At 42.1% G+C, this 115,431-nt stretch overlaps 2 protein-coding genes and 1 non-coding gene across 4 annotated transcripts; all 3 read right to left on the reverse strand.

Moving 5' to 3' along the window:
- Nucleotides 1-2,852: 2,852 nt before the first annotated feature.
- On the reverse strand, nucleotides 2,853-65,949 carry COL20A1 (collagen type XX alpha 1 chain). The gene is made up of 34 exons (XM_027850101.1): nucleotides 65,868-65,949; nucleotides 55,127-55,237; nucleotides 53,937-54,080; nucleotides 52,940-53,098; nucleotides 50,777-50,956; nucleotides 49,667-49,786; nucleotides 47,292-47,456; nucleotides 42,624-42,771; nucleotides 42,141-42,318; nucleotides 41,175-41,304; nucleotides 40,266-40,432; nucleotides 39,769-39,892; nucleotides 39,273-39,412; nucleotides 37,836-37,965; nucleotides 36,784-36,926; nucleotides 36,165-36,297; nucleotides 31,325-31,488; nucleotides 30,743-30,872; nucleotides 24,589-24,627; nucleotides 22,660-22,798; nucleotides 21,965-22,107; nucleotides 21,087-21,196; nucleotides 18,463-18,621; nucleotides 18,222-18,299; nucleotides 17,571-17,657; nucleotides 14,701-14,754; nucleotides 10,812-10,865; nucleotides 10,575-10,628; nucleotides 10,283-10,336; nucleotides 7,522-7,593; nucleotides 5,471-5,506; nucleotides 4,770-4,818; nucleotides 3,769-3,948; nucleotides 2,853-3,058 (listed from the first exon to the last, which is right to left on the reverse strand). The coding sequence occupies exons 1-34, from the start codon at nucleotides 65,947-65,949 to the stop codon at nucleotides 2,853-2,855; spliced, it is 4,062 nt and encodes a 1,353-aa protein (XP_027705902.1).
- Nucleotides 65,950-70,715: 4,766 nt separating this feature from the next.
- LOC114036790 lies at nucleotides 70,716-70,822 on the reverse strand. Its single transcript, XR_003568374.1, has one exon. It is a non-coding gene; the product is annotated as a U6 spliceosomal RNA (small nuclear RNA).
- Nucleotides 70,823-74,924: 4,102 nt separating this feature from the next.
- On the reverse strand, nucleotides 74,925-106,896 carry LOC114035958 (DEP domain-containing mTOR-interacting protein-like). Of its 2 annotated transcripts, XM_027852347.1 has the most exons (9): nucleotides 106,624-106,896; nucleotides 90,804-90,982; nucleotides 84,953-85,076; nucleotides 81,336-81,514; nucleotides 80,284-80,466; nucleotides 79,643-79,783; nucleotides 78,636-78,706; nucleotides 76,681-76,785; nucleotides 74,925-75,374 (listed from the first exon to the last, which is right to left on the reverse strand). In XM_027852347.1, the coding sequence occupies exons 1-9, from the start codon at nucleotides 106,707-106,709 to the stop codon at nucleotides 75,249-75,251; spliced, it is 1,194 nt and encodes a 397-aa protein (XP_027708148.1). In that variant the 5' UTR covers nucleotides 106,710-106,896; the 3' UTR covers nucleotides 74,925-75,248. The 2 variants fall into 2 exon arrangements, with proteins under 2 accessions (XP_027708148.1, XP_027708156.1); XM_027852355.1 differs by lacking the exon at nucleotides 76,681-76,785.
- Nucleotides 106,897-115,431: the final 8,535 nt, after the last annotated feature.

Consider the following 115,431-nt stretch of genomic DNA (forward strand, 5'->3'; position numbering starts at 1 on the left):
TTGAGGTCATCCAGCTAGAAAGTGTTATAAGCTTAACTGTAACATAGGTCTTATGACTAAAGAAAGTTTATACACATGGCAGCTAGTGTCCCATCAGATTTCTTCCTACTATTTCTTTTGTTCAAGGTTGATCAGTCTTTGGAATTACAGGAGCTCCCTTTAATCTCCCTCAAGATGTTTTCTTCTTGGAAAGTCAGACACGGCTTTCTCCATAGTCTTTGTTAGCTGAAGGGAAGCTAGGTGGATTGCAGATGACCAAAGGCTAGCTAGCTCTCTGAGTTCAACCAAATTCACCGGCCAGGTATTCTCCTCAAGCAACCAAGCTGAAAGTTTCAGGAAGACAAGTTCCTTCAGAATGGATGGGAATTGCTGGACAATAGGCTGAGCTTGGGATGCCCTGGGAGAAAAGTCAGAGGCTGAACTATTCAGTCCCCACACATCCAAGCAGATGATTAAATTCACCTCTTAGACTCTCTAGGAGACGTTCTGAGGATTCACAGTCCCCTGAAGGGCCAGACTTTCCAGCTTGGCCTGCAACCCCTGAAAACCTGGAGGGGCTACCTGGTCCTGGAGAACCCTGAGATCCCAGTTTTTCCAGCAGATCTTCCCCTGATTGGCCTAGAATAAAACATATCAGAAAGTTCAGAAATTCACTGGCTCATTCATTTATCAATAGACTAAGCCCTTTAATTTGCTAAGTGTCCATGAAGCATTTGGCACTCAACTGGTAGTGAATGAGAGCCAGAAAAAAAAAAACAGGAAATGGAGCTTATATTCCTATATTGATGAATTAACTGAAGAAATAGTTAGACCTACCAGGCTGAATCCTGGTATATTTATATGTATATCTGAAATAAGTAAGATTAATATAAAACCTTTTCCAGGCCAACACAGGAAGGATTTCTGTAGGAGGATGAGATCAGAGACATAACTTAAAAGATGAGGTGAGGGTTGGTAAGGCTAGGAATCAGTGTGAGACAGACAACAGCTGGGTTAAAAGAGAGGACAGAGGAACTAGAAAGTACAGTATCAATGTGAGCTAGCCATGGCTGTACACTCCCCTCGGCTTTTGAAGGTCTGCCATGTTAATGGTCCCAGGGGAGAAGCATTTTCACCTGTCCTTCCACGGAGTCCAGGAGGCCCTTGTACTGATAGGCCAGGGCTGTTCTTCTGCCCTTTGACTCCCAGTTCACCTATTAGGAAAGAATCATTTGGAAACAAGTGAGAATTTGGAGAAATCTGGGCTGGGGATTTTCACTTCCTCCCCCCCCCCACACACAGGGCCTCTACTCTAATGAAATATGTTCTGATGGGGGAGACATGGCTCATATCCTCAGTGAAATTTTAGTCTGAAGTGGGAGTCACAGCCTTGTTTTTAGGGTCTCTTGGACTTATGTGGGGGTGAGGAGACATAGTCACTTTCCCCAGAGACCTTCAGGTCTAATAAGAGGAGGCACAGACTCTGATGTTAGGGAGCTTATGGTCTATTTATTGATACAAGGGGTGGGATACTGGGTGTGACTGAGACCAGAGAGCGGCAAGGTGCCCCCGGACCTATCTGCACTGAAACTGACTTTCATTAAAATTGCAGGATGAAAAAAAAAATTTAAAAAACAAAAAAAACAAAAAAATAAAAAACTGCAGGATGGCAGAGGCTGGGTGCTCAGAGGTCTCTCTGTAACTTATGCTCTGCCTGCATCTCAACACTGAGAGAAAGGAACAGGCTAGAGCCCAGTCCCCAGTGCTAAGAACCATCCACCAGAGATAGTTGAGAAAGTTAGACTTTGGATCAGAATGACCAGAAATGCCATATATGGCCCTTAGCGAGTCATAAAGCTCTGAGCTCCAGTTACACAGGAAAGCCCAAAAGGCATAGATGTGGAGTTCATGGGGCTCTTGGGGAGAGATTCAGGTATAAAAATACTTGCTTGCCCTGAAAACATATGTTTGCCAATTAACTACTTAAAAGCTGTGGAAATCTAATTTATGTAATTAAATCCTATTTCATATACACCAGGGGAATCCTGGAGTGAATAATTTTATAAACCTAATAATTATCTTCTGAGCTGTTTCATTTCAGATTTTGGGCCACTGAGTTTGCTTAAAGTGAGGGGCACCTTACCCTGATCTAGCTAGCTTCAGCCTCCTTTTGCTCCTTAATGGTATAAGCTAGTGACAGGGATGAAAAGTCCCCTGGGGTCTACAGCCATCTCAGCTCTTGATCAAACACTCTTCACTGCATTGATTTCTATCTGACGCAGGGCCTCCTCTCCCCACCCCCAGACTCTGCCAGTAATAAGCACCAGGATTGAGGGGGTTGCTGCCTTCTCCCACCTTTGCTATAGGCAGCCTTCTAATACCTGCTCTCTCCAGCTGTTTTCTTCAGGAACAGGGGAGAACAGCTGGAGGAAATGGGGGGGTGCAAGAAAAGGAGGTGAAGGTGATAGTGCAAGTGGAAAAAAGGCAGGAATGGTGTAACAGTGTCTTTCCCCAGGGATGGTGACAGATCCTAGTTGCTCTGTGATGTCTAAGCTGAATCCTGCCAATTAAACTACAGACCTGGACTCCTGCACAAGTCATCGGGAGAGAAAAATAACAACCTTCCCTGCAAATAGTCACATAGAAAGATATTCAGGTTCAAAGTCCATCCTTGGCTAGCTTTATGCCTTTTTTCTCATCTTTGTTTTCTCTCTCCCCACCCCCTGTAAGGTTTCCAGCCCTAATCTCATTGCTTGTGTCTCTTGGAATTGGCATCTCTATCCATCTCAGCATCTGATCTCCGACCCTCCGTCTGCATTGAAAGCTGGCTGCTGTGGCCACCAGCCAATCAGGAGGACGGACACCTGCCAAGGTCATCTCCACCAAACCTCCTTGATGGAGCCCTCTCTCTCCTCCCTCCTCCCAGAAATGCAGCTGTCTTCAAGGTCTGGCCCAGAGTAAGAAAGGAACTTGGTTTTCTGAAGGGCTACCATGCAACAAGCTGACTGGGGAGGCAGCAGCCAGATGTGACGATTTCTGCAGTGGTCCAAGGCAGGGGCAGTCCTATCTGTCAATGGTACTAGTTGGAGGGTTGGTGAAGACTTAGTGCAGAGATTAGTGACAGGTAGATTCAGATTCTCCTATAACCTGTCTTTCCCCATCAACCCCCCAACCTTACCCCCTCCCATTCCTCAATAGGGGCTGAGTAAAAGGCAGTAAGGCATAGTATGGTAGAGAAAGTGCATTGAACTGGGTGTTAAAAGATGCTTAATCTCTGCTATCACTAAGTTGTGTGGCCTTGGGTAAGCAAGCTCCTTTTCTGGGCTACAGTTTGTTCAGCTGCAAAATGAGAGGTCTAGGTTTGATGGTCTCTGAGGTCCCTTCCTGCCCTAATATTTCATGACTTTTATTTCTTCTTGCACATTCCCAGGGAAAGAAATCCCACCATGTCCCATTCCAATCCTGTTATCAACTCAGATGGAAGCACACTGAAGGCAGAGATTGTATCCTGAAGATCCTACTGCCCAGTACAGTGTCTGTTGCTCACTCACAGAATGTCAGAGTTGAAGGGACCTTTGGGATAATATAACCCAACAGGCACAATTAGTGATCATCCAATCTTTGCTTGAAGACCTCTAGTGGAGGGTCATCCACTATCTACTGAGACAGTCCATTACATTCATGGACAGTTCTAACGGTTAAGGAAGTTTTTCTTCTCATAAGCAGATTTAACTTCTATAATTTCCACCCAAATCAAGTCCTTAATCCTCAATACACAAGCCAAAATACCTGGGTAGCCCTCTCTCCCAGGCTCTCCAGGGAATCCATCCTGTCCTCTGTCTCCTTTCTGGCCAGGAAGGTTAGCAAGACCAGGCAAGCCTGGCTCTCCTGACTTTACCTCCTCCTCCCAGACAGGCACTGGGGGCCTGGTGTTCTCATGAAGGAATGGATCGAATTTCAACACATGAGCTAGGGGAAGAGAAGAGAAAGGCACTTGGTCACCTTCATTCTTCAGAGAGCACTGGAAGAAAGAGAACCTATGGACTGGGGTCCCAGGGAAAGCTGTTAGGGAGGAAAGGGGAGCAAGGCTACAAATGACGGATATCTAGGAATGAGGGAGGTGGGATGAGAATTGGGATCGTGTTCTAATTCACTATACACAAATCACTCAAATTCCTCTGGGCCTCAGTTTCCCCATCTGTAAGAGGAGAACAACTCTCTCTGAACCCTGTTGCCTTATGGGAAAGGCAGAACAGATAGGAGAGCCTTTTTATTCACTTGGAGGGAGGTGATATATAAAGGCAAATATGTGGAGAATTGGGCAAAGGTATGGCTCTTTGGCTTGGGGGGCTACAGGGCAGGATGCTATGAGGCAAGAAGATAAGGGCATAGGTCAGGAAGAAGAAGATCCTCGTAGGATTTCATTTCATACTTTTGCCATCATCTTTTCCTGGGTAGCAAAAGGTTTCAGGTCCCACTTGTTCAAAGAGTGTGACTTCCCTAAGGGAATTATCGCTGTGACCAGTCCTGACCCAGTCACCCCCTAATCATTTGGAACTTTGAGAAGAAGGCCCCAGAATGGGTGCCAGTTACTAGGTGGGCAAATCATCTAACTTGTCTCTATCTCAGTTTCCCAAACTGTAAAATGTGGATAATGATAGCATCTACTTCACAGGGCTGTTGTGAGAATCAAATAAGACCACATAAGGGCTTTGCAAAACGTAAAGCAGAATATGAATGTGATTTGTAGTTGTTTTGTTATTATTACTCACTCTGAATCAACTGCTCACAAGCCTGGCTGACCAACTGGTAAATGGTGGCAAGGGACTGAGGTTCTCCCTAAGAAGCAAATATCATTTTTTTTGTACGGCACAACAGTATGATAAGAATTTAATCTACATAGAATTTGAAAGTTAGGCTAAGTTAGTGAGCCATGAAAGTCTAAAATGGGCAGTGCTATAGGCTGTGTTAGGAATAGCAGAAATAAACAGATCATAACCACCCTTCTATTACATGGTGTACATTACACACGAAAGTCTGGGGTGAGCAGCAGCCTGGTCTGAGAGCTCTGGACATAAGGTCAAAGAGTCTAAGTTTTTATCCTGACTATTCATGTGACTCTTGACAAATTACCATCTCTTTCTGGGCTTTAGTTTCCTCATCAATAAAATGGGCATAAAGATACTGGCATTGCCTATCTCATAGGTCTTTGGTATATGGCGTCCGGTAGGCATGAACAAGATGATGTTTGTAAAGTGCTTTCCAAATTGTAAAGTGTTTTGTAAACTGCTCTGCAAACTGTAGAGTGTTTTATTATTATTACTTATTATTATTGTTATGATTACTACTACTACTAATAATAATAATGGACATTGCATGATCCCGCATGCCCTGAGAACTGGCATGCAGCTTAAAATCTGGACTGCAAGGTAGTGATAGCCTTCTGCAGGATTGCTGACCGGGTATGGAACAGGACAGTGAAAGGCCTTACCTTCTCTCCTCGCTCTCCTTTAGGCCCAGGAAGCCCCTGAACAGGAAGGAAGGGAAGAAAGACACACATCATTATCACAATTCTCAGGAATCCGAAAGGAAACAAGAGGAAAACTCAACTGAGGGTGTCCGGAGTCTGAATCTCACTCAGGGTGATCGCACCTATGACCCTGTGGCCCTGGCTAGCACTGAGGCATTCTGGATGTACCTAAGTGCTTGCTCTTTGGAGGATGTGAAGGCCCCCTCCTGAGGGCCCCTTCATCCAGTGCTTGCTGTTCCAGTCTCTTTAGGTTCAGTCTAACGCTTCCTGGGTGGGACTGGGAGAGACAGACAGACAGATAGACAGAGATAGAATGAGAATGAGGACGTGAGCAAGCACACAGCAAAAGGCTTGGAGAATGTGAGCATTGCTCATACGCATTCCTGTGTTTGCTCTTGTGAGTGTATAAACACAGAGAGAAGCTGGGAATATGCAACCCACTGTGCCTTATGTTTGGATGTGGGCTCCATACATGTACGTGAGGATGTGAGGACAAGTTTGCAGCATTCAAGTAAGAGGGCAGCTGTGTGGATAGGTATTTGAGCACAGACAGACAGATAGAGGTTTGGAATATGCAACACTGTACGTTCATTCCGGCTGCTGTCCCTGCCTTGGCCTGAATAAGCTAGCCTTCTGGCCTAATTCAAGATTTCAGGAAACATTTGATTGGCAGAAAGTAGCTGAATTTTCTTTTCTTTCTTTCTTTCTTTTTTTTGGCAAGACAGGCAAAGAACATGGGGAAATATTGAAAGCTGAGACCCTCTTCAAGGTGGAAGGACAGAGGCTGAGAGAGGACATGAAACAGTGATTATAGTCCTGGGCCTTCAATTCCACAGAACATAATGAGGTGCCTTTCTTTGAATCTGAAAGAAATCAATTTAGGACAAAGAAAAGGCTATCCTACTTCATGTAGATGGGAATCAACTTAGGGACTCAGTGCTTCCATGTTGCACAGACTGGAAATACAAACAGCTTCAAATAAAATTTACAAACATTCACATCTGTCTCATCTTTATATCTCCCAGAGCCCTGAACACTAGGTCCTGATAGACACTTAAGGAATGGTCATTGAATGAATGGGCTGGTTATGAAGGATGGTCAGGAGTATTTATCAACATTGCTAACCTTCAGAGAGGACAGTGAGAAGGGCAGCACGACCTCCTCAGATTATCTGGTCTCCCCTTCCTTCGCTGCCCCTTTCACAGTTATAATTCAAAGTTTTAGGGGCTTTAAGGGCACTGCTGACATTCTGGCATTTGCTTTCCCCCCTGGGTACTCAATGTCAGAGCTTTGCCATGGGTGCAGTACACACTGGTTCTTGTAAACTCCAGGCCCAAGAGTTCATTTTTGTGCAAACCACCTTCTGCCTCACCTAGGAGCATCCAGAGAAAGGCCAGCCTCCAGAGGTCCTCTCCTTGGAAAGGAGCAATGTCATTCACACGGCATTTTGCCAGGATTGGACAAGCTTCTGACTCCAGGCAAAATCTCCCCTCCCTGCTGGGCATTTACTGCACAAGCTAGGGGCCTCTGGTGCCTGCACAGCATGGGTAATTGGGGACTGCTGCAGGGTACCAGGATTTAGGAAGCTCCATCCAGCATTCCAATCCAAGAGACAAAGCCAAGGGTGCTTCCTCCCAGCCTCCTGCATCCAGCCTTGAGATACAGAACAGCAGGAGGTCTTGCTGGCGTATCATCACTGCTCCTAAACCCAAGGACCGAGTCCAGCCTATCCAGGTCTGTTCCTCTTTAAATAAATCTGGTATATACAATCCCAAGCTTTTGTTAACAGCTACATGGGGGGGGGGGTGCTGATGTTTTTCTTTATTTTAAAAAAATTCTTTTAAAGAGAAATAACCTAGGTCATAAAAATAGGATTCTTTTCCTAAAAATTGCTTTATAAATCTCTTTTCTACAATCCACAAAAGGAGGCAAATCCATGAAATTTCAGCAACATCCACACCATTCTACTTTCCCAAGCCCTGGACCCCAGCCTCAGTATACTCTATACTCACCGTGGGTCCCACGTTTCCAGGGGGTCCCTTCTCCCCATTGATACCTCTGGCGCCAGCTATTCCCTGAAAGCCCTGCAAATGGCAGCAGACACCACGACATCTCAGCCCACACTTCCAGCAAACACAGGAAGATGAATCTTATTGACTCCAAGTCTAGCATTCTATGCCGCTGTGCTCTTAGGGAAGGTAACTTCCTAGGGCTTCAGTCTTGTATGGGGTTCCCCTTCCTAGCTCAAGAACCTATAGGAATTCCCCATTGCCTACAGCATGAAGCCTAGATTTTGTAGCACAGTATTCAAGGCCTTCCACAATCTAACCCTAACCTATCTACGCTGCTCTTTTACGTGAACTTTTTGTTCCATCCAGGTCATTCTCTTCACTGTCCCTAGGACATAAACCTCAGTTTCCTCATTTGTCATATGGGTGGGGAGGTGTGGATTGGATGCTCTCTGGCTAATCCCTGCTAGCTCTGTCATGTGAAGCCAGTGCCATGTTCACTCCCATCTGTATACCTTTTCTTATCCTGCTTTCCTTATCTGTAATGCCTTTCTCCTCCACTCCACATTTACCCATCATTCAAAGCTCATCTCAATTGTGACTTTGGAACTCACTCTTTGTGCCACAGTGGCATGAGATCAAGGACATATATGTTTGAAAAAAATATGTAGAGAGATTGTGTAGTGGGAATAGAAGATGGCAGACGGGCAACCCAACTGTTAGGGGAAGCTGGGTACTGAAGTGGACAAAGCACAGGACCTGGAGTCAGAAAGGCCTGAGTTCATATCGGGCCTGAGACACTCATTAGCTTTGTGATCCTTGGCCAATTACTCAATTCCCCGTCTGTAAAATGGGGATAATAATAGCATCCACCTCCCAGGGTTGTGGTGAGAATCAAATGAGTTAACATATGTAAAGTGCTTTGCAAACTTTAAAGCACTATATAGAATTGGTAACTCTCAACTACCATGGTACCCTCAGTAAAAGAACAAGATGAAAAACATCAGTTCATTGGATTGATTCTCTATATGAACTTCATGGGAAACCATGGACAAGAATTACACAGGATGAGAAAGCATGGTGTTGTTGTTTTTCAGTCACGTCTGACTCTTTGTGACCCCATTTGGGGTTTTCTTGGCAGAGATATTGGAGTGGTTTGCCATTTCCTTCTCCAGTTCATTTTACAGATGAGAAACTGAGGCAAACAGGGTTAAGTGAGTTGCCCAGGGTCACACAGCTAGTAAGTGTCTGACATCAAATTTGAACCCAGGGCTCCAGGCCTGGCACTCTATGCACTGTGCCACCTGACTGCCCAAGAAAATATGGAGGGGGCTTCCTTTTTCACCAGCAAAAGTACTCACATTGCTGATTCCACTAAAGCAATGATGTGGTTTGTTTGCTAATTAGAGAAATAGCCGGTGTAATATGGAAAGAGTATTGGCTCTAGGCAATCGGGGCAGAAGCCCTGAGTTCAGAACCTACATCTAATGCTTACTACCAATGTGGCCTTGGATAAATCACTTGACCTCACTAGGCCTCAGTTTCTTCATCTGTGAAATGAGAGTGGTTGGACTAGACGGCCACTTCGGTCCCTTTCAGCTCTGTAACTGTGATCCTATTCCATGTTGGAGAATCTTGCATTGTCAGGTGCACTGAGAGACCTGAAATCAGGGTCTGCTGGGTCTTCTCTTCCTTCGTGTCCCCCGAAGTTAGACAGCTTATGATATCCCTAGGGCAAGACCCGTATTGGCTCCAACTCTCCCACATCATAGACAAGCTCAAAACTCGCGCGTGGTAGGCATCAGAAAATCCTGGTTGAATTGATTCTTGGGACCTTATATGGAGGTTGCTCCCTCCTCTTCTTATCCTCCTCTGCTCTTCCTCCCATCCCTCCCCTTTGACTCTTCCCTTCCCCCCCCATGGTCCCATGCACTGGTGAAATGTCTGATAATTACTTCAATGCTAGTAAATTGCCTAATAATGAACAGCAACAAAAATTCTGATTAGATTTTTAAAGGCCCCAAATTGCTTAGGTTGCTACAGGAAATTAAAAGTGAAAATGACATCATGGAAGACAGTTACCTCTCCTTCCCTGAAACTCTCTGCCACATCACCCCTCCCCCCTAAAAAGGCTAGATCCTGGCCTGGAGGAGCTATGGGGATAACCCTGGGGGCATTGCTGATGTTCTGATGTTTTATTCTTCTGTTCTTGTTTCAAAGTTCCCTGCACAGTGCCCCCAGCATCCCAGAGGCAAGGAACCAGAAAAATCCAAGCGAGAAAGGAAATCACTGGAAGGTGTGGAGCTTGGGGGGCACAGACTGACAGCCTGTCCACCAAAGTTCCCCTGATCTAGGAGTGACAGGCTGCTACTCACTGAGTGGGGTTTCATTTCCACCTCCCCCCAGTGCTGTGATCCTCATGACAGGAGCATGGAAAGTATTTGGCTCCAGGGCCCTGGGGATTTTGGCTCTCATCTTTATTCTTTTTCCTCTGCCTGCTCCCCACCATACTCTGCCTCCCGCCCCAATTACATGAGGGAGACAGAAAGTTGCAGAGAAAGAACAAGTGAGAGGGGAAGGCGAAAGAAGAGGAAGAAGGGGAAAATAGGAAAGTCAAGAGAAGGACAAAGGGAAGGAGGAGATGGAGAAGGGGAAAGGGAAGAAGAAAGGAAAGAGAGCAGCAGGGGATAGGGAAAGAGAGGAAGAAGGGGAAGGGAAAGAAAAGAAAAGGAGGAGGGGGAGACTGTCAGAGCTTTCCTCTCACCCTTGGGCCAGGAGGTCCTGGAAAGCCAGCTGTACCTTCAAATCCCCTCATCCCCTAGAAATAAAAATCAGGGTTTAAGGATTAGGCCTGAAATTGAGTGTGGGTAATTGTTCCTTAAGAGGTAGAGAAGAGTCAGGTCAAGGTCCTCAGGCACGCACACACACACACACACACACACACACCCCACAACACACAGCACACATGCTCTTATGTAACACATGCTTTGACACGTCAATTCCTGGTTTGGGGGAACCTTTTGGGGGACCATTCTATGTGTCAAAAGCATTTTTACCTTTGGACCTTGGAGGCCGTGTCTCCCAGGTGGTCCTTGGTGGCCAGGGTGGCCCTGTAGGAGGAAACCCTCAGAATTTGAGCGTAGAGGAAGAAGGGTCAGGACCCCTGGACTCTCTAAGGGTCAAATGCTTTCAAAGTCCTAGACTTTCTGGGAAATATACTCCATGGTAGTAAGAAAGGTTCCCATCTTCCCTAGCCCAGTCTCCAGACAAAACACCCATTTTGCACATAGTACCTGTAAGCCTGGATGTCCAATGTCCCCCTTCTCACCTTTGACCCCTGGTGGACCCTATACAGGGACAAAACAATAGGACTCTTTCCTACAATTGCCCTTGATATTAATCTTGAATGTATAAAGAAATAGTCAGCAGGTTGGGAAGTAGGAAGGGAATACATAGGTAGTTTTGTAAGGGGGTTGAGAGTAGAGGAAGGGAGAAGGAAAGATTACCTACCTCAGGTCCCTGAACGGTGAGACCTTGAGTCCCTGGTGACCCCTGCTGGCCTCCAGGGCCCTCTGGTCCAGTCTGTCCAGGTGGACCTGGTTCTCCCTAAGGACAGAGAGGAGATGAAAGATGAAGCCACATCTTTTCTCACTGATTCTGCAATAAACTCTCAAAAGCTTCCACCCTGAGATCCAATCAAAGCCGAACTCTGTAGTTAAGCACTTCAAAATCCTCTACAATCTAGTATGCCCTTAATAGTCTGACCTTATATTCTACCACAATCCAAAGTGAACCTTCTCCTCCAGCCAAAACACCGCTCCCCATAGGAGGGAAGTAAGTACAGATTTTGTACCTTTCACCAGGGGCAGTTGGGTGATGCAATGGATAGAGTGCCAGGCCTGGAGTCAAGAAGACCTGTGGTCAGATCTGGCCTCAGATACTTGTACTAGCTGTCTGACCCAGAACAAGTCACTTAACCTGCTTGCTTCAGTTTCCTCATCTGCAAAATGGGTGTAAACCCTGTTCCAAAGCCCATTGGTATGTAACTCTTTCCTTTTTGGTGGATATAAAAGTCCTCCCCTGCATGAGGAGAAGCATAGAGTTTTCAACAGGAAGGAACTTCAGCTCTTCTGTCAGTCCCCCTTTGGGGACTCATCATTTGGGTGCTCCTGGCTTCCAGCTTCAGAAGAGAGGATGGAAGTGGTCAACCCTACTTCATGTTGCTGAAGAAAAAGACTCTGGGAAGGCATGAGAGAAACTGGTGGTCTCTATCATGTCCTTATCTTGCTACTCTAGAGACTTTGGGAAATTACCCCTTGGGTGAGATCAAGGACACTCTTTCTTGGTTGAGTGGCATTACATTGCATCCAGCATATATTCTCTTATGCATAATTTCTCTGATTTTTGTTTTGCTATAATTCAGATAAATGGGCTTTGGGACAGGAGTTACATGGAGATGCTAATCATAGCACCTACCTTCCAAGATAATCCAGCACCTTCCTTGTTGTAAGGATCAAATGAGATAATGCTCTTAGCAGAGTGTCTGGCACATAGTGAGTGCTATGTAAATCTTTATTATCATCATCATCATCATCATCATCATCACCACCATTATTTATACCCCTCACTAGAGGCAGCTCGGTGATGCAATGGATAGAGTGCTGGGCCTGAACTCAGAAAAACCTGAATTCAAATTCTGCCCACAGATACTTACCACCTGTGTGACCCCATACCAGCCACTTAATCTGTCTGCCTCAGTTTTCCCAACTGTAAAATGGGGATAATAACAGTACCTATCTCTTTTGGTTGTTATGAGGATCAAATGAGATAATAATTATAAAGTAATTAGCACAGTGCCTGGCACATAGTAGGTGCTTAATAAATGCTTTTTTCCTCCCTCATAATTATAACCAAAGAGACCAGGTTCTGGGGGTCCTGGATGACTTGATGCCAGGAGGGTTTAAATTCACAAGCAAGGACAAGAGGCAGAAAAAACCCTAACTTTGCCACTTGCCACCTGTGTGACCTTGAACAAGTCACTTAACTTCTCTATGCCTCAGTTTTCTCATCTATGAAATGAGGAAGTTGGACTAGATAGTCTTTAAACTCTCTTCCAACTCTCCATCTGTGATCATCTAAGCCTATCATCCTAGGCCCGTATGGTCTACTGAGTTCCAGGGAGCTGGCTGAAGGTGCTGAGGCTCCTTAGCCCTCACTGTCATTTTCCTACTTCACTCTCAACAAGGAATTGACAGGAAATGGAATTGGTTCTGACCAGTACAACCAGGAGGGAGGAGAAGAGCTGACATCTTGTGGCAAGAGCTTATTTTCCAGAGGGAAGAGCAGAGCCTTGTGAGCAGAGCAGAGCAGAGCATGGGGAATTTATCCCTTATTCACGGTGAAACTCACTGTACACTTAGTAGGCATTTGCTAAATGTGTGTTGGCTTGAATTCACAGAAGTTTCCAAGCTTTGGTTGGCCTGGGAAAACTGAATGGATATAAAATACTGGCACATCCCAGGGCTTGTGTGTAGGCAAGGACTATTCCTGAAGAGGTCATAGGATTATAGTGGAAAGCCATCTTAGGGATCATGGTTACAAGAGAGGGAACAAGGATTTCACATTGGAAGCTTATTTAAAGGCCATCAGGTCTGCTGAGTGAAGTGAGCAGAACCAGGAGAACACTGCACACAGTAACAGCAACATTGTGTGATGACCAGCTTTGTTAGATTTAGCTCTTCTGAGCAATACAATGGTCTAAGACAATTCCAAAAGACTCATGATGCAAAATGCTATCCACATCCAGAGAAGAAACTATGGAGTCTGAATGCAGATCGAAGCATACTATTTTCTCTTTTTTTCCTTTCTTGTGGCTTTTCCCTTTTATTCCAATTCTTCTTTCACAACATGACTAATGTGGAAATACGTTTAATATGATTGTACATGTATAGCCTATATCAGAATGCTTGCCCTCTTGGGGAGGGGGAGGGAAAGAAAACATTTAGAACTCAAAATCTTAAAAAAGTGAATGTTGAAAACTAAATATAAATTAATCAATTTAATTTTTTTTAAATAAAGGCCATCAGGTCTAACATTTTCATTTTACAAATGAAGAAACTGAGAACAGAGAAAGTAAATTGCCTGACATCCACAGGTAGAAAAGCCAGTATTTGAACTTAGCTGACTCCACCTCCACCATTCTTTTTCCATTGCACCATGAGTCAGAAAGTATCTCTAAGTGGTATGGCATGGAGGCCATTCTCTGTGGGAGGGGTGGGGGAAGCACAGCCCTGGGGAAAATCAATCACATTTTGTCCTGCCCTCTCCCCATCCCTGCCCTTATACACAGAGATGATATCTGTGACAATGAACATAAAGGGAACCTTAGCGCAAAGGGTTCTTCACATTTTTTGGTCATGTGCCCTTTTGGCAGTCTGATAAAAACAATAGACCTCTTCTCAAAAGGATAAGACAGAGTGGAGGGCATTATTGCTAGCAGCTAACCTGAGTATCCCTGATTCTGGGATATGTAGTGCTGAGAGTGAATGCTGTGAGCATTTATGTATGTGAGTTTCAGGTCCTTTTTAGTCCCCACTGCTGGCTAACCCTTTTTTCTCCCCTTCTTGCCTTCTTCCTCCCCTGAAGTTACTATTTCTAGCATCCTTGTCCTCTAATGTGTGAGCCATTCCCCCCAGTATATCAGGGTGGGTGGGTCACCCCAGTTTATCATTATGAGGGGGTTTGGGGAAGGAGGGTTCTGCTTCCAAACTGTGTCTGCCCTAGCCATGAAGATTAGTGTTCATGGAAGCTCCAAAGTTTGGATTGGTTTTCTACAGACTTGAGAATTCACTACGGGGCAGGGCATGATCATGAAATGGGGAGCACAGAATTTCCCCAACAGAGAGATTGATCCTTCTTTAATTCCTTATCCCTTAAGCTTGGCTGCCTTGCTTCCCTGGGTGTTGGCAGTAATGTTATCGTCAAAGTTAATTAGTGCAGTGGAACTGTGTCTCCTTCCCCTTCCCTCCCTCCTTCTCCCAAGAGAGGATTCCCCACCCCCATTCCAGCCCCTGCAGCAGCATATTCTGCTGACTGGTGCTTCCTTGATAGTCTGGCACTGGGTAGAAGTTTTACATGGAGATTCTGGGGATCCCAGCAGCCAGAGTTTAATGACTTACTTACTCTAGGTCCTGGAGTCCCTTGCTCCCCCTGGATGCCTCTCCTCCCTGGGGTGCCCTGGAGAAGTATAAAAATCAGCGTTGCCAGAAAATCCAGAACCCATATGTATCACCTACTCATTGGGGAGTGAGATAAATCATAGCTCATCCTCATTATTTCCTGTACAATCAATCCCTCTAGGCACAAATCATTCCTTCTGACAAAAACCACCCAAGTCCCAACAGAGCCTGGCTAGAAGTCTTGTGGGACCCACCAGCCAGGGCACTACAGAGGGGCTTCTTATTTCAGGGCTGAGGGGGAAGGAGGGTAATGTATATTTACCATATTTTGTCTTGTCCCAGTAAATCCATTAATTGGAGTGAAGTTTTCCAGACAAGAGGAAGGATAAATAGGGAAGGAGAAAGAGCCCTGGACTGAACTCAAGAGAGCTGAGTTCTAGTTGTAATTCTGTCACTGACTAGCTATGTGACTTTGGACAAGCCCCTCTCTGGTCCTGTTTCCTTCTCTGTAAAGGGAGGGAGCTGGATTTGCTGATCTCCAAGAGAAGATGTGTTATTCTGTGCTTTTACAGATGTGTCAGACTTCATGAACCCTGAAAACAGGCATTCCAAGCAAAGAACAATATCTAAAGGAGCCTAGGTTCTAGAGGTGTTCTATGTCACAGTGGAGCTGGATTTAGGATGAAAGAAAAACATCTTCAGAACTATCTCCCAAGAATCCCCTAGGTAAGGCAGGATGAGATAGGCAGTCCATTGATCTGGGCTCTGGATGGGCGAGTCCAGTCTCAGAGTGGAAGTTCACCCCCATTCAGCCCAGGTGCTGCAGAAATGTGTAGGGCTTTAATCTTACAAAAAAGTGGCTGGTCCTGGGATTCAGATTGAGGGGGTTTAATGAGATGCTCTGCTCATTAGGCATGAGGCCAACTCCAGCCAAAGAGCTGCCCTAATCACTGGGATCACTCTTGACTTTCTCTATCATTTTCTTTCTCTTCTAGCACTCTCTCTCTCTCTCTCTCTCTCTCTCTCTCTCTCTCTCTCTCACTCTCCCTATTTTCCTGAGGTGAACAGATAATCTCTGGAGACCTTTCACAGAGGGGTGAGGCCAATTGGGGCTGACTCTGGAGGAGTATAGTTGGCCACCATTATTATTTCAACCACTCCCCACCAAACAGATCTAGAATTTTCCTTTCATTTTCTGGTCACCAACGGCCTCAAAGCCGGGATGACCCAGATTCAAATCCTATCTCTGACATATACTGCCTATGAGACCTTGGGCAAGTCACTTAATTTCTCTGTGCTAGGCAACTCTCTAAGACTTAATTGCCATATAGGCGCTAACCTGTATTGGTATATGGAAGTTTCCTTACTTTATAAGTAAGGTAATCCTTATAGAGAATTCACTATAATGAAGAAATCCCAGGCCTACTCTCTATCCTTATCCTTTCCTTACGTACATTCCAATTATCCATGGACCAAGGTCTAGAAAGGGAATCCCAGCTAATAAATCACAGAATCTACTTAAATAGAGAGAGGAGGAAAGATAAGGAAGGGCCTTAATTTCCTCCTGACATGAGCCTTTATATGAAGGAAGCTTGGGGAAAACAGTGCCTTGGAAAGGCTGCCTGGTACCCCCAGGCCTTTAGCAAATGAGTAATATATTGCTAATCAAAACAACCTTCCACTTCCCTATCCCCATGCCCACTAAATGCCCAGTCCTAAAGCTTTGATCTGTGCAAAGATAATCAGATAATATATTTTTTGGACATGGCTAATGTGGGAATTTGTTTTGCCTGATTATGCACATGTGTTACAAAGGTTTTGTTTTTCTTTTCTTTTTCCAATTTGGAGAGAGAGATGGGAAGGAAAGAAAACAAATATTAATTTTAAAAATAAATGAAAGTTAAAAAAAATCTGCAGACAGAGATGAATACAAGTAACAATATTCTCAGTGAAGGTACGGCAGCCAAGCATCTGGGCCTGTGGTAGATATTGCTAATGGGGTCACCACATAGCCATCATGTAGCAAAACATGTGTTCAGAGATTGGGCTGTTTGGCCACAGTAAATGTATTTCAATCTTGGAAATAGATTGGTCTTGTACTAATACCTGACCTGGGTCCATCTTAAATGGTGAAAGATTGAAACTTTGGAATAAATGAGATTTTACACCTGATAGGGGGTCAAGGTAACTCCACAGTAAAATTCTCTCTGGTCAAATCCCAACATGATGAAGTGTCCAAGATTCTTTGTTGTATCAGCATTCATTCTACTATATCATGTCATAGAATTGAAGGGTATTAGGGCTGGGAAGGGGTCTCAGAAGTGATGAATGTTCAACTTCTTCATTTAACTGTTGGGTATATTGAGGCCCAGGAGGATAAATTAACTTGTTTTCTTTCATGGCAGATTCCATTCTAGAACCCAGGTCTCTGACTCCCAGTTCCATGTTCTTTCCTCTAGTGGGCCATCAGACAAGGGCTTGAAGAACTCAAATTTCATTGAACTAACTTTGTAACAGTTTTTACCATGACAGAACCTGACCCATGTTTCTAAGACAGCTTCATAGAAAGGACAGACAGGCCTGACTCACCCTTCTGCCCTGTGTTGTGAAATCCTCAGTGATCTCAGGTTGATCTAGTCCTGAGAGGGTATGAAAGGTGAGAGAGGGGAGAGGGCCTAATGATTACCAGATGGTCAAGCCCATCTCTAAGATTAGGGTCAGGTTCTGGGAACCAGCTAAGTGCTTATAGGATTAAGGGGGACCATTTCTGTATGTTCCCATTGCTTGGCAAGAGTATGGTTTCCCCCACAACTGTCCTTCTGGGTCAGACAAGTGTCTGTGGTCATAGAATAAGGAAGGGAAAGGTGAACTTACAGGGGGCCCAGGAGGCCCTGGAGGGCCAGGCTGATCTGAAGGACAAGTACAGGCAGAAGTCAGGGCAGGACAGGTTTCTGTGTCTCTCTGAAAAGAAAGGAAATATATTTGCCCACTTACACACATTTGTCTAGAATCTAATAAATTAAGGTCGCCATATATGCAGGTTGGTAAATGGAGGGGCACAAAAAACCTTTTCTAGCCCAGGACACCCCACTCCAGTAGTGGAAGTGAGTGCCTGCCTGTCTTGGAGTGATTGTCCAGACTAATGGGGAGATGCTAAGTGAATAAGTGTCCCCAAGTTCTACTATCCCAAACACAATTGCATTCATTCTTTAGCTCAAATGAACCTCCTTTGTGAAGCCTTCTTGATTCCCATCACTCCTCTCAATTGAATATGACCTCTCTTGTCTCTGAACCCCTATAGCACTTTATTTGTGGCCTTCTTAGGATCTTTACCACATTCTGTTTTTTATGCATTTGACTTTTTTTTTCCCATTTGACCATGGCTTATATATTGTTTATATATTATACTGAGCTTTGTACATAGTAGGTTCTTGTTAAATGTTTGTTAAGTGACCAAACAAATGGGGAGATGAATGAACAAGTGAGTCAATGAATGGGGCAATGAATGAAGGCATGTTATCATACCAGAGCAGGGACCTCACAGCATCTGTCTTCCTCTGCCCAGGTATCACTGCAAACAATCTGCAGGGCCTGGAGCTGAAACTAGGAATGCAACAAAGATGATGGTGTGATCAGTATTGTACATTGGACAGATGGCCAACTTGGACTCAACCAGGATGAGTTTTAGGCAAAGCTATGAAGTCAGCCAAGATTGTTGTCCCACCGATCATAGCCCCAACAAGAAAGGAAATGTGCATGAGCTTACAGTTGCTGAGCCACTCCGGGGGCCCCTGGCCTTGGTTAGTTTTCCCAACATGACAAATCCTGCAGTTGATGAGCTCCCTGCCTCATTGATCAGCCTCTCTGTGACCTTCCGACAGTCAATGTAGAGCTTGACCTTGGTGCGACTGACTGCCACATGTACCTGCCAAGGAGAGAGCCAAGCAACATTGGCCCTAGTGCTTTGTAGGGGATAGAGGAAGTGAATATAGAAAGGGAAACTCTGATTAGCAAAGATCACCTACCAGGTCCAAAGGATGAAGCCCTTTGCCTAGAAGCATAAGGCAAAATGCTACCACCTGAGAAGCAACCAAGGCTGATGACAACTCCAGAATGGCAATAATATTCACAAAGCCATCCCCTCAATGTCATCTTACATCACACCTTCCACCTCTGCTGTCCCCGCTTCTTCCCAACCCACTCACTTCTCAATCCTTTACAATCTGTCTTTTCAAGTCATCGTTCTACTGAAATTGCTCTCTCCAAGGTTACCAGCTGTCTTTTAACTGTGAAATCAGGTACCCATTGATTGAAGAATGGCTGGAAAAAAAACCTTTTACCATAGTGTTATCATGAATGTAATTCAGGGATTATTACGGAGAAAGAAACGGCAAATACAAGGAATTCAGAGAAGCAAGGGAAGATTCATATGAACTGATGTAGAGCAAAATACCTCGCTTCAGAAGGATGGAGACCATTATGGCTGAATGGTCAATATACTGTCAGACACATTTACTGTATAAGCTGTATTTGCTTAATTGTTTTTCTTGTAAGATAGGGTTCAATATGAAGTGGGGGTGGGCTGCATCCCTTCTGCCTCCTAGATTTCTTTTTGGATAATCTGCAAGCATCTCAAATGTGGCATGTCTAAAATTATACCTCTGCCAAACTTCCATTTTTCTGCTAATGGCACCATCCTCACCCTGGTCATCCTGGTTCATAACCTTGGAGTCACTCTCAACTCATCTCTCTCTGTCTCTAATCCCTCCCAGCCTGTATCCAATCAGTTGCCAATTCTTGGTGATCCAGTCTCTTGCACTCATCCACTCTTCTCACCACTCAGGGAGCCACAGCCTTCTTTCAGGTTCTCCCCTTATGACCTCTCTTCTGTACTACTCTATTAACGTTGGAAATGGTAACTTTGCTGCCACTCTCCCCTCCAGAATTCATCTTTTGCACAAATGCCAAAACAATCCTCCCAAAGCACTGACTACGCCACTCCTCAGCTCACAAACCTCCAGTTTCTTTTCCTTCTCTCTAGGATAAAACGTCAGCTCCTCATTCTGGCCTTTCAGACCCTTCACAATCTGACTTCCACTTCCTTTCCTTTTATGAACTCTCTGCTCTTGCAGAGAATGCAGAGAATGAACTATTAGCTGCTACCCAGACTTAATACCCCATTTCCAGCCACTGCTCACTTGCCAAGCTGTTACCCACACCCAGAGAGTAATCTCTTCTCATCTGGACCTCCCAACTCCCAGAATGCCTAGCTTCATCAAGGCTTAGCTCGGGTGCCACCTTCTCTTGAAGCCTTCTCTCTGATCTTCCCAGTTGTTAGTGCTTTCTCTGCCCTCAATTTTCCCCATGCTATACTTATTTGTTTATGTGTCATATCCTCCAGTAGACTATAAGCTCTCTAAGGGAAGGGACTATTTTAATTTGTATTATTTTGTGTTTATTATCACTGATACCTAGAACAATGCCTTACACATAGTTAAACTGAATTTAATTGAATCAAAGAACTTTGAGATCATTTAATCCAGAGGTTCTTAACCCTCATATCCAGGACCATGAATAGATTTCATGGTGTCTTTGAACTTGGATGCGGGAAAAATTAGACCTGTATTTTCACTAACCTTTAATTGAAACTTAGCATTTCCTTTAATTAAAAAAAATTTACTCTGAGAAGGGGTCCCGAGGCTTTATCAGGCTGCTCAAAGACTCCACAACACAAAAGAGATTAAGAACCCCTGATCTAATCCAAACTGCTCATTGTACAAAGGGGAAACCGACCCAGCCTGGGAAGTAGCTTGTTGTAGGCCCCAGAGTTAATGGATGACAGATCCAGGACAAGAGCCCAGTTCTAACTTCTAGTCCAGTGTTCTTTCTTCTCAGGAGCCCAAAATCCTAGCCCCAGCATTGTCACTCACAAGCTATATTATCTTAGGTAAGTCATTCTCCCCTCCCCTACCATGATCCTCTCAGTAAAGCATTTAGCTAATGAAGACAGAAGATTTACATAAAATGTACAGAGATGTGAGAAAAGAGTGAAAAGCTCTCTAGAAATGCAGTATGGGAAATGTTTCAGGCAAGGCAGAGTCAGAGAAAATTGGGCCCATAACAAGGGGACAGGATGGCAGAGGACCAAGAACCAAGTGGCCTGTGCTTAAAAACTCAGATCGGGGGCAGCTAGGTGGCACAGTGGATAGAGTACCGGTCCTGGACTCAGGAGGACCTGAGTTCAAATCCAGCCTCAGACACATGATACTCACTAGCTGTGTGACCTTGGACAAGTCACTTAACCCCAATTGCTTCACAAAAAAAAAGAAATAAAAAAGAAATAAAAACTCAGGTTAGCAACCAAGCTGTGACCCTCTTCAAAGTTAGGACCTTGTGGAAGCTCCCATAAAATATCTTCTTCACTTCCGGCAAATCAAATGTGACTTCTTGCAACTCAGCCTTGTGGTCACGATTGAAATAGGTCAGGGACTTTCTGCCAGCTGCAGGGGGAAAAAAATCAAATGATGACAGAGCAGATGACCCAAATTGGATACACCTTTCACCCTCAGTCTGTATGGAATTCAGGTGTCATGAGCCACTCCCAAACTAGTTCCTCAAAATGAATTGTAATTGTAGAGAAGGTGTTCACAATTGTTACACTGTGTTAATGATGGAACAAGAGGGCTGGAAAGAGGTTTGGGGAGAGAGGCAAACAGTAGATTTGCAGGCAACTCTCATTTATTTGTTCAAGTAGGTAATATTGCTAAAACAGTGACTAATTCCAAGTCACAAATATTTGTCTTCAGAATGAATGACACATCAAAAATAATGGTTTCATCTCCCTAATTATGTTTGACATGGGGGGGGGGGGTCAAAGTTGCAATTGATCTATTTGACTCCTAATTAATGGTAGATAGATAGTGGTGGAAAGAGGTGGGTTGGGGGAGGGTAGTTGGAGTTAAGAAAGAGGTAGCTCAGACGTCTGCCTAGGGTGACAGGGGTGGGGGAGGATAGGGAGAGATGGGCCTGGAATTAAAAACTTTCAGTGGATAATGAACACGCACACAATTAAGAGCTGACTGCAAATATTATTTGGTAGATCCTTAAAATGTGAAATTACTGCCTTCCCCAGCTTTCCACAGCCACTCAAGTAGCTCTGTTCTCATGAATTTCAGTTCACAAATTGTTTTGGGTGATTGAGGGCAAAAGTTAGGGGGGTTGGTCTACAGGCTTGGGCCCCTGCCCCTCTAGGAACCCCAAAATGATACCATCAAGGGTGACTCCAAGAAGGGGCTCAAAGGTCTCATCAGTGATCTGCCACAATGCGAAGGGCTCCCTAGGTGTCTCTGGGAGCACACGGAGGAGAAAGCTGATGGTGTGCTCCGGTGGGAGGGCAGCTGGATGGATTTCACTAGATTAACACAAAGACAGACACCCCCACCCCAGGAGAGATATTAGGGACAGCTCCTATCAGGGTACTGTCAACCTAGGAGTGGGGAGGACAGAACATCTTGACTATGTATGTCCCAGCTTCTCTAGGTGGTGGCAGAATTCAGGAAGTGGGGTGGGGTGGACAATGGTCTTTCTGAAGCTCAGGGTTCACTGCAGGAAGTATTGTACTAACCCTAACCCTCCACATTTGGGCTCTCCTAAATGGGAAAACATGAAAAGCCCAGCCCTTCTAGGGAGGGGCCTTTTGGGTCCCTGGCATTGCCCATAGAGAAGCCCCTTGAAGCAGGATCTTGGGATCATAGAATCATAGATAGAGCAGCAAGCAAGATGATCTCAGGCCATCTAGTCCAACCTCCTCACTTCACAGATGAGAAAACTGAGGCTTATTGAGTTTAAGGGACTTGCCCAAGATCACAGGTAGTAAGCAGCAGAACCAGGTTTCAAACCCAGGTCCTCTAAGTAATTCCAAATCCAGCCCATTCTCTACTGCATCATCCTGCCTTGATCCTACCTGGCTCGACGCATCAGCTGGACATCCCTGAAAAGTGTATAGGTCCAAGTTCCACTGAAGATAGAGGGCTCCATTGAGACCCCTTTGATGGATGCATATTCCTTTTCCACCAAGCCAAAAGCCTCCATCATGTCAAATCCTGGAACATTCAAAAATGATGAGTAAGAAGGGACAAATAAAGAGAAAGAGAGAGACAGTAAAGGGAGAAAGGAATGGGGAGAGAGATGCAGAGACAAGCAGCAGGGCAGAGAACGACAGTGAGGAGGATGGAAGAGAGAAAAAGAGAGAGGAAAAGAGAGAGAGAGAGAGAGAGAGAGATTGAGAGAGAGACTGAGAATCCCCTTGGTGGCAAAGTTTAAAATTTCCAATTAGCGGATTTATTCTTTGCCTTTAGTTTTTGTGATTATTCTATGACCCAAGTGGTGTTAATATGCATGCTATATGCAGATACAACATAGAGGCCTCCTTGTTCTCTTCTATCTGTCTTCTTGCTTACTTAAAAAACTGCCACTCTCCAAGTGACTGTGTCCTTGCTAAATAATATGCCAACTTAAGGGACAGCTAGATAGCGCAGTAGATAGAGCACTGGCCCTGGAGTCAGGAGGACCTTAGTTCAAATCGGACACTTACCAGCTAGCTATGTGACCCTGGGAAAGTTATTTAATCCCCATTGCCTACAGAATTAAAAAAAATAATACGCCAACTTCAAGGCCCTGTAAAAATGAACCAAGCCCTGTGGAACTGCCTGTTTAGATCTTGGGACCACTCAGCACCTGTTGCCAAGTGCTTGGTCTACCCTGACATCATCACCCAATGCCTTAGGCCCTAAGCATTGAAAGAGCCTATGGCCACTTCAGACAGAGTCATCCTAGCTTCTTTCTCTCCCCATCCAGACAGCCCCAAGAGATAGAATTACCGGCATGAGATTCCCACTGTGGGAAAGACATATTACCCATTCCTCTGCCCTAACAAAAATTTAATAAGCTGGTGTGTGTGTGTGTGTGTGTGTGTGTGTGTGTGTGTTTTAAAAAGAGATCAATAATGAATTTTTTCTTCCTAACATGGCACCAAATACCCTGTCAGAAAGAAGCATCTGCAAACTCTGTAAGGCTTGGAAGGAAAGTAATTTTTACCTCTGCCTGTCCCACCTTATGTTTCATATATCACAGAAATTTCTAATCCATCAAAATTGTGTTTCCATTCCTGGCTCTTTATGTCACTTATTTTCTCACTTTCTAGAGTCCTATCAGGACTTTCAGAGGTTTCTTCCTTCCACCATGAGCCAATCACAGCATCCTGGCTGGTTTTGCTCTGTCTTAGCTGGCTATCAAAGCACTCTGACTCACTCCTCATTTCAGATATTAATTGGTATAAAGCAGACGGTGAAATCTGAATTCATGTTTCTGGCTTATCGGAGCTTCCAGAAGGCAAGGGGTAATAGCCAGTTATCTTGAAGTCTAGAAAAGGAGTAAGTTTGTTTTAAAAGATCCTCTTACTAATACCCTTTCCTCCTACTCCTATTTTCACCATTCTATGGATTCTAGTAGCCATTATACATTTGACATCTTTAGTAAGAGGAAGATTGGATACAAAATTACACGCAGTGTGTGTGTATCTGTGTAAGACATAAAGAGAGACAGACACAAGAAAGAGGAGGAGAGGAGGGAGGGAATGAGAAAGAGAGAGAAAGAGGGAGAGAGAGAAAAAGAGAGAGAGGAGGAAGAGGAGGAGATATTCTATGGAATAGAACACTGGAGAGAGAAGAAGACGAAGACTAAGAAGAAAGAGGAGGAGGAGGAGGAGATAGTGATACTAGGATTGTATTGTGTACAGAGGAACAAGGACAGGAGGGAAAATGAGTCTGAGAGACCAGAGCTTGGTACAACTACCAAGGCACGGTTAGGAACAGTACATAAATAGGTTCCATACCTGGCAGAGAGCCGTTAGCACGGAGAGCTGGGCAAGCCGCTAAGAGACAAACAGAAAAGGTATTTAGGGAAGCAAGTTTAGCCCATCAAGTAACCAAGTACATCAGAATTGTCACTGGAACAGTATTTTGTAACTCATTCCTAGAGTTTAGGAAATACCAACCTCACATCAACTTCATATGTAAATGCAACTTATTACTTTATAGAGGAAGAAACTCAAGATCAGAGAGGTTTAGCAGTTTTCCTTTAGTCACACAGAAAATATTAGAGCCAGAATATATGCCTAGTAGTCCCTTAAAGAGGTGAGGATTCTTTCTGAAATGAAACTCATTCACTATACATAGATTACTCTCAGTTATCCACAAATGGGAGACTGTCTGCAGATTTTTCCTGCTCTACTAACCAGCTGGTCCTAGGCTATTGACCACAGTGCTGATCCGGTCATTGAGAACCCAAGTATATCTGCCCAGAAGAGTGTTCTGCCCTGAGCCTAAAACTAAGTTCTAAAACTAAGGGCAGCTAGGTGGCGCAGTGGATAGAGCACCAGCCCTGGAGTCAGGAGGACCTGCGTTCAAATTTGGCCTCAGACACATAATAGTTCCTAGCTGTGTGACTCTGGGCAAGTCACTTAACCCCAATTGCCTCACCAAAAAAATAAATAAATTCTAAAACTAAATGTCAGTCATTTGGGCATTATTCCTATCCTTGGTCCTCTCCACACAAATGAGAGCTGTCAACTTTTTCAGACTTCATTCAATGAATGAGTTGTATAAGTCCATTCATTCTAGAGCAGCCAAAATCTATTGTTCTGGAAATAGAGAGGGAGCCTCTGGGTGAGATTGCAGAGAGAGAAAAGACTACTGTGGTGAAAATGAAAATCACTTACCTGTTTTCATTCAAAAAAGGCAGAAAACAATAACCAAGCCTGATTAAATCTTCGTCTCAAGATAGGACTAGAGATTACAGAATGACAGAAAGAACCTTAGATTCTATGGTCCGACTCCCTCACTTTAACGATGGGGAGGGATATTGAGGCCAAGGTCACTCAGATATTAAATACCTTCTCTAGACTCCTTTCGCATACTTCCACAATTCCCTCCTTATGTGCATATCCAGTCTCTGCTCAGTCACTTTGAAAGATGGCATGATCACTACCTCATAAGACAGACCGGTTAATTATTGGGCACCTCTGGAATTTAAAAGCCACCCTTGAACCTGCAGTCAATCTCAGTGACATGTATGAATGACCTGGAATCAGTCTTCTCCCTGTTCACATTGTAAGCCTCATCTCTCATTGTGGAAAGCAAGGTCTGTTAAGGCAGTTTCAGGTGGGATAGAATTTTTTTGGAAGGATGAGAGCATATTAACCCCTTAAATCATATCTCATAGCAATATTCTGTTCTGTCTATGTATAAGGCTGCCCCTACCTTTACTATGTTTCTTGGTAAAAATCTAGCATTTAGAATAAAATGAGCAAAAAAGAATTCCTCTGTTCTTCCTAGTCAGACCAAATCTGGCATATTGAGCTCAGTTCTAGGTACTACATTTTAAGAGGATCACTGACAAACTGTAGAGTGTCTGGAAAAGAGCAACTGGAATGGAGAGGGAACTGGATACGACATCTTATAAGAAATGGGTAAGGGAATTAGAAGGATTTAGCCTAAAGAAGAGAAGACTCAGGGGAGACTTGGTCACTGTCTCCAAATATGCAAATGACTGGCAAATATAGAAATGACTGGCAAGTGAAAGAGGGATTAGACTTGATCTGCTTGGCTTCAGAGGGTAGGGTGAAAGTTATAGAGAGGCTCAATCTGAGGAAGAACTTCCTACCAAGCAGAGCTGAGTAACCATGACGTGGGCTATATTATTAAGCAATATGTTTGCCATCTCTCTGAATGTCCACTTGTCAGAGATGTTATAGGCAATCTTTGTACATGATAGGAAGGTGGACTAGATTGACATCTGAGAGCTCTTTCAACTCAGAAATTATAGGAGTATATGAGAAAGGGCAAAAAGGGCCAATCAGTCCTATTGCACGTGATAGCTACTCTTTGCTTTTTAATCCTCCAGACACTGTATTTTGCAGAATTGGGGACCAGGGAAGCTGCAGATGAGAAGTCAAGGGTGATTTGTAGATTCAGTTTCCTTAATCATTTTCACAGTCACCAATATAATCAGCCCTCATGACCTTAAAGGCTCCTCATGAACTGTGGTTACTATATCTGCAGCATCTGGTAATTTGGACACAGCAAACAGCTACCTCTATAGAGTGAGGCTTCTAGCTGCCAGTGTCTGGCTTCTGTAAAATGTTTTTGAACAAAATAAGTGCCCATTGACTAGGAAATGGCTAAAATATCTATAGTTCACGAATGTAATAGAATATTTTTTTACAGTAAGAAGTGGAAACTATAAGAAATTCAGAGAAACATGGGAATAGTTGCATGATCTGATGCAGAGTAATAAAGAGAACCGAGAAAACAATCTATACAATGATAACAATGTAAATAGAAAGATCACTAGAAGGAAGTTGGACTGAATGATCAAAAAATCAATGGAGATACTACAGAACAGATAATAAAATACACCTATTCACTCATCAGGAGAGTGCTAGCACTGAATATTGTACACATAGACAGTTTACAATCACCGTATCATGTTGTTTGCCTAACTCTTGTTTTTTGACATAAGGAGACTCCGGGCAAGTAACTTAACCTCAATTTTCCTTGAAGACAGCTAGATGATTCAGTGATTAGAGAGCCAGGGTCTGGAGTCCGGAAGACCTGAGTTCAAATCCAGCCTCAGGCGCTTACTAGCTGTGTGACCCTGGGCAAGTCACTTAACCTCTTTTTGCTTAATTCAATGGTGAAGGAATAGGCAAACCACTCTAGTATCTTTGCCAAGAAAACCCCATTGGTATGCTATGGTCCAAGGGCCACAAAGAGTCTGTCATGACTGAACTACTGAACAATAACAACAGCGTCAACAGAGTGTGGGAAAGAGTTGAAATAATTGTTATGAAAAGAGAAAAGATATCAATAAAATGCTGTGTTTTGTTTTAAAAGAAAACAGCTTAATATGAGAAAGCCAGGGTAAGGAAATGGAGAGATCAGTTTCCAGGTGACTTAACATTTACAGTGCCACCTTAGTTATCCAGATTGATACATTATTCCTGCCACTATAGTTCAGAATGAAGGGAATGGTGGTCCTTTCATCCCCTGCCCTGGTCATGGTGTTTATATTTTAAAATATTTGTATTGATGGCTTTTGTTTTTATGTCGCTTTTATTTCTAAACATAACCTTTCCCTCACCTTTATCCATCAAGCCATCCCTTGTAACAAAAGTCAAAAAAGATTTTTTTTAAAAAAGCAATTTAGCAAAACTATCTAATATATTACTCCATCTGACAGTATATATAATGTTGCACACATATAGGTCTCTACTTCTGAAAAAACAGAAAAGGAGGTATGCTTTTTTCATCTCCTCTTTGGGACCAAGCTTGGTCAATATAATTACACTGGTCTTTATATCTAAATAGGACTGGCACATTTAAATAGCGCATTTAAAAGCTGGAGTTCATCCAAAATAGATTATCAGATAGAGGTGGGAGATGATCAGACAACACAGAGAGCTGGCTTATGACCTGCCCCAGTAAAGAAGAGAAGCTGGGTTGCTCAGATACAGTGTGACTAGGTGAACCCCTACATACAGTAATATAGACCCTTTTCCCCCAACACTGCCACTGGCTTGGTCTGGGCTCTCAACCGCTTGGTCTTAGACTACACAATAGCCTGCTGGTTGGTCTTCTTGCATGTCTCTCTTCACTCTAGTCTAGCCTCCACTCAGCTATCAAAGTGATGTTTCTAAAGTACAGTCTGATCATGTCACCCCACTATTCAGTAAACTCCAGGGACTCTTTATTACCTCCAGGATCAAATATAAAACCTTCTGTTTGGTTTTTAAAGCCCTTCATAACCTGGTCCCTTTCTACCTAGTATTCTTATGCCTTGCTCTTTTCCAAATACTCTGCAATCCAGTGACGCTGGTCTCCTTTCTGTTCCTCCCACAAGACACTCAATTTCCAAGCCCTGTGCATTTTCACTGACTGTCCTCCATGCCCAGACTGTTCTCCCTTCTTACCTCTGCCTCCTCCTTTCCTGGCTTTCTTCAATTCTCTGCTAACATCTCAGCTTCTGCAAGATTTTCCTAACTCCCCCCACCACATGTTAGTGCCCTTTCTCTGAGATTATCTTCAATTTATCCTGTCTATATTTTATTTGGACATAGCTGTTTACATGTTTTCTCTTCCATTAGATTGTCAGTTTCTTGAGAGAGAGAGAGGACTAAAAACAAAGAAAACTAAAAACTAAAAACAAAAAAAGAGGCCTTTCTTTGTTAGAACAGTGATTGACAAATAACAAGGTGCTTAATGAATGTTTGTTGACCTGAATTAATATGGGGGCACTAGTAAGGGCAGTTAAGGGGCTCAGTGGGTAGAGCACTGGGTCTGGAGTCAGGAAGACCTGAGTTCAAAATCTGGCCTCTGGCCTTCTAGGTGGAAGAAACTGCATGAACAAAAAGGTACAGAGGCAGAAATAAGCAGTTCAAAGGGTAGCCTAATAGATTCCCTTGAATCAAGGTACACCATCTTTTTACTTCCCCTCACCCCCACTATACTACTTCGAGTGTAGTCCACTTCTCCTTGTCCCTTGCTCTTTTCAAAAGATTGGTAAAATGAGCCCATGTCCCTTAGTGACCTTTGCCATCTCTAGGCAGCCCCATCCTCTTTTTCCAAGGCACTGTGTTCTTTGCTACAGTGAGCAGGAATCCACCCTTGAACCTTGTGCTAACCTCAGACACTCCCAGCAGCCTTCGGATCCTCTGGACACCCCCTAATGACAACTTTCTGTACTACAGACTCACCTATGCTCTGCCTCTGGCTCTAACCCTTCTTACCTCTGTCTCCTGGTTTCCTGGCTTTCTTCAATTCTCTGCTAACATCTCAGCTTCTGCAAGATTTTCCTAACTCCCCCCACCCCTTGTTAGTGCCCTTTCTCTGAGACTATCTTCAATTTATCCTGTCTATATTTTATTTGGACATAGCTGTTTACATGTTTTCTCTTCCATTAGATTGTCAGCTTCTTGAGAGAGAGGACTAAAAACATAGAAAACTAAAAACAAAAAAAAGAGGCCTTTCTTTGTTAGAACAGTGATTGACAAATAACAAGGTGCTTAATGAATGTTTGTTGACTTGAATTAATATGGGGCACTTATTAGTGCCCTTATTAGGGCAGTTAAGGGGCTCAGTGGATAGAGCACTGGGTCTGGAGTCGGGAAGACCTGAGTTCAAAATCTGGCCTCTGACATTATAATAGCTGTGTGACCCTGAGTAAGTCACTTAACCCTGTTTGCCTCAGTTTCCTCATCTGTAAAATGAGCTGGAGAAGAAAACGACAAACCCCTCCAGTATCTTTGCCAAGAAAAGCCCATATGTGGTCTTGAAGAATCAGACATGATGGAAACAACTGAACAAAAACAACCATGAGAGCCCTACCTCCTATACACACACCTAATGATTTCTCTCCTCTGTCTTTTTCATAATTGCTAAATTTCCAGCATTCATTCCTTATGGTAAAGCTCTCCTACTTTCTGTCTTAAAAAGAAAACACCCTTGGAAGGAAACACTACTCAGTCCTCCACATCATGAGATTATCAAAGTCTTTCCTCCCTCACTGGAAGGGCTCTGGCAGGATTAGGGCAGTGGGAGCCCAGAAGGAGATAGTAAAAGGACAAGAAATGGTTCAGCAAGAGGAAATAGAGCATGCTAAAGGCAAAATTAAGCCTGGCATAATAGAGAAGGCCCTAGGCTCCAAAGTCAAGAGATCAGGAGGTCTGCCTCCACCACTTACCAGCTCTGTGATCAAAAGAAAGTCATTCAATATTTTAAAGCCTTGATTTTCTCATTTCTAACATGTGGATAATCATTCCTGCCCTGCCCCACTTCACAGGACTGTTGGGAAGATCAGATGAGACCTGACATATGATTAGGCTTGGAAAGAAGTTAAAAGTACTTTTCTAGTTCAATGCCAGGATCGATTACCCCTCATCAGCCACTGATCACTGTGCCTGGAAATAGGGGTAAGGTTAGTGCACTCACCAGTCCTTCCTATGGCAGACACAACATTGCTCTCCCCCAGGTTGTAGACAGCTGAAACCATAACCTTGTACTTGGTCCCAGGGAGCAGGAGAGGAAGTGTCACGTGTTTCTCTGGGCCAGGAATTATGATCTACCGGGAATGGCAGAAGGAATTTTTGTCATCCAAGCAAGGATATGTCTGTCTCCATTCTGTTCATCATTACTAATTGATATATTGCTTTGAAAGTGCTCTCTTTGTTCAGTTATGCATTTTCTCCCTCATATTAAGGACTCCCTAAAGGGACAGCTATGTTTTCTTCCTAAAACTAATCTCTATCCCTTCCATCTCAGGGCAGAACTGTGAATCTTTCTTCAGACTAGTCCCCACCCTCTAAGCTAGGACTGTTTCTCCTTTCACAGACTAGCTCTATCTACTCTCAAAGACAGTATCTCCATTTCTCACCACTTCTCTTCCCCATCCCATACTATTCATCGCCTATCCTAGGACTCCATATAAAGGATAGCCTCTATAAAGTAGAATGAACTGGCAACCTTAATGGCACTTCAGTTGAGTGATTCTTCTCCAATTCAGCCTGGACTTACTGTTTTCTCAGGGCTAGAGCCAGAGGCCAGAGCATAGGTGAGTCTGTAGTGCAGAACGTTGTCATTAGGGGGTGTCCAGAGGATCCGAAGGCTGCTGGGAGTCTCTGAGGTTAGCACAAGGTTCAAGGGTGGATTCCTGCTCACTGTAGCAAAGAACACAGTGCCTTGGAAAAGGAGGATGGGGCTGCCTAGAGATGGCAAAGGTCACTAAGGGACATGGGCTCATTTTACAAATCTTTTGAAAAGAGCAAGGGACAAGGAGATGTGGACTACACTCGAAGTAGTATAGTGGGGGTGAGGGGAGGTAGAAACATGGTGTACCTTGATTCAAGGGAATCTATTAGGCTACCCTTTGAGAACTGCTTATTTCTGCCTCTGTACCTTTTTGTTCATGCAGTTTCTTCCACCTAGAACATTCTTCTCCATGCCTATTACCATCCCACAAACTAAAACTTAATTCGTCACCCCTCCATGAGTCCTTCCCTGATTACTCCAACACATTATGATCACTCCTTCACTTAATCATATATTGTTGTGACATTCTGATTCAATCAAATCGCACAAATATTTAATTAAGCAGTAGTATGTGCAGGGAGGGCATCATGTTAAGCACTTGGGAATTAGACAAAAATAAAATAGTTCCTGCCCGCAAAGATCTTACATTTTATTGGGAGATATAATGAGGGAGCAGATAAAAAATGGTATAGGGCTGAACTTGTTATTTCTTTGCTACATTAACAAACGCCCAGATGATAGCATTCCCTTTTTTTCAGGTCTGCACTTCCTATGCAATTTACATTCTACTTACAGAGTTGCCTAGAGCAGAGAGGTTAATTGTCTTTCCCAGAGTCTCAGCCAGTATGTGTCAGAGGCAGACCTGGAACCCTGGTCTTCCCAATTTGAGGCCAGCTCTGTAATCACTACAGTATGTTGCCTGATTAATATATTCATGATGAATTGAGGGAGAGGGAGGAGAGAGTATTAACAATTATGAGGAGCAAGAAAGGTTTCCTATAGAGATGACACATGAGCTGAGTATTGAAGGTAGCAAAGGATTCCCAGAAATGAAGGTGGAAAAGAAGGGAGTCCATTCCAGGCATGAAGTCAGAGATGGAATTTGAGTTGAGAAAACAGCAGGTGAGGAGGTAAGCTGGTTTAGCTGGAATGCAGAGTGCATGAAGGATTTTTACAAAGGCCTGTATTACCATTATTCATTCATTTTCATTAAGTATTTCCATCTTCCACCTCCTATTTTTCAATGCAAACACCCCTGAGAGGGATCTCACACTTAATCCACACTGTTTGTTGAATGAGTTTATATTCAAGATGTTTGATAGGAAGGGTTGGGCAGTATTAGGCAATAATTCTGCCTAGTTCCAACTCTAGACCTAACCTTGATTCTAACTGTGAAGAGGCAAACAGATGAGTGTGTATTTGATCCCAGAGACAATAGGGAGCCACCAAAGCTTCTTGAGCAGAGTGAGATGGTTGGACTTGTGCTTTAAGAAGATGACTTCAACAGCTAGGTGGAGAATGGATTGGAGAGGGGAGAAACTAGGAATCTGGTTAATTGGTTGTAGTTTTTGGTGCTAGAAGAGGACCAATTGTGTCTGATTGTGGCTGATCAGACCCAGGCTCTACCACAAGTTGGGTACAAATAGTCCATATGAACATTTGAAATGGAGTTGGCTCTAAATTTGCATGTATTGAGCTACTGCAATTTTGCTTTGCTCATAGAGTACAGCACTTTCTTTCTTTGATGAGGGTACAACATGCTGGGTGGTCCCACATTTCCCATATCTCATATTCAATTCCAAAGCTCTTCAGAAAGACTTTGAGGCGTCCTTGTATCTGTGTTCTTATATCTTGTACCTTGCATCTTCTAACTTTCATGTGAGTGTTTGCTTTGTGTGCATTCTCCATAAAACAGTCTTTTAGGCAAACATGCGTTTGGCATTTGAACAATGTGGCCAGCCCATTGGAGTTGCACTCTCTGCAACAGAGTTTGAATGCTTGTCATTTCAGCTTGAGAACAGACCTCAGTGTCTGGCACCTGATTTTGCCAGGTGATCTTCAGAATCTTTCTAAGACAATTCAAATGGAAGCAATTCATTTTCCTGGCATGGCACTGGTATATTGTCCATGAGGTCAGCACAATGGCTCTTTAGACCTTCAGTGTGGTAGGCAGCCTAATACCTCTTCTCTCCCACACTTTTCTTTGGAGCCTCCCAAACGCTGTGCTAGCTCTGGCGACACATGTGTCAACCTTATCATCTATGTGTACATCCTTGGAAAGTATACTGCCAAGGTAAAGGTTACCCACATTATTCAAAATATCTCCATTTGCTGTGACTGATGGTTCCAAATATGCAGTACTGGCTAGTGGAGAACCTCTATTTTCTTGGGGTTAATTGTTAGGTCAAAATTAGCACAAGCAGTAGAGAACCAGTCCATACTCTGGTGCATCTCAGGAATCTAATCTCTAGGAATCTAATTAGGGGAGCTATTATACAAGCGGGAGGTGATGAGGAACTGAATTAGGGTGATGGCCATCTAAGTAAGGAACAGATGATGTGGAGGTAGAATCAACAATATTTGCAATATTTGATTAGATATGGAAAATAAGGGGCAGGAAAGAGTCGAGAACGGCAATAAGATTTTGAAACTGAACGACTGGAAGTATATTACTTTGACTCTTATGTGTCTGTGTTCTGTCCCCTCAACTAGACTCATAGACTCATAGAATGTTAGATCTGGGAGGGACCTTAGAGATAATCACTTTGCAGCTAGGGAAATGGAGGTTCAGAAACAACTTATTTAAAGTCACACATAAAATTAGTGGCAGAGCTAGACTTAGGTGCTAATTCTAGCTCTGTGACAAACTCTCTGTGATTTTTGGTAAGTGACATATTCATATAGACTGCAAGTTCTTGGAAGGGTAGGATTATGTCTTTTCCCTCTCTCTATCCATCTTAGTTCTTAGCCCAGGGCTTTGTATACAGTAGGTGCTTGTCGAATGAATACATAAGCCTGGTCCTTAGAGGATCCCTTGACAGCACAAGAAATTTCATTACAAGACACTAAACTCCCAGCAGTGAATGTAGAAATCTCCAACTATCTCCAACCATCCCAGGGCAGCCTCTGGAGAGACTTTTCTGCCATTATTACCTGCCTGACCCATCCACCTGAGCTTACACCACATGAAGTGTCTTAGCCCCTGTAGTTGATAGGCAATCCTGTGTGTCACAAGCTGGAATCAGGGTTCTGTCTCCCCAGTACCAGCAGTAGCTTCAGGCTCCCAGACATAGGAACTTTCCTGAAAAGCCACTGCAATTTTTCCTCCAGGGACCAAGGAAGAAAGAAGACAGAGGAGGGCAGATTACTAACATGCCACATCCATTCCATGGCCAGTGAAGCCATTAGGCAGAGAACATTAATTAAGAGAATCTATGGGGGGAGAAGGTCTTTAAACATCATCTGCCATTTCCAGTGAATAAAAACCAGTCTTCAGATAAAGTGGTTCCTCTTGTTTTCCTAAGTGCTCTGCGTGAGTAAGCACTTACATGCTTAGAGAAAGCTTCACCTACTGTTCAGGTTAAGTGGAAAATCTGACCATAAACCAGTCATATTCATTAGACAAAGTCCATGTTGTAAATTAAGTGCCCTAGAACAAATTAGCCTTTTGGCCTCCTAAACTGTACAAGATCCCTTTGTAAAACATTGAACTTTAGAGCTGGAAGAGGCCCTAGAGATCATCTAAACCAACCTCCTTATTTCACAGAGGAAGAAACTGAAGCCCAGAGGAGGGAAGGGACTTTCTCAAGGTCAAACAGTGAATAAGTGACAAAACTTTCTGCCAAGATGCAATCAAAGCTTTATTATTTGTGTATAGTATTTCATTAGTGGATAAGCTAGGGTATAATGTTAATCTCAGACTGGCTTTCCCACCACATTTAGAAAATACCAGAACCCTCTTTTCCAAACATCTGCCTGGGTAAGGAATATACTCGATTTGCTATCCAAGTCACTGGGGGTTGAGGCAGGATTGGGGGTAGGAGCAGGAGAGATCGTATAGCCTATCCCAAAGTCCAATAGAAATAATTATTATATTCAAGAGTGTGCTGGAGACAGCTCAGATCAGCTCTGAAAGTCCATTGTTTAATTTTCAGCATGAGCATTTACACCTCGAAAGGCAGCAATCACTATAAATCAGGGTTAAATGTTTAGTTCTATTTATTGTTAATAATGCAGAGTAAGCTTGAAAGTGTGTCAGGAGTACATTTTTTCAGAGAGTTGATTGTTAAATATTTACCCGCATATCTTGGTTCATATTACTATATAATCATCAAAAGAGAGTATGCAATGGAGATTACATTCTCCAAGGTACTGTATTATCCACATCCCTATTCTTTTTTTCACTAGTGTGTATAACAGAGTGTATAACAGAATGCCGACCATCACACCATGATCATGGTATAGCTTAGTATATTCCAGGGTGTGCTGGTAAATGTTTAACAACCAACTCTCTGAAAATACGTATTCAATGATATACTTTTAAGTTTAATCTGCATTATTACCATTTTCTTCATCACTTTCTTAGGTCTGAACAATTAATGAAATAATAAATCAATCCCTGATTTGTAGCCCATTTTGCCCATTTTGGAGGTATAAAGACTTATACTGAAAATTTAACAACTGGCTTTTATGCCCTTAGGAGCTGGCTCCAACAGGACTCTGGTTATATTTTATATACAAGTATGTATATAGACTCTGAGCTGTGGTTCTAGTCTTATTTGGGTAGTCTCTCTCCAATGATCAAAAAGGGGAATTTATCACTTACTTGGAGTATATCTGAGGGATACTGTGTCACTGCGGGCCCCATCTCTGTAATAAGCTAAGATGGAGATCTCATATTCTGCATGCTTCCCTAGACCAGGCAAAGTGGCAGTGCCTAGGTTTCCTGGAACAGAAATCTGTGGTGAGAGAGAAAAAGAGGTAATGAGGGATAGAGAGTACATTCTCTCAGACACTGGGCTTGACTAATTTAGTCTGTGTGTGTCTACAGAGGAGATCTATCCAATTAAGAGATGTTGGATCTGTAGGTTCCTCATTTTTAGGGCTGAATTCCTCCTGTGCAGGGCAGGCAGGCACATATGTTGAGAGAACTTGGTGTATTTGGTGTAGGCCAGGGAAAGATGGTGACTCTACTCTATTGACTCTTTCTCTGGGGAAGGAGCAGCAGTAGTCCAAGCTCAAAGACACTTGCCCAAAGGCTTGGCCTTCAGTGAGGGGTCTGGCCACTTCCAGAGTTGCCTACTTTGTCAATGGGTCCTCCTGTCATGGGATAGGTTTTTTTTTGGAGGTGGGGAAGGAACTCGTGTGTCTCTTTTGTAAGACACATCTTTCAGACTCTGTTCCCATAATGCTCTCCATCTGGACCCCACATCTTATAGTTGCACCTCATAAGCTTTTCCTTCACCCAAGGGCATCCATTTGATCTGATAGACCACCACACCAGAAGCTGCAGCAGCAGCCCATTCCAGTCGGACATCATCCCCTGGCAGTTCGGTTACTTTTAAGTGGCTTGGGGCTGGAACTTTTCCTAAAGGGCAGAAAAAGGAGGGAAACTCTTGACCTTGAGTTTTGCCATTCCAGTGCCCACTACTCTTGCTCCTTCTTTGCTGTTTCCAGCTGCCTGTGAGTAGTTGCAGAGCAGATGGCTGGGGAGCTCAACAGTACCCTGACATCTGGCCCCAACTCATACTACAGCCCTCAAACGACAGCAGTCTGGGAATCTAGGGTCTGGCAAAAATCTTTGTAATTCACTGATTTCATGATCATTATTAGACTCCTGGGATAAGAGGAGCACATGGTGGGCAGAGTTGGAGTCGGTAGAGGGAAAGGAGACAGAAATAGGCTTCTATCTCTATAGGGGTTAAATAGATCTGTGAGACTCCAATTTTTCCATCTACACCCATCATGTCATCATTTTCCTCTGTCTTTCCTTAATTTCAGGAGACTCCATTTAGATTGGGATAAAAACTCAACCTATTTTCCTAGGACTTAACCTTGGTTTCCTAGAATCTTGTCCCACAATCTTAATGTTGTGTTTCTGACTTTCTGCATTTCAATTTAATTCAGTAAATATTTATTAAGCATCTCTGAATCTAGATCCCTGAAATTCTGTGATTCTATCCTCACAGAGGAGGATGTTCTCTCCCCAGGGCAAGCAGAGAATTTGTAATAATAGCTTATATTTATATAGGGGTTTAAGAGTAAGGGTTTATTATCCCCATTTTAAAGACAAGGAAATGGAGACTCAGAGAGATTAAATTACTTACTTGTGATCACACAACTGTTTAATGACAGATAAACCCAGTTCACCTGATTCCAAGGTCAATGTTCTTTTCCATGAGCTATGCTACATATCTATGGGGATGAATCAGGGAGAAATTTTGTCCTTTAGCTTAGAAAGATCTCACTACCTTACCACAGCTTTCTGTTCACTCACGTGTGGTCACTCGTCCAGTGAGTGTGGAGGAATCACCCTCTTTGTAGATCGATGTGACACTCACAATATATGAGGTAGAGGAGGACAGTGGGGCCAGCTTGACAGAAGAGGCATTCCTGGAGACATCTATCTACAAGGCAAAGGTAAGCTCTAGGCTTCCACAGCAGTCTAGGCTATAGACAGTCACTCCCACCCCCAGGGAGGATGGGGCAGCCACTTGAGGAGTATGCAATTTACTTCCCCTCCCAAAGTCAGTCAGGCCATTCCCAGGAGTACAGGGTACTGGATGTATCCCAAGGTTCACACACATCCTTCCTCTAGAAAAGAACTCACAAAATATGGTTTATAATGGATGGGAGTACATCTCCATAACTTTGGAGATGTATTATTCCTCTGTATAAAAAGTCAACAGGACAGAGTCTGTAGTTGTCATAGTATGTTTCTGTTACTCTTTGGGATATTTTTTCTTTTGTAGGTTAACTGAAGCCCTTGTCTATATTTAACTCTTGCAATTATACCTGTATATATGATGACTTGCCCCTTGTCACCTCTCCCAGTGGCTAATAGGAGGCTATAACTAGTTTGTTAGGGTATACATGGAACCATACTGACCAAGATTATGAGTTAGTCAAGCAGGGGTGGTGATTCCTGATTGGTTATGGGCTTGGCATGGATTGTAAAACTCTACAATAGGATTAACAAATAAAGCCAAAAGTTAAATGGAGCCAAGTCATGGCAAAGACAGTCCTAGGAATAGAGCAGAGTAGTTGAAATGGGTGAGTCACATGAAGGCATCTTCCTGAGAAGGTAGTCCACAGGGGCTAAACCCCAGATAGGCTTGAAAGAACCCAGATATTAGATAGCGCTCATAAGCTTAAGAGCTACCTGGACATCTAAGTAGATTTCTTTCATGCACTTTGATCACATGTAACCTCATAGCGATAATTCTGAATTTATTCCATTTTCTTATAAATAAACCCTGGAAATAGCACACAATCTCCTATAAGAGTGTGTCATAGAGGGAAGACAGAAATGAGGGTTAGAGGCTTTGAATGATAAAAAAAAATGATCACAAGAAGAACTGGAAACCAGGGAGCTTAGAACTAGTCAATCACATTTCTAGAGCACAACTACATTTAGGCTAAAAAGTTTCCCAGCTTCTAAGCTTTAGAAGCATGTCCACCCTTCCCTTGCTCTATACTGTTTCCTACTGCTTCCCTTCCATCCCCCTACTCCAAGCTTCTCATTCCACCATCTCAAGGTGACCTAACAAGTTGTCATTCTATGTCACTCACCTAGATTAAAGAAAGCATCACTCATTCCAGAGGAGTAGAGAGCTGAAGAAAGAAATCCAAGGAGGCCTGCGAGTTGTTCTATGGGACCCTCCGGGACTTGCCCTACCATGACTGAGATCATATTCTCCTGCTGGAAGCTCACCTCCCCAGCTTGGCTCCCTTCCAGTGAGACATAGGACACGCGGTACACACGCACCCCCCGCGATGAGGCCTCCCAGTGGACTCGAGCAGAGCTGTGGCTGACCTCAGAGAAGCTCAGGTGTTTGGGGAGATCCAAGGACTCTACAAATTCAACACCATGCGCCTAGTTAGGGACCGTGAGGATTTGGGTTCTTTAACATCTATCTTTGAATGTGCCTTCTAAGTTAACATACTAGGGTTGTGTTAGATTGTGGGGTTAATTTGACCGAGGAGGAGACAAATCTGAAAGGAAATACCTTGTTTTGATCCCTCCCTGCACTCCTGTGAAAGACTCCTTGAGAGCTCTCCTTCGTAAGAGGGTAACGCCCGTCAAGGAGAAGATGAAGGAAGGACGGGTAGCCGTCCGAAGTTTGGAGAAGGAGGGTGGAGTCAAAAGGACGAATAAAAAAGGAGAAACAGAGGATTTGTGAAAGAAGAGTCATCAGGGCGTCACTCACGGGTCTTGACTCGGATGCTCCGGGGCGCACTGACTTCCTCCCCAAAGAGAGCATACACAGCGATGCTGTATTCCGTGCCGGGAGCTAGACCGGTCAGCAGAACTTCAGGATCCCCCACTCTCACCTGGAGCACAAGACCCCAGTATGCTATTGTGGTGGAAGGTTTGATCAAGCGGAGCATGCATCATCCTCACCCCAGGACTCTCCCCTTCCCCATGACCATCTTCCCCATCGTTTGCTACTAACTTGCTGTGCAACCTTGGCAAGTAAGTTTCTCACGCTGGATATCCGTTTCCTGATGCATAAAATGAGGGGGTTAGACTAGTCCCAGCTCTTATAAAAACAAGATTAAGTCTAAACCTCTCCTTCCCACCATCATTCCCAAAATGTGCTCATATAGATTGGGACCACTCTGGAAAAATCGCTGGTTGGGTTTGGCCTCAGGACTCCAGCAACCAATTCAAGTGAGGGTTCCTGGGGAACAAGCTTGCACATACCTCTTTCCCGCTTTCCTCTTTCTCCTCCACTTCCTGCTCTCTAGGGGAAGCTGAAGAAGTGCAGTGAACCAGGTACTGGGTAACTTTATTTGTGGGTTGCCAGGTCAAGTGGATACTACTGTGAGTCACGCTGAAAATGGTCAGTGAGCTTGGTGGAGACAGTGGTACTGTCCAAGGAGAGCACGGTGTCAGAGAGAGGCAGGACAGGTGGGCCCCACATTAAGAAAACTCAAAACGGATATCAATCTTACAAAGGGGATGAATTGGGGTGGAGGGTAGGGAGATGGTGATGAACATTATTTGCATGACAGTAATAACTTAAATTTCAATAGTGTTTTAAGATTTATAAAGCCCTTTCCAAATAATCTCCCTGTGAGGGAAACAATACAAGTAGTATCCCCATTTTAGAAAGGAGGAGGCTGAGGCTGAATCATGTGGCTTATCCATAGCCACATAGAAAGCTACTATTGCACCCAGTATTTGAACCCAAGTTACACTATGCCGTAGCACCTTCTCTATTGTAGGAAGTGAGATCCATCTGCACATTCATGACATCATGCCATGATACCTTCTCTACTGTATGAAGTGAGGTACACCTGTAGAATTGTAGTTTCAAGTGGGGAAACTGAAACTCAGCAAGGTACCATGTCTTGTCCAGGGTCACAGAGCAAGTCAGCAGGATCCCCCCAACCCCTGCTCCCACTCTCCAGTCCTAGACCCTTCCCCCTGGATAACACTTGCTTGTATGACTTCTGGAATAGGTTTAGATCCCCTCATGAGATCTGGCATTATAATAACTCTCCCACAGCCTGGAGAAGAAGCTAAGAGCTTCTAAGTATTCAAAGATCCATGGATCCACTTCATTAAAGTCAAAGGTAAGGCCTAGCCACAGAGCTACTCCTGACCTACATGTAGTCACAATGTCCCGGAGCCCCTCTCCAACACCGTCCTTATAGACAGGAAGCACTGTAACCAAGTACTCTGTGTTGGAGGTCAAATTCTGCAGCTGGGCAGATGAGGTAACCCCCTCCACTGTGACCTGGAAGAGAGACAAGTGAGGACACAGCAACCTTACTCCAGTGCAAACTTACTCCAGTGTTGGAGAGGACCTCTCATATAGCATGGTGTAGTTGAAAAGTACTGGACTGGGGGCCAAGGCACTTGGGTTCCAGCCCTAGCCCATCTAACATCTCTGGGCCCCAACTTAGAAATTTGCTAGATGAACTCCATAAACACTTCTCCAGTTCTACTGCCCTGTGATTTTTTAAAAGTCTATATTGCAAACTTTAATTAATCAGAACTCAAAACTCATGAGAATCCACCTTTTGGGAAGCTAATCTATGCTCAAGATTAGGATTCAGAGGCCAAGATTTATTCTTTTTTTTTTTTTTTGCTTTTTTAGTGAGGCAATCAGGGTTAAGTGACTTGCCCAGGGTCACACAGCTAGTAAGTATCATATGTCTGAGGCTAGATTTGAACTCAGGTCCTCCTGACTCCAAGGACAGAGCTCTATGTACTGCATCACCTAGCTGCCCCTGATTTATTCTATTGATAGGGATATGGGACCAGTCTAGGGCTAGGGTTGGGTCAGTCAAATGAAATCCAAATCTGAGGACTTTAGGACGAGCTCTAGTTATACCAAATGAATATAAGCAAAGAGTGGATGAACTAGGGATACTTATCTAGTTATATGATTATCCTAGTTCCTGTCTCTTTTATCCAGACACCTGCTATCCCACCAATGAGGGGGACAAAAAGAAGGCAAAATGTGAACTTGACCTCTGCCACTAATGAATGGTTCCAACCAAAGGCCAAGATGAATCTTTTGAATTTTTTGCAGGTTTTGATCACCCATGTTCTCCTGGCTCCTCTTACCTCCCTGGGTGTGCCACCTCTGGAGGGATGATACACAATCCTGTACTTCCTGGCAGGCTCCAGAGGAGGGGTCCAGGCCAGGCGGAGCCCTGTGGCTGTCACCTCTGATACAATCAAATTCGTGGGGCTTGGGTGAGGCCGTCTATGAGCCGGGACACCTGCAGGTGAGTGTAGAGGAGGGAAGTAGGTGGGGTAACTCCCTTCAATGTACTCCTTCCTCAGACCCAGAAAAAAAAATAGGTCTCCAAAATGTTTCTCCATTAACAATTCCTTCAGCTCCCTCTGGAGGTCATTTCTAGAACTGGGAGCTGGGTATGGAGGGGAAAAGGATAGAAAAAGAGATTCCCTCCTTCACCCACTGGAACAATCTTTCTCTAGGTCTAGCAGATTCCACATCACTACACTGAGGTCACTGCTTGGACGGGGGCGGGGGGGGGCAAAGCTGTCAGCAAACGTATCCCCTCACCTAGGTCCCTGCTCCGGCTTCTCTCTTGGATCTTCCAGCAAAGGAGTCGGGTGAGTCTATTGGTCAGGTTGCCAAGGAGAGGGAAATCCTGGACATTGTGAACTGTGACATCCAGGGGTAGAGAGGCCAGGTGTGTCAGCTCAGACTCATCAGCATTCTTCACTCCTACACAAAGCAAATCTGGGGGTGAAGTTGCTGGGTGTGCCTAAGAACCCTGCTCCTTCCATGTTGTTGAGTCATTTTCAGCCATGTCCAACTCTTCATGACCCCATTTGGGGTGGTTTGCCAGTTCCTTCTCCAGCTCATTTTACAGATAAGGAAACTGAGGCAAACAGCGTTTAAGTGACTTGCCCAGCATCACATATCTAGTAAGTGTATGAGATCAGATTTGAACTCAGGACTTCCTGACTCCCGGCCCAGCACTCTTATATACTGTGCCACCTAACTGCCTCTGAGGCTTTTCTCTGATTTTCTTTTCCCAAGTTATCTGTCCTCCCCTGTAAAATGCAGAGAAAGCACTGTGTACCTCCTTGATAACCCTCCTTGTACACTGCCCTTAAAAGAAACTCTGAAAAGGAAGGGAGGGAGGGAGGGAGGGAGGAAGGAAGGAAGGAAGGAAGGAAGGAAGGAAGGAAGGAAGGAAGGAAGGAAGAAAGAAAGACAGTCTGTGTCCTCAAGGACCTCATATCCTAATAGGAGGAAATTACATATATAAGGGAATAGTGGTCAAGGAAGGATGTGTTTTCATCTGGGAAGACCCAGGAATGGGCACTCCTTTGACTCTTCCTTTACAAAGGCAATTGTAATGTTTATTGATTATAGTTTTTAGAGCAAGAGCATGAGCAGGAGGGGATGGTGGATACATGGTTTTGGGTAAGATGAAAAATTGCAAGAAAATAGTTTGCATATGTGCCTCATCTTCCCTACTAGATTATGAGATTTCCCGAGGGCAAATATCACATCTTATCCTTCTCTGTTTACCACTCAATGCTGGGCACATGGCATCAAACACAGTATTGTAATGTGTACTAGTAGTTTGATAGATCTTATAGATGAGGAATTCTTTTCCAAGGTAGAACTTCAATTTAGCAAAACTATCTTGATCAGAAAATGCTTTAAAGTCTGAAGGGCATAGGTCTCCCAGGTCCTAGGCTCTCATTCCTTCCCTATACTGTCTTGCTCAGTGATTTCATCAACTTCCATAGGTTCAATTATCATCTCTATGCAGATGATTGGCGGATCTATAGGCCCAACCCTAATCTCTCCCCTGAGCTCCAGTCCCACATTGCCAACTGCCTCTTGGACATCTCAAACTAGTTGTCCTGTAATTATTGCAAATGTAATACGCACAAAACAGAACTCATTGTCTTATCCCTAAAAACCCTACATTCATCTCAACTTGCCAACTACTGTTGAGGGCCCCAACATCCTCCCAGTTACCCAGGATCACAATCTTGATGTCATCCTCTACTCCTAATTCACACACCCCACATATCTAATTGTCTGTCATTTTAAATTAAGTATTGTCATTTTTTTAGAGAAGGAAATGGCAAACTACTTCAGTATCTTTGCCAAGAAAAATCCCAAACGGGGTCACGAAGAGTCAGACATGACTGAAATGACTGAACAACAAATTGTCTTTTCTACCTTCTTCATCATAGCTCTTGAATGTGTCCCCTTCTCTCTACTCACACCATCTACCATAACCTTCTTTAACACTATTGCGGGCCATTATCCCTTCATACCTGGACTATTGCAATAGCTTTCTCATTCATCACCCTGCCTCAGGTCTCCCAATCTCCAATCAATCCTTGACTTTGCTGCAAAAGTGTTTTTCCCAAAGTGGAGGTCTGATCATTTCACCTTCCTACTCAATGTCTATTAGTTCTCTATTGCATCAAAGATCAAATACAAAATGCTGTTTGGTATTTTAAGCCCTTTCCAACATCACTCCTACTTACCTTTCCAGTATTCCTGTACTTTACTCCTCTCCACATACTCTGTGATCCAGGAATGCTGGCCTCCTCCCACATACATAGTAGGACTCCTTTCCTGACTACTTATTCTCCATGCCTACAATACTTCTCCTCACCTTTGCCTCCTGGATTCCCTGGACTCGTTCAAAATTCAGCTGAAATCCCACCTTTTGCAAAAGGATTTTTCTCAGTCCCTCTTTCCCCTTCCAAAAGCCTTCCCCCGAGATTACCTTTGATTTACACTGTATATATGTTGTATGTACATAGTTATTTGCATGTTGTCTCCAGAATTAGAATGTGAGCTCCTTGAGAGTGGGACCATGCTTTGCCTTTCTTTGTATCTCCAGTGTTTAGCAAAGTCCGTAGCACATAACAAGTGCTCAGTAATTGCTTGTTCACTGATTGACTGACTGACCTTAATCCACAGAGTCACAGAATATTCAACCTGAGCAGTGGCTCAGGAAAAGCAAGTCCAGTCCCCTTATTTGCAGATGAGGAAATGAAGGCCCAAAAGATAAAGTGTTCTTACTCAAAGTCACACAGTAAGCAGTAAAGCTAAGACTGAAACCCAGGTGTTCTAGTTTCAACTCCAAATGCCCTTTCTACTCTACCACACTTGCCTCCCCTTTTGCTTACACTTGAGCTTCATGGAGTTTACTTAGACAATTATTATTATTTACAAAAATAATGATAGTAGCTAGTATTTATATGGTGCTAATTATTGTGCCAGGAATTGTGCTAAGTGCTTTATAAATATTATCTCATTTGATCCTCACCACAGGATTAGAAGGTAGGTGCTCTTATAATTCCCACCTCACAGTTGAGGTAAGAAAAGATTAAGTGACTTGCCCACAGTCACATAGCTAGTAAGTGTCTAAACCCTGGATTTGACCTGAATCCTGACTCCAGACCTAGAACTCTATCCACTGCACCATCTAGCTACCTCAAGGAAAGTGCCTGACCCTCTATCAGTGCCACCTCTGTCTTTCTGCAACTGTCAGAGAAGAAGAAATGGTCATGTCAGGGACTGTCAACCAGAGAGACAGAATCATAAATAGAAGAGTGGTAGAAACTTCTTGCATGCTGAATTGAGCCCCATCCTGTTCCACCTGCCCTAAACCCTAGATAACTGAGGATCAGAGATCTAACTCTGGGAAGTATCTCTAAGGTCATCTAGAACAACATAGAACCCTCATTTTATGAATGAGGAAACTAAGTCCCAACAAAGATTAAGTAACTTACCCAATATCACATATAAAGTCCAAGGTAGTATTCGAATCCACATCCTCTGACCTCATGACCTAGCATACTGACTAATAGAGCCAGCACTCTTTCCACTGTACCATGGGGCAAGAAAGGAATCTCCAAAGGTTGCATTGACCATCCTCTCTCTGCCCAAAGACCAACCCGAAACTAGAACTCTGATCTCTTGTGACCCCTAGGCCAGGGCACTTTATACCATCCCTTGCTCTCCAAAGGCTCACATTCTTTGGTTTTACTTTTGAGGAGAGAAAGCAGTAATCTTTATTCCCAAACAGTATGCATTCATGTTTGTGAAAAGAGAAAGATGCTCACAGAGGGCGAAAGACAGAGAGAGACAGACAAAGATAGATAAAGCTACAGAAATAGACTCTGAGATAAAGACAGTGAAACATGGACAGAGCCAAATGTTCTTTTAAAAATAACATTCTTTCATTCCCTACTCCTTGGAGGTTTAAGCTACTCCCCCACACCCACATCATACTAATAGGATGTCACACTAAGAGACCAAATTGTGGCACAACTGATAACTATAATCACCTTCATTTGATTTACACTGTGTACAGAGACGCCTGGGGAGAGGTTGTTGTGTCTCTGTTTGTCTTATTAAGATAATTGCTGATCAGTGTCTTCTCAAAACAACATTCAGAGCAGTCTGGAGCAGGAGTGCCAGGCATGGCCAGGGCACCACTGATAAATGTAATCCCTGGGACCAGACCAACCTTAAAAAGAAGTAAAGAAGGTGGCACACACTTAGAGTGTGATTTCAGAAACAAGACACTTCCCTTCCCTCATCTTTCTTTGTATTCCTAGCACTTGACACAGCTCTTAGCCCAAATGTTTGTTGACCTACTGACTGATTAACTGATTGACGGGCTTACTAATTGATTGACTATCCAACACAGTCACGGTATGTTTGAGCTGGAAGGCAGCTCAAAGAAAATCAAGTCTTCCCTTCCATCTGCTTGCCACTGGGACAGATCCCTGTCATTCTACAACCAGAGAAAAGGCTTAAAATGCAGATACCCCTTGGAGAAGGAGCACAATGACTGCCATTAATGTATCAGTGAAGTGCCCAATGACAGAGACTTTCCTGTGATCAGATCTTGATAATAGTGATGGTGAGGGCTAGAGAGAGTGGGATCCTGAATGGGGCAGAGGATGCCATGGAGTTGAGATAGAGAGATTGAGAAAAGCCTTCACCTCACCCACTTCCCAATGTTGATGCCAATTGACCAGACTTCTAAAATAACCCAGGAACTTGGACTTTAATGGAAAAAAAGAACATTAATACTCTGTACTTTGCATTCCCTAGAAATAGAGGATTGATTATCACAGAATATCAGAGGTTTTTATCCAACCTCAACTACTCTCTACTCTCATAATATGGCTGATGGAAGGTATCTCCAAAAAGGAGGGTCAAGTGCCAGGTTCTAAGGTATATCTTACCAATGGCAAAGATGTCCATGCCTAGGTCTTTCATAACTTTAGCAGCAAGTCGGGCATCATCCTGTGACTTGCCATCAGTCAGAAGAATCACCACTTTAACTGCCTCAGAGCGAGACCCAGCTTCAAGCTTCAGATTCTGCTCTAGTACATGAGTCAGTGCAAGACCTTTAGGGAAAATAGCACAGTCACAAACGAATATGAATAACACCTCTTTCATGAAGTAAACCCTGAATGCTGCTGCCTACAATGATCTTTTCCTTCTCTGAACTTCTATAACACTTAGAATCAAAATTTTAAAGTTTTGCTCTTAGGGTTATAGGATGATGGAGTTGGAAGGGAGACTTTCATACTTTATAGCTGAGGAAACAGGCTCAGGAAGGTTAAAATGACTTGCCAAGGATCACACAGGTAGTACATGCTGTTCTGATGGGTTTATTTCCCCTCTCCAGCTTGAATTTGTGTTCCCTACAGTCAGGGATTATGGCTCCTCCTCTTTTCTATAGTAGATGGATTTTATGTCCAGAAAAATATTTGCTAAAGGGCTGAAAAAGGAGTTACTGAATACTCCTATGTCTAGTGGTGATGAGAAGACTTTGACTGTATGCTCACTTCTAGATACTTTCCCCTTCCTCAGTTCTCAAGACACTATCTCTTGGTTCTTCTCCTACCTGTCTGAATGGTCCTTCTTGATGTCTTTCACCAGTTCAGCGTATATTTCATATCCCCAAAACCTAAGGATCTTCCAAGGCTCTATCCTGAGCCCTCATCTCTTTTCTCTCTATACTCATACCCTTGGCACTCTCAGCTACTCCCAAGGGTTGAATTATCCTTTCAATTCAGATAACTTCCAAATCCATATATTCAATTCTAATCGATCACCAGAGGTCTGAGCTTGCCCCACTAAATGACTGCTGGATGTCCTCTCAGCATCTCAGATTCAATAGGTAAAAAACAAACTCTTTGTCTTTCCCCTAAACCTCCCTCTATTTCAAAGTTCTCCTAGCTTGAAACCATAGCATCCTCTTTGACTTTTTCTCCTCCCTCCATATCCAATCAGTTGCCAAGACTTGTTGATTCTCCTTCAACAATATCTTTCACATTAGATTCCTCCTCTTATTATCTCTTGCCTGGACTACTGCAATAGCCTCCTAATTGACTTCCTTACTTCCCATCTTTCCTCTTGCCAAACCATCCTTCACACAGTTACGACCAAAATCATCTTCATAAGGTACCTTTCCCTCTTAACAAAAACAATACCAGAAGCAGTAGCAGTAACAACAACAACAACAACCTTTAGTGACTTCCTAGGACAAAATAAAAACTTCTCAGGTTGGCATTTCAGGCCTGCTACAACCTAGTTCCAGCTGTCTTTTTCAGCTTAACCTCATATATACTGGTGTCTAAGCCTGAAATGTACTCTCTCCTTATCCTTTCCTATTAAACATGTTCTCTTCCCTCAAGGTCCAGATCAGGTGCCACTTTTTTCATGAACTTTCCCTGAGCCCTCCAGCTAAAAATGATCCTTCTTTTCTCAAATCTTGCTAGAGCATTTTGGTCCTATGACATTCTACCTCGTATTATATGTTTTGTGTGCATCTTAGCCTAGACCTTCCTGCATTAGACTGTAAGCTCTTTAAGAGCAGAGGTTCTGTCATTTTTCATCTTTACAGCCTTGTAGCCCTAGTACAGGGCCTTGCAATTAGTAAGCACTTAATGCATGCTTATTGGACTTTTGTCCTGAACTTCTTTTATTTTGGGGAGCCCTTAGTAGATGCTCCAGGGAGAGAAGAGTGGAAAAATTGTGGTCCCTGCCATAGGTAGGCATGCAGAATAGGCTAGTTGTGCCTTGGTGGGTCAATACACCTGGTTGACCTTCTGTGCATACTTATGCCCCTGATTGGACAGTTCAATTTAGTTACTAGAGGCCACATGTGGCCTTCTAAGTCCTTGGGTACAGTCTTTTGGCTGAGTCCAAGTTTTACAGTACAAATCCTTTTATTAAGGGGATTTGTTCTGTGAAGTTTGGATTCAGTCAAAGGGCCGCACTTGAGGATTTAGAGGGCTGCATGTGGCCTCCTGGCCATAGGTTCCCCACCTCTGGTCTAGTAAGAGAGATAAGGACATATACATACACACAGCTTAAAAGTATTTTTGAACATATGCAAGCTAATGTGTGGTTGAATATGTAAATATATCATAATCTAAACAAACAACTTATCTAATAGGTAAAGAAGGTCCCCTTGGAGTTCCAGGATTTGCAGATGATAGAGGCCTAGGTTAAGGTGTGTTTAGAGAAGGGTATTTAAAAGGATGCAAGGAAGAAGGGGAAAGAAACAGCCCTTACTGTGAGTGATAAAGAAATGTTGCTAAGGTACCTGTGAAAGTGTTCCCACCCTTGTAACGGAGATTTCGCACAGCCTCTAGAACTTGATCCTTGGTGTTGAATGAATTAAGGTCCCATTCAGTCCGAGGATCTCCACTGTATTGGGACAAACCTGGGAGAAGGTGAAGGGAACCACAAGTATGGGCAACTGAGAGGTGCATAATGACAGCAGAGATGTGCTTCTGGACAAAATTACTTCCCCTTGGTGCTACTTTCTTCCCTGAGTAGTTTCCCCTGCCATTTGGACATATTCAGTAGTAGCTTAATTTTTTTTTTGCTCCTGAATATCTCTTGGAGGTGATAAATCCCAATTTCTCCTGTAGCAAACCCACTGAGTTCCCTCCCAGATGGAAGATCTTATTAGAGCATAATATGGGTAGATTGACCATATCTCCAATTTAGAATCCACTTTTTTTCTGAAAATTTTCCACTTGCATAGGTTCAGAGCTGGGCCCTTGCCCTTAGTCAAAAGGGTGTTCCTATGGAGCAGGGATTTTTAACCTTTTTATGTGATAGAACCCTTTGGCACTCTGGTGAAGCCCATGGATCCCTTCAAAGAAAAATGTTTTTAAATGTATAAAATAAAATACATAGAATTAAAGAGAAAACCAATTATATTGAAATACAGTTATCAAAATATTTTTTGAGGAAAAAAACTAACTCACACACATCAGGTTAAGAATACCAGATACAGAGGCAAGGAATAGCATTTTGTTTGCACAAGCACTCTTGGGGTTCCATGAGGAATAATATGAAGTCCTCAGCACTTTGTCTTGTGGTTGATCAACCAGACCAATGTAGAAAGCAGTGCAGCCTCTGCTTCCTCTTGCTAATGAAGAAACTGCAGAAGTTCCCCCAGGGAAAGCTAAAGAAGGGGGGTGCTGCTGGTTGAAGTATCCACATTTGATGTCACTGCAAAGCTGTTGTCTCCACTTATTTATCACTTCTGGTCTCTGGGGATTTTTATTTTTAATTTCAAAACCTAGAGGAATCAAGCTTTTGCTGAATGAGCCCCCAACTCCTGATTATGACTCTGGGGGAATCAAAGCCATTATCACCAAAGACATGTGAAGGGCCAACAGGAGAACAACCTTGTACTTACCAATTCGGACTTTATCCTGGGCAATGTGAAAAGGAGAGATGATGTTGGCCAGGAATTCTCTAATGAGCCTGAAGTTACTTCGACCAATACTCCAGGACCCATCCACCAAGAATACTATATCCACAGGAATGGAGGTCTCACAGTGGAACTGAGGGCCTTGGAAGATGGAGGCAGAGACAGCTAAGACAGAAGCAAAGAGATCAAAGAATTCTTTATCTAAAACTGAAAGGGATTTTATGGATTTATCCTTTCCAACCTCTTCATTTTACCACTGAGGAAACTAAGGTTCTGAAAGGATAAGTGACTTGTCCAAGGTCATATGAGTAGTGAGTAGCAGAGCTGGAACTCAAACTCACAAAGTCCTTTGGTTTCGAATCTAGCTATTTTTCCGTTGTACCCACACGGTCTGCAAGAGTGAGCTTGAGTAGGGCAATCTCAGAACCATGGACAGCTCCTAACGTTCTGCATGCTTGGCTTCTAGGCTTCTTTTAACTTTTAATTTTCCCTGTGCAGGTACCCCTTCAAGTATCTCAGGCTGCTTATATTAGAAGGGTCCTTAAATGATTACAGTAGGTAGCTGCCCAAAGAGGCTTAAACTTTATCCAACTACCTTCTGTGCTGATTTGTAGCAAAATACAGCTCTTTCATCTTGAGGAACTGCTGGACTGCTGGAGAAAATATAGTCCCAGACCTTAGGGAACCTTTCATTTCATGAGATGTATGCATGTATGCATGTATTCATGTGTGTGTGCATGCATGTACTCATTATGTATATACTACACATCTATAACATATGTGTATGTGTGTATATATACTGTAGTACATAGTTGTTTGCATTTTTATCCCCCCCATTAGATTGTAAGCTCCTTGAAAGCAGGTACTTTGACTTTTTTTGTACCCCTAGCACCTAGTATGGTGCCTGACACATGAATGCTAGTTTACAATAAATGCTAGTTGACTGCCAGATATTCACATACATTACACAATATATACATACAAACAATGCAATATATGTATACGTCATATGTACATGTATGTGTATCTTTTTGAATTGTATATGTATGCATCTACATGTATATATCATTGTCATTTCTCTCTCCCTCTCTCTCTCTCTCTCTCTCTCTCTCTCTCTCTTCCTGGCATTAGGGATACTTTAATATTATGGAAGAGGTGCAACCCCACCCAACAAATTCATGTCGAGATTTAGGACCAAGCAGCTAAGAAATAACAAGCATCTGTCTTTTCTCTCCTTTCCTTCCTAACATTTCCATATTACTTCATATAACTAACTACCTTCTGTCCTGATTAGCAGCAAAATATAGCTCTTTATCCTTGAGGAGCTGCTGGCCTGCTGGAGAAAATATAGCTCTGAACCTCTGGAAGGATGAGTCCCAACTTCTCTGCCTTGAATTTCTAGACCCACTAGTTCTTAGATGTGCTTTACAAGCTTTGTCATCATGGGGACCATCTCCAAGTGTCAATGGGTATAGGAGCTGGCTTTGAAGAATGCTTCCCTTGGGAGCCTTCAGCAGCTTCCTCTTTGACTTCTCCTGCTCTACATGGGGCAAGTATGGGAGAGGGAGGGTCCATAATTCAACTGAGTATCCTTTGGAGAAATCTGAGGACAGGAAGTGGGGCTAAGAACTGGTACCTGGGGACTTGGGCCTCTTTGGTCTTCTCTATGACTTGCAAGCACTTTTATTCCACCACACCCTGTCCTTTCTCTGAATTCCTACAGTTAAGTAGCATAAAATTGGTGTTTGTTTTGCATGTGAGACCAATTAAACAGTATGATCCATGAACACAGGGAGCATGCATTTTGACTCTTTTGTAATCCCCAAACTCCCCTAGCATGTGAACAGTCACATAGAAATGCTCAATAAACTGGCTGGTTGAATTAGCTAATCTGTATAAAGCACTACATGAATGTCAGCTAATAATGATAATGATAACAGTGATGGCAATAGCAACAGCAATGGTGAAAGTGATGATGATGATAACATAGCATAGATGACTTGCAATTTAGGTGTGGGGTGAATGCAGCTAATGACATTGCTATGAACCAGTGTTGAGGTCCAAGAAATAACTTGGGCAACCCTAAATTGAGTGACTCTACATTCCTCTTCTTTGCACTCCAAACCCTCTCTCTGGGTCTGTACCTACCTAAAGTGGGAGAGACTCCACTCCAAGTTGGTGAAGTTGCTTCAAGCTCAGGAACCTGCTCAACTTTATGATTTCCCACTGAAGAGGAAATGGGCTCCAGGGTTTCCCCTGATGGCTTCCGACTGTTCCTGCCCATGGAGATGCTCTTCAAATCCTCAACTAGAATTAATATGAAACATTACCTAGGGCCAAAGCCCAGTGGCAGGACTGTCACATTTATTATCTCTTCTGATTCGATATTACAGTAAGGTGGGAAGGATGCTTACTGTTATTCTCATCTTACTGATGAGGAACCTGAGGCTTAAACGGATGGAATAACTCACCCAATGTCACATAGTTAATAGAACCCAGGAGGGAGAGAATCAGGGACAGCTGTAGATGCTGATTCCTTCTGTTCAAATTTGCTTCATCACTTTGAGCCAATTACCTAATCTCTCTGATCCTCAGTTTTCTCATCTCGGAAATGGTGACAATAATTTCCAACTATGGTTAGAGACAATAAGTCTGTTGCATGGAATTCTGCCACCTTTCTCCGATACTTCACTTCATCCTCCTGCTTCCTCTCTCATGAGGGCCTACTTATGCCAAATATATGAAGAGTCCTAGGGAAACCTCACTTAGGGAAAGGAGAGACTTTTAAAGAGTATCACAAGACTTTAGAGCTGGAAGGGTCTTAGAGACCATCTAATATAAGCCCATCATTCCATTAAAGAGGAAATGAGGCTCACAGAAAGGGAGTAATGTCTAAAGTCACACAGCAATTCACAAGCCCACACAGAGCTAGGCCTAGAACTGAGGTCTACAAACTTCCAGCTCAAGATTCTTTCCATTAGACCCTTTCTACAGACCATGCTGACTTTCATAGCACGGGCTGTTTCACTAAGTTCATTCTGTTTTTTGGTCCACTGGCAGAGTTCTTTGGGGTCTATGCTCATTTCTGAGGCTGAGTTAGGAAAGAGAAAGCCTCAGAGGATGACACCCAGCAGGAACAACTTACTCACAAACCTCCGCCTGGCCAGCAGAGTGTCACGGGAGCCACTGAGTGCAAATATCTGGAGTGTGTATTCCTTGGTGGGGCTCAGTCCAACCACAGTGACTTTAGGTGTCTTGGTAGTCAGCATTACTTCCTGTTCTGAGTCCCCTTAAGGAGAGACAGTAGTCATTCAAAAGCTGCATCTTGGTTGAGGCAGGAACATATTGCTATTAATTACCCAGGGGTGGGGGTTCCCACTTAGAGAACACCCAAGTCTTTGATTTCCCTCATTCCCCCAGCTACCTCCTTCCAAATAGGACCAGAGAGAGAATACTCACAGGTCCTCACTGTCTCTGGGCACACTTCTGAATGGCTAGGTGAGGGATGTAGAGAAGTTATCATATATACTGTAGACTTTGGATTAGATGTGGATTACCCATATACTTCCTCTCATGTACTCCATACTCTAGCCAAACCAGATAGCTTTTCATCCTCTGAATATACCTTTGCTTTTCTGGCTTTGTGTCTTCCTATTCTTTTCCCAAGCCTTAAATGTCTTCCCCCAACAGCTTTACCAACTTAAATCCTGCCCATAATTCAAATGTGTAGATGCCTCATCCTCAATAAAGACTTCCTTGATACCCCTGACCAGAAATTGTCTATCTTTCTTCAGGAGGAATTCATGCACCAGATCTGGGCTGGGCTAGATGACTTCTGAGTTCTTTTCCAAGACTGAGATTATAGATTCTTCTGAAGCTTCACAAAACTCATTTTAATAAATATTTATTAAACACTTACTATATGTAAACATTAGTAAGCATCTTTATCATATCATATTTAGGATATGACCTCTATCATATTTAAAACTATGAGATCCTTGAGGACAAGGCTGCCTTAGGCATCTTTGTATCCCTCTCAGCACCAAGCCCAGAGCTTTGCTAATACAACTGAAAACAAAATTTGCTAAATGAAAATGATTGAATGAATTCAATCTAAAGACGTACTGTAAAAAAAAACAAAAACCTAACACAAATGCAGCTTGGAAAACTAGGTCCCAATTTCCCAGCTTTGAGAATAATATATTTTTGCACTGCGGACTTTCCCCACCCAAGAAGGGCAAAGAGGAAGATCCGTGTGTCTCAGCCCCAGCCCCTTCCCTTGCCTAGCCTTGTATCCCCAGATATGCTCTCCCACTCCCACTATGCATTTAGTACCTGCCATGGGCTTTACTTGAACTTTGTAGCCATTGGTATTTCCTTCTGATTCCTTCCACTTCATCTGGAGCCGGTCTTCAGACAGCACAGTAAGCCTCAGTCGGCTAGTCCCTGGAGGAGAAGTCAGAGTCCCTGAGCTCATGGAGAAAAGACGAGGCCTTGTACTCAAGTAACCTCAGTCTGAGACACAGTTTTCCAAACAGGGAAACTTCTAAATCTTGTGGGGGAGGGGCAGGGACACAGAAGTAATGGCCAAATTGTTGGATATTTTTGAATACAGTTCCTGACATAGATACTTCCACATTTTTTTTCAATGAAAACAAAGTTCAAATCAAAGTCAACAAGACTGAGACTAACGTAATGAATTCACTCTGATAATGAAAGCAATGCAGCAATTAGATTGTGATCTCCCTGGCAGGGAATGTCTTTTGCTTTTCTAAGCGCAGTGACTGGCATATAGTAGGTGCCTAATAAATGGTTACTGACTGATAGTTATTTATTATGGCTTGAGTAAATGAGGTCAAATCTGAGTAGGTGTGAAACATGTCAAATCTCAAGGAAAATATCATTAGCTACCATTAGTAGTCAGAGCAGGTTCATGGCACAGATGGGCTGTGCTATCCTGATGCTTGTTACATATGAAAGTAAAATGTAAACACTCCAAATGAAACAATCTTTTGGTGGAGGTTAAAAGTACTTTAATACTTGTTATATTTCTCAATGTCATTCATTTTGATAAATACAACATAAGCCACCCCCCCTCCAAATCCGAAATGCTTAAAATTTCAATTCCTTGAGAAGTTATACCTAATTTGATATTATCAACAAATATAAATTTTATAGTCTTAATTTTTTTTTGTTTCTAATTGTTTTAATATGAAACATATCCCTTAAATATTGATGAATATATAATTGGCTCAAAAAGAAAATCCCATGGAGCATCTGAAACTAATAAAAGCAAAGATTATAGTTTAAGTAATGAAAATGCAGAAACAATATAAAAAGCCTCAAATGCAGAAAATATTGTCCACTGTATTTATCATTCCTCCCCAGTCATATTATTGTCACATGTTTACCATTGCATCCTCTGTACTGCTGGACTTCTGGAGACCCGAGTGACTTAGTCTCCTCAATTTTATGCTTCCACTTTGGGACTTCATCCACTGTTGTTACTAGTGAGTATATTGCCAAGCTCACATGGTCCACTTTATCTAACTAGTCCCAGGCATACTTCACATTCCACCAAAGTCATATTCTTGTCATTACCTATCCTTGCTCCTACCCTTTCCTCTGAGTACTATAATTATACCAATGCTACCATTGTTGCAAGAACTGGCATATTAATCAACTCTCTTTTGACTCTACTAACCATCCCTGTGAATTCTCACATGCAAACACCTGTTTCTGTTCACTGTATCCCTATTTGTGTTATCTCTTTCTTCAGGTCCCCTATTAGAATGTAAAATCCTGGAGAGTAGGGACAGTAACACTCTTGTATTTGCATCCCATGTTCTTAGCACATCTTTTGTACATAGTAGGCACTTAATAAATTCTTTTTCATTATTTTTATTCATTCTTTCATTGGCATTCACATTTATTGCTATTGATCAAGTGGAAAGACTGCTGTGTTTGCTTTGTATAAATATTTCAGCTGCAGATAACATGAAACCTAATAATTGGAAGTCTCCTGAAAGTATACATGTAGAATATATTGGCAAGATGAGATATTTTTTTAAAAGAGAATTCCAAGCTTTTTAATAACAGAAAACAAAATTTAAAATGTCTGTGGCATTCAAAAGAATTTCTTACATCTTATAAAGTCGCTTACAGAATTGCTATGTGTAGTAGAAAGCCTCAGTTGATAAGAGAAATATTTGTACTACATAAAGCTATTGATATAGTAGGGAAGATGCTTGGTCAATCATTTGCAGAGCAGCTTTGAATGGTTCTACACACTGAAAATGGGGTGGGTAGAAGAATTGTTCAAATGCAATCAATTAATTGACAAACCAAATCTTCAAGCTATTTTGCTCTGTAAGTGGATAAGATATTCATTGTTTTCAATTCAATAAACATTTATTAAGAACCTACTATGTGCCAGGCACTGTGCTAAGTGTTGGGGGAAAAAATAAGAAAAAGAAATACAGTCCCTGATCTCAAGGAGTTTATAGTCTATTGGGGAAGACAGCATAGAAAAGGAAGCAAGAAAGTGAGATATGAGGGGATGGCCAAAGGATATATAGCAAGGGTATCTAGTTCCATGGAGTTGAAACCAGGCAGAGTAGCAGATGTAAAGTGGAGTGGGTTGAAAGTCCAATTTCTGCCCTCTACAAAGCAAGGCTTTGGGAGAGGTTTGGTACTGCACCTTCCAGCCCTCCAGTCAAAGGGGAGAGGAGGCTACAGGAGGTGGTGTCCGGGCTTGAGTGAGCAGCGTGTTGATGAGAAGTCTTAAGCTTTTCCTGGAAGGAGCATCTTGTTTATTGGAGTTGAAACCAGTCAGAGTAGTCAGAGCAGCAAATACAAAGTGGAGTAAGCAATTATTTGATTACATATGTATGCTATGTTGTTGATCTGATGCTAATGGCAATTTGTTACTTTCCAAATTGATTGATAAGAATGCAATATCAAGAGAAAAATTCAATATAATCAATGGAATTTTAAATGAAATTTTAATGAAAATTATATAATGTGGAAGAACTGTAATGGACTTAACACTGAGGGAGTTCAATAGATATCAGGACAAACATAAATCTACCAGTAGTACTTTAAAAATGGTACTTCATGGAATTTGGACAAATGCTTCACAGACAATGGCATATTTTAAGAAATATGATTAAAGAGCTACTTTTTTTTGAGATGGACCTAAGATTTCATTGATGCATAGAATTCACAAAGAAAACTCTTTCTCATAGTGCAAATGAGCATTTCCTCTGAAATTTATATTTTACAGAGTTTCCTGGGGGAAACTAGGAGCTCAAGTGACTTATCCAAAGCCATACATCCAATATGTGTCAGAGGCAGGACTTGAACCCAGAACTTCCTGATTGATGTCTGCTTTTCATCTACTATGAAACATAATGGCTTTCTCAAGTTACAGAATTTGGAAGAATGTTTCACCTAAAAAATGAAGTTATCATTTTTTCTTAACAATAATAACAATGAAGATGAAGCAAACTAATTTTTAACAGAAGTTTCCTTCTCAAACTCCATATTTGGTGGATATTTTTGAAAAATTCTAAATAAATAAATTAACATGACTCAAATTCATGATCTGATCCAGAAAGATAAAATGACTGCATTTACAAAAAATATATAGAGCAATGAATAATACATTTAAAATTTAATAATTTTGTTTTCCAATTTTAAAAATCTCTGTCAAATGAAATAAAAGCAAGTAAAGATCTGATTATTAATCACATGACTTGTCAACAGAAGTTTTTACTTTATGTTCAAGACATATTTCTAAATATTAATGGTAAGGAATTAATCTATCATGGATGATTATTATACTTTCAATCTTGTTTCATCTAAAGAAGAACTATTAATAGACTTGTCCCATGATAGTAAGCTGAAACGAGCATTTGAATCAGAAAATGTTATGTTTGGGTTGTAAGTGAGTAAAGGGCTCTAAGGTTTGTCAAATTAAGTGATACTGTACAGTATTTGCAATATCTTGTTAGCATTCAATGAGTTTTTCTATGCTGGGTGTTATAAAGACAAAATAATGTTCTAGATTACTAGTTGAAAAAGAAGTGACAATATCAATGACACCATGGCTTGAGAAACTTTGGGCTGAAAAACAATCACACTCATCATATTAATACTATTATTGTGGTTATTTTTTGTTATATACATGAGCATTATAAGTTACTTTATCAATAAATGAATACTTGTGTATATTATATTATTTTTATTATATGTTGGAGATTTATAAGTTATAAAAATTATGATAAATTCTTAATTTTATTTGAATAAGATGTTACCTAAGAAAACTATTTTTGAAAAATTGTTTATGAAGAGAGAACATGACAATTTTTGGAGGAGGTAAAAAAGTAAGGTGTTGCTATGCAATGTTTGGAAACCATAAGTCTTAGGGGAAAATAGCTCCTCCCTCAAAAGCTCTATGGGGGTGTGTGTAAGGAGTGAGGGTTAGGGGAGTGGGATGGCAGTAGGACAAAGATTCAGCCTATGATCACAGAGTCCCAGTCTGAAGAAGGCCGACTCATACAGAAAATGATCCACAAAGCAACATCTAAATCTGTAACTTCATCTATGTTGAAAATGGTCCTTGAGTGTGAGAAATGAAGTGGGAAACCTGGGGTATGGAAATCCTGAGGGATACCACTTCCAGTTGCTGGAGTAAATTTCCCCCAAGGAAGCTGGTTCAGGCCAGCTGCAGAGAGGAGACTCCAAGCCTGGCAAAGCATAAGAAATTACTTATGACAGAAAGAGCTGAGACAGCAGCTGGCGGCTTGTCCCAGGCCTGGGGCCTTAGGGCAGGCCACAGATGTGGATTTCCTAGCACAGGCACACAGACATAATACGGGGGCAAGTAACTGCTGATGGAGACATCGGGGTGCAATAGAAGTGGTTCAATGGGAAGAGGACCGGCTTTATACTCTAGAGGTCTGGTTTTTGAATCCCATCTCTGACACTTATTACCTGAGTGACCTATTTTGGACCTCAGTTTCCTCACCTGTAAAATGAAAAGTTTGGGCTAGATGATCTTTAAGAGCTCTTACAGCTCTAAAGCTTACAATCCTCTTACTGATCAGTCAAGCTTACTCTCAGGTTCACTTTTAGGGCAGGCACAGTGCCCATAGTATAGTAGGCACAGGCACATAGTAGGTGCTAAAAAAAATTGAATTAGATTCTATTAGACCAGCATAGAACTCTCCATTACCTCTCTGTGCTAATGGGGTGGGAAGAAAAAATGACTGATAATCTAGAACAGCAAATAGTCCTAAATCAAACTCTTATTGGCCTTGAGTATGGCTAAGGTAATGGAGCAGAAGGAGAGAAGGGGGATTTGCCTCTAATTCGTGCTGATTGTAAAATTTCACAGACCTATAGTCTCCACTCTTACATCCTATATCCCAACATAGAATAGTTGCTCAAGGGTAAGCAACCACCATCCCCCTCGCCCATTCTCCTGATCAATCAAGTAATAAGTATTTATTAAGTGCCTACTATATGCCAAGCATTATGCCAGGTGCTATGGATGGAGCAATCTGTGACATCAATTAGTGTACATTCTATTAGAGAAGAGAATATGCACATAAACAAGCTCACACAGAATAAAGTTTACCCAAAATAAACCGAAGAAAATTTGGGAAGGGAGGACATTAGTCATTAGGGAGGATTAGGAAAGGCTTCATGTAGAGGAGCTTAGTTCCGAATGAAATAAGAAACAGATCTATTGGTAAGAGTACTGACTTGTAAGTTCTAAGACCAGGGTAACATTACACAAGTCCCTTAATCTCTCTGGGCCTCAGTTTCCTTCTGTGTAAACCTGTACAGGAACTTGGTATTCTTTTAAGTTTCCCCCTCCAGCTCCAAATCCCCTTATTCTATCAGCATCTTATCCTCACCACTGTGCTGTTGGTCAAATCATTCCTCTGGTCTGGATTACTTTTCTCTTCTCATGGATTTATTCAAATCCCACTCATCCTTCAAAGCCCAACTCATGACCCATCTTCCCTGCTCTACTTCCCAGCCCTTACAGATAGCCCATTCTCTTAGTCCTATAGCATTTTCAGTCTGCACTATATGATGTGAACAATATATAGTTATAATATATAATAGCATTATATAGTTATGATATTATGCAATAGCATTATATAGTTATAATATTATACAATAATTGTATAGTTATAGACATCAGCACTTTGATGGATCTATTAGCCTATCAGTGCTGGCATTCCCTCCACTGGTGTTGATGGTAATGATATCATTACCCACCTATAGCTTCTCTCCCTACATGCCTTTTATCTCTGTCCCATGAATCTTCATAGAGGATTACACTACGAGGTGAATGCCTTTCAATATTCCATAGTTACTACTATGACCAACAAAATGAAACAAAAAATAATCACTTAATAATATGCTATCCCAAAGTGTTATCTAATTGTTTCTGGATATCATCTCCTCGAACTCCCTGAGGACAGGAGATGTTACTCCTTTTGAATCTCCCGTGGGCCAATCATAGGATTTAGCACATAACATAGCCTCAGTGAATAGTTATTTATTATAATTATTTTCCTAACTATAGTGGAAAAATATAGGATTTTAAATCAAAGGACTTAAGTTTGAATTTTTGCTCTATCATTACCTTGGGATAGTCACTTACTATTTCAAGGCCTTACTTCCCTCATTAGTCAACTTATGTTATACTAGATGACCTCAAAGGTTATGTTCAACTCTAAATCCTATGATCCCTTGAACTTCCATTGCCTAGAGAATGTGGAAGATAAGAGTGAGATGTCCAGGGAGGAGTACCATCTTATAGTTAGAAATTCTTCATCCAAGGGTAGGGGTGAATTCTTAAACAATCAAAAGAGGCAATAGAAAAAAAAATAAAATAGATAAATTTGATTACATGAAGTCGAAATATTTTGCACAAACAAAATTAGTTCATCTAGGATAAGAAGGGAAGTAAGTGACTGGGAAGAAAAATCTTTGTATCAAAATCCTCTGATAAGGGTTTGAGATCCAAGATTTATAGACAAGTGACAGAAGTGTATAAATCCAAAAGATATCTCCCAACAGAGAAGGGGCAAAGGGATATGAACAAATAACTTTCAAAATAAGAATAGCAAGCTATTAAAAAAAACTTAGTCACTAATCATAAAACCAATGCAAATCAAAACAATCCTGAGGTTTTACTTTGCACCTGAAAAATTAGCAAAGATGACAAAAGATGAGAATAGTCATTGTTGGAGGGGCTGTAGAAAGACAGGCACACCATATTATAATATAATGCATTTTTGGTAGTTGTGTGAATTGCTACAACCATTCTAGAAAACAATTAGGAATTATGCAAAAAGGTGACTAAAACATCCATAGCTTTCACCTAGAGATTCCACTGCTAGGTACAGACACTAAGGAGGTCAATGACAAAAAAAGAAAGTCTCTATATATTTCAAAATGATTATAGCAGCACTTTTGTGGTAGTAAAGACCAGAAAACTAAGTAGATGCCATTGAAAAATATAAATATGATGATTTAGAGAGGCATGGAAAGACTTATATGAACTGATGCAAAGTGAGATAAATAGGACAAAGTAAATATACACAATGACTTCAACAATGTAAATGAAAAAGAACAATCACAAAATAATCAAAGTTGAATATTGCAAAATTATAATGATCAAGCTTGGTCTGAAAAAAGAGATATGAGAAAACATCTCCCCTTGCTTCTTTGCATAGGTGGGATTCTACAAATGTGGAACATTGCATATAATGTCAGACTTCTTAGGTGTGTTGATTTCTTTTGCTACTTTTTTCTCTTCCTTTTTAAAAGTCTTTATGATAAAGGATAGCTCTCTCAGGAGAGGAAGAGAGAGAAAGAGAGGGATTCAAAGGGAAATGTGGGTGATATAAGAATAAAAGATATCAATAAAATCTATTTTAAAGAAGATAATATCAAAAAATAACTGCCCAGATGAATAATTCACAAAAGTGAAAAATTGAGACTATTGATGCAGGGGAGCATAGTTGGAGTATAGAATTCAGAAGGAAAGTTTATTCCCTCTTCTCACCCCTTGTCCACTCTCCCCATACAAATTTCAAGGTATGGTTCAGGTCCTCATGACTGGGATGACAAAGATGATAGGCAGAAGATGCATAGGTACACTCAGCATGAGCTGGGGAAAACTGCCCTGTGGTTCCTGCCCTAGAGAGGAGAAAACAGCAATGCCCAAGACCCTGGATATTCAACCTCAAGATCTGGCCTCTTGGGGACAGTGTCAGTTTTAGGTGGCCATCCCTAGAAGGGAAAGTTAAGGACATGTCAACATCCTTGCTTTTAGCAGGAAGTCCTTGAAGCCTTGTGCTATGTGGTTAGCTATTTGGAAAAACAAAGATTAAATTCATTGGCTCCCTAGACTACCCTGACCTAGGAACAGAGCTTGGCTTCTTTTCACTGCTTTGAAAATAGATATGCAAGGGAGGGTGCTCAAGAGGACAACCATAATGGGAAGAGAGGAAGGAGAAAAGGACAATGGAGGGATTCACAGATGGAAGAATCTGAGAACTCTCTCTCCTCAGGATATGATCGTCTCCCTGGGAGCCCCCAAATTAAAAGGCAAGAATTTCCTCAGTGAGAGAATTTGAGGTGGAGACTTTGAAAAGGTCAGTTTTGTACTCAGGGCACATGGGTCTCCTCTCTTTGAAAAGCCTTCTGTTCCTTGCCCCATGCCTACCCCAGATCCTGGTGACACCATCTAGAAGAGGATCCGGTATGACCTTCTGAGCTTGGAGTCAAAGCTTGCCTCTTGTCCAGAAGCTTGAAGAGTGAATATTGCATAAGAGACAATTTATTGAACCTCAAGTCAGGAAAACTAGTTTTGGGTCTCCATTTTGCTACTTGCAAACTGTGTGACCTTCAGTAAAACACTTAATCTCTAAGTTTAAGTTTCTTCCCCTACAAAATGAGGTTAATGATCCTTTCTTCATCTCTAGGGGATTACATTATATTTTCTTCAACATTTCCTCACTTAGGAGCTTCTTCTTACTAAAGAAAAGAGAATAAATAGTAATGCCATAAAATTGTGTTACATGAATGAAATGGAATATTATTGTGCCAAAAAATGACAAACATGATGATTCAAAATAACTTGGGAAGACTTGTATGAACCAAGTGAAATGAGCAGAACCAGGAGAGAACTTGACACAATAATATAATATAAATAATAATATATAATAATTATTATATATATAATAATATAAAAGGAAGGTAGCTTTGAAAGACTGATCAATTGAGTGACCAATCATGACTTCAGAATTCTGTTAATGAAGCATGCCTCTCATATCTTTTCAGACAGATGGTGAACTAGAGGTGTAGAATGAGATGTACACTATCAAATATGGTCAGCATGTTGATTTGTTTTACTTGCCTATACATATTTGTTATGACAGAGCTTTGATTTTGGGAGGAGTGGGTTATGCAATAATGCAATAAATAGAGAAAGAAACAGGAGGGAGAGGGGGAGGGAGAGAGGAAGGATGGAGAGAGGGAAAAAAAGAAACATAAAGAAAACATTAAAAAATACACAGAATGAAACAAAAAGAAATCCACAGAAGGTGTCACAAAAAGGCAATTTGTCATTGAGGTGTTAAACTTCATATATATTCTATTAAAAAAGAAATTGTATACAACAGAAGCTTGTCATTTCCTATACAAGCCTTTTTTGTATTTATTTTCATATTGAAATGTTTGTTGATATTTAAATTCATAACAAAAAATTAAATCAAATCAAACAAAGATAGTCTAGGTAGTAAAGTTCTGATTCCCAAACTGTGTCTTGCATAGGGTCAGGTTTATGGCAAGTGTTTGATACATGCAGCTTGCATAGGATAGTATTCTCCTTGAGTTCCCCTCCTCCCAGGCAATACTACATTCACCAGTGATGCTAGCACTGATTTTAATCATCCTTCCTCACCCTCAGCTTAAATTTTCATTTTGAAGCTTGCAGCTGGAAAATCCAATTCTGGCTTTTTGACGTTGGATAAAATTAAACTTTACATCAAATTTAACTAGCACTGTTGTGTAGACAGGCTGAAGTCAGCATCCAACCCCAGCGCTGTTCCTAGGCAGACAGACAGAACCCTGGTTTATGAGCAGGCAGTCAAGTCCTGCTCATAAAGCAAACATTATGCATGAATTCATCCATGCTCTACCTCTGGAGACAACTTCAGTGAAAACTCGATTCACTCATCCCCATTCCAAATGCATTGAAGGCTGCCCACGAAAATGAGGCTGCCCTGATTATTTGACATTTATCACAGAATCCAATCCTGGATCTCTGTCTACTCCACTGGCCCTGAAAATGTATAGTCAACACTGCCTTGGATCAGGGTTAGGTACAACTGAGTCTTTTTGCCAATTCCCTATTGAGCTGGATGCCAGGGATGATGATGCAGTGGAAACAGTACTGAATTTAGAGTCCTTGGTTTGATACCCACCTCTAATATGTATGACCTTGGGCAAGCGATTTCACACCTCCCCCACCCCACCCACACCCCAGGCCTCAGTTTTGCCATCTGTAAATTGGAGTTAGACTAAAATTCTTCTAAGGTCCCTTCCACACATAAATCTATGATTGTGTGATAGTGACTGAGGTAACCCAGAGGCTTAAAGTTTACACCTTCACAATCTAACCCCAGAGAGAAAAGTCATATCTTCTAAACCAGGGAAAAATAATTTGTCTCATTTGACTTCAAAAGGCAACACTGAGGCCAATGGGTAGAAATTAAAAGAAGACAAATTTTGGCTTAATATGAGCAAGAACTTTTCTAACAGCAAGAGCTAACAGTTAGGCATTTAACAGAGATGCTATGGAATGTCCTGAGCTTTCTGTCATTGGAAGTTTTTAAGCATAGACTAAATAACCAACTGCCTGTCAGGATACACAGGAGATTCCTACAAGAGAGGAAATAAATCTAGATGATTTCTAAGGTTCTTTCTCATACTGAGATTCTGTGATTCTAGGATGGTCTGAGTCTGTGATTCTATTGCTTACCTAGGCTGGGTCCTTGTCCATGGATGAGGTCCAACACTGAGGCCCAGACCAGCCAGATGCAGATGCATACCTGGGCTGTCATGGCACTCTGGGCCTGGAGAAAGAGACAGGAGAAGATAGCAACTGCACATCTGTTTTGTGTCATCTCTCAGCCAAAAATCCCACTGCAAGTATGTGAAGTCATCACCTCCTTCAAATTTCATGCCTTGGAGGGGGGTGGGGATCTTGACCAATGACTCCTTTGCTTGACTCCAAAGACTGATCTCCTGGAAGACGCATAGCCAGCTGAGGAAAAAGTTGCTCCGTTCTGCCTCCAACCATTCTCAAAAGACACCAATGCTTTGGGATATTCTTACCTTTTTGGAGGCTACTATTGTAGAAGCTAGACTGTCAGGTTCATCTAGATATCAGTTAGTCCCTCTTCCTGTCTCTAGGCAGGATGAAAACAATATCTTTCTTTCTTCTCTTCCTCTCACCCTCTAATTACTAGCATCTTTGTCTGCCTATCCCCAGGCCCAAGCACAAAGACACAGATCCCAAGAGGCTAGCCAGCTCTCAGGATGTAATCTCCCAGATAGAGCCTTTTCTTTTCTGCCTCTGGGGAAGAATGGTGTAAGGGGTGAGTTTTCTAATTATCAGGAAGTCATATTTATGGTCTTCTATCCCTTGGTGCTAGAGAGGGTTCAATGGGTAAGAGGGAAATTTTTCCTTTGATACTCATACACCTAGGACAGGTAAACCCCTGACCTTGCTTGAGAGTGGAGATGTGCAAAGGAGAGTACAAGTCCTGAAGTTGCTTGGGTGGGATGGGCAGGAAGAGGATTTAGCAGTTAGAGGCAAACAGAACAACCCACTAAAAGATAAAAGCACCATGGCTTTCAATAGTGCCTATTTTCAGTGAGTCAACCTTTATAGATTCTGTGCTCATGAATGTCCTTGGAATTTCTTCCTCCAGATTTGAAGGGAATTTGAGTTAGTGACTTCTTGATTATCCATTCATGAAAGAACCCCAGAGTGGGGTTACTGTTATAACTGTGAGAGTGAGGACCTTAATCCTAAAGGCTACAGTTACTCCTACCCTTAACTATTTAACTGTGAGAATTCAGGACCCTGCACTGCCTCATTCACAGCTTCCCTCAATTCACTATCCCCAGGGATCTCTTAGGCTAATCTGTCTGTTCCCAAAGTCGACACCCTCCTGTATCCCCTCCACATGCCCTCAGGAGCCTTGATCTAAGAAATGCCCAGCAGCATGCTATAGGATTGAATGAGTCTGTCCCAAAGGGGAGGTTTAGTCCCCAGTGACACACCCAAGCCTGTTTATAGATTCCCATCCTAATGTGAAGCCCTAAACACTTGACTTCCTTGGAAAGTGCTTTGCCTTTAAATGCACTTACGTATCTATGATCTCATTTTATCCTCACTAAGGACCTGTCAGATAAGTGCCATTATATCCATTGTACAAACTCAGAAAAGTTAGAACAGATATAATGATTATACAGAGTTGAAATTGGAACCCAGGCATCTGGAGTACCTGGGTCAAATGCTTTTCCCAGGGGGTCTACATGGTCTTCAATAAGCAGTCAGCCTTGCTAGTAACAGTTTCCTTCTGGGGCAGTCTTTTCTAAAATTTTACAAAAGTTTACAAAAGTTAAAAACTCCAAAAATTTAAATTTTATTCCTAATTTGCTGGGCACTTTTTGGTCTCTATGTCAATCTTAGTTGGAACATGCAACCAAAGTTACATGCTCTCTCATTCTGCCCAGGACAGCCTCTCAGAAGTTAACCTACCCACCCCACCCCACCCTCACCCCCACCCAACTCTGCCACCCTGAGAAAGTACCCTAAAGTACATGAGAATTGGGTTCCATCACAAACCTTCTCCTTCAAAGAAACTTCCTTGTAGACTGGTCCGAGAGGGAAGAGAAAGATGTGTCATCTACATTCCTGATCTCTGAGAAAGGAGGCAAATTCTAAAGCACTGCTGGTCTGGCCCCAGGGGACTTTATGAAAGTCCTTCAGAGGCTGTGACATCATTGCTGAAGCAGAATAGAATACCCATTCCCCCTCCCTTCTTGTTTTCCCTCCCCTTCTTTTCTTTTCCAGGCCTTTCTCTTCCCTTCTCCTCTCTTCTCTCCTCACTTCTCCTTTTCCTCTTCTCTTCTCCCTTCTTTTTCTTCTCCACATCTGTTTTCTTCTTTCCCTCCTCCCTTCTTTTTGCTCTCTTTCCTCAATCTCTTTTCCCCTCCTTTCTCTTTTCCTCTCTTCTCTCTTCCCTTTCCACTTCAGGCAAAAGATGGCAGACTCTGTTTCTCTGAAAGTCTCTAAAATAGAAGCTTTATGAGATGGAGGTAGAGGCTGTTGTCTAAGAACAATATCCAGTTTGAGGAAAATGGAGAAAAAGATCCTGAATTTTAAAAGTAAACAGCATTTTTTCATTTTTGACATTTTTCCCAATTACATGTAAAAACAATTTGGACCATTTTTTTTGAGGCATTCAGTATTAAGTGACTTGTCCAGAGTCACACTACTAGTAAGTGTCTGAGGCCACATTTGAACTCAGATCCTCCTGACTTCAGCGCCAGAGCTCTATCCGTTGTGCTACCTAGCTGCCCCTGAAAATTTTTAAAAATTTTAGTTTTTTTAACTTTTTAAAAACTTTAAAAAAAAATTTAGTTCTAAATTCTCTCCCTCTCTCCCCCTTTCCCACCTCATAGAGAAAGCAAGCAATTTGATATAGATTATACACATGCAGTGGGCAACTAGGTGGTACAGTAGATACAGTTTCAGGCCTGGAGTCAGGAAGTTCAAATCCAACCTCAGACACTTACTAGCTATGTGACCCTGGGCAAGTCACTTGACCCTGTTTGCCTCAGTTTCCTCATCTGTAAAATGAGATGGAGAAGGAAATGACAAATCACCCCAGTATCTTTGCCAAGAAAACTCCATATGAGGTCATGAAGACATGACTAAAATGACTGAACATAATTGTGTAGTCATGCAAAACATATTTCCATATTAGTCATTTTGTGAAAAAAAGCACAGAGGAAAAAAAAACAAAACAAGAAAAATAAAGTTTAAAAAAAAGGAGTATGCTTCAATCTGCATTTGGATTCCATCAGTTCTTTCTCTGGAAGTAGATAGCATTTTTCTCTGGAAGTAGATAACATTTTTCATCATAAGTCCTTCAGAATTGTCTCAGATCACTGTATTGCTTTGCCTTTAAATGCACTTACATATCTATGATCTCGTTTTATCCTCACTAAGGACCTGTCAGATAAGTGCCATTATATCCATTGTACAAACTCAGAAAAGTTATAACAGATACAAACACCATACAGAGTTGAAATTGGAACCCAGACCTCCAGAGTACCTGGGTCCAATGCTTTTCCCAGGGGGTCTACATGGTCTTCAATAAGCAGTCAGCCTTGCTAGTATCAGGTCCAGTTCCTTTGCCTATCACTTCTATGCAAAAATATCATTCTCTCTTAACAGAGTAGTCAGTTTGTCCTCATTCACAGTTGATCATCAGATAGTATTGCTGTTACTTTACACTGTTCTGGTTCTGCTCATTTCGCTTTGCATCAGTTCATATAAACCCAGGTTTTTCTGAGAGAATTCTGCTCATCATTTCTTACAGCACAATAGTACTTCATCACAAACATATACCACAACTTGTTCAGCCAATTGACTGGCAACCCCTCAATTCCCAATTCTTTGCCACCACAAAAAAGAACTGCTATATTGTTGCACAAATAGGTCCATTTCCCTTTTTTTCTTTGTTTTTTTTTTTTAATCTGTTTGGGCAGTGGCATTTTCAGAATGTTGTAACTCAAAGTCTTCGGTAACAAAAGGTCTTTATCAATCACATTATCAAACCTGTTGAACTCTTCAGAATCATCCTGCCCTCATGAAGCTCTCAAACTGAGACAGAGAGATACAGGTACGAAAAGATAATATAGATAGCAGAATAAAAACCTTAACCAAAACTCCAAATGTTTGCACACAGGGAAAAAAACCGTAAAATGTGTCCTAAAATAAAAACAAACTTAAGTCACTCCTCTTCCAGGAAGTCCTTCTTGATACTAAAATTACATCCCTATTTCTTGAATTTCATTTGGATTTAGAGTTAGAGCCTCTGAATTCTAACACAAACTCTGACACTTAATACTTGAGTTGGGACAATACTCTGGGCTTCCTCTTTCTGACCTGTAAAATGAGTGAGTGAAGCTAGATGACCTCTGAGGCTCCTTAGAGTTCTGAACCTATGAGCTTTAATCTCTGTTTCACGAACTTAACATGACTTGATTCCCCATTGTTTGGCTTCTCAGATACGTGAGGATTTTCTTCTCGCTGAGCATTCATTTATTCGTTCAACAAGTATTTTTAAATGGTTATTCAGTGCCAAGCACTGAAGATACAAAAACAAAAAATGAAATAGTCCCTACCTTCAAATAACTTACATTCCATTGGTGAAGGATAACAACATGAACACAGGTTAGGAAATGCAAAGTATGTTGAAAATAGTTTTTGAAAAACAGTTTTGAAAGTAGTTGAAAAAACTATTTTCTTTGTATACAAAATATATAAAAAGTAGTTTTGGGGAGAGGGTACAAGCAATGGGGCAAGGGAAATCAGTATAGACAACTATAATGATTTGAGGGAAACTTGGGTTACAATCAGACAGAGGTGAATGAGTTACAGCCTGAGCAAAGACATGGAGACAGGAAATAAAACAGACTGTGAACTCCTCTAAGGCAAAAAGTATCTCTTCTTTACTTTGTGTCATCCCCACAGCACTGAGCAAAGTACTGGACATGTGTCGTTGTTTCATCTTCGATTTTTTTTTTAAATATGGTATGCTTCATGATTTTGCGTGTCATCCTTGTGCAGGGGCCATGCTAATCTTCCCTGTATCATTCCAATTTTAGTATATGTGCTGCCAAAGCAATCACTTGGTCTTCGATTTTGAAAAAACCAGTGACATCACAACATTGGGTAAGGTGTGTTTGGCTGCGACTGACCAGACCAACACAAGTTCAGAAGGTACTACCACAGGTTGGGTATAAGTGGTCCATTAGAACATTTAGCCTGGAGGTAGCTCTGAAATTGTGCAGCTTGTGTTTCCTTTGTGCTTCTACAATTCTGTTTTGCTCATGGAGTATAGGACCTTCTTTGATACGAGCATGCCACGGTGAGTAGTCCTGTGCCAGTATTTCCCATGTCTCACAGTCTTAGTAGATACCTTAAGAATGTCCTTCTGACTTCTTCTGACCACCATGTGAGCACTTACTTTGTGTGAGTTCTCCATCTTTTGTTAAGTGTGAATTTGGCATGTGAACAATGAAGGTAGAGTAAACGCTTGGGGACAGAAAGTCCTTCCTTTCCTGATTTCTGTAATCACACAAGGAAGGTAATCCCCTACCCCCAGCTACACACCCCAGGCAGTTCTGCTTCCCAATTATTTCTGACATCATCATCCTCATCATCACCACCACCACCACCACTACAACAATAATAGCTTGCATTTACATAATACCTACTATATTCCAGGGACTGTGCAAAGCCTTTTACAAATATTATCCCATTTAATCTTCACAACAACCCTGGGAGGTAGGTGCTATTATTATCCTCATTTTATAGTTGAGGAAATTGAGAACATTGTATGTGTGGAAAGGGAGGGAATAAGCATTTATGTAGTGCCTACTGTGTGCCAGGCCTTGTTCTAAGGGCTTTACAAATTTCATTTGATCCTCACAACCATCCTGGGAGGTAGGTGCTGTTATTATCTCCACTTTACAGATGATGAACCTGAGGCAAATAGAAGTTAAGCGACTTGCCCAGGGTCACACACTAGTGTCTGAGGTTGTACTTGAACTCAGGTCTTCCTGATTGCAGGCACAATGCTCTATCCACTGTACCACCTAGCTTCCTTGATAATAATAATGCCACCTTATATTTGTATAGAGGCAGTGTTATGATGGAAAGCATATTGGTCTCAAGTCAGAAGATCTGTGTTTGAGTCCCAGTTCTGACTCTTCTTGAAAAGTTCAGAAAGTCATTTAACCTTTCTGAGTCTGTTTACTCATTTATAAAATAAGGATGATACTTGTAGTACCTATATACTGTAAAGGTTCCTATAGAAAGTGCTTTATCAAGGACTCCAGGAATGTCTATTGTGATTAATAGGTTCACATCCTTTATCTCACAACTGCTATCCTGCTACCAGCCTTGTGAAGGTGGATAGCAGATATTATCCCCATCTTACAGATGAAAATACCAAGACTCAGGTCATGTACTCAAGGTTCAATAGCTAGTAAGTGGCAGAGCTGAGAGTTGGGACCCTCAGATCTCCTGGTTTCCAGGCCAGTGCTCCTCCCACTATCCTCACAATGAGTAGAGTCAACATTTTAGGAGCAGGAAATTGGATGTGGAAGGAGAAAAGTGGAGTCAGAACTTTCTATTCTGAGAAACATGAAGTTAGGAGTGTAGGGGAGAGAGGGGGCAGGAAAGGTGCTCTCACATTGAACTGCTTTACTGCTGATCATGCCTCCCACCCACACCTAACATACACAGAAAGTCTCTAAAACACCATCTGAAGTTACTCAACTGTTCTTACCCTTTTGATTTAGTCATCCCACAACTGGACTAATACATACATATCTATACACACACACACACACACACACACACACACACACTTTTATAAAACAAAGGTTAATGATAGGGAAATAAAAAGATGCCATATATTATTAAATATTCATAACTTTACTCTGTGGTAACCAAAAAAAAGCTGCAAACAACATGAGTGACTATCAATTGTTTAATGACTGTGGTATACGAATGCAGTAGAATAGTATTACATCATAGGAAACAAAAGACAGTGTGGGGTAGTACCCAATGAGCTGGCCCTGGTGTTAGGAAGATCTGAATTCAAGTCCTTCCTCTGACACATAGTGGCTGTGGTGACACTGAGCAAGTTAGTTGACTTGCCAGCACCCACCCCCAGGCAACTCTCTAGGACTGCAGAACAGGTGCTGATCAGCATGGGAAGAGTTTTCTTATTAGGAGCTTCCTATACTGAAGAAGTCACAAGTCTGGTTCAAAAAAGAAAAAAAAGGAGAAGGAAAGGAGGAAAGGGGAAGAAGGAAGGAAGGAAGGAAGAAAGAGAGAGAAATAAAGAAGGAAGGAAGGAAGAGAAAGAAGGGAAGGAAGAAGGAAAGAAGGAAGGAAGAAAAAAGGGAAAGAAAGAAAAAAGGAAGAAGGAAAGGAAAAGAAAGAAAGAAAAAGGGAAAGAGAAAAAGAAAGAAAAAGGAAAAAAGAGAAAGGAAGGAAGGGAATGAATAAATGAATATAATTCAAGAAAACTTGGGAAAACTAGGATGAAGGGATGCAGAACGAAGGGAGCAACACTCCTGGAACAACAAACACTACCGTAGTTGACTACTATCGTGCAAATGAAAATGACACTCAAAGACTACTGAACTTAGACTGATTTCAATGAACAATCTATTGGACAACAGAGGATGTAACATGAAGGCTTCTCTTAGAAGAGAGGTGGGGACCTACTGGCAAAGCATGTGGCCTACACTATCAGACATAGCTGTCGTACAGGTCAGTTTTGCTTAACTGATTTCCTTTGTGACAAGGGAGGATTCAGTGGAGGGAGAGGTGGGGTATATAAGAAAATGATCCCAATGTAAGAAGCAAAACAATAGCAAAATTAGGGAAAATAATACTTTGGTTTGACCTAGACTCTTAACTCTGGCCATGTCTTGGGTAAAGCATTTCTCCCGCTGGCACAGAGCCTTCCTTGGTCTGGTTCTATCATTGAAAAAATCTTATTTTCCCTGTGGCATTTTTTTTTGGTGAGGCAATGGGGTTGAGTGACTTGCCCAGGGTTACACAGCTAGTGAGTATTATGTGTCTGAGGCCAGATTTGAACTCAGGTCCTCCTGACTCCAGAGCTGGTGCTCTATCCGCTGCTCCACCTATCTGCACCACCCCCCTCCAGCTTTCCCTAGTTTCTCATTTGGCTATGCTTGTGTAAGTTGTGAGAAACATGCCTGCAAAATGCTCTGGGTCTGCTGGAGCTGTTCACACAGACCCAAAGTATGGAGGCCACTAAACAATGACAAGAAGACACCATGCCATGAGACCTCTTTCCAATATGTATCATGAGTGTTAGACACAAGCTCTGAGGGTAGGAAGACACAGGAGACCATGAAGTCTTGCCCCCTGTCTTCAGACCCAGGCTCTGCTTCCTATGGTACGACAGCAAAAGGTGGTGTGCCAGACTAAACTCATGGCCAGAGGGTAAAAGGGCCCAAGGTGTGTCTTTGACTGTGGCTTCACCTCCAGAGGCTGGGGCAGGGCACAGCCCCTCCCTTCATGCTTCAGACTCTTTCCATCCCTCAGTTCACTCTTGCTTCAGCAGTGTGGGCTTCATCTTCTTATAGCCCTTTGAATTCTGCAAGGTACTTTTACAGATGTGTCTCATGGAGCCTCACAGCGGCCCTGTGACAAGGAGGCAGGGTGGGAATTAACATCCCCATTTTACAGGCCAGGAAACTGAAGCTCAGAGGAGGGAAATACCTAGCCCCAGGTTGCAGAGCTGGGTTAATGGAGGTCTGAGTCAGAACTGGGACCCTGGTGGTCAGGTTTCTAGTGTGATGTTCTTTCCACTACCCCACACCACCTCTAATGTAAGTTGAAAGAGGGTTTGTGCCATATCTGATCCATCTCTGGGCGCCCTCATTGCCACAGGCAAGAGGCAGCTCTGGATCTCTCTAGAAAGTTCCTAGTAAAAAGGCCACCTTGTCTATGATGCATCCTGGATCAATCTCTTTAAACAGAAGTGATCTTCATCTTCTCTGACTTCTTCAAACTGTTTATTTGAATCTCTCTTATGGTCTTTAATCACATACTGCCTTCTACTATATCTATACATACACACATATAATATATATTATATACATACATACATACATATATATATATATACACACCTATATATGTGTGTGGGATATTTGTGTATATGTATATTCATACGTACATGCATGCATACACACATATACAATATCCTCCCTACTGGATTGCAAACTCTTTGAGGGCAGGAGCATGTTTTACCCATCTCTGTGTCTACCACAATGCCAAACAGAGCACTTTGCACATAGTAGGTACTCAAGAAATGTTTATATGAGGGGCAACTTGTTCATTCCCAGGGCTTTGGAGTTTCTCTCTAGTTACGTCTGCTACCCCGCATACATTTTAATCTGGGGTTTTTGATGGCCTGTTTATAGTTCATCCTGGTTGGCAAGGGGAGTCAGGCACTGGGGAGGGGCCAGGGGAAGGTTGCCAAAGGAGGCCCTCAGGCTCCCTTCACTCTATGTCTTCCATAATCTCCATGATCAATGTCCGTGGCCCCGTCACAATGAGGTTGCTGACCGTCGGGTAGTCCAAATGTAGCACCAAAATGCCATTCACTGAGATCACAAACTGGCATACCTGGATTGGAGAGAAAGAGGACCTTGGGCACAATGAAATGGAGGAAAATGGGACAAGATCCATGATCCAGGAGGGGAGTATTGACCTTTGTCTTCTTGAAACAGCCAGGTCTGTGTATCAAAGCCATCTGGCTCTTCTGGTGTGTATCCCTGGAGTATTTGCTAAGGCCAGACCAAGTCTGCAGGGGGAAGGGGTCATGTCTGTTCATTTGGTTTAAATGTGATGCTATGAGGGCCTTGGCTCCAAAATCATCTCATGTATACCTCTTTACTAAGTGAGTGCTTCCTCTCCTATCAGGCAGTCTCTCAGCTCAGATCTATTGCACTGAGGCAGGAGATCCATATACCTCTTCTCCCAGAAAGCTCATTCGCCCCTACAGGATCTTGAGCCATGAGCTCAGCAGAACCTTGGGAAAGACTTGGGATGACCCTGCCTTGTGCAGCCTTTCCAAGGGTCAAGGGTTAATAGGATATACCTGTTCTTAAAGGAGGGCTGTGGGTCATAGACCCACAACAAAGATCCTGGTGTACTGGATTCTAGTCCTGTGTCCTTTCCACTATGAAATGCTGCCTTTCATGTGGTAGGCACTTGGGCCTGACCTACCAGGAATGGGCCCAGTTGGCAATGGAAAAGGTGGGATTCCACCTAATCCTTACTTCCACCTAATCCCAAGAAGCCAATGTTTTAAGGTATTTTTAGTCAAATCTTTTTTTTCTCTTTATATTGAACCAGTAGTCAGCTGGTCCCAAGGCAATTTGCCTTGTTGCATCTGGTTGACCATGTTGCACTTTCAAGCATTCTCTCTTTCTGCTTTGTTTTCCTTTTCTTCCTCTTAACTCTGAAGAGAGGAGTGAAGAGGAAAAAAATAGGGATGAGAGAAGGGAAGAGAAGAGAGAGGAAGGGATATGATGGAAGGGGAAGGAAAGAGATAGGAAAGAAAAGGGAAGGGAAGGGAAAGGAAAATAGAAGATTTGAGAGAAGGAGGAAGGGAAAGAATAGAAGGGAAGAGAGGAGAAAGGAAGGGAAAAGAGGAATGGAAAAAGAGAGGAAAATGGAAAGGAAATCTAGAAAAGCACTCCATGACTCCTAGCTTTTCCTTGCAGGACCCTAGCCTGTGGCAGTTTTTGACTCAATTACTGTCATGAATGGCTTTGATAAGAGACAGTAAACTGCACACAAGTACAATCCCAAGCTCACAGTACCCACCCCCTCAGCTCAACCTCTCAAGGGCCATGGGACAAGATTACAGGAAAATAAATGCATGGGAAAAAGCTCAAGTCTCCCCAAGGGCCCATTCTTGATGTACCTTCATGCCTGCAGCAGCAGCTGGGCCTCCAGGATCCACAGCCTGGATGTAACAAGGTCTTCCTCCTCGGACTACAAACCCCCAACCCACAGCATCCCCTACAATCTGGAAGGAGAAGGCAAAAGATTATTGTGGCAAAGTGGTGCAATTGAAAGAGGGCTGGATTTGGGATCAAAGGACCTCGCTTCAAATCTTGAATCTGCCACTTACTGTCTTATCAGATGGATCTCAGGCAAGTCATTTTGCCTCTTTAGGCCTATTTCTTCATCTGTAAAATGAAAAGGTTGAACAAGATGGCCTCTAATGGCCTCTTCCAGGTCTAAATTTTTGGTTCTATGACCATGATGCAATGTTAGGGGACTACCAGCCTCAAAGTTCCTGTGCCAGCTCAGAGTGTCAAGATGTTAGGCCCCATTACACGGAATACAAAGAGGAAAGCAAGACAGGAAAGAGGAAGTGGAACAAAGAGGGAGGAGAAAGATAGGGAAAGGAAAGGTCAATACTCCCCTCCTGGATCATGGATCTTGTCCCTTTTCGACTAGTCTGCCAACTCCCTGAGGGCAGGGCCACTTCTCTTCTTTCTGTCTGCCCTGCAGTGCTTAGCCTGAGGTTTGGCACAAAGAATCATGGAATCTAAGGCAAAAGGGATCCTCTAAGGTCTTCTAGTCTAGACTATACCTGACTAAAAATCCTTCCTAAAACATCTCCAGCAGTGTGATCCAGCCCCTGCTTAAAGACTTCCAATGAGGCTGAATCCACTACTTCCTGAGGCTGCCTTTTCCATTTTAGTACAGCTCTAATAGGAAGTTTTTACTTATATATATTTTTCCATAAATACGGTTTTACTTAACATCAAGCCTAAATCTGCCTGCTTGCAACTCCCACCTAATACTCCTAGATCTGTCCTATAGGACCATGCAAAACACATTCCTTGCAATTTCTTTGCAACAACTCTTTGAAGGAAACAACACAAGCTATTTATTACCCTTCTTTAGATGAGGAAACTGAGGTTCAGATAAGCTATGTGACTTATCCATTGTCTTACAGCTAATAGGTGTCAAAAGTAGAATTTAAATTCAGAACTGCTAACTCCAGCTCCAGCACCTGATCTACCATGCAATATACCCTTGAAGCCACTGGCTATAGCCCTCCCAAAATTGACATCAACACAGGGGAGTTAAAAACTTGTTCAGTCAAATTGACCTAAGTTACAGAGATGCAAAATTTCAGAGCTGAAATTGAGCTCAGAGGTCAATCATCAAATCTAACTTTTTCATTTTACAGATGAAGAAACTTGAGTTCTAGAGAAAGGGAAATGACTTCCTCAAGGTCACATAGTGGATAGTTGAGACTGGAGCCCAGTTTTCCTTCTTGATTCAATGTTCTTTCCATTACATTGTTCAGCTTCCTACTTGCCTAAAATAAAGTGAGGGGAAGTTTTACAAAAGATACGGATAGCAGAGCAGGTAGAGAAGAGAAAGGGAGAAGAGAGGGAGGGCATAGCAGAATGGTTTCACAAAGAGTCATTCTAGACTCTCCCTCAACTTCCTGTCCTTCAGGGCTTCAAGGACACATACTCAAATCTAACATTGGGAAATGTAGTTTTTTTTTTGCTAGGGCATCAACATTGGCAGCTGATGAGGGCAATGATTTGGGAAGGGGTTGTTATTCCTCCCCAAAAAGATTCTTCCCTACAATGACTTCTTTCACTCTGTATACCAACCCATCCACAGCATGACTGCCCCACCTCTAGAGTTCCCTTTCTATGGTTCTCCTGCCCTAGGATTTACCTTTATCCCCAATAACCGCTAAGGCATCGGCCAAATTTCCCCCCAGACAGACCATCCCCTCTCCCAGCATGACTGTATCCATGGTCAGATCATCTTCTGCAACTCAACCTTCCCAATCAAATTTTCTCTAGGTGCCAGGATTTCTAATTACAACTGTCCACTTACTGTTAGAGTCTTCTTCACATAGGGGGCTCCTGGGGACAAAAGCTCCTCACTGGTTACCTGTCTCTTCAGCACTGATGTGGAAGAAGGGGTCCATAGAAAGTAATAAGGCAAAAAAAGAAAGTAATAAAGACTGACCCCATCCTTTTGCCCCAGTGAAGCTCACCAACCCTGGTCATGCCTTTTAATTTATCTTCAACTTTTATCTCAGGTAGGGGAAACATCCTCTTACCCTACTAAGAAAGTGGCCTATCTTTGGGATAGACAAATAGACACTCAACCTATTACAGCCAGGTACCCACAGAGACCTGGGGAGGGGAATCCTGACCCAAAGACCCAGAGATCTGCATTTTAAGAAAAAGAGTCACAAGTTTTGGCAAAGCCTGTGCCGATAGTACAGAACCTCTAATTTTGGCACAAGCAATGTGTCACTCGTTCATTCACTCACGACCAATATGTGCCAGGTTCCTCTGGGAGACACTGAGAAGGATAAAACATAGTCCCTGACAATAGGGCATTCTATATATAATGGTTTGTAACTGGACATTTGTATGAGCATATGTGATACTGCATGTGTGTGTATATATGACTACATTTGGGAGTTGTGATATTAGTGTTTGTTTATCTATTTATGACTGTGTCTGTGTGACTGCATGGGTTAGCCAAGGTGATATCTGCCTCACCCCACTTATCGCATCTGATACCACAAAGATATGGACAATAGTTCTCAGCTTTAAGCCTGGAACTCTTTGTCTCTAGTCATGCCACTTAGTGGTGCTTTGAAGAACTAAATCGTTGATGGGTGGTACTTAGATCCCCCTTGAAAGAACCACAGAGATAAGGTCAGCTGATGGAGTTTGTGTTCATCTTGCCCAAGATCACACAGCAAGTGGGTGACAGACAAAGAAATAGACCTCAACCTGCCGATGTGGACTTCAGGGCTCTTTCTCCTACACCATGCCACTGAATTGTTGAGTGATGTAGACCAAGAGCTGGATTGGGAGACTTACCTGACTTGGGGTTGCACTCAGAGCCTGGTGGGAGCCCCAGAACAGGTGGACTGTTATAGTAGGGGCCAGCTCCCCCTGCTAGGCTGGTGACACTGCTTCTCCTGACAGCCGAGACCACTTTGATTTCCTTGTTAGGCTGAACTGGAAGATTAAAAAAAGTAAGGCGTGGTTTGGGAGAGTGTTGGAAGAAAGCAGCTAAACTCAGAGAGGCCTGCCTGCTGCCACCAGGGCACCGTCTGGATCCCATTTTTCACTGAGACGTGTACCCTGACAGATAGCCCAATCCAAAACTTTCTCTGGATGAGATAGCTACACCTGGCAGCAGGGGTTTGGGTTAGAGCATTTCTGGGTATTTTTACATTGAATAAATGACAGAATCATAGATAATCTAAAACTCCATTGCTTCCATACAACATGTACAGTACTCATGTTCAAATATATGTATAGATATGTAAATATAGATATAAAAGCATTACCTCTCTGCCTGTCTCTGAGACCTTTGTGGCATGACCCTATTTTCAGAAGTCTGGTACTCAGCCAGACAGCAAAAAGATAAGGCCATTTTGTGGAGAACTGAGAACTGGTACCAGGGTGCCAATTAACATCCCTTCCCTGAGAGACCGGATGCCCTGTCCGGTTACCTGAAAGGAAGCTGGTGTTGCCCTGGTCAGGGTTGAGCTTTCGAAGACAGAAGGGGCTATCAGGACTCTCAGGGACAGCTCGGATGTGGTCAGTCAGAAGCTCCGTCAGCCGCCGCCGCCTACGGAAGTTGATCCGGAACTGGTAGAGGAGATTGCTGTCAAAGAAGTGGTGCTTGGTGGAGACTGGGCAGAGAGAGAGGAGAGGTCACGAAGGCTGGAGAAGGTCTCTGCCTCACCCTCCCCAATATCTCTTTCTCTTTCCCTTTCAGATTAAGCCTCTTCTGTGGCCACCTGTGAAACGAGCACTGGAAGGTCTCCTGCTCCCAAAACATTTCCTTCAACAGCCAGTCAGCTCTGCTCACTCATGAAGGAGTCCTTCCCCTGGGGGCTGCAGTTGGAGTCAGGAAGTCCTGAGTTCAAACTCCACCTCAGACACTTACTAGCTATGAGGCCTTGGGCAAGTCACTTAACCTCTATTTGCCTCAGTTACCTCATGTAAAATGAGGGAGTGGGACTCAATGGCCTCAAAAGTTCCTTTCATCTTTATATTTATCATCCCATATTTGACCCAGAGTGCTACTTCATGCCCTCATTGCCATTCCCCTTCTCTGGACTCCTACAATTCTGTTGTAGGATCACTGTTTTCTCACACAATGAACCCTGGATCACAAACTCTCTTGTCTTATCTTGTTCCTTGTGTAAAAGCTTGGTCTTCCCAGCTACAGGGAGCTACCTGAAAGCAAGGCTTGGGCTTTTCCTTTGTCTATTTCCACAACGGTATGACAAAGGATAGAATCGGCCCTATAGGAGCCAGCAGTAAAGACTTATTAAAGGATTCGTTGTTTTCTGGTGCCTGAAATTCCACCATTAGTGTTGCATTCCTTAAGGATATTAATTGCAACTCTTTTAAACTATATGAGCCATCCCACATTGTATGAGAAGCAGAGTGAGGGCATAGGGCAAGGAAGCTACACTTCCCTGACTTTATTAAGTTGCCCCAAACTGCTCCTCCACACCAGTCTCCTTGTTCTTTATCCTCTCCTCCCCCTCACCATGTTGAATGATCCCGTGTTCCAGGAGAGTCCGACACAGCTCCACAGCCTCCTTCCTGCTGGCTGCCTCTCCCTCCTGAGTAAGCCAGTCCACCATCTCACAGCCCACAAAAGCTCGCTGGTACCTGACGGATTTTTCCTCCCGAGCTTTAAGGATTGAGTCATCTGCACTCACCAACCTAAGGAGAGAGGCCACATTGGAGTGAGGATATCTCCCACCCTGTATCCCCCAGCCCTTCTTTAATGATTCTTCTTATGGTACTTTGTAATATATAAGATGCTTTTAAATCCATTAGTTTCTTGGACTTCTATGGCATCCTTGGAGATCCACTGTGAAGTGGACATGGCAACAGGTATTCGAATCCTCATTCTACGGAAGAGGGGGAGTGATTGGTGCCCAAAGCCACACAGTAAATATGTGGTAGAGCTGGGATCAAAGCTCAGGGAAGGTCATGTGCTAAAGCAAAAATATTAGGAGTCTGCTGACTTGAATTCCAGTTTCAGCTCTGCTACTAAATTATGTGACTAAGGAAAATGATCCTCAGTTTCTCTATCTATAAAATAGGGACAATAATGTATAACCTGTCTACCTCACAGAGTTGTTCTGAGGAGAAAATGATATTAATGTCTGTAAAAAATATGAAGCTTTTTACAAATGTTTGGAGTGTCAGTTTTTTGGTGTGTGTGTGTGTGTGTGTGTGTGTGTGTGTGTGTGTGTGTGTGTGTATTTCCAGCTAGACAGAAATAAGTATGAAACTTCTCTGCCAAACACTCTGGTGAGTACTCTAGGTCCAGGACCCAGACACCCCACTGAAGAAGGCTCAATCTCATTGCTTCAGGTTAGGATTCTCTCCCAGTGCTGCCAACGTGGGTACATTGGCACACCGGCCTCCAGGAACAGCCACCACAGGGGCTGTTCTTTAGCATCCCTAGTAGAATGATGGAACAAGGATAATTACAGCTACCTGCATTCTTAGAGACGGTCAGCAGAGGGAGCCCCAGGCCTGTGGATCCTCTGGCCATCCGTTCCTTTAAAAATGCTACTCAGAAAACTGGAGTAAAGATAGGAAAGACAGGTACACATACACACACACAGACACACACACACACACACAGGTGATCACAAGCACACTTCATGCAAATGCAGCTCATGTGAACACTACAGGCAGGAGTGAACTCACATGCATGATATACACAACTACTCAATGCTCAACTGTTCAAACACATGTTCCCTTGGATATTACACAGACACATGTGTATACTGCCCATTTATTTGCATGGGCACTAGCAGGCAGATATGTGGTCATAGATTCAGAGCTAACATCTCATTTTACCGATCATGGGACCATGAATTTAGAGTTGAAAGGGACTTTGGAGGATAACTAGTCTAACATCCTCACTTGATAGATGGGGAAACTAAGGCCCAAAGAAATGGTGTGACTTGTTTGAGATCCAGTATGTAGTAAGTGACAGAGCTGGAATTTGAACCCAGGTTCTCGGACTCCAAATCCACCATGCTTGCCATCAGACCATCCTTGTCCATTCAATTAAATTGGATAAAAATCAATTTAGCACTTGTATGTCAGGATACAAAAAAAAATGGAATAGTCCCCAGACATCAAAGAACTTATATTCTACATAGAGAAAGCAACATATATAAAGAGAAATATACAAAATAAGTATGATTGCTAAGTCATTTTGGGTCAGGGGAAGCACTACCTAGAGAAATCAGGAAAGACATATAGTAGAGTATGTCATTTGACCTAAATCTTTTTTTTTTTTTTTCTTGGCTAGGCAATGGGGTTAAGTGACTTGCCCAGGGTCACACAGCTAGTGTGTGTTATGTGTCTGAGGCCGGATTTGAACTCAGGTCTTCCTGACTTCAGGGCCGGTGCTCTATCTACTAGCTGCCCCTTGACCTAAATCTTAAAGGGAGTATAGGGTTCTAAGAGGCAGACATAAGGAAGAACACAATTCTAGGCACAATGTGTCATCAAGCTGTGCAAAGCCATGGATATGAGAGATAGCATGTTGTATATGAGGAACAGCAAATAGGTCTGTTTGCCTGGAAGGCAAATTGTGTAAAGACAAGTGTTATAATCCTGGAAGAGAAGACTGGAGCCAGCCTGAAATGGGCTTGAAATACCAAATGAAGGCTATATATTATCCTAGAAGCAAGAGGGAGACACTGGAGTTTCTTAAGCAGGTGAGTGACATGGTCAGATGTGTACTTTTAGAATATTACAATAATAGATGTGTGGAAGATGGATGAGAAAGGGGAGAGACTGTGAGGCTAATTAGGAGACCATTGCCAAAATTTAGGCAAGATGTGGACCCGAACTATGGTAGCTGGTCATGTGAACGGAGAAAGGTGTACGGAAGAGAGAATGGAGGTAGAATTTAAATCACTTTGCAATTTACTGGATATGTAGTGTGAGAGATAGAGTCAAGAATGAAATCTAGTTTGTGAATCTGAGTGACTGGAAGGATTATAGTGCCCTAACAGAAATATGGAACATTCAGAAGAAGAGAGAGTTTGGGGCCAGATTAACAAGCTTTATTTTAGACAAGTTGAGTGTGAGGTACTTAAAGGCCAACCATTTGGAAAAATCCAATAAGCAGTGAGTGAGGCAGTATAGGAGAGAGGGAGGGAGAGGGAGAGAGAGAAAGAGAGAGAGAGAGAGAGAGAGGGAGAGAGAGAGAGAGAGAGAGAGAGAGAGAGAGAGAGAGAGAGAGAGAGAGAGAGAGAGAGGCTAGGGCTGGATATATAGATCTGAGAGTCATCTATGTAGAAGTGATAGCTAAACCCCTAAGAACCAATGAGATCACAAAGAGAGAAGTGAGTGAGAGGTAAGAAAATTGAGGCAATGATTCTAGATAATTTTTTTCCAGAAATTTGTCTGTGGAAGGAAGGAGAGATATAACGCTATATTTTCAGGGGCTGGCATGGTCAAATTTTTTGAGAATGGAACAAATATGGACATGTGTATAGGCATTAGCAAAGGAGCTAGCGTATAAGATTGACAGAGAGATAGGAAGGCAGAAATGGCAAGTTCCTAGAAAAGAAAGGAGGGAAAGGATAGAGGGCACAAGCAGGAACTGGTTTAGGTCATGCTGATAAGCTCCCCTGTGCATGATGTATAAATATACTTATGTGAACACAGTCGAAAGAGACAGTTACATGTACACACTCATATATGTGTATATATATATGTATGTATATGACATATATACATATATATATTCCCATGGACTCTGAAGGCAGACATATACGCAGGGCACCGATGCATTCACATGGACATTGCACATAAGCTTTCAAATGCATACATGCACGTTCATATGTACACTAAACACAGACATGCTCAGATGCACACATACTAAACAGACATGCTGAAAGTACACAGACAAGAATGTGCTCACATAGAGACAAATGTTTGGGGGAGGCGGGGTGGTATAGAAAGGAGGAGAACAAAAGCTAACAGAGTCTTTTGTTATCATTGATGGTCCCAGGGTGGCTATGAGAAAATGTCAGGGCTGAAATTAATCCCAATCCCAGTGTTCCCCCTCCCCCAAACATTCCCCTTGTTCCCCACCCCCTCTCCCACACTGCTACATACGCTTCATACAGACTCTGGCCTCGAAGAAACACCTTGACATCCTTGTTTAAAGGGAAGGTCCCATCGTCCTTGCGGAAACGGTAGAGCAGTTTGGCATCTTTGTAGTCTGAGTGCTCATCACACACTGTAGAAGTTGGGGATGGGCATCACTCAGGGCATCCCACACTCATAGGAACCAAGTAGCACCCTCCCACTCAGAACAGAATCTGCATGGTATCTTGCCGAACAGATCAAAAGACCACTGAAGCCACTGACAGACAGGCAAGTAAACAGATGTTTATGAGAGCAGATGGACAAATGACCCTGATCAGCTGCTCACCAGTGTTCTGTCCTTGGTCTTCCATGGCCACAATCTGGCCTTGGCACAGAACAGGATATACTTCTTTCAGGGAAAGTGCTGATCTTATTTGGACAACCCTTACCCCCAGGAGCCAACTGGCAGGAGAGGAATGTTCAAAGAAAGTAATTAAAAACTAAAAGTCAGAAAGATAGTGAGTGGTAGAACTATGACCAAAACTCTGGGCTGATGTTTTCTTCCATTCTCTCCTCCTTCATCCTTTTATCCTATGAAGAGGTGGTCCTTTTCCTTGCCAGGGCAATCCCTCTACATGCATCCTTGATCCCATCTCTTCCCATCATTTCCAGCAGATAGCCCCCTCTATCATTCCCACTCTCACTAATCTCCACTATCTGCTGGTTCCTCCCCTGCAGCCTACAAATGCACCCATCCTTTAAAAATGCTCACTCATCTGACCATCTCCCCAACTATTGTTTTATATTTCTCCTTCCCCAAACCCCTTCTCCCCTTACTGTTGCTCCTTTCTTCTTGAAGAGGACCATGACATCAGGGAGGTGATGCCAGGACATGCAAACGAATTGTATTTAAGTGAGGGAAGACTGTGCAAAGTCACCAGCCTCATTTATTCCTCTGGAGCCATCTGGGTCCAGTGGCAAGATATAGATCAGGGTGACTGGAGATGGCCCTGATGTAGTGGGAGACCTTGGTCTTTTTAAGCTAAAGCCTTTAACAGGTCTCAGTTTGACTTAGGCAATGCCCAATCATTGATTAAGTAAGGCTAGGTAAGAAATGAGGCAGAAAATGTTCTCTTTTACCTAGTCAAAAAAAATCAATCCGGGAGGAGAAGACCCTTACAGTTTCTGGCCAAAACTGAAGCAATTGCTATTTACATTCACTCAGAGCCAATCAGGACCCAAACAATGACCAAGTGGGGTTGGCCTGGGAGCTATTGTTGGCTAATAAATGAGAGCCAGAGTGATTTGTGTTTAAGGCACATGTTCCTTAAGAAAGAAATCTAGCCAATGAACACCAAGATATTTTGCAAAGTTTCAGTAATCAAAATTTACATTCCTTTGGGCAGAACACCTGCAGGTAAGGATGTGATACTCTATGTGGACAAAGAGAAGGGAAGGGAAGGGAAGGGAAGGGAAGGGAAGGGAAGGGAAGGGAAGGGAAGGGAAGGGAAGGGAAGGGAAGGGAAGGGAAGGAGGAAGCTGTGTTGCCCAACTAGCCAGTTCCAATTGGGTCCCCAGTGGGGCAGCTATTCACTACTATTCCTACTACTATTCACAGAGGTTGTTTGCCCTTCATTTTCAAAAAGGACTATGACATCAGGGAGGTGACAATGCCATATTGGGCAAGTGAATTGGATTTAAGTGAGGGAGGGCTGTGAAAATTCACCTGTCTCATTTTCTCCTCTGGAGTCACCTGGGTCCAGCAGAAAGATATAGATCAGGACAACTGAAGATGGCTCTGCCTTCTCCCCTAAACTCCTTGAGAAAGCAGCTATCCTTGGTGTTTCTATTTCCTGTCCTCTCACATTCTTAACTCTCTTCAGTCTGGCTCATTATTCAACTGAAACTGCTCTTTCCTAGGTCATTAATAATCTCTTAATTGGCAAATATAATGGCTTTCCTTCAATCTTCTTCCTTCATGACCTCTCTGATGCCTTTGGCACTGTTATCAGTCCCTTTTGGATATTCTCTCCTCTCTAGCTTTGTGCCACTCTTTTCTCTGGGTTTTTCTCCTGCCTATCTCACCATTCCTCTTCCTCAGTCTCCTTTGCTAGATCTTCATCCTGCCCATGCCCACTAACCACGGGTATCCCCTACCCTCAGGTTCTATTCTTGGCCCTCTTCTCTTCTCCCTTTATGCTATGGTGTTCAGTGAACCTCTCCACAGATGACTCCCAGATCTATATATCCAGCTCTCATCTCTCTGCAAAACTTCAGTCTCATATCATCAATTGCCTTTTGGACATCTCAAAATCACCATGATCAAAACAGAACTCATTATCTTTTCCCCCAAACCCTTTCCTTTTCTGTCCTTTCCCATTACTATTGAGGAAACTACCATACTCCCAGTCACCCCAGTCCATAACCTTAGTGTCATTCTCCATTTCTCTCTTATACTGAGTCCATATATCCATTCTGATGTCAAATCTTGTCATTTCTACCTTCACATCTCAAAGGTGCTGCCCCCTTGGTCAAGCCCCTCATCACCTCACACCTTCTAAGTAATCTCCCTTCCTCACATTTCTCCCCATTCTGATTCATTCTCTATTCAGGTACAAAGCAATCTTCCTAAAGCTCTAGAATGACTGTGCCAGCCTCTGCTCAACAAAACTCCCGTGGCTCCCTCTGGTTACTTACAACATCAACTATAAAATCATTTTTTTGGCTTTTAAAACCCTTTATAACTTTGTCCCTTCCTATCTTTACAGTTTTCTTACACTTTACTTCCAATATGTACTTTGTGATCCAGCAACACCTACCTTCAAACATGCTATTTCCAGACTGTGTATTTTCAAAAATGGTTTCCCTGGCTTCCTTTAAGACCCAGCTCAAGTCCCACCTTCAGCCTTTCCTGGTCATTTCTCCCACTGCTAATGCCTTCCTTCTAAGATTACCTCCAGTTCACACAGTATATTTTATTTATACTTAGTTGTTTCTAAGTTGTCTTCCCCCACCTCCATTAGAAAGTGAGCTCCTTGAGGACAGGAACAATTTTGTTGTTGTTACTGTTTGTTTTCCTTCCTTTGTTTCCATTAGGGATCATAATGGCCTGGGTACACAGTAGAATCTCAATAAATACTTGTTGCCTGAAAGGGGGTTTAATCTGTCTAGATATCCATCCATCCATTCATCTATTCATCCATCCATCTAGATATCCACATAAGACTTCTGTGTTTCCCAGGAAGAGCTGGTCAGACCTAGGACCCAGGAGGAAGGGGGCAGAGAGAACAGGTGAGCAAGGAATAGTGGGCCAGAAGGAAATGAAGGGAGAAATCAAAATACCTGCTTCCATGGAGTAGTCAAGTCACACCCTCTCTACCACAGCTCCTTCCTGAATAAAAGGAGTCATTTAGAATAGCTCTAGAACCAGAGCAATTGGCCTGATGACCACATTAACATAAATAAAGCCACAATGAAAGACTTCAGAAATATGGTCAATTCCGTGCCAAATCTTAACTTCAAGGGAGTAAAGCAAGCCTCTAGTCTCTTAGAAGAAAGGTGGTGAATTATAGGTGCTGAATGAGGCATTCATTGTCAGATAAGGCTAATGTGTTTATTTGTTTTGATTAACTGAACTTTGTTATATAGGAGGATACATAGGAGGAGCTAGGGAGTAATGGGGATATGATAATAATGTTTTTGAGAAGAGCTTTAGTATTTTTTTTAAAGAAGACATAGTTTTCATTCTCAGGAATAAGGGGCAAAGAATAAACTAAGACAGCCAGTTTCTCAAGTCCTGTGTCATTTGCATGCAGAGAGCGAGGGAAGTGAGAGAGTCCAAGATGCAGGAATGAGAAGCCAAGCCTCATTCCTCTGTGGCTTTGGCTTCCTGGACCACAGTCCAAGGCCTGGGCAAGGGTCAAAGCTTGTTCTTGTTCCATCCAAATGACTCTGTTCATCATTCATCCATAATTATGGCCTGGCCACACAACCCAGCTTAGGAGAACCACCCAGGAGACCTCCAGGAAGAGAAGCTTGTGAAGCTGTGTGGGCCTACACACACACACACACACACACACACACACACACACACACACTACACACACACACACACACACTCAAATTCAATCTTTCACACACATACTCTCCATACTCACACCCATACAACCTTACATATGCCTCATACTCTCATATGTGTTCATTCTCTCTCTCTCTCTCTCTCTCTCTCTCTCTCTCTCTCTCCTCTCCCCGTCTCTGTCTCTCTCTTTCCCTCTCCTTCCTCCTTCCCTCCCTCTTCCTGCCCTGGGGTGTGGAATTCTCCAGACGAATTTACAAACCAGACAAGGGCCTAGTGTTTCCCTCCCATACCCCAGCCACGACTTACCAGAAAAAAAAAGATAATCTATCCCCCTGACCCAAAGTGCAGGCTCTCAGGACTGCCTGACCTCTATGATTTCATTGGAACAGTATCAAGAAGTTCCCCTATTCCCAAATATCCCTCTAGGGGCCTGGTGCCTGAATCAACCATGTAGGGCAGTACAATATGGTATAGGAACTTTCTCTGAAGTCACAGGATTCATACTAAGCTTACTGTATGATGAAAAACCCAGATCTTTTTCATAGAACCCATTGTCTAGCTCATACCTTTCTGATCCTATATTTGTGAGATATATTTTTTTAATCCAAGTGTATAATTGTGTGTGTATCCCTGTTAAATTATTAAAATTTGACTTGGCTCATAATTCTAGTCTACCAAGGTTCTTATATTCCCCCCTCTCAAACTTTATGTCACCTATATATTTAGTAAATATCCCTTTTATGCCTTCATTCACATAATCAATGGTTCAAATACTGCCTCTGATGCTTATTGTGTGATCTTGGCCAAGTCACTTAATTTCAAAGCGTCCCAGTTTCTTCATCTATAAAGACGGGGGAGAGGTTGGCTTAGATGGCCTTAAGTCTCTCTCAGCTCTAAAGCTGTGACCCCGTGATCTTTCCCAGCTTCATTCTTTTGGGTTAAGCTTTGCCTTCTCCAGGTTCCTCTTATTAAGCCCATCATTAGCCAGCAACACCTCAACATAAGTGAAATTATCATATGGATTCCAAGATGACTTGTCAAAAGGGCAGCTTCCCTGGGCAGATCCTGGGCATGGGGTTAAGTCAGGAGGGGTCAATTTTCTAGAAAGCTCAGGTGAGAAGTAGAGCAGAGCACTAGCAGACACCAGCAGGAAAAAGCATTGTTACCAAAACACTCTCTCTCACAACTTAAAACACTGGAATCCAGAGATGATGCAGGGAAAATACTGTCTACTTATCTGTGGGCCATGCTCCAAGGACTAAAGCTACACACAGGCTGACACTGAACCATTGTCTTTTCCTACACGGGGGTGGAGGAAATTTTTGAACATGGAGGCAAAAGAAAATTGAAAAAAAAAAAGTCTAGAAAGGGAGGAAGGAATTTTTAAAATGCCATGGCCTTTGTGAGGAAAAAAAAAGGAAAGAAAGTAAAGAAAAAAGTATAACCAATCATAGCAGAGGCCCGCTCCACACCTTAAATCCAAAAGGACTCAACTGCAGTAGGAGGGATGTAGGCCAGATAGAACTGAAAATATGAGACACTGGAGATTATTAAATAAGGCTACGGATATTAAAGGTGAGGTCAGGCAAATATAAGAAGCTGGGGGGAGAACTTTCTAAGGGGAGGAGAGGCTCTTCACAATGTTCTACCCATCCGTTATCCAATACACATAGATTCCCCACCTGCTCTGGTCATAAGTATGGTTGGCCCTCTCTGTCCCTTCAGAAGCAAAACTGTTGGACTCTACAGATGGGATGGGGGAGTAGGGAAGTGAGGAGAGTTGGAAGAGACACCACATACCATGATGAATGATGTAGTGGTCCATCAGTTTCTGCATCAGCCGAATGCCTGTTTCTCTATCTGGTGCCTCCTTGTGATCTATCAGCCAATCTGTGAGCTCCTTGGCCACAAAACAATTGGGATATGTCCGAAGATGATAACGTCGATCCTTGATGAGCTTCCCATCATGAAGTCGAAGCCTAAAACAGATGAAGGAGGAAAGAGGAAGAGCTAGGAGAGCCCTTAGAAGTGATGTGCTAAAAATATTTACAGCAGCTTTTTTCTGGAGGTAAAGAATTAGAAATTGAGAGGATGCTCATCAATTGGGGAATGGCTGAACAAGTTGTGGTATATGAATGTAATGGAATACTATTGTGCTATAAGAAATGATGAGCGGGATGCTCTCATAAAAACCTGGAAAGACTTGCATGGGCTGATGCAAAGTGGAATGTACTGTGTACAAAGTAAAAGCAATATTGTAAAATGATCTGCTGTGAATGACTTCACTATTCTCAGCTTTATAACAATCCAAGACAACTCTGAAGGACTTAGGATGAAAAATGCTATCCATCCCCAGAGAAAGAACTGATGGTGTCTGAATGCAGATTGAAGCATACTTTTTTTTAAAACTTTATTTTTCCTGAGGGTTTTTTTGGTCTATTTTTTTTTTTACAATATGACTTATGGATATGTTTTGCATGACTATATGTGTATAATCTGTATTGAATTGTTTGCCTTCTCAATGAGGAGGGGTGGGGAGGGAGGAAGGGAGAGAATTGTAACTCAAAGTTTTAAAAACAAATATTAAAAATTGTTTTTACATGTAACTGGGGAAAAATAAAATACTAAATAAATACCCCCCCTAAAAAAAAGAAGTGACGTACTTTCTTCTCCCACATTCTTTGCAGAAAGTCAAGCCACTTTACAGATGAACCACTGAAAACTGAGACTTGGTGGCCTGTGTATCCTCAGAAATGTAAAGATTGCAGTGATTATGTTAATGAAGAGGAAGACCAGTGTGGATAATCAAAAAAATATGTAAGACTACATAACAGCAGTTAATCCAAAAGAGTGTATACTTTTTTAAAAAAAATCAGACACTTTCCAAACAGAAGGGAAAATACAACAGTGAGTAATTTAAAAAGCATTTCTGTCTGACTATGTAATGCATTATGAGTGCCATATCAAAGTCACACTTGCCTTCCTACCTATGCTTTTGTGCAAGGTGGTATTACCCTGAGCCTTCATCAACTGATGATACAAAGAGGGTACTAGCCTTAGGCAAGTAGTTCTGGGATTAATACAACAACAATAACACCTTTAGTATATAAATACTGCCTAGCATAATGTAGATGCTAGGTGAATGCTTGATTAATTATATTAATAACAATTAATGGCTGCAATTAATTAATGATAAATCTACAATTCATTAATTCATTCATTCATTCAACATCTATGTACATCTGAAAATGAGTCACACTGTCCCCAAAGCCCCTAGAAGTTTGCTCCATGTAGGGCAGGGGACAGGAGGGGAAGGGAATTCTCAATCTGTAACAAGGCTAGAGGAGGGTGCCCCAGCTGTCTGAAGATGCCACTAATTCTTGCTCAGATCATGGAGATTAAGGGAGACACTTTTCCAATGTCACACAACCTCGTATAGCCTTGCTACCATGAATAATTTCACCATGGGACCCGACAAAGTAACTTACGAGATCCTGAGAGTGTAGCTGCTCCATGCTCTCCCTCCCCACCTTTCCCCATCTCTGTTAGCTTTTCCACATGCCTCAATGATCTGTACTCCTCTTTCATTAAGAACCTTCATCCCTCCCAGGGCCTCAGAATCTTACCTGCTCTCAGGAAAAAAAAAAAGCAATCGTGTCCTCATTTTAAAGGCAACCCTTCAAATCATGTATATGCATAGTCAACACCCCACCACCCCATACTAGCACACAACATCCACAGCACACACACAAACAGATATAGGCACTCATAGATACAACACACAGGTTATGACTATTGCTACGCAGGCCATACCCTTGACATGCTTCTACCTGACTGGTTTCCCATCTCAAGCGAGATCTCTGGGGTTTTCAGTTAGTTTGGAGCAAGACTCTGCAATCACTTGCCCAGTCCAGTCAACACTGTCTGCCTCTCCTGAGGCAGCTTAAACAGGTTTCTGGTCAATAACACTGGCCACAGAGGTCTCACTTCTTCACACAGGAAATCTTTGTCTTCCCTCAGATCTTGGAGGGTCTCCCAGATCAATCCCAACTAGGGCCAAGTGTAATTTTGTCCTGGATTTTGCTTAATGCAAAAGAACTATAATTTCATCAGCAAGGGGAATTCCAAAGCCTCCCCTCCCCCATCAATACATCTGTATCCTTGTAGGTAAGTCTTCAGGTATTGCCTCAGGTACCCAGAGGTGTAGTGACTTACCCAGGATCACACAGTTAGTGACAGATAGGAGATTTGAACTGAGGACTTTCTGACTTTCCAGCACTCACAATGTTGTCTCTTGTTTAATGTTATCAGAGTTTATCTGAGAGAAATTGTACCTCTCTGTATCTGGGAGGAACTTGATACAAACTGTCAGCCAGTCAAAGGATAAAAGGTCCAGTTCTGGCAGCCCAGTCCCTAAGAGGCCAGGACCCAAACTGAGTTACCAGGGTAGGAAAGCAAGCCATTAGCTCCATAATTCTGCCACCCATCAACTCGCCTTATGGCCTGAAGTTGTAGCCTAGAGGGTCACATTTAAATTCCACAATCCTCAGCTGTAGGGGGTAATTTCCCCACCCCCAGCATATGGAGAGTGGGGAAGAAAGAGGAAAAAATACCCGGATGTTTTTGCAGAGACTTCCCTTCCTCCCTGCTGCATGGGCCCCGGCTATTGTTCGCCCCAAATGCCTCACCGCTATGTAGTAGATATATGGGAAGTCCCTATTGTCTCAGACATCACAGATGGGTTCCTACATTAGGATCTCTTGCAGGGCTCTGCACCTTCCCATGATGTGTCCCTACCAGCCTCAGAATTGTCAGATATGTGGCCTGCAGTAGAAGGATAAGGGTCAGTCTGAACCTGGAGAGAGGAAGGTATAGAAATGACAGAGTTAGAAACACTATCGATCCAATGCCACCCCTAGGACCCTGAACTACCAGTAATTTCCAGCCTTTGGAACATTATTAGCACCAGTAAGAGGTGCGGATCCTGGGGAGCACCAAACCCCAGAGGAGCTACAAAGATACAAGAAGAGAGAAGAAATACTATTTCTTGTAACTGGGATATATCAGAAGAATAACTAGCATTTATATGGTTCTTTCAAGTTTTACAAAGAGATTTATATATGTGTTATCTCATTTGATCCTCCTAGAAGTCCTGGGAGGTAGGTGCTATTATTATCCCCATTCTATAGATAAGGAAATTAAGACAGAGGTTGAGCAACTTGCCTAGGGTCACATAGATAGAAAGTGTGAGATAAGATTTTAACTCAGGTCTTTTTGACTCTAAGTCAATCACTCTAGCCATTGGGCCATTGAGCTGCCTCATCCCTCACTACTGCAGAATTTTCATTACCCATATTTGTGTCTAGTCACCCTAGCACCCAACACAGTGCTCTGCATACAGTAGGCACTTAATAAATAAGTTTTAAAGTTGAAGAAAGGAGGTCAGGAGGAAGGGTTGTTGTTTGTCCTTTGTTCTGGAAGAGGACCATGACATCAGGAAGGTGATGCCATGACTTGCAAGTGAATCTGATTTAAGTGAGGGAAGGCTGTGCAAGGTCATCAGCTTCATTTTTTCCTCCAAAGCCATTTGGGTCCAGTGGCAAGATATAGATCAGGACAACTGGAGATGGTCCCCAGAAGGAAAGGTAGGCAACTCAGGGAGGGAAGTGAAAACCTCAGAGGATTCAGAATCAGCAACCCAGGTCACCTTCTTTTAAGACACACCATTCAGGAAAGCCCACTAGAGCTGCCCTGCTTCCCAAACATTCACCAAGTTGAGAGAACAGCTGTAGGAATTGTAAGGAGGGCTTATTCAGCTAACGCCCAAGCAGGAACACCTTAGACTGGTGACCAAGACAGCCTCCCAAGGGCCTCTGTCTAAAGCAGATTCTGCTGCCCTGGGCTTGCAAGTTTTCCCATCCGTACGCCAGGGGCAGCACAACACTGACTTTCCTTGATCAGTAGAAGTTGATTGTAAGACTCAGCTCTAAACTTCTACAAAGTTCCCATTTAGGACAGTTTGTACAAGGATACATCAATGGACCCATCATTTGTCATAAAAAGCTCTCCTGTGGAAAAGGAATTAAGAGAGTGTTATTTGGCCCCAGCAAGCAGAGGTGGAAGTCAGAAAGGAGCAAATTTAGCTCTCACATAAGGAAGAACTTCCTAACAACCTGACTGCCTGCCAATAGGGGGATTCCCCCTTACCTGAGTTCTTCATTGGAGGCCAGTCACTTAGGATCACCAGTTCAGAGTTGTAAAGGACCTGAGGTCATCTAGTCTAACCCTCTATTTTACAGATGAGAAAACTGAGGCTGGAAGACTACTTATTGAGTATATCACTGCAAAGATTTGGGTAGATGTCTGCTAAGGTCCCTTATGCCTGTGCTATTCGGTGATTCTTAAAGTTGAAGAAAGGAGGTCAGGAGGAAGGGATGTTGTTTGTCCTTTGTTCTGGAAGAGGACCATGACATCAGGAAGGTGATGCCATGACTTGCAAGCGAATCTGATTTAAGTGCAAGGTCACCAGTCTCATTTTTTCCTCCAGAGCCATCTGGGTCCAGTGCTCTCTCCCCTGGGGCAGATCCCAGCCCAACCATGCATTCTATTCTGGTACAATTCTTCATCCCTGTCCTTCTGTTAAAAACTCTGTAGAGGATCTCTGCTGTACTGGATGCTTTCTTCTAGATCTTTGAACATTTCCTGATACCATCACAATACTCAGGATACCCTCAGTTATCCCTGTTTCATAATAAGCCTTCTTTACTCATGGCAAATTAAGGTGGAGGCAGAGAGGTTAGATTAAACAGCTCTGATGGAGGAAGGAAGCAGCCATTAGTTGCTTCCAGTTCTTTAAAGTTGAATTCCTGGCAATTTTGGATTACCTTCACCATTAATGGGATGCTGCTATAGACAAAGCAGGGTGGAGAGGAGGAATTACTGCTTACATATTCTGCCACTTAAATGCTATTTGAAGCTGGGAGGAGGCAGTATTAAAAGATGTCTCAAAAAAGAGGTTGAATAAAAAGCTTCACAACAGGTGAACACAATACCTCTCTTCAGAAACATGGCCAATTCACTCACACTTCCCAACTACCTCTAACTCAATGTGGCAAGAATTTTAGCTAATCCTAAAATAGGGATAACTGGTGGGTTTAGATGAGGTCTAAGGGTCATAAGGATATGGCTGATGTAGCCCCAGCCTTGGGGCAATGAGGCAACGCTAAGACTTTATCTGAGACTGTGGTGATAGCAGGGTCAGTACTCGGTCTAGGGGGATGGGTGTGAATGGAACATTTTTCAATGCCAAACTGGGGGAGGGGGAGAGAATGAAAAAAAATAGATTTTAGTCTATGGGGAAACAGCAAAAACAGGTGAGAAGCAATCAAAATTGAAAGGGAACTGCTTTGTGTTGTCTCTGTCACACACACACACACACACACACACACACACACACACAGACTATAGCAGGTCTGAATTATCTTTGAAGCTATCCACAGTGGTCCCAGTTTTGCTTCAAAGTTGTTTTTGTAATGGGTCCTAAGAAACAAGAGCCAGGACTACACTGTCTTCTCTAGCTCCCAAGAGAATCCTAAGGAACATCTTCTCCCTGGATATATCTGTACAAGTGTCTGCTTCGAATTTCTCTAGGGGACGTAGATCTCTTCTCTGGCCCTTAAGCTCCAGGACAATAAGGCCCTGGACCTCACAATCCTAAGTCACCTAGCTCAGTCTAAAGTACAACATGTACACTCTATTCCAACTTCTACAAAGCTCAGAGGGGATCTCTGGGGCCACTAGACAGTGAGTGGTCTTACAGGATGGTGATTACCCACTACAACAGACCATCCTCAGACTTCTGAACCTGTCAATCAAGAAGGTAAGAAGGTGTCAGAAGAGTTAGAAACAGTGATTGATTTTTCTGGGGAGTGAGGAAGAAGGAAGTTTAAAGGAAGTGAGAAGAGGAAAGAGAAAGAGGGAGAAAGGGCAGGGGAAAGACAAATGGAGAAGATAAGGAGGAAGGAGAAGGAATGAGTAAGAAGAGGAGAGGAGAGAAATAGGAAGAAAGGGAAAGGGAAGTGGTGAGACAGAAGGGAGATATAAGGGGAAAATGAGGAGAAAAAATTAGGGGGAAGAAGGAAAGATGAAAAGCAAGAGTGAAAAAAGAGAAACTGAGAAGGAGAAAAAGGCAGCCCAGAGAAGGAAGAGGAAACAGAAGGCAAGCTGGGTGAGAAATAGGGGAAATATGGAGGAGAAAACTGAGGGGGAGACAGAAATTATTGAAACCTTAAGACTGTATCATAGTATCATAGATTTAGAGCTAGAGGGGATTTCAGGGAGTCATTAGTCCAAATCCCACATTTTACAGATAAAGTCATATAGATACTAATTAATAAAGGTAGGGTTAGAACCCAGATCTTCTGACTCTAAACACAATCTCCTTCTACTGTGGAATCAGCTCCTATGGAAATAGGGAGGGCTCTTGGACCTGGTTCATTTGAGCTCCTTCTGCAATTCCATTCCTTATGAATTGATTGATTGTTCCAAAGCTTCTAACCACTAAATATGATCATTCAGGGTGACTCAGAGGCAGAGGATTGTAGCTGTTTTGGGGAAGGGGATTGTGTCATTTGGCAGAATGCACAGAAAGCATAGAGTGACTTTTGAAGTGACTGGGCATGTGGCTGAACACCGGGGAAAAGGTGTTCTGTGGCCACCCACCTTCAGCCTCTCAAGATACAGTCCCATTCTGGACAGGCTTCTCAATGAACCCATAGATTCGGAGAAAGCTTGAGCTGAAATAGACTTTAGAGACAGATCCTCTAATCTAACCTGTTTCACCTTAAAACAAAATTTTTTTTTTGTTATTTTGGACTCGACAAATACCAGCAAACATGGGCATTCCCATATACAAAGAATAGAAAAAGAAATGAAAATGCAAATCTCTATGATACACAACTTGAATTTTTAAAAGGATAAGTAGGGACTGGACTTGTGATTTCATTGGTACAGGGAATACCCTGGTTAGGAAATTCCCTCTGGTCACACAAGTGTGTACCTTCTTTGCAAGTTATAAGAATAGCCTAGAATACTGAGAAGTCAGCTGACTTGTATACACACACACACACACACACACACACACACGCATCTATATATATTCAATATATGTCTGTGTCTCCACTGAACTTCCTTCTGCTTTCTTCTGTGTATTTTTTTTAAAGTTTTTGATGACACTTTTTTCTTTCTTTTCATTTTTAATAGGTACCACTCGCTCCCTTCCCCTCCACAACTCCTACAGAAAAACCCTACCAAAAAAAAAATCCCTCCTTTGTAACAAATAAATGAAGCCAAGCTAAATAAATCCACACCTTGACCATGTCTGAAAATATGTCTCATTCTGCATGTCTGCTCCATTAACTTTGAGCCAAGAGGTAAGTGGTATGCTTTATCTTCAGTCCTATGGATTTGGGATTGTTCATTCATTGAATTGATAAGAGGTTTTAAGTCTTTCAAGGTTGTTTCTTTTTACAGTGTTGTACTCATCGTATAAATTGTTCTGATTCTGCTCACTTCACTTTGCATTCATTCATTTATATGTCTTCCCAGGTTTCTCTGACTCTGTCTCTTTTGTCATCTCTCATGTTGTTAAGTTGTTTTTCAGTCATGTCTGACTCTCCATGACCCCATTTGGGATTTTCTTGGCAGAGATACTGGAGTGTTTTATCATTTTCGTCTCCAGCTCATTTTTTAAAGGCATTCTTCTCATTGGCTTTTTGGATCTCTTTTGCCATTTGGGCTAGGCTATTTTTTAAGGTATTATTTTCTTCAGCATTTTTTTGGGTCTCCTTTAGCAAACTGTTGATCAGTTTTTCATGATTTTCTTGCATCACTCTCATTTCTCTTCCCAGTTTTTCCTCTACTTCTCTTATTTGCTTCTCAAAATCCTTTTTGAGCTCTTCCATGGCCTGAGACTGATTCATATTTTTCTTGGAGGCTTTGGATGTACGAGTTTGACTTTGTTGTCTTCTTCTGGTTGTATGTTTTGGTCTTCTTTGTCACCAAAGAAAGATTCTATGGTCTGACTTTTTTTGCGCAGTTTGCTCATGATTCTAGCCAATTACTTGAGTTTTAAACTCTTTGTTAAGGTAAGAATCTGCTTCCAGTGTGGAGAATGTACTGTCCCAAGCTTCAGGGGTTTTGTGTAGCTGTTTTCAAAGATACTTCTAGGGACCTGTAAGTTTTCAGTTCTTCCAAGGTGGTAAGATCAAGGGTGAGGTGTTTACTCCTTTCCTGGCCTGTGCTCTGGTCTATGAGTGACCACAAGCACTCTTTTCTGCCTTGGTACTGTGAGAAGGATTCCCTCTCCACCACCACTACAAGCTCCACCATGCCAGCACCTCACCCCAGGATCCCCACCCAGAACTGTTAACCAGATCCAAGCATGGGCAAAGCAAGAGAATCCTGCCTTAGCACCAAAGAGATTCCTGCAATCCCCCTCTGAACAGCCACTCGATTCTTCCTCAGTCTGTAGGCCAGAAGCTTCAGAAACAGCCACTACCCCAGGGCATGCCTGGAATGGGGCTGGGACCAACCAAACTTCTCTCTCACCATGGTCACAGACCTTTCCTACTGACCTTCTAAGTTGTCTTTGGTGTTTGTAGGTTGGGAAGTCTGGAAACCACCACAGCTGCCAATGATCCAGTCCCCTGAGGCCTGCTCCAGGTTTGCCGAGGCCTGGTTTTTGCTTGCTCGCGCCTATTCTGAGCTGCGTTTCTCTTCCAGCCCAGAGTGATAGACCTTTCTAATCAACCATCCAGGTTGTCTTAGGTTGGAAATTTGTTTCACTCTGTCTTTTTTAGGTTTTGTTGCTCTAGAATTTGTTTAGAGCCATTTGTTTACAAGTATTTGGAGGGGTTTGGACTCCAGCTCATTTTACAGATGAGGAATCTGAGGCAAAGAGGGTTAAGTGACTTGCCCAGGGTCACGTAGCTAGTAAGCATTTGAGGAAGGATTTGAACTAAGAAAGAAAAGTCTTCCTAACCTCAGGCTGAGAGCACTATCCACTGAGCCACCTAGCTGTCATCATGACTCATGACACAATAGTATTCCATTACATTCATGCATCATAATTTGTTCAGTCATTCCCCAATTGATGGGCACCCTCTTACTTTCTAGTGCTTTGCTATAACTAAAAGTGCTGTTAAGAGTATTTTTAAACAAATAAGTACTATATTTTCTTCTTTAGAGTTTATGCCTAGTAGTAATATTCGTGAGCTAAAAGGTATGCAGTTTAGTGACTTTTGAGGTTATAGTTCTAATTTTTTTTTCAGAACAGATAGAACAATTCTCACCTCTATCAACAGTGGACAGAAGGACACAAACATTAAGTGTCTATTATGTGTCAGGTACTATGCTAAGCACTTTTTACAATTATTATTTCATTTGATCCTCATAACCCTAAAAGGTAGAGGACTATTATTGCTTCCATTTTACAGTTGATGAAACTGAGGCAAACAGAGGTTATGTGAATTGCCCAGGGTCATATAAGTAGTAAGTGTCTGAGGCAAGATTTGAATTCAAGTCTTCCTGACTACAGGCCTAGCACCCTATCTATCATCCCACCTAACTGCCTTATTAGGGTGCCTGTCTTCCCAGATTTATGCCAAAAATTGTCTGTCAGAACCTCAGAGTTGTCTTACTTTACATTTCTCTTATTATTTGCGATTTGGGGTTGTTGACATTTGAGAACTGCCTGTTCATACCCTAGAACCATTATCTATTGGGGAATGACTCATTCTTTGACTAAGTTCTCCATCTGTCTTGGATATCACGCCTTATCAGAGAAATTTTTTACAATTTCCCCTCTAATTTTCCTTGTATTTCTAGCTGCCTTGATTTTGTTTGTGCAAAAAGATTTTCAATGTTGTATAACTAAAGCTATCTATTTTATCTCTCATAATAATCTCCATCCCTTGCTTGGTTAGGAACTCTTCATCAATAGTTGTGAAAGGCATCTCTTCCCTTGCTCCTCTAATTTGTTTATGATGTGGCCTTTTATATCTAGGGAATGTGTCAATTTGGAACTTATTGTACTATATAAAGTGAAATGGTCATCTAACCCTAATTTATGTCAGGCTGTTTTCAAATTTTCCAATAAGTTTTAATGGGATAGTGGGTTTTCATCCTAATAACTGGGGTGATTTTGTTTATTAAATGCTCTGTTTTCTGTTCATTTGCTTTTATGTCTTGTATGCCTGACATTTTACCAACCAACTTTTAAAATTTTTTTAACCAGTACCAAATAGTTTTGATAATTAATGCTTTGTTGCTAATTTTTTCTAGCTCTATAATGTAACCTTTTGGCAGTTTGGTTGGTATTGGGTTTTTTTTTTCATCAGATACCTGAAAGGTCACAGAAGAACCCAAGCCTCCCACACATACTCAGAAAAGATTTTAAAATTGCAACAGACTGAATAATAATTAAACACTCCAAAGAGAAGCTGTAGTAAGTGCCTTCATCTGGACTAGAACTATACAAAACTTCATTCAAGAAGCCTATGGGATGTCCCAACCTGGGAAGCCAAAAAAAGCCAGTTAACAAGCTGGAAATCTGACCGGAGAAGCAGAGAAGGTTCAGAGGCATCCGAATCCTACAGTTCTCTATACTCCGATCCATTATATTGGCATGACCCAGCCATGAGCAATTCATGTCTCTCCAACTATTTGTCCATCTTTAGTTCTGTAGAAAGTGTTTTGTAATTGTATTCATAATATCCTTGCATTTGTAGATGGAATCTCAAATTTTTTATACATTATGTACTCAGTCTGAATTTTATATTTGAATCTCTTCCTGCTGGGTTTTGTCGGTAATATATGGAAAGGCTGATGATTTGTGTGGGTTTATTTTATGTCCTGCCACTTTGCTGAAGTTATTAATTGTTGCAATTCATTTTTAGTTGAACCTCAAGGGTTTTCTAAGGAGACCATTCTATCATTTACAAGAAGCAATAATTCGTTTCTTCTTTGCTTATGTCTATTCCTCCAATAACTTATTCCTGTCTTATAACCAATATTTCTAGCACCACATGAAATAATAGAGCATCTAGAATGTCTCAAATCAGATTGCTCCAGACTTCTGGTCCCCTGGGCATTTCTGGATCAAAGCAATTCCAGCTGCTGCCCCCCAAAGAAGGCTTCACCTTCCAAATCCTCAGGGCTTTCTCCTTTGGTTAGAGCCTAGTAGAGAGAATTGTAGGATTCAAGGGGCTCTGAACCTTCTCTGCTTAACTTAATCTCCTACTTAACCAGAAGTCTTAATCCATTTCACTTTGCAAACAAAGAGAGGCCCAGAGAGAGAAATTACTTGCCCAAGGTCAAACTGCTAGTTCGTGGCATAACTAGAACCCAGGCCTCCTTACTCCCAGACAGGTGCAGGTACTAGGTAACAATATCATCCTGTAGCTACAATGTCCCTCCTCCCCCTCTTTAGAACTTCTGAGAATAGGATCTTCCTGGGGCTGAGCCTCTCAGTAGGCTAGACAGGGTACCCTCACTCTCTAGGAGTTCAGGATATTTCTTCTGAAGCACTACCTCAGAACTACCCTACATCTGCATGCAGGGCTGAGTGCCCAGACCATGACCTTCACCTCCACTGCCTTCAGGTATTTGCTGAAATGACCTAGAGGAATGTCAGTGGTGTAGAGGAAGGGTGGGAAGACCTAGAAGCAGAGCAATGCAGACCTTCCAAGTATTCACTAACTCTCAGAAAGCTCTCATGAATTGAATTTCCAGGCATTTCCAGAGCTAGCTGTCTGTATGTGCCCCAGTGGGCTGAGTATTCAGTACTCAGTCCCCTTAGACACCTACACAGATTGCTCCAAGGTTTTCTCCTCCCCTCCCAAGAAATTCTTCCCTCCCAAATACCAAACTAATTTATTCATCTTAACATATCCCCCAAATCCTATGAAAACCTATGAGAAATCACAGGATTTGAGAATTAGAAGGGACCTTTTAGCTGTTATCTACTCCAACCCATACACAAAAGGAATTTTCTTTATAATAAATCTGACAAATGCTCACCCAAACTTTGGATGAAGATCTCCAAGGAGGGGGGCAACATAATAAGTCTCAAGATAATCCATTCTATTCTGGATAGCTCTAGTTTTTAGGAAGTCTTTCCTAACCTTAAGCCTAAATTTACTTTTTTGAAAACTCTACTCATTTGTTCTTGGTTCTGTTTTCTGGGGCTAGACAGGTCACACTTTCTTTCATGTGATAGCTCTTCAAATATTTGAGACAGAGAGCAAGTATCATTGGGTCATATCCAAACAAAACAATTTCAAAAATGATACTAGGGTCAGATCCTGAGTCCCTTGCAGACTTGATATCAGGGGATTTATGGGAAGAGGGGATGACAGTCCTCTAGACAGAGCCTAGATCTTAGGATGCTAGGATCAGATTTAGAAGGGGCCTGTAGAGGACATGTAATATAACTTCCTCATTTCACAGATGAAGGTGCAGAAAATTTAAGTGATTTCCTAAAGGTCACACAGGTAGCAAAGAGCAGGACTGAGATATGAACCCAGGTCTTCTGAGCCCACATCTAGCACTCTTTCCACTGTATCAGGGAGATGAAGTGATTTTCTCAAGTTTGTGTAGTTAATGGCAGAGCTGAGATATGACTACAGGTCCTCTGCCTCACTCCACTCATAGAACCTCAGAGTTGGAAGAGATCTCATAGATTATTAGTCTAGGGATTTCCAAATTTCATTATGAGAGGCCTGTTAAGGGGATATCAAGAATATTTTTATTTGATTTTGGGGAAATGACTTCCAATCAATGAATTTACAATTCTTCTTGGTGTAATCTTGAGAAGCATATCCAATCTTACTTTTCTTTGTGAAAAATTAATCTATTTTATCTCTTAGATGAATATGCACAGTGAAGTCAAGAATATAGTTCCTTTCACACTGAATAGGAGATTTACTGAAAGCCAAGGGGACTGAAGTTCTATATGGAGCTGAAATCTACCTCTTAATAATATCCACCAATTGCTCTCAGTTTTGCCTTCTGGGGCCAAGCAGAACCAGTCTAATATTTCTTTAACATTATAGCCCTTCCAGTACTTCAAAACAACTATTAGATTTCCTCTCCCTCATCCCATAAGTCTTTACTTCTTCAGGCTAAACACTCCCAGACCTTTCACAGCTCTATGTATGGTCTGGTCTGAGTCCCCTTGCCATCCTGGTCATCCTTCTTTGGAACCATTCCAGTTTATCAATGTCTTTCTTAAAATGTGGCATCCCAAAGTGAACTCAATAGTTCAGATGTGGTCTGACTCAAGTAAAGTACATGGAAAGTCTCATTTTCTTTTTTCTGAGCACTATTCCTCTCTTAATGCAGCCTCAGATCAAATCAGCTTCCCTGGCTGTTTTGTCATGATTGACTCATATTAAACTTATTGTCCACTAAAACTCCAGATTCTTTTCTTTAAATAAAAACAAACTGTTATCTCTCCACCTCTCAAAGTCCTTCAGACCTCCTCAGTAACTGGTTACTAATCTATCTTTCAGAACTTTTTAAAATGTTCATATTCTTAAATGTTTATATTCCTAGCCTTCATATGACTAGCCTAATCACTCCTCTAAATTTACTCTGTTGAGTGAAGAAAGCTTGACCTCTGACTTGTGCTAGAACTTTCCCCAAGATTGAGTTCCTCTCCAAGTCCCCTGGTGGAGTGGACAAATTTCTTCTCTTAATCCCCTCCATGACTTCAGACTTCCATCAGGTCTCTCCTCCTTCTCTTTAGAACTTCCCTCCTACAGATAGCTTATCTTTTCCTCTGAGCCAATCCTACTCTGTAGTTTTCACTCTAACCTGACATGGGTTAGGTGTCATTGAAACTACAGAGTGGTTTTCCCCTTTATGTCTCCCACTAGACCCAGATTTTGTCATCTTATCTTATACTGTGTTCTAGCTTAGCCCAGTGTCTCCAGTGCTTGTCACAGTGCCCAGCACATAGTAGGCACTTAATAAATGTCTATTGACTAACTTCTAGCCACAGAATTTCTCATTCTTCATGTATTTGCTGTGAAAGGAGGGAGTGTGTGTGAGTGTGTGTGTGTGTGTGTGTGTGTGTGGGTGGGTGGGTGGGTGTGGGTGTGTGTGTGTTGGGCCTGTGGTGTAGGCATGAAGCCAATGTTATGGGGAAAAGCCAAGGACAGACTCAAGGGTAAAATGTTAAAAAGCTCATAGGACTGGAAGTTCTTTAGGGAGGGGGAACAGATCAGTTCGCTTTAGTGTTGAACTCTCCATGTTTAGTAAGCAAAGGAAGAGGAGGGGCATCCTACTAATTCCAAATCCAAGGGAAGGAAAAGAAAGGGGCTGGAAACAGTGGCCTGAATTAAATCTGTCTACTCTCAACATTCAAATTCAGGTTTTCAGGATTTCTCAATCAAGCTTGCTTCAGGGTTTTCCAGTGCTGGCTCCAGCCCAATTGTTGAAATTTTCAGTTGTGTATATTTACACCTAGAAAATCAGCAAATGCTACAGATCAGGGGTTGATATATTGTTTTGTTGATTGTCTATACTTAAGAAAATGAGGTTAATAATGAAAATTAAATTTCAAAGTGTGCCGATAGTTAAAGCATTTACCAACAGGTCTATTTTTCCAATCTGAGAAAGCTTCACAAGCCCTTACAAGGAAAGAAGTTTGAATTCAGTCTGGAAAAGGAGTTGCAATATACAGCATTGTAATGGAGGAAGGGAAACGGAACAGAGTCTGGCTCGGTAGGGAGCCGTGGGGAGAAGAAGAAAGAGACGTGGGGAGAAGAAGAAAGAGAGAGAGGAGGAGGGGGAGGGGAATAGAGGGAGATGCAGCAAGAGGGAAGAGAGGGGAAAGGGAGAGGGAAGAAGGAGAAAAGAAGGGAGGAAGGGAGATAGAAACAGACACAGAGTTAGGGGGACAGAGACAGAGAGCGACTGAGACGGAGACGGAGACAGACGGAAAGAGAGACGCTGTCACTTGCCTTTTTCCTAGACAACCAGTACAATATTCTCTAAGCTTTGAAACACACAGGACACAGCCGATCAGAAATACCACACTGAGAAAAAAAGGTTGTTGTCGTTTGACTCTGGTCCCAAACACATCCCTCTTCTCTCTCCTCGCCTCCCCGCCCCCCACCCCCATCCAACTCTATTAGACCCCCAGTCTCTAACCCAATTCCGCCGCTTTCTTCCACTGTAGGTTTCCAGGCTTCAAGACCAGAGCTTTGCCAACGCATTCATTAGCTGCTTTTCTTTCATCCAGTTTTACTTTTCCCTTCATGATGTATTGTTGAGAAAGCAGGAGCTGGAGTCAGAAGATGAGGGATCAAATTCCAGCTTGACCACTTAACTAGTTTTACAACGACCATAACAAGTCATTTCACCAATCTGAGCCTCAGTTTCCTCATAAGTAAAATGGGGGTCGGGGATAGAAAAAGGATGAGTTGAACTAGAGAACTTATAAGATCCCTTCCAGCTCCAAGTCCTATGAGCCTATGTCATCTGTAAGGAAGGGATGAGTTCCATGCCTTTCAGGCCAGGGTTTCTTCCTTGTTGGTCCCAGTATGGTACCTACCTCAGCTGCTCCCCCGCCAGCATCACCTCCGCCCGGTGCTGCCGTTCCGCCGCCTTCTTCCGAAGGTTGCTGGGCCCGCCCTCCATGTTCCCTGCTCCACTTGGACCTTAGGGCTGGACTCCTCCTATAACACCTCAGCACCCTTACTTGTTCCCTCCTCACTCCCACTCCGTCCTGCCCACAGACTCCTGGATCTGGTTATTCTGGGGCCAGCAGCAGCTATGGTGGTGGTTAGTAGCTCCGGACCCGACCAGAAAACTCAGCTCCGCCAACCTACTCTTCAAGGACAGGTGCCCCAACGAGTGACCGCTTAAGTTTTTCCTCCAGGGGGCAGGACTGAGGAGGGGCCCCCGAGGCCTCTGCCCGCTGATTTGCAAACTCCGGAGCTGGGGCCGGGGCCCCGCCCAGTCCCCAGTCCTACCTGGACTCCGCCCCTAGAGCTCACTCAGAGCCTTCTCTGTTGCTGTTTCACTCACTGCCTTCTGCTCCACTCTTCCACACCTAAACTGCACAGGCCATGGCATAAGCGAAAGATCACCGAGAGTGAGAAGTTAGCGGTTTTTTAACGAGCTAGAAAGGAGTCTAGGGAGACTCTAATCCAACCACCTCCATTTAAGGATACGGAAGCAAGAGCTGAGTGATTGTAATTCATATGTCCCACCGATAATAACAGCCAGGGTTTGAACCTAGATCCTCTAACTTCACGGCCTGCTCCCTTGAAGTAGGTTGGAGTCCCAATTCTACCACTTAGAACTGTGACCTTGGGAAAATCACTCTCTGGGTTTCAATTTCCTCATTTATAAAATGAGGGGCTCCCACTACTTGTTTTCTGGGGTCTTTCCCCAATTTAATGTCAGATTCCATGACTAATCCACAATCACCCATATGTATGTACATATGTACAGATCAGAGTAGGCTTGTAGATAGGTGTAGATCAGATGTTTCAAAATCCTCTCCTCTCCTGGCTCAGGATTACAGATTCTTCTCTTTAAGTTAGTGACCATGAGACCTATTGAGATGTTCAACTTCCCAGGAAAGAACTCATTCAAAGCTATTCTCATTCATTGACACCTAAGGTTATATAAAGGAATTGGGAGAAGTGTAAAGGGGGTGAGGGTAGGAGAACATTGCAGGGGAAAGACAAACTATCTACTTAAAACTTTTGTCAATGCTCAAAAAATTTTTAGATTAAATTGCTTAGCCTCAACCACATCACACACACACACACACACACACACACAATTTGCTGTTCTCTTATTAACATATTGTGTGCAGGTGTGTATGCTAGAGTACAAATCTCTCTTGTCCAATCCTGTAGACAATCTCAAGAGCCTATTCACTGTTGAGTATAAAAAGAACATATGACCTGGGGTTAAAGTTGGCATCAGGAAAAAACTTTGAATGGGAACAGATGACATTGGCCAAAGCCATTGTTTGGAGAGTCTGTAATTAGTTACTAATTGGTCAGAAAAAGGGCCAGATTCATGAACTTGAAAAGGGAAACTGGATCAGGAAAGTGCCTCTTTTTCTCTCTTATGAAGTGGGGGAAGGGACATAAAAAGCATACAATGCTATGTTTGGCCCAACCCAAACATTTTTAGAAGAGAAAATGGGGACCATGATGAGGAGTTAACTTGCCCTAAATGAGTTAACCAATTTACATACTCCCCATCCTGATTCTAATGTTATTTTCTCTACACCATATTATCCCCTTTAAAAGTAGCAAGTCAAAATTTTTTCTGCTTAGCTTGTAAGACTGTATATAATTTGGCCCTATCTGACTTGCCTACTTTATGATAGGATCACAAACATAGAGATGGAGGGTACCTTAGAAATCATATAGTCCAAAGCTTTTCCTAATCCACTTTTCACAAAGAAACCAGTCCACAGAGGTTAAAGTCACACAGGCACAGGCAGTAAGTAGCAGGACAAGCATTCTGGTGGATCTGCTCACCATCTACATACATACACAAGCTCTCTCTCTCTCCCCATCTCTCTCTGTCTCTCTTTGTCTTTCTCTGTCTCTCACTCTCTCTGTCTCTCTTTCTCCCTCCCTCTCTCTTTTTCTGTCTCTCTTCTCTCTCTCTCTCTCTCTCTCTCTCTCTCTTTCTGTCTCTCTCATACACACACACACACACACACACACACACTCCACGATCATTTTATTTACTCCACTAACTAATTCCTTAAGGGTAGGGACTATTTCATTTTTGTTTTTGTAACCCCAAAATATAGCATAGTACCTGACGCAAAGTAGTCACTTAATATTGATTTACCGATCTAAATTGGAATTAGCTCCCTGTAGTGTGGTAGAGTAGAGAAGTACTAGAGATAAGTCACTCTTCTGGAGCCTACAGGACTTGGATTTGAATATTGTTTCTGATGCTTACTACTTGAGTGACCTTAGGCAAACTATTTAAGCTTTCTTGGCCTCAGTTTCCTTATCTGTAAAAAATGAGAGCTGAAATAGACAATTGCTAAAATTCCTCCCAATTCTAAATTTATGATCCTGAGATTCCTTTACATATATCTTAACCTACCATGCCCAGTGCAGTCACATTTCTTCAAGCAAGCTCTCATCTTCCTCCCTTGATTGCTCCAGCCCACAAAAATTCTCCACTCTTCTGAGTTCCCCCACAGTCTATACAACGTTTTCCTTCCTTCTTTCTTTCTTTCCTTTCTTTCTTCTGTGATTTTTTTTTAACAAAGGGAGCTCCTTCTATGAATACAAACCAGCAACTTAAAGAGTCTTAGAGGATTACCTAGGGCCCTGAAAGATCTAATGACTTGCCCATCCTGGCATAGCCAAGAAATGACAGAGGGGAGATTTGAACCCTGTTTTTCCTGACTCTAAAGCCAGCCCTCAGCTTCCACTTAGTCTATCCTTTTATTCACTGCTTCAAGCAAGTCTTGTGTTTTCCCAACTGGACTACAATAAGCTCCTTAGGGCCAGGGACTATGAGTATCTTCCTACTGTATCTCTCTTTCACAGCACCTAATGCAAAGCTGAGCACATAGGCTCCTAGTAAATAGTAAATGGAGGACAATAGAACTGAACTTGATCACAGAGAGGGAGAAAGAGCCACAACCCTCAGCACCAGAAACCGATGAACAATTGCAACCTTGGAACAGCACTGGCCTAAATGGATTTATCTGAACCCAAAATAGAGGATTTAATTAACAGTGGCTCCAGACAATCAACAGGAACCAATTGTGTTATTTCACTAATTTCTAATTATTTAGTGGCTAATCTCTGCCAGAACATTTCATTTCAAATCACCTCAATTATGTCATTTTAATTCCCGGAAATGAACACACAATGCTTTATGGCTACAGAAGGATCCCAGGCTTGGTGCTTCACTCAGGGGGAGGTTTAATCTCTGATGCAGTTTAGAGGACTCACACTCAGTTTAGAAATCAGATCTGCCCCTAAACTCAGTACAAATCCCAACTGTGGCCTATGTGCTCCCGGGATACATCAGATGTACTTGTAGTATAAACTAGATGGAAACCTGAACTGGGGTTTCCTTGTCTACTAAATTTGTTTCCTATAATTTTGGCATTCCACTCCTGTGGTTTGGAAGTCCAGGTACCCTCTCCTTCAGTTTGGCCAAAGTGACATTGGGAACTAAGAGTCTAAACTCATATGCAAGGATTATGTAGTGAAATGAGCTCTGGGTTTGGACTCAGAGGATCATAGTTGCAGTTCTGTCTATGACACTTAATAGCTATTTGACCACAGCCAACTCAGCTAACCCCTATAAACCTCTTTTCCTTATCTGTAAAAAGGGGACAAGTGTAGCGAGGAAAAGTGCGTTGTAAACCAACAGATATCATTTACATGTGAATTCCAATTATGATTATGATTATCCCCTTCTTTGAGCTTCACTTTTAGTTCGGCACTGTTTCCTTTTCATTTACCCCACTCCTCTGGTTTGAAGCAAATGCTCTTCTGGGTTGCATGTAACTCAAAGACTCCCAGGGAGAAGTGATTGTCTCCAGTAAGATACCACCGTCAACACTCTCCTGCTTCCTCTTTAAGAAAAAACAATATATACGTAAGAACCTTCATTTACAAACAGGTAAATGAGAGAGTGGTAGCAAATTTTTGCATTACAAGATCTTTATCCCATTTCTCAAATCAAATATTTCAAATCTTTCCAGTTCAAGCTCCCAATTGCACCCTCATCCTCATATACTTTGCCAGACAACACTAAATGTAGGCTAGAGATCAGAAAAGATAAAATGGATAATTTTTATTACATAAAATTGAAACACTTTTACACAAACAAAATCAATACAATTAAAATTAGAAGGGGAACAGCTGGGGAAAATCTACAACATCTCTGATAAAGATCTAGTATCCAGGATATCTGATATCTGATCTGATAAACAGGAAATTGATATAAATATATAAGAATAAGTCATTCTCCAGGCAGTTCTAAAAGAGAAATGGAAGCAATCAACAACCATGAAAAAAAAATGCTCCAAAACACTAACAAAAGAAATACAAATTAAATCAGCACTGAGATTCCACTTCAGGCCCATCAGATTTTAAAATGTTGTCTAAAAAGGAAAACAACACGTGCTGGAAAGGCTGCTGGAAGAGCTGTGAATTGGTCCGATTATGGATATCAATTTGGAACTATATTCCAAAAATTATTAAACTGTACTTTTTGCTCCAAAGATATTACTACTAACAGCATTGTATAATAGCAACACACACACACACACACACACACACACACACACACACACACACAAATACCAAAACCCTGGGAAAAAAAAAAGTAAATGCCCATTAACAGGGAAAGGGCTCAACAAATTATGGTATATGAGTGTAAAGGAATATTACTATATTGTAAGAAATTATAAAATAGGCATTTTCAGGAAAATCTGGGAGGACTTGTATGAACTAAAGTACAATAAAGTTAACACTAGAATAGTTTATAAAATGGCTACAATTTTGTAAAGGAAAACAATTTTGAAAGAATTAACTCTAAACAATGCAATGACTAATCTTGACTTCATACTGATGATGAAGCATGCTTCCCACCTCTGGGCAGAGAAAGATGATAGACCAAATATGTAGAATGAGACACATACTTTCAGGAAGTCAAGAAGTGAATTTGGTTTGACTATACTTATATTATTTGCTCCAAAGGAGGGCTTCTATTTGAGGGTAGGCAAGAAGATGGCGAATCCAAGTGATGTTTAAAAAAAAAAAAGAGAGAAGAATATCAATGAAACATTTAAAAACACACAGAAAAGAGCAGAAGGAAGTTTGGAAAGGGAGATAGACGAACAAGGTAGTTTTGTTACTGTCATGTTAAATTTTATGTACATTTAAAAACATGCTGTAAATAATGGTTTATAGTTTCAAATGCAATTTTTTGTTCTCTGTATATTAAAATGTTCTTTATTAGGTTTATTGAGTTCACAAAGTAATATTTTTAAAAAATCTAATGGGATCTAACCCCTTCTTCCATACCTCAAAACTTTTCAACATTTTTATCTATTTTTTTTCTTATATCTCAGAAGAAGAAGTGTTCTTACTCCTCAATGAAGCTAGAACCTATACCTGTGTCCTTGACTCCATCCAGGACCTTGCTTCATTAGTTATCTCCTCAATTCCTTTTTACTGACTCTCTCATCTGCTTTTAAACACACACAGATCTCTCAAGCCCTGGGAAAGCAAACCAAACAACTCCCAAACTCCACAATTTATTGGCTTCTTCAAGCTATCCCTTCCCATCTCTCTTTCTCTTTTCTAACTTCTTGGAAAAAAGTAGTCTCGGCCTGAAGCCTCTTCACTTTCCACCTGGCTGCACCTCTGAAACTTTTCTGTCATGGACTTTTCTATCATGCCTCCAATAACTTCATCATACTGGAAAATCACATCAGATGTGGTACCCATATCTCATTAGAGTACCCTCAGTTCCTGGGATCTTTCTACAGAGTGTAGTCATGCCTTCCCTTCCATTTCCCAAAGCCTACCCCACCTCTATTCTTTGCAGCTTCCTTTTATGTGTTTTCTCTCTTTAGATTGGAAGCTCCAGGAGGGCAGAAACTATCTTTCTTTTTCTTATTTACATCCCTCAGTGCCTGAGACATAATAGACATTTTATAAATATTGACTGACTGATATGTTCTCACACCATCTCTAGTGACACCAAAGTCACCAGGACTTATCACCAGGTCTAAAAACTTTTCTTAATTTTCTCAGCCTGAATCGAATTTCTGTATCCAAAATTTTTTATGAATACATTTTAACTTCCACTGACACATACAAGGGTTCAGACACAGACAGAAGAATCAAAGAAACACAATATAAGCAACAATAACACAATAAGCCATAAGAATGACAATCACTAACAAAGAGGAGAAAAAAATAAAATGGCCTCAAATGATTGTACAGACATACCCTATTGCAATCAACTGTTAAAAGAAATGAAGACCTTGTGCATTAACTTGAATGATGTAAACATACTTCCTTGTATTTTGCCATAAGTTCTGCTATAGTTTGATGTCATTTATGTAGTTGTAGCCTCTGTATATGTTGTTCTTTTGTTCCTGCTTCTCCCCCTTTGCATCACTTTACTTTCCCCCTTATTTTTTTCTTTTATATTTATCATTCTTTACAAAGCTAATGTCCCACTCATATATCACAATTTACCTTTTCATCCCTAATCACTTTCACTTTTTTCCCCCACTAAACATTGTGATGCAAATATTTTTTACAAATAGGATCTTTTCTTCCTTTCACTAATCTCTTTAGGGTTAAAGCTAAATATGAAATTGCTGGGTCGAAGTGTATTAAACATTTTCATAACTTGTATTATTCTATGTTGTTTCCAACATTCATTTCCAAAACAAATCAATCCACAGCTCTATTGGCAGTGAACCAGCATGCTTATTTTCCCACATTCCCACCATTATTGACATTTTTTCATCTTTTATAGATGTATAAGGTGGTACACCTAAAAGATGCTTTAATGTGTTAATGATTTTTAATGCCTTTCAAGTAATTGTTGATAGTTTACGTGGAGAACACTCTTCATATTCTTTGACTGAAAGGAAACTTTGGAGGATGGATCTTAATATTATAAATTTATGTCAACTTCTTTTAGATTTGGGATGTCAAACTTTTATCAGAGATGGTTATTTTTTTCTTAATGTTCAATAAAAAGATTTTCCCCAACATGTATTTTCTTACTATCCAGGATGGATCGCTTTTCTTTGTGCAAAAAAATATTTTTTCATATAATTAAAATTGTGTTTGTCTTTTATAATTTCCTACAAATTATGATGGGCCTTTCGCTTTTGATTCTGATGACCAGGTCCTCCTTCTGTATACATTCTTCTCCCAAAAAGAATGGGATTGGCAATAAAAGGACCTGAATTTAAATCCTACTGCTATTACTATGTAATCTCAGGCATGTCACTTACCTCTATGTCCCTTAGTTTCTTTATCTGTAAGTTGAGACGGTTGGACTAAATTAACTTTAAGACGTCTTCTTTTAATTCCAAAACCCAGAATCCAAGACTTCCATGATATCACACTGTACTGGTTCTCTTCTCCCTTTTAACACTTTCTTCTTTCTTTTACTGCCCATTCCTCTTTTGCCCAACACTAAAATAATGGTATTCCCAGTCCTTCTGTGTGTGTGTATATACACTCCAAATTTTTCCTTGTTGTTAATGAGCACTTTCAAGAATTACCTTTGCACAGGTGAATGACACTGAAATTTATATGTCCAATTCTGATCTTTAGACTCACATCTCAAACTGCCAGCAAGACTTTCTTGCTCAATGTCCCACTGGCATTTCAAACTTGGGTTTAAAATCAACTTTCTCTCCTCCAAATTCCGATTTCCTCTTCTGATGTCCCTATTTCTGCCTACCATCACCATTAACCCAGTTAGTTACAATAAAATCTTCACTGTTCACTTTTATTCTTCCTTCTGTTACCTTCTACATTCAATTACTTGTCAAGTCTTGTCAATTCTACTTTCAAAACTCTTTCAAATTCAGCTCCTTCTGGGGCAGCTAGGTGGCGCAGTGGATAGAGCACCAGCCCTGAAGTCAGGAGGACCTGAGTTCAAATCTGGTCTCAGACCAAACACTTGACACTTACTAGCTGTGTGACCCTGGGCAAGTCACTTAACCCCAATTGCCTTAAAAAAAAATCAGCTCCTTCTCCACTCTGACTACCCCAGTACAGGCCCTCATTATGACCTAGCTTCACAATAATGCTTCCTAACAGGTCTTTCCACCTCAATCTCTCCCTACCCCAATTTATCCTTCACAATGCTGCCAAATGAATCTTTTTTTGCAAAGTTTTGATCATGGCACTCTCAACCCTGGAGGCAGCTAGCTAGGTGGCGCAATGGATAGAGCACAGGGCATGAAGCCAAGAAGATGTGAGTTTATATCTAGCCTCAGACACTCACTAGCTGTGTGACCATGGGCAAATCATTCAACCTCTTTCTGCCTCAGTTTCCTCAATAGGAGGAGTACCTATGGGTAAAGGGAGTAAGAATACCTATCTCATAGGGTTGTGAGGACCAAATGAGATATTTGTAAAGCACTTAACAGAGTGTCTGGTACATAGTAGGTACTTTATAAATGCTTGTCCCCTTCCCTTCAGTAACATCATTTAATGATTCTATGATCGCATTGATTAGAATATTTCATTTATTGATATAGATTGAAGCCCATTCATAACTTCTTATCCAATGCAATTCTTGTCATCCATCACATATTCTTCACAGAAAAACTAAGCAGAATCCCAGAAGCCTTCTCTAA

This window comes from Vombatus ursinus, unplaced genomic scaffold (assembly GCF_900497805.2).
Source record: "Vombatus ursinus unplaced genomic scaffold, bare-nosed wombat genome assembly UNPS02000580.1, whole genome shotgun sequence".
In the NCBI taxonomy this organism is placed as follows: domain Eukaryota; kingdom Metazoa; phylum Chordata; class Mammalia; order Diprotodontia; family Vombatidae; genus Vombatus; species Vombatus ursinus.

Excerpts from the sequence above, each read along its gene's own strand:
- COL20A1 (XM_027850101.1), bottom strand. The coding sequence starts at position 65,949 with ATGACAGCCCAGGTATGCATCTGCATCTGGCTGGTCTGGGCCTCAGTG. Across the intron at positions 40,433-41,174 it reads CCGGGACATTGTGACTACAT|TACCACTGTCTCCACCAAGC; the intron begins GTAGGTCAGGAG and ends CTCCTTGGACAG. Across the intron at positions 22,108-22,659 it reads CAGCTGATGCGTCGAGCCAG|TGAAATCCATCCAGCTGCCC; the intron begins GTAGGATCAAGG and ends GTGTTAATCTAG.
- LOC114035958 (XM_027852347.1), bottom strand. The coding sequence starts at position 106,709 with ATGGAGGGCGGGCCCAGCAACCTTCGGAAGAAGGCGGCGGAACGGCAG. Across the intron at positions 90,983-106,623 it reads CTGGCGGGGGAGCAGCTGAG|GCTTCGACTTCATGATGGGA; the intron begins GTAGGTACCATA and ends CATCTGTTTTAG. Across the intron at positions 76,786-78,635 it reads ATGTGAAGAAGACTCTAACA|ATTGTAGGGGATGCTGTGGG; the intron begins GTAAGTGGACAG and ends TTCTCCTTCCAG.